The 144,179-nt window shown below is 44.1% G+C and overlaps 2 protein-coding genes across 20 annotated transcripts in view; one reads left to right on the top strand and one right to left on the bottom strand.

Annotated features, from left to right (window-relative positions):
• The window catches only part of dennd1a (DENN/MADD domain containing 1A), a 185,733-nt gene extending 161,294 nt beyond the window's left edge, over positions 1 to 24,439 (bottom strand). For 8 of the 9 annotated variants that reach the window (XR_009769862.1, XM_061697487.1, XM_061697491.1 and 5 more), the window contains exons 1-2: positions 7,685 to 7,769; positions 2,079 to 2,143 (exon numbers count right to left, since the gene is read on the bottom strand). Coding sequence is in view for 8 of the 9 variants with exons in the window: in XM_061697487.1 (XP_061553471.1) it covers positions 2,079 to 2,143; positions 7,685 to 7,710 (91 nt within the window). In the remaining variant the exon portion in view is untranslated. Of the gene's footprint in view, positions 1 to 2,078; positions 2,144 to 7,684; positions 7,770 to 24,333 lie in introns of those variants that run through there. The other variant, XM_061697489.1, reaches the window with a different exon arrangement.
• A 26,705-nt stretch (positions 24,440 to 51,144) lies between these two features.
• On the top strand, positions 51,145 to 136,745 carry mvb12ba (multivesicular body subunit 12Ba). Of its 11 annotated transcripts, XR_009769956.1 has the most exons (11): positions 51,145 to 51,368; positions 67,623 to 67,745; positions 67,939 to 68,046; positions 73,003 to 73,099; positions 95,324 to 95,453; positions 111,824 to 111,967; positions 124,886 to 124,980; positions 126,670 to 126,725; positions 131,252 to 131,323; positions 132,018 to 132,077; positions 133,258 to 133,278. XR_009769956.1 is itself a non-coding variant. In XM_061699354.1 (10 exons), exons 2-10 carry the CDS (start codon positions 67,635 to 67,637, stop codon positions 136,054 to 136,056), a joined length of 1,251 nt encoding a protein of 416 aa, XP_061555338.1. In that variant the 5' UTR covers positions 51,145 to 51,368; positions 67,623 to 67,634; the 3' UTR covers positions 136,057 to 136,737. The 11 variants fall into 11 exon arrangements, 10 of the variants coding, with proteins under 10 accessions (XP_061555338.1, XP_061555343.1, XP_061555341.1 ...); XM_061699354.1 differs by lacking the exons at positions 131,252 to 131,323; positions 133,258 to 133,278 and adding an exon at positions 135,607 to 136,737; XM_061699359.1 differs by lacking the exons at positions 131,252 to 131,323; positions 133,258 to 133,278 and adding an exon at positions 133,287 to 133,818.
• Positions 136,746 to 144,179: the final 7,434 nt, after the last annotated feature.

The following is a 144,179-nucleotide window of genomic DNA, read 5'->3' as shown; positions in this document are numbered from 1 at the left end:
GTGCTGCTAATCAGATACCTGTCAAGCACCTGATTGGCAGCACCTGCGGATAGCAGACGTTTAAATAAAGAATGTCAGTAAATACACTGTTTGGCACAAGCAAAGAAGAAAAAAAAATTTTGGAAAACCGTTCTTTTTTTCGGCATGTCCCGTTAGTGGTCCTCCCACATCCCAAAAACATGCATTAATTGGAGACTAAATGGCCCGTAGGCATGACTTTGAGTGCGAATGGTTGTTTGTTTGTGCCCTGCGATTGGCTGGCAACCAGTTCAAGGTGTACCCCGCCTCCTGCCCGATGACAGCTGGGATAGGCTCCAGCACGCCCACGACCCTAGTGAGGAGAAGCGGCTCAGAAAATGGATGGATGGATGGATGCTTTGCTCTCGAGCTATTACATTGTCGATTGGACAATCGTTTGCAGGAAAGAGATCGAGAGACGGGGTAGAACGCGCAACGTGGCACCTTCCGCGAGCACAACACCTCCGACCATTCCGCTGCACACCGAAACCCCTGCCGCCTCCTCTTCAACCCCCACGAGACTGGAGGAGCCCTTGCAACTTGGCAATACTCGATTAGACCCTCTGGAACGACAGCGCTGCATCAACCAATGATTATGTATCTATTGTGGACAGCCAGGCAACTCGATTGCCACTTGCTCAATAAAACCAAAAGACAGGGCCCACCATGAACCGAAAGTGAGCCAAACCAACACCTCTCCCCGCTCTCCCTCCCGTATGACTGTTCCCTCGTGTATCCTTGGTCCAGATTGCAATAGCACGGTCACAGCCCTCATCAACTCCGGCGCGGAAGACAACTTTATTCATGAGGGCTTGGCGTGTCAACTCCAGCTTTCCCTTGAACCCCTCCCGTTCCCTTAAAAGGTTACGGCCCTGGACGGGCGGCTCATCTCCCGTCTAGCCACCAAACTGCACCGTTCACCCTGATTATCTCAGGAAATCACAGTGAAACCCTCCAGCTGTTTGTCATTCCCTTCCCCGAGACACCACCAGTCCTTGGTATCCCCTGGCTCAAGAAACACAACCCAATCATCGATTGGACCCACGTGTTGGAGTCACTTCTGCCACTTCCAATGTCTTTTCTCGGCCGCCCCGACCTCCAGCAAACCTCAGCCACCAGTAACTCCAATCGATATCTCCCGGGTCCCAGAAGAATATCTCGACCTCTCTCCCTGTTCAGTAAGGATCTTGCCATCTTGTCCGCCAAGTCCTTCAGCACCTAGCTGAGAACCGCCTCTCTGTGAAACCTGGAAAATGTGAATTCCACCTCTCCTCTGTACACTTCATGTGATACATTATTGCCAAAGGACAACTACAACCGGACCCAGCTAAAATCCAAGCAGTAGTCAACTGGCCCGTTCCCTCCACCAGCAAAGAACTGCAATGTTTCTTGGGCTTTGCTAACTTCTACCATAGATTCATCCGGGATTACAGTAAAGTGGCCATTCACCTCACCAGTCTCACCTCCACCAGCTCTCCATTTCAGTGGACCCCGGCAGCATCTCAAGCCTTCGAACGCCTGAAGGAGCTTTTCACCGGGGCCCCCCATACATGAGACACCCCGACCCCTCCCTCCAGTTCATTGTGGAGGTTGACGCCTCGGACACTGCATTTTTCCATAGTGAACAATATTCTTGTCGGTGTCAATTATTTGATTCAGTCATCCACGAAAATCTATTTCAATTCAATGATATTGCTTTTTAGGGCAATAAGTATTGTTGTACCATTAAAATACAGGGTGGCAGGGTGGCCTCAGTTCTGAGGACCCAGGTTCAAATCCGGCCTCGCCGAGGTGGAGTTTTTATGGTTTGCAGTGCTTGCGTGGGTTTTCTCATTTGCATTTGGAAAACTGTCATGGGGTGTGAAATTTGTGAAATTCACTCAATCAACACACCATCCTCTCCTGCTTCATTGGATGCTCCACATCCATCAGGTGTCATCAAAGGCTGAGTGGTTCGATTTCACAATACTTCTTTTGCCACTTGTTTGTTGGCTAAGAATGCTACAATTTTACTTAAAAACACTCCTTCGACAGTTAATAAAGTGTATAAAGAAACTTACCTGTGCTTTGTATCCCTGGATGGACAACTTCCATATATACCTCAAAAGCAGATTGTGGGCTTTCCCTACAGAATAGAATAGAATAGAACAGAACAGAATAGAACATTATTGCCACTGTCACTGGAACAATGAAAACAGTTAGGCATTTCCCAATTTGCAGCACTGAGGTAAACATAGAAGAAGACATACTGTATGACATCCTATGAAAATGCTTTCGGCTCTGGATTGAGATGCCCTCACAAGACAATGACACCTGACCAAAACAAGGCGGCAACACATAATCACATCATTAGCCCCTTTTCCACCAACTAGTCCAGGAACTAGTTACTGGTACCGAAAGGTTCTGTGGCCCATGTGGTTTGTGTTTCCATTGCACCTATTAATTCAGGTTAGCTTATCCAAATTAGAGATGGATCTAAAAAAAAAAAAAATCCTTGCAGGCAATTCAAGCTTTCAAGTTAATGTCTTATTTTACATCTAAATTTAAAATATATTTGATACCTTTAAAACCTAACCCAAAGTTTGAGTCTCCCTTTTTTTGTTTGGCATCTTGACACAACAGTGAGGTCTCAAATAATTTTACGTTTTTATGTTTTACGCTGAGTCTCTTTCTCTTCCCCCTACAACGTTTCTCCTCGTCTGTCTGGTCTGGTCTGTTCGCAGTCAGTGACTTCAGTGATTACCAGATACAATGAAGATTTTATTGGCTGATGGGGTGGCTGAACTCATGTGATTGGTTGGTACGGTTTATCATTACCTTACGTAAATCAGATTCAGAGTCCACTTTATTTTCCAAGTATGTCAAAAACACACAAGGAATTTGTCTCCGGTAGTTGGAGCCGCTCTAGTTCGACAACAGACAGTCAATTGACAGAGAATACGCTTGAGACATAAATACTTCAAAAAACACAGTCACTGAGCAATACAAGGTTACCAGTAATGTGGTTATGCCGGTACAATTTTTTTTTACATTGTTTTTTTTTCCCCTTGACAATTGTGCAAAAAGATGCTGAGTCCTGCAATTAAAGCAGTTTGAAATGACTAATAGAACAATTGTCCAGTGCAATGACCATTGTGGAAAGGGTGCAGAGAAATTTATGCAGTTAAAAGTAAGTAGTAGTGAGATAATCTGGAACAATGTGATGGTGCAAATGTTGCAGATGCTACTCAGGCACATGAGTGGGCAGTATTGCTCAACAACACATATGCAAATAGTGCAGCGTGGCGAGACTACGACTCTCAAGACAAAATTGGCAGCATGTTGCAGTGGGGTTGTAAATTAACTGTTTAAGAAGTTAATGGCAAGAGGGTTGAAGCTGTTGGAATGTCTACTTGTTTTAGTTTGCATTGTTCGGTGGCGTCTACCTGAGGGAAGGAGCTGGAAGAGGTGGTGTCCAGGATGTGGTGGGTCCAAGAGGATTTTGCATGTTCTTGTCTTAGTTCTGGCAGTGTGCAAGTCCTCAAGGATGGGTAGGGGGGTACCGACAATCCTTTCAGCAGTTTTGATTGTCCGTTGCAGTCGGAGTTTGTCCTTTTTTGTCGCAGCACCAAACCAGACTGTGATGGAAGAACACAGGACTGGTTCGACGACTGCTGTGTAGAACTGCTTCAACAACTGCTTCCTGTGGCAGGACATGCTTCCTCAGAAGCCGCAGGAAGTAAATCCTCTGCTGGGCCTTTTTGAGGATGGAGTTGATGTTGATCTCCCACTTCAGGTCCTGAGAGACTAATTCTCAGGAACTTGAAGGTCTCAATGGTTGACACAGAGAAGTTGGACAGCGTGAGCGGCAGATGTGGCGAAGGATGCCTCCTGAAGTATAAAATCATCTCTACAGTCTTGAGCGTGTTCAGCTCCAGGTTGTGTCAGCCGCACCACAGCTCCAGTCGCTCCACTTCCTGTTGATACACTGACTCGTCACCGTCTTTGATGAGGCCGATGACTGTGGTGTCGTCTGCAAACTTCAGGAGTTTGACAGCTGGTTGCGTTCAGGTGCAGTCGTTTGTGTAGAGAGAAGAGCGGCGGAGAGAGGACACAACCTTGGGGCGCCCCAGTGCTGGTGGTGCATGTAGTTGAGGTGGTGTCCGCCAGCCTAACCTGCTGTGTAATGCCCGTCAGGAAACTGTAAATCCACTGGCAGATGGCAGGCGAGATGCTGAGCTGGAGAAGCTTGGAGGAGAGGAGTTTGGGGATGATGTTGTTGAACGCAGAGCTGAAGTCAACAAAGAGGATCCTCGTGTAGGTCCCCGCCCCATCAAGGTGTTCTAGGATGAAGTGCAGTCCCATGTTGACTGAATCATCCGCAGACCTGTTTGCTCGGTAGGCAAACTGCTGGGGGTCCAGCAGGGGAACTCTGATGCCTCTTGAGGTGGTCCAGCACGAGGCGTTCAAAGGACTTCATGACCACAAAAGTCCGGGCGACATGCCTGTAGTCGTTCAGAACCGAGATTGCAGGTTGGGGACTGGGATGATGGTGGAGCGTTTGAAACAGGATGGTACCTCGCACAGTTCCAGGGATCTATTGAAGATCTGTGTGAAGACTGGAGCGAGCTGGTCCGCGCAGACTTTGAGGCAGGATGGGGACACAAAATCGAGGCCTGCCGCTTTGTTTGTTTGCCACTCTTTTGTTCTTTGAAGGTGCGTCTCATATCCTGTTCATGGATGGTCAACGCAGAAGTCAGAGGTGTAATGGTGGTCGGTGGTGCGGCTGGTTGGATGTGGGGTGTGAAAGTGTCCTTTTCAAATCTGCAGTAGAAGGTGTTCAAGTCGTCGGCTAGTCTTTTATTGTTCTCAGTTTGGGGAATTGGTCGCTTGTAATTGGTTCGCGATTGTAATGCATGCCAGACTGATTAAGAGTCGTTCGCGGTAAACTGTTTTTTTTTTTTAACTTTACTGCATAATTCCTCTTTGCAATTTTTATTTCTTTAGTCAGCTGGTTTCTAGCAGGGCCTTATCCACACTTCGATATGCCTGGCGAAGTTGCTTTAGTTTGGCAGTGAACCACAGCTTATTGTTATTGAACATGCGAAATGACTTTGTTGATACACACACCTCTTCACAGAAACTGATATAGGATGTAACAGTGTCCGTATATTCATCCAGGCTACCAGCTGAATTTTCAAAGACGCTCCAGTCTGTGCAGTCTAAGCAGCTTTGAAGTTCTATCTTTGCTTCGTTGGTCCATTTTCACGCATTTAAGTTCTTGCCTGTATGTTGGGATTAAGTGAATTAAGCAGAAAAATAAATAAATAAATAAACAAATAGAAGCACCGGCTACAGTGTGGGTCTGTATGGCACTGCTTCTTTGTCCGGACACTGCGGTCCGCCGGTTAGTGACCTCTGTTTAAAACGATGTTGCCACGATCGAGCTAGCCATAGCAAGCTGTTGAGCTCCTTACCTCGCTAGCTAGTTAGCCCACAGGCAAGAGGAAGTAGTAAACCGCTAACTTTCCCAAAAGGGTCCCGATGTGTGTACATTTACGGAGCCAACGCTATCCGCCAGCGGCTCACTGCGGCATGAGCGGCGCGCAGGGTGTTTCCACAAGAATGAAAATGTATCCATCCATCCATTTTCCATCCTGCTTATCCTCACTAAGGTCGTTGGCGTGCTGGCGCCTATCTCTTATTATATCCTAATGCTGACTCTGTACGGAAAAAAAAGTCTTGTGTCCATTGCTTTTGTCGAACAACAACCCGCACTCCTCTGCCTCAGTTGGCTAGTACCAAGACAGAACACACGTATGTAGGTGAGCAATACTGTTCATTTGTGGACATAGATTGAACATGCTTTATGTTTCCCTGCTAATTTTTGTGCGTCTCAGACACATGATGCACAGCAAACGAGATCCCTGAATTTTATTGACCATACAAATTCTGGGAAAAAAAGTTCAACGAAGATGCCACTGTGTCTCATGGAACTTTTGCTAACATTCCCTTTCTGAGAGAATCTTCTTCAAAAGGGCAGATCATTTCCAGATAGACAGAAAAAAACAAATCAGTGAGTCTGTTTTTTTCACTTAAAATTTTTTTTGTAGAAAAAAAGCTAAAAAGGCCTAAAATAGCTGTTTAATTGTAAATACATAGGTTTGTTTTTGCATTTTATATATTTTTTGTAGCACTATATAAGAGGAGGGATCACCAACATGCTGCCCGCAGACACCAGGTAGCCTCCAGGGTACACATGAATACCCAATGGAACATTGTGATTAAAGGTCAGATGACAAATATGTTACGGGGTCAGTTAAAACATATATTTGCATTATTTAGCTAAAAATTTGTTTTTTATGACGCATATCGAGTCCTCCCCGAACATACCCGAAGCTCAAGACACCGGGGTGTTGTTACTCTATCCACTGCAAGGGCTACCAGAAGTGGTGTTGCAATTGCCAAACAAAGCGCGCGACACACTACATGCAATGGCGAGCAACGTGTGTAATATGTGGAGGAGGAGGATTTCGACGTACAAGAGCACCCAACTGAACCTGGCATCAAAGTGTACATGTTTGAGCCGATCGGGAGGTCAGAACCTGACAGTGACGACGACGAGCAGCGAAGTAGCAGCTGTACGACAGAAAAAGAGAGTGGCCACTGGCTCGATGTGACGGTATGTCAAAAGCATGTCTTTTTATACACTCATGGCTTGAAATAATGCCAAACCAGGGGTGCGAATATTTTTTAGCACGACTAGAACGTATTATATATTCATATATGTTTCAGTGACACGGCACAAGCTTTGACATAGGATGCAGTATTCCTATATATTGTGCGCCCCTCGCTCGAGTCGCGTTATAACACGCCACACAGAAAGTCTTTGCCGTGTGTCTGTTGGCTTGTCATATAGGCAAAAGTATAGAGAACAGTACTGAAAAGTACTGTGTGGGTCTTTTTTTCCGACTCCCCAGTGCATAGTAACCATAATAGAGTCATGGGTATATACAAGGAAATCCTCACCTCGTCTGCGTTGCTTCGCTGCTGCATCGTGGCGGCTACGAGATTTAGTTCTCTTGCTGGCGGTGGTGGTCCTGATGGCCGTGGGAAAAATAGTTGGCACCGCAGCTGGTTTTAGCCTCTGCCTCTGTATCCAATTCTTTCTGGTAAGTCTTACTCAAAACACGCCGTTTCGAAGTGATCAGCACAATTTGGAATGCTTTCTAGGCACCCATAGCTGAGCACGTTTCTTCCCCTGTCGATCGACTTTGCCTATCCACTGGTAATGTATTCCTTTTTCATTTGGAAACCCAAACAAAATTAAAATAAAAACTCTCCCCGCTGCCTGAACCATTTGTACAACCCAATGCCACACATTAAACCATTGTGACATCATTAAATCATACGACAACAAATATACAAGGACGGGAACAAAAGCATGGAACAATAGCACACAATGCCGATTGAACAGGATGTTTGGCTTGTGTGACGTCACAGCCCCGGAAAGAGACAAAGACCGGAAGGCGCAGGATGCAAAAAGCTGGAGGAGGATTCTGCATCACATTTATCGATTTAACTTCTGTATATCTGCCTGCCATATAATCACTTCGAAATGGTAAATGTGGTTTGGAAAGGGGTTCTAGCATTATCAAGAAAACAATTTAAATCTTTGTCCTCTGACCTTTGAGTGTTCATATTTATGTCCATCCATCCATCTTCTACCGCTTATCCGAGGTCGGGTCGCGGGGGCAGGAGCTTTACCAGGGACGCCCAGACTTCCCTTTCCCCAGCCACTTCATCCATCTCTTCCGGGGGGATCCCGAGGCGTTCCCAGGCTAGCCAAAGGATGTAGTCTCTCCAGCGTGTCCTGGGTCGTCCCCGGGGTCTCCTCCCGGTGGGACGTGCCCGGAACACCTCACCAGGGAGGTGTCCGGGAGGCATCAGAATCAGATGCCCCAGCCACCTCATCTGGCTCCTCTCAATGTGAAGGAGCAACGGAGCTTCTCACCCTATCTCTAAGGGAGAGCCCGGACACCCTGCGGAGGAAACTCATTTCGGCCGCTTGTATCCGGGATCGCGTTCTTTCGGTCACGACCCACGGCTTGTGACCATAGGTGAGGGGAGGAATGTAGATCGACCGGTAAATCGAGAGCTTCGTGTTTCGGCTTAGCTCCTTCTCTACCACAATGGATTGATACAAAGTCCGCATCACTGCAGACGCTGCACCAATCCGCCTGTCGATCTCCCGTTCCATTCTTCCCTCACTCGTGAACAAGACCCCAAGATACTTGAACTCCTCCACTTGGGGCAGGATCTTATCCCCGACCTGGAGAGGGCACCCCACCCTTTTCCGACTCCATGGTCTCAGATTTGGAGGTGCTGATTCTCATCCCAGCCGCTTCACACTCTGCTGCGAACTGCTCCAATGAGAGTTGGAGGTCACTGCTTGATGAACCCAACAGAACCACATCATCTGCAAAAAGCAGAGATCCAATACTGAGGCCACCAAACCGGACCTCCTCTACGCTTCGGCTGCGCCTAGAAATTCTGTACATAAAAGTTATGAACAGAATCGGTGACAAAGGGCAGCCTTGGAGGAGTCCAACCCTCACCGGAAACGAGTCCGATTTACTTCCGGATATGCGGACCAAACTCTGACTCCGGTCGTACAGGGACTGAACAGCCCGTATCAGGGGTTTCGGTACCCCATACTCCCGAAGCACCCCCCATAGGACCACGGTCGAACGCCTTCTCCAAGTCCACAAAACAAATGTAGACTGGTTGGGCGAACTCCCCTGCACCCTCGTGGACCCTGCCAAAGGTGTAGAGCTGGTGCACTGTTCCACAGCCAGGACGAAAACCACACTGCTCCTCCTGAATCTGGGATTCAACTTCCCGACGGACCCTCCTCTCCAGCACCCCTGAATAGACTTTACCAGGAAGGCTGAGGAGTGTGATCCCTCTGAAGTTGGAACACACCCTCCGGTCCCCCTTCTTAAAAAGGGGGACCACCACCCCAGTCTGCCAATCAAGAGGCACTGTCCCCGATGTTGTCCCCACGCGATGTTGCAGAGACGCGTCAACCAGGACAGCCCTACAACATCCAGAGCCTTGAGGAACTCCGGGCGAATCTCATCCACCCCTGGGGCCTTGCCACCGAGGAGCTTTTTAACCACCTCGGTGACCTCAACCCCAGAGATAGGAGAGCCCGCCTCAGAGAACCCAGACTCTGCTCCCTCATGGGAAGGCGTGTCGGTGGAATTGAGGAGGTCTTCGAAGTATTCTCCCCACCGGTTCACAACGTCCCGAGTCGAGGTCAGCAGCGCCCCATCCCCACTATACACAGTGTTGATGGTGCACTGCTTTCCTCTCCTGAGATGTCGGATGGTGGACCAGAATTTCCGCCCGGAAGTCTTTCTCCATGGCCTCACCGAACTCCTCCCATGCCCGAGTTTTTGCTTCAGCAACCACCAAAGCTGCATTCCGCTTGGCCAGCCGGTACCCATCAGCTGCCTCAGGAGTCCCACAGGCCAAAGAGGCCCGATAGGACTCCTTCAGCTTGACGGCATCCCTCACCATTGGTGTCCACCAACGGGTTCGGGGATTGCCGCCACGACAGGCACTGACTACCTTACGGCCACAGCTCCGGTCGGCCGCCTCAGCAATAGAGGCGCGGAACATGGTCCAGTCGGACTCGATGTCCCCCGTCTCCCCCGGAATATGAGCAAAGTTCTGTCGGAGGTGGGAGTTGAAACTCCTTCTGACAGGGGATTGCGCCAGACGTTCCTAGTAGACCCTCACAATACGTTTGGGCCTGCCACGTCGGACCGGCATCTTCCCCCACCATCGGAGCCAACTCACCACCAGGTGGTGATCAGTTGACAGCTCTGCCCCTCTCTTTACCCGAGTGTCCAAGACATGCGGCCGCAAGTCCGATGACACGACCACAAAGTCGATCATCGAACTGCGACCTAGGGTGTCCTGGTGCCAAGTACACGTGTGGACACCCTTATGCTTGAACATGGTGTTCGTTATGGACAATTCGTGACGAGCACATAAGTCCAATAACAGAACACCGCTCGGGTTCTGATCGGGGGGGCCATTCCTCCCAATCACGCCCTTCCAGGTCTCACTGTCATTGCCCACGTGAACATTGAAGTCCCCCAGCAGAACGATGGAGTGCCCAGCGGGAGCGCTCTCCAGCACCCCCTCCAAGGACTCCAAAAAGGGTGGGTACTCTGAACTGGTATTTGGTGCATAGGCACAAACAACAGTCAGGACCCGTCCCCCCACCCGAAGGCGGAGGGAGGCTACCCTCTCGTCCACCGGGGTGAACCCCAACGTACAGGCGCCGAGCCGGGGAGCAATAAGTATACCCACACCTGCTCGGCGCCTCTCACCGTGGGCAACTCCAGAGTGGAAGAGAGTCCAACCCCTCTCGAGAGGACTGGTACCAGAGCCCAAGCTGTGCGTGGAGGCGAGTCCGACTATATCTAGTCGGAACTTCTCGACCTCACACACCAGCTCGGGCTCCTCCCCTGCCAGAGAGGTGACATTCCACGTCCCTAGAGTCAGCTTTCGGCCACCGCCCAGCTCGCATTGCACCCGACTCCTATGGCCCCTCCCACAGGTGGTGATCCCATGGGAAGGGGGACCTACGTTACCCTTTCGGGCTGTGCCCGGCCGGGCCCCATGGGTGCAGGCCCGGCCACCAGGCACTCTCCTTCGAGCCCCAACTCCAGGCCTGGCTCCAGAGGGGGGCCCCGGTGACCCGCGTCCGGGCAAGGGAAATCTTCTTCATAAGGGGTCTTTGAGCCGTGCTTTGTCTGGTCCCTCACCTAGGACCTGTTTGCCATGGGTGATCCTGCCAGGGGCATAAAGCCCCAGACAACTTAGCTCCTAGGATCATTGGGACACACAAACCACTCCACCACGATAAGGTGACGGCTCAAGGAGTGGTCATATTTATGTATTTATTTCAACTTAACATGGACCGTTTATTAATGTACCAAATATTCTATATTGTGTTGAAAAATACAATAGATTGTGTTCAATGGAAAAAAGTTTTTATTTACCCAATTTTTGAAAATCCTTACCTGGATGAATAAAAGTTCGATAAAAAAAATGCATGACTTAATGGACAGTTTTTACTGAGTTTCTAAATACAGCAGTGTGAAGTATTTGGTATCTGTAAATGTGTTTGCAGGAGTCTCTCCAGCGTGCCCGGACCACCTCACCAAGGAAGCGTCCTGGAGGCATCCTAAACAGATGTCCGAGCCATCTCATCTGGCTCCTCAAAATGCGGAGGAGCAGCAGCTCTACTCTGATCCCCTCCCGGATGACCGAGCTTCTCACCCTATTTCGAAGGGAGAGCCCTGACACCCTGCAGAGGAAACTCATTTCGGCCGTTTGCATCCGGTATCTTGTTCTTTCGGTCATAACCCACAGCTCGTGACCATAGCTGAGGGTAGGAACGTAGATTGACCGGTAAATAGAGAGCTTCACCTTTTGGCTTAGCTACTTCTTAACCACAACGGACCGATACAAAGTCTGCATTACTGCAGACCCTGCAGTAATGATAGATAGAGATAAGACAAGATATTTGAACTCCTCCACTTGTGGAAGGATCTCATCCGCAACCTGGAGAGCAAACGCCATCCTTTTCCGACTAAGGACCATGGGCTCAGATTTAGAGGTGCTGATTCTCATCCCAGCCGCTTTACACTCTGCTGCGAACCGCTCCAGTGAGGGTTGGAGATCACGGCCTGAGGAAGCCAACAAAACCACATCATCTGCAAAAAAGCAAAGATGCAATATTGAGGCCACCAAACTGGACACCCTCTACAACTCGGCTGCGCCTAGAAATTCTGTCCATAAAAGTTATGAACAGAATCTGTGACAAAGGGCAGCCTTGACAGAGTCCAACCCTCACTGGCTACGACCATTGAAGTCTGCACTCTCTAACTTTGTCTCCAAAACTTCTAACCTTGGCTGTCCCTCTGATGAGCTCATTTCTAATTTTATCCAACCTGGTCACTCCGAGAGCAAACCTCAACATCTTCATTTCTGCCACCTCCAACTCTGCTTCCTGTTGTCTCTTCAGTGGCATCGTCTCTAATCCGTACATCATGGCTGGCCTCACCACTGTTTTATAAACTTTGCCTTTCATCCTAGCAGAGACTCTTCTGTCACATAACACACACGTCTTCTGTTCCTCCACCCGTTCCAACCTGCTTGGACCCGTTTCTTCACTTCCTGACCACACTCACCATTGCTCTGTACGGTTGACCCCAAGTATTTAAAGTCCTCCACCCTTGCTATCTCTTCTCCCTGTAGCCTCACTCTTCCCCCACCACCCCTCTCATTCACGCACATATATTCTGTTTTACTTCGGCTAATCTTCATTCCTCTTCTTTCCAGTGCATGCCTCCATGTTTCTAACTGTTCCTCCAGCTGCTCCCTGCTTTCACTGCAGATCACAATGTCATCTGCAAACATCTTGGTCCACGGGGATTCCAGTCTAACCTCATCTGTTAGCCTATCCATCACCAATGCAAAAAGGAAGGGGCTCAGGGCTGATCCCTGATGCAGTCCCACCTCCACCTTAAATTCGTCTGTCACACCTCCAGCACACCTCACCGCTGTTCTGCTGCCCTCGTACATGTCCTGTATTATTCTAACATACTTCTCTGCCACTCCAGACTTCCGCATGCAGTACCACAGTTCCTCTCTGGGTACTCTGTCATAGGCTTTCTCTAGATCTACAAAGACACAATCTAGCTCCTTCTGACCTTCTCTGTACTTTTCCATCAACATCCTCAAGGCAAATAATGCATCTGTGGTACTCTTTCTAGGCATGAAACCATACTTTTGCTCGCAAATACTCACTTCTGTCCTGAGTCTAGCCTCCACTACTCTTTCCCATAACTTCATTGTGTGGCTCATCAACTTTATTCCTCTATAGTTGCCACAGCTCTGCACATCGCCTTTGTTCTTAAAAATGGGCACCAGTACACTTTTCCTCCATTCCTCAGGCATCTTCTCACGCACTAGAATTCTATTGAACAAGCTGGTCAAAACCTCCACAGCCACCTCTCCTAGATGCTTCCATACCTCCACAGGAATGTCATCAGGACCAACTGCCTTTCCATTTTTCATTCTCTTTAATGCCTTTCTAACTTCCCCCTTACTAATCATTGCCACTTCCTGGTCCACCACACTTGCCTCTTCTACTCTCCCATCTCTCTCATTTTCCTCATTCATCAACTCCTCGAAGTATTTTTTCCATCTAGCTAGCACACTGCTGGCACCAGTCAACATATTTCAGTCTCTATCCTTAATCACCCTAACCTGCTGCACATCCTTCCCATCTCTATCCCTCTGTCTGGCCAGCCTGTATAGATCATTTTCTCCTTCTTTAGTGTCCAACCTGCCATACATGTCATCATATGCCTCTTGTTTGGCCTTTGCCACCTCTACCTTTGCCCTGTGTCGCATCTCAATGTATTCCTTTTGCCTCTACTCGGTCCTCTCGGTGTCCCACTTCTTCTTAGCTAACCTTTTTCCTTGTATGATTTCCTGTACTGTGAGGTTTTACCACCAAGTCTCCTCCTCTCCTTTCCTGCCAGAAGATACACCAAGTACTCTCCTGCCTGCCTTCCTGATCACCTTGGCTGCAGTGGTCCAGTCTTCTGGAAGCTCCTCCCGTCCACCAAGAGCCTGTCTCACCTCTTCCCGAAAAGCTGCACAACACTCGTCCTGTCTCAGCTTCCACCACATGGTTCTCTTCTCTGCCTTTGTCTTCCTAATCTTCCTCCCCACCACCAGAGTCATCTTACACACCACCATCCTATGCTGTCTTGCCACACTCTCCCCTACCACTACCTTACAGATCCTTCAGATTACATCGTCTGCACAAGATGTAATCCACCTGCGTGCTTCTACCTCCGCTCTTGTAGGTTCGTGCCTCTTCTGGAAAAAAGTGTTCACTACAGCCATTTGCATCCTTGTTGCAAAGTCTACCACCATCTGTCCCTCCAAGTTCCTTTCCTGGATGCCGTATTTACCCATCACTTCTTCATCACCCCTATTACCTTCACCAACATGTCCATTACAATCTGCACCAATTACGACTCTCTCTCTGTCTGGGATGCTCAGAACTACTTCATCTAGCTCCTTCCAGAATTTCTCTTTCACCTCTAGGTCACATCCTACCTGTGGGGCATAGCCACTAATCACATCTCACCCTCAATTTCAAATTTCAGCCTCATCACTCGATCTTGATACTCTTTTCACCTCCAAGACATTCTTAGCCAACTCTTCTTTTAAAATAACCCGACTCCATTTCTCTTCCCATCTACACCATGGTAAAATAATTTAAACCCTGCCCCTAAACTTCTAGCCTTACTGCCTTTCCACCTGGCCTCCTGGACACACAATATATCAACCTTTCTCCTAATCATCATGTCAACCAACTCCCGAGATTTTCCTGTCATAGTCCCAACATTCAAAGTCCCCACATTCAGTTCTAGGCTCTGTGCTTTCCTCTTCTCTTTATGCCAAAGAACCCGCTTTCCACCTCTTCTTCTTCTTTGACTTCGACCCACAGTAGCTGAATTTCCAACGGCGCACTGCAGGTTGACGGCGCCGGTGGCGGACGTTGTTAACCCGGGCTACGACCGATCCGGTATGGAATTCTTTGGATGAACGCTCATATTTGTTTGGCAAGGTTTTAAGCCGGATGCCCTCCTGACGCAACCCTCTGCATTTATCCGGGCTTGGGACCGGCCTACAGTTTGCACTGACTTGTGCCCCCCATAGGGCTGCATTGTATAAGGGAACAATAAATGAATAAAATTATCGTAATAAAATATTGTTTGTGTCTAAGTATATACAAGAGATAAACACTAATATTAACAATGAGGGTGATGAAAAAGTTAGCAATGCTCACTTGAATATAGTGGGTTGTATGTATTTCAACTGCTAACATGTCCATTACACTTGGATGGACCCATTAGTTATCATTATTTATACAGTAGTTAGTTTCACTGCATATGATTAGTCTAGTACATAATTATGTCATTACTACCTTATATGGACCGGACCATGGAGTAGTATAAGATTCCTAGAATATAATATACACGATCAACTTCCTAAATCATTACTATTATACTAGTAAGGTATGTTTGCAGAATTCGAGATAGGACCTGATAAGTTTTCTAATTCATCCTACTCCTTTTCAACATTCCTGTGATTATTATTATTATTTTTCAATTGTAGAATATGTTCCTTGGCTCCATAAAGGTTGGAAATCACTGCTCTCGTCAGATCGTGTATTCTAATCAGTCAAATAATGGGTGCTAACTTACTGTAATTAAATTACTTTATTTTTAATTAAATTACTTCACCCACACCAAAACCTTAGAGCATGATTCGACAGAACGGCGGCATGTTTACGTCCAACTGTTCGTGCTAGCAGTAGCTTCCTAGGCTACATAACGTTGTGGTGCCTGCTTGCGAGCCGTATCGTATTAAAAGTATGTGAACATACCTCAAGCAAGCCTTAAACGAACGTCCTCTCCCCTCCTGAACACCGGTGACCACCAACACACGTTTTTCCCCATTTTGTTTTTATAATCCAGTCGGCGCGATCCACAGTAACAAGTGTATCGGGTCTCATTTGAGTTGACAACATAAAGCCCAATGATCGTAAAAAAAACGGTATGCTGTGGTATCGGAATACAAGATTTTATTGCAGTAGTCTGACATATCGTGAAAGAGCAAATTGGTCTTGTAGTCTGATCTGGGCATTACGTGTTGTCCGTCTCAGACGTGCTGTCTGTCCCACACCGCCGACATGTTTTTTTTTTTTTTTTTTTTAAATAACTTTATTGGCCGTCAGTTATTTCCAATACTCCGTCAAAAAATATGCAGCAAGGCTAAAAATAAACTAGCTTTTGGATTCAAATATACTGTGCACGATGGTGACGCAGAGTAAATGTCTTTTGCAGAGCCGATCAATAACATTAATTGGATCGGCATATTATGACATTAAAGCCGATCAGCATAAAATCCTAATTATCGGCCGATACTGACAAGGCCGATAAAATCGGTGTGAAGTCTACTGCATGTGAATTGACATGTCCAAGTAGTCTTGCTCCGCCCTTGTCCTGTCTCTGACTCAGGTGTTGCAAAATCAACTCAGCAGAGGCCAAGGTGAGTTTTACTTCAATCGTATGACTCTCAAGAAACAATGTACAAATATGTAAAATGTAATTATAAACATCCATGCTCCATGACATTATAGAGTAAATGCATTTTTTTTATTATTTCCTAATGACGTCAGGTCTATTTGTAGTAATTTTTATTTCTTGTACAGTTTTGTGAAAATCTGTTTTTAAAAAAAAGTTATCAGTATTCAGTGTTGTGTGTGAAATGCATGTAATAGGGCAGTGTCCTTTCTGAAGGACACTGCCCGATCAAGATTGGAGTGACACGACCCAGTACTGGAATACAAGACAAACATCTTGACATAATTGAACCATGCATATCTTGTAAATAAAATGTGTTAAATACTTTTAATTAGTTTCATATTTTTTGTTTTAAATATACAATCCATTAACAAACGTTGAATAGAGCATTTATGTTTATGAACTGGAAGGAGATACTAAATGTACCACTGATTTCTGAGTGGCAATTGTGAAGGAGGAACCATTCATTTTCAGTTCTTTATTTATAACCATTGAACAATTTCAAAATGGTAGGGGTCAATCTGCAGAAATTCCTCTATGTAAATTTAAAAGATAAGGTGCAAAGGGATCTCCAAATATTTATAAAGTAATATAACATGCACATTTCTACTGGAGCGATGCTTTGAAAATATGAAACGTGGTTCCTCATTGTTTGCTTTGTCTGAATCCTATAAAATTTCCTTGGGGATTTTCCACATTACATATTACGATGGGTGATCTTGGTGGAATTGTTTGTTGTTTTCTCCAGGGTAATGAAGGACATCAGCTGTCCAGATGTCATTCCACATTCCTCTGGCTTGGCGTAAAACTCCCCCGTCCAAGATGGTGTCCATGAGGTTTGTCGTGTCTGTAGTTATGGCAGACACCAATCCGTTGATCAGGGGCTGAAGAGTGGGAGGTCTTTCCCCAGATGTCTCGTGGCAGACGTCAAAACATGGAGCTGGGGTCACATCGCAGAAATTTCTTTATCGCACTATGTGATTAAACTCAGTCTGTCAGCTCTCTCCTGTCAAGCAAGACATTTTGGTGATTAGATTCTGTGTTTGTGAAATTGGCTTTCCATTGTTGCAAATATTGTATCTACTCTCTGATGTCCACAGATAAGAGCCGTTTGAAGAATTATTTAAACAATTTCCTCATACCCATCCCATCAACAAAAATGAATGAATACAGTACCATTTTTTTTCTGTTTTACATTTAAATGCGTGGTTATTAAATATTTTTTTGTCACGGCCCACACTGTAGTTAGGATTTCCATCAGATGGCCGTTATGATTGGAAATAAATGTTTAATTGGCTCATCATAATACCTATACATATTAAGGTGAGGCATCATTTGAATTTGAGCGATTCCGGTCCCGAATCCGGTTCCAAACATTTCTCGGTTTCGATTCTTATAGGGGACTGGGTCAGAAAACTGCATAGTTGAAATAAAGGGTGTCAAACTTATGAACATCCATTTTCTTAGCAGCCTGCAGCATAAACTAAAATTAACATTTGACTCTGTTTTTTTTTTATAACCAGTATCAATATCAAACCTATGAAATAAAAGACAGTGTCTGGAACTAACCCAATTGACTTAATATTCATTAATTATTGTTTCAGCTAAAAGTGAAACATAGCATTAGTCAAATAGTTATTTGCAACTGTTTATCACATCAAATAGTTTATATGCGCAAGTTTTAACATGACCTCCTGTTTTCAGCATATAGCCTTTTATTTTGAAGGGTTTGCACCGGATTTTGGCATGAAAAATAACTTCACACAAAACCGGTAAAAAACTAAACTAAAACAAAAAAAGAGTAATGAATAAATGCTCTGTAAAACGTTTATTCCTTTATCTACCCACCGATGAGACACAAAGTTAGTGTTTGTAATACTGTGAGACAACGATTTTGTGAATTTTGTTCCAATTCATTGTGATTGCTAGTTGCTAGTTTGACCTTTGGTGAAGTTTAGCTCAATTTTAAGCTTGTAATGCAACCGTTTCTACTTTCTTTCCAGTATGGTAATTTATATTTAAATTTTGTGGCTGTAATCAGCTCTTACATTTGTTTGAAGACTAAAATAAACGCTCAAAACCATCAGTGCAAGAGTGCAACCCTCCGTTCAACTTGTTAGATGCCTCAATGTTGTCATAGACGTATTTTATTGTTTCACTCACCCAACTGACTTAACTGAAGTTCCGCTGAGGATCGGAGCGGGAGGGAGCACGTCAGACTTCTACACATTGTGAAAGCCTCCTTTGCACAATATAATCTTAATCCAAGTGTTCCACTGAGGTGACTGGTCATTTATTTTAACATAGTTAAGACACTTTTGTTCACCGCTGCCATAAGGCACAAGCACGTCTTCGTTGGTTTTTGCCACTTTCTTCTTTGGGTTCGGCGGACTGTAGGCATCGAAACTGGGAACCAAATTTTTTTTTTATTTGAACGACTCCGGGAGAACTGAAATGTTAGTCTCGGTTCCAACCGGTTCTCGATTCTGGATGCCCAACCCTAATACAGTGGCGCAAATAAGTATTTAGTCAGTCACCAATTGTGCAGGTTATCCCACTTAAAAAGAGGAGTCAAGACTGTAATTTTCATCATAGGTATACCTCACCAATGAGAGAAAAAATGAGGGGGAGTGGGGAATCCAGAAAATCACATCTGATTTTTAAAGAATTTATTAGCAAATTATGGTGGAAAATAAGTATTTGGTCACCAACAAACAAGCAAGATTTCTGGCTCTCAGAGACATGTAACTTCTTCTTTAAGAGGCTCCTCGGTCCTCCACTCGTTACTTGTATTAAAGGCACCTGTTTGAACTCGTCAGTATAAAAGACACCTGTCCACAACTTCAAACAGTCACACTCCAAACTCCACTATGGGCAAGACCAATGAGATGTCAAAGGACACCAGAAACAAAATTGTAGACCTGCACTAGGCTGGGAAGACTGAATCTGCAATAGGTAAGCAACTTGGTGTGAAGAAATCAACTGTAGGAGCAATTATTAGAAAATGGAAGTGTGAAAGAATTCATTACTATTATAGTTATGTTTAAAGCATATTCATATTTTGTAGAAATTCACCCACGCAGATTTGTGGACGAGACAAGGAAGCTGTCTGGTTCACACTTCCTCAAGCAGATGTGTAACTATGCTGACTGTTAAAAAACTGTTAAAATAACAGGAAACGATCTAAGCATTTCTATATATAGCTGTGCATTTCAGTAAAGTTCCATTGTGTTGTATCCTGCTTTGCTTCAAATAAATAGCGGACGAGGCCAGCAATTCGTTGACAGTCTTGGTGAGCACACTCTCCCAGTGAGTTGCTCTGCTGTCCCTCGCGAGCAAAGGACAATCTTGGCTGGTGTGAGTTCACTTCGATACAGTCCTCAGGCTTGTCTCAGTTGTTTTGAAGAAACTTCTCTGACAGGAAGACATACAAGACCACTGATAATCTACCTCGATCTGGGGCTCCACGCAAGACCTCACCCCGTGGGGTCAAAATGATCACAAGAGTGGTGAGCAAAAACCCCTGAACCACACAGGGTGACCAGTGAATGACGTGCAGAGAGCTGGAAGCAAAGTTACAAAGGCTACATTCAGTAACACACTACACCGCCAGGGACTCAAATCCTGCAGTCCCAGACGTGTCCCCCTGCTTAAGCAAACATGTCCAGGCCCGTCGGAAGTTTGCTAGAGAGCATTTGGATGATCCAGAAGATGATTGTAAGAATGTCATATGGTCAGATGAAACCAAAATAGAAGTTTTTGGTAAAAACTGAACTTGTTGTGATTAGAGGAGAAAGAATGCTGCATTGCATCCAAAGAACACCATACCTACTGTAAAGCATGGGGGTGGAAACCATGCTTTGGAGCTGTTTTTCGGCAAAGGGACCAAGACGACTGATCCGTGTAAAGGTAAGAATGAATGGGGCCATGTATCATGAGATTTCGAGTGAAAACCTCCTTCCATCAGCAAAGACATTGTCATGCTGAAAGACCCAGCCATGTTTCATCAATGACAATGATCACAAACACACCAGTATAAAAGACACCAGAAAATCACATCTGATTTTTAAAGAATTTATTAGCAAATTATGGTGGAAAATAAGTATTTGGTCATCAACAAACAAGCAACCGGGCTACCGAGTGGCTTCGTAAGAAGCATTTCAAGTTCCTGGAGTGGCATAGCCAGTCTCCAGAGCTCAACCCTATAGAAAATCTTTGGAGGGAGTTGAAAGTCTGTGTTGCCCAGCGACAGCCCCAAAACATCACTGCTCTCGAGATCTGCATGACAAAATGGGCCAAAATACTAGCAAGTGTGTTAAAACCTTGAAGACTTACAGAAAACGTTTGACCTCTCTCATTGCGAACAAAGGGTATATAACAAAATATTGGAATTAACGTTTGTTATTGACCAAATACTTATTTTCCACCATAATTTGCTAATAAATTCTTTGAAAATGTGATTTTCTGGATTTTTTTTTTTTTTTCATTTTGTCTCTCATAGGTGAGGTATACCTATGATCATGCCACATCTTTTAAAGTGAGTGAACTTGCTCAATTGGTGGCTGACTAAATACCTTTTTGCCCCACTGTACATAAACAACAAATTAATGGATAACTTGTTTAGAAAGCAGAAGGATGATAATTTGTTCAGCTATTTTTGAAGTTACTGTAAAAATGGGTTTGGTCACAAAATGCTTTTGCGACTGCTCAACATTTTTTACATATGACAATTTGGAAGTTTTGGTACAATTTTTCTTAGCAAGAATCATGGTAGTTGACACAATTTGCCTTCACCTGTGATTTACGGTTTCTAAAAATGTGTTTGTCTGCAAATGGATATGTACTAATCATATGATAATTACACAGTGTGCATAGCCTACCTCCCAGAGATGGCTGGTGTCACCACTAGCTGTGCTCTCCAATGGGGAACTCTGAACAAAAAAAGATAAATTCACCGGACATTGCCTCTGTACTATGATATGTAGTATTGTTATTTATAGCTTATATCAATGCTCCTTGTTGCTGAATGGGGCTAATAATTTAAAAAAATGTACCATTCATGCTATTAACTTTCTAATTATAATGCCACGAGTTACTTTGCCACTTACATACAGTATAACAAATTGTTTTGTTTTTACTTACCGGTGAAGAAGACATGCCAAAAATGGCAAAGTTGCTTCTACAAGGTGACGATGCTAAAGCCAGCTGATGACTTGTGCATGCACGCCTGCAAGGGGCGTGAATTCGGCCAGTGGGGAGGGGGGGGGAAGAGGGAGTCGTGAAGTGAGGCTGCATTCAAATCTTGCTAGCGGTTTCAACACTACACAATGCAGGTTCAACTAGTCTCTAAGCTTCTTGGGTTTTTAGTACAGAATGCTTTAAAACTGGCAGTTAAAAAATATTATAAACAACAAAAAAACCTGATAATAATAGAGATTGGACGATAGGAAACATTTAATCGTGATCATTTGTTTAGCCGTGTCATCCAGCCCTACCGCCAACTACAATGCAACAATTATGGATCACAGCGTCAGATGAGGTTTACCTTGGCGGTGGATCTGAGGCCTCACTCATCAAAAAGTGCGTAGGATTCTTACTAAAACATATGCACAAAAGCTGAAAATGGCATCAGACCAAAATCCTAACAAATCGAGCATACGCACACAGGCACACCTGTAGGGATTTTTTTTTTTTTTTTTTTTTTAAAGTTTCAAAAAAAAACATTATTTTTACAAAGAATTCCATTCAATTGACAGTTTTACTGCTACTACACTGGAAAGCCCTAAGAATTTATCTAACAATTTTATCATTTAAGAAGAGGGAAAATTACATCAGTTTACCACATTTTAATCATTTACAACCGATGATCAAATTAAGGGCTTTTTTTTCAGGGTAGTTGCATAATGTGCAAATCGAGACAGCAACATGGCTGCGAGATGAAACCGGAAAAGCACTGTTCAATCTTTTATTGCATATAAAATACAACACGTGAATATATTACATGAAAGAAGTGGTTTAATGTGTCCTTTGTTTATTCTCATTGGAATAGCAGTCGCTGAGCGCTTGTAGGACGCAACCAGGCACCCCCCTCCATCCACTGCCCCATGCACACCACACGCCAAATGCAAATTTTCAATCAATATTCATATTACACACACCTGTAGGGAATTATTGCCATGTAGAGAATTTTACTTGACAAATAACAGTTCCACTTAGGAAAGTCTGCGCGATCAACGTGCATACTTTCCTAAGTGGAACAATAAAAATTCTAAATCAGCTCATGATTATAAATGAGACTGGATAATGTATTGTAAAGGTAGAATTTATGCCAATGGCAGAAACAATTCGGGGGGAAAAAAAAAAAAAAAAAAACTTCTGAGCGAAGTTGACATGCTTATCGGTGAGGTGGAGGCGAGGAAGGTAGCTTTGGAAGCACCACAACACATAAAAGGAAACGCAGCAAGGCATGAGATCACTGCTGCAGTGAACGCAGTGAGTGAGGAGGATCGACTACAGAGGAAATTTAAACAATGGTCCAACATAAAAGTAGATGCCAATAAATATAATTGAAACCCATTCCCAGATGCCAATTTAATTTTGCATTAGATTATTCCTTGTGTGTTTTGGACATACTTGGCAAATCAAGATGATTCTGATTCTGATCTCGATCGATCAATTAATGTACATTATTTAACAGAGAGGCCAATTTAAAGAAATAAGGGATAGGCTCCAGCACGCCCGCGACCCTAGTGAGGATAAGCGGTACAGAAAATTGATGGATGTAAAAACAGCCATCATTTCTTTTCCATTTCGCTGTGCCGGATTTCAGGCACGTGGATTTAGAGGAGGTCCACCAAAATCGCATTCTCTCATTGTTTCGTGCAAGGTAATCCTTGCCCTTTTAAAGATTTTGTTGTTGGAAAATCCCTTTTCCACTTCATTTTTTAAAATTTAAATTCAGGTGAGATCTGTGGTTCTGACAAAGATGAAAATGTTCCTCAATTTTGGCATCGACAATCACCCTTCACAGGATTCGACCACGATATAAAACTATATGTGATTGATTCATTATTATTATCCTTGTTTTCTTTGAAGTTTGAATTCTGATGATGCACATGCTCTCACTTAGACCCAGAAAAAGAGATGGCTCGAGCGGTCACCATTGAAAAATCTGTAAATGGCCTTTTGAAACATCAACTTTTTAACTAATAAGACTAACATACGAGCATTTTTCTATCAAATAGTCAAGGTTTTGGTCGCAAATTTCCCAATGATTAATGTTGATTTCTGGACAAGAAAATTTTGGCCAATTTGCCATGTAAAATGTTGCATAAAATCCTTAATCCTTATCCGATTCATACAAACTAGGGCTGGTTTTATTCGTCTTTCACTCCTCTATCAAAGGATAGTCTTATTTTATATATACAGATATTTTGAAAATTGTATTAACATACCTACAGTTTTCACTTAGTTGCATGATAATTTTTTTTATACTAACAGTTGTCCAATAATAGTGCACACAAAGACATTTGTCATAAGAAAGTCAAAACCTCAATTTGACGTTATTAAATATTCTCATTTGGGGTTTATTGACATTTTGGATAGACCAATAGCACTCCTGTTCAATAATAAAATTAATCTTCAAACATACAATTGAATTGAATATTAGTAATTATCTTACTCTCTCAAAAGACAAAACAGCCGACTTGGACAGATGAAGCAAATTAGCTTCGTCAATATACATGTGAAAATGAATTCAGAAGGCTAACCTTCATAACACACTCGAGCTATTATTTCCAATTGTACGTGCCTACTCTCAATACCACGCTGTAGAGTATTGTGGATGTTATTAAAAGCATGGTATCTAATAGTTTGCCGAAATTAAACGAGAGCTGATGTCATTCAACTAATCCCAAAAAATACAATGACGACCAAGGCAATGTTTTTGAGTTCATTTTTGGAGGGCACGTACTGTTGTTTCACTGTCAGGCGCAAGAACTGCAAGTAATATGAGCAATTACTCACTGTGAAAAAGCTTACGGTACCATACATGCTAAATGGAACAGCAAATATTTCTTACTTGATTCTAGACGCCATCTTTCGGTCCGGAACACATTTACTTGGAGAAGATAACAGCGTGATCCGAAGCAAACATTTGTAACATGTTACAGAGGAAGTAAACCAACGGTGTCTCGCAATGAATCATGGGAGTTGAAGTAACATCTGTCGTGTAGGCAGTATGGCAATACGCAACATTCTGATGACACAAACTACAGTTGCCACAATTCTTAGTAATAAAAGTCGCGTGACTTTATAACGGTCCGTGCCATTCTTTTTTCACTTTTTAAAGTTTCACTATCGGTTTGGCAAATTTTTCTAAACAGAAATTACATTCCCAAAACTCCACCTCTCAGTCTTATGCTCCATGCTTCATTGGCAATGGTTACTGTACTCGTTTTTTGTGTCGAGCTAACAAAATACAAGTATATTTAAAAAAAAATACTTAACAAATTTAAAAATTAGCAATATACAGTAACAGTTACTTCCAAGGTTTGACAACACACATTGCACTCATACTGCCAGGAAACTCACCATTTTCGTTCACACACATGAAGTAACTTAGGTGGAGGCACATAGACTTAATAGTTCAGAGGTTGTGGGTTCAACTCTGGGCTCTGGCCTTCCTGTGTGGCGTTTGCATGTTCTCCCTCTACCTGTGTGGGCTTTCTCCAGGTACTCTGCTTTCTTACCTGTTGAGGTGAATGGATGGAGAATAAAGAGTATTTTATTTCAAGCATGGCAAATTTATTAAGGTGTTGCGGTCCCATCAGCCTCATGGAACCAACAGCTACATAAAGTGTGGCTAACTGTGGCACAAGCATAATATTGCACATCAACTGAGCGCATTATTTATTTATATATATATATATATATATATGTGTGTGTGTGTGTGTGTGTGTGTGTATATATATATATATATGTGTGTGTGTGTGTGTGTATATATATATATATATATATATATATATATATATATATATGTGTGTGTGTGTGTGTGTGTGTATATATATATATGTGTGTATATATGTGTATATGTATGTATATATATATATATATATGTATATATATATGGATGTGTATGTATATATGTATGTGTATATATATATATAATATATATGTAAATATATACACACACATACATATACACACACACACACATACAGTGAAGCATATTTTTATAGATGCCAGCACGGTGGACGACTGGTAAGCACATCTGCCTCACAGTTCTGAGGACCGGGGTTCAAATTCCGGTCTTGCCTGTGTGGAGTTTGCATGTTCTCCCCGTGCCTGGGTGGGTTTTCTCCGGGCACTCCAGTTTCCTCCCCATCCCAAAAACATGCGTGGTAGGTTGATTGAGGACTCTAAATTGCCCGTAGTTGTGAGTGTGAATGGTTGTTTGTTTCCATGTGCCCTGCGATTGGCTGGCGACTGCTTCAGTGTGTACCCCGCCTCCCGCCCGAAGATAACTGGGATAGGCTCCAGCAGCCCGCGACCCTAGTGAGGATAAGCGGGAAAGAAAATGGATGGATGGATGGACTTATGAGCAAAGCCACACACCTGTCTATATAAGACCTTACAGCTCACAGTGCATGCCAGAGCAAATGAGTATCATGAGGTCAAAGGACAGAGACAGAATTGTGGCAAGGCACAGATCTGGCCAAGGTTCCCAAAAATTTCTGCTGCACTTAAGCTTCCAAAGTGGCCTCCATAATCCTTAAATGGAAGATGTTTGGGATTACCAGAACCCTTCCTAGAGCTGTAGAGCTGGCTGGCTGTCTGGCCAAACTGAGCAATCGGGTGAGAAGGTAAAGAAGAACCCAAAGATCACTGTGGCTGATCTTCAGAGATGCAGTCGGGAAATGGGAGAAAGTTTCTCTGGTCTGATGAGACCAAGATAGAACTTTTTGGCCTTAATTCTAAACAATATGTGTGGAGAAAACCAGGCACTGCTCATCACCTGTCCAATACAGTCCCAACAGTGAAGCATGGTGGTGGCAGCATCATGCTGTGGGGGTGTTTTTCAGCTGCAGGGACAGGACGACTGGTTGCAATCGAAGGAAAGATGAATGCGGCCAAGCACAGGAATATGCTGGACGAAAACCTTCTCCTTCACCTTCCAACAAGACAATGACCCAAAGCACACAGCTAAAATAACGAAGGAGTGGCTGCAGAACAACTCCGTGACTGTTCTTGAATGGCCCAGCCAGAGCCCTGACTTAAACCCAATTAAGCATCTCTGGAGAGACCTGAAAATGGCTGTCACCAACATTCACCATCCAACCTGACAGAACTCAAGAGGATCTGCAAGGAGGAATGGCAGAGGATCCCCAAATCCAGGTGTGAAAAACTTGTTGCATCATTTCCAAAAAGACTCATGGCTGTATTAGCTCAAAAGGGTGTTTCTACTAAATAATGAGCAAAGAGTCTGAATACTTATGGCTGTGTGATATTTCAGTTTTTTAATAAATCTGCAAAAATTTTAACAATTCCGTTTTTTTCTGTCAATATGGGGTGGTGTGTGTGCATTAATGAGGGAAAAAATGAACTTAAATGATTTTAGCAAATGGCTGCAATGTAACAAAAGTGAATAATTTAAGGGATATATATATATATATTCTTTTCCTTTCGGCTTGTCCATAGATAAGCTTGGACACATCACTCTGTGAACAGCCAGCCTCCTGAGAACCTTTGTGGCTTAGTCATCATATGAAACTTTAGTGTCATACTCATCCTATGGAGGGTATCAATGATGACCATTTTCTTCCGCTTATCCGAGGTCGGGTCGCGGGAGAAATCGCTTTAGCAGGGATGCCCAGACTTCCTTCTCCCCAGCCACTTCATCCAGCTCTTCTGGGGGTATCCTGAGGTGTTCCGAGGCCAGCCGGGAGACATAGTCTCTGGGACGTGCCCGGGGTCTCCTCCCGGTGGGACGTGGCCGGTTAGTTTTTTTTTTTAATATACTTGTATTTTGGGAAGGTGCCCAGGAGGCATCAGAATCAGAAACAGAATCATCTTTATTTGCCAAGTATGTCCAAAAAACACACAAGGAATTTGTCCCCAGTAGTTGGAGCCGCCCTAGTACGACAACAGACAGTCAATGAGAGAGAACACTTTTGAGACATAAAGACATTGACAAAAAAAAAAGCAGTAAAGGATTGCTAGAGCGGCACGGTGGACAACTGGTTAGAGCGTCAGCCTCACAGTTCTGAGAACCCGGGTTCAATCCCTGGCCCCACCTGTGTGGAGTTTGCATCTTCTCCCCGTGCCTGCGTGGGTTTTCTCCGTGTCATGGTCTGTGTTTTGTTTTGGTTTGGGTTGTGTTTAGTTTTGTTCCATGTTTTCCTGTGTTCCATGTTTGTCGTGTGCTCATTAGGTTGTCGTGTCCACCTGTTCTCGTCTACTTTGTGTCGACCAATCAGCTCTCTCCAGCCACTCGTGTCTTGTCCAGGTGTTCCTCGTTGTCTCGTCAATCTGTTTGTATTTAGTTCCCTGGTTTCGTTCAGTTCTTGTCGGTTCATTGTCATTGTGACATGTCTTTGCCATGTCATAGTCACCAGTTGTCTTTATCATTGTGGTATGTCATTGTCAAGTGTCATTTTCCCTTTCTATTCCACGTCTTACTCACAGGTCATAGTTTGTTTCCAGTTTCAGATATTCGAGTGTTTCTTTGTTACTTTAATTTGATTGGTATCTGTTGTGGGACTTTGTTCAGTTTTCCCTTTTTGAAGATTAAATATTATTTTGAGACTCCCGCACTCCTGCCTTGCCTCGCTGCTTCCCTGCAATTGGCTCCACCATGTTCTTGCCTTGCATTACTCGCCCTCGCCCTAACCACGTACGTGACAGAATGAACCGCCCAGAACAGGACCCAGCGGGAAGAACAAGGCGTCACCCTGGACACCACCAAACTGCCTCCCACTGTCCTCAGCCTGCCATCCATACCTACCCTCCTCCAGTAAGCCCTATCGTTCAGTCTTTTCTGTCCTTTTCATCGGGTCCCCCCACTTGTCCTAGTTATTCACCATGCCCTACTATTTTACAGCCACATGTTTCTTTAGATTCTGATTTTTCTGATTGTGAAGATGGCCCCGATTTAGTTAACCTCCTGTCTGATTCTGAATCTGACACAGATTTAGATTTTTCTGGTTCCTTCCCTAGTTTATCCCGTCCTCGTCAGTTTTTGTTACGTCTCCCCGTTTCCAACCCCAGTGAGTCCAAAACCTTTCCCTCGGACCTTTTCTTGGGCACCAGTTTGGCCATCTACCCGGGACCGCCGCGTGGTGGCCAACGGAGGCGCCCAAGTAAAGGTCAAATTTTCCCCCCTCGTTTTTCCCCTGTTCACAAGTCACTTAATTTTTCACCTGTTCCCACACGTTGTTCCACGGCTCCAATTAAGTCACGTCTAGTCAAACCTGCCACCATGTTCAGTACCAGCCATTTTTCCTAGTTCACCTTCCCGAGACCTTGATGGCGGCAGGCTGAGGAAGCGGCGGCAGGCCCCCGTTCCTGCTCCTCGGCAGCTGCGGCATGCCCCCGTTCCTGCTCCTCGGCAGCTGCGGAAGGCCCCCGTTCCTGCTCCTCGGCAGCTGCGGCAGGCCCCCGTTCCTGCTCCTCGGCAGCTGCGCCAGGCCCCCGTTCCTGCTCCTCGGCAATTGCGCCAGGCTCCCATTCCTGCGGCGCTCGTCCAGCGGCCGCCACCCGTCCTTGCTCCGGCGGGGCTCGTCCAGCGGCCGCCACCCGTGCGCCACCCGTCCTTGCTCCGGCGGCGTTCGTCCAGCGGCCGCCACCCGATCGCACTACGGCGGCGTTCGTCCAGCGGCCGCCACCCAACCCTATTGCCTGGCCCCTGCATTACCATTGGGTTCGGCAACATGGCCGTCCGCCTGAATGGCCCTATAAAGACCCTGGTGCCTGGCGTCTTGGACGACCTCCTCAACCGCTCAGCCAAGCACCTCACCCCGGGTGGCCTGGATGGCCACCAGACTGACCTGAGGGGTGGACTCTGTACCCTCCTCCAGGCCCCCTTCCGCCCACCCTGGGTTGGTGACTTTTTGGTTGTTGTTTGGGGAACGTCTGGGATCCGTTCCTTTAGAGGGGGGGTACTGTCATGGTCTGTGTTTTGGTTTGGGTTGTGTTTAGTTTTGTTCCATGTTTTCCTGTGTTCTATGTTTGTCGTGTGCTCATTAGGTTGTTGTGTCCAACTGTTCTCGTCTACTTTGTGTTGACCAATCAGCTCTCTCCAGCCACTCGTGTCTTGTCCAGGTGTTCCTCGTTGTCTCGTCAATCTGTTTGTATTTAGTTCCCTGGTTTCTTTCAGTTCTTGTCAGTTCATTGTCGTTGTCACGTCTTTTCCATGTCATAGTCGTCAGTTGTCTTTATCATTGTGGTATGTCATTGTCAGGTGTCATTTTCCCTTTCTATTCCACGTCTTACTCACAGGTCATAGTTTGTTTCCAGTTTTAGATATTCAAGTGTTTCTTTACTTTGATTTGATTGGTATCTGTTGTGGGACTTTGTTCAGTTTTCCCTTTTTGAAGATTAAATATTATTTTGAGACTCCTGCCTTGCCTCCCTGCTTCCCTGCAATTGGGTCCACCATGTTCTTGCCTTGTGTTACTCGCCCTCGCCCTAACCACGTACGTGACACTCCGGTTTCCTCCCACATCCCAAAAACATGCATTAATTGGAGACTCAAAATTGCCGTAGGCATGACTGTGAGTGCGAATGGTTGTTTGTTTCTATGTGCCCTGCGATTGGCTGGCAACCAGTTCAGGGTGTACCCCACCTCCTGCCCGATGACAGCTGGGATAGGCTCCAGCACGCCCGCGACCCTAGTGAGGAGAAGCGGCTCAGAAAATGGATGGATGGATGGATTGCTAGTTATCTGGTAATGCCGGTACATTTTTTTGACAATTGTGCAAAGCGAGCACTTAGAGCAGTTCGAATGACTAATATTGCAATAGTCCGGTGCAATGACCATTGTGCAAAGGGCGCCGAGACTAAAAGGAGTGTATGCGGTTTAAAGTGACGAGTAGTGCGATAATCTGGGACAATGTTGCTTGTGCAAATGTTGCAAATACTTCTCAATCATGCTGCTACTCTGGCATGAGTACTCTGGCATGAGTGGCAAGTATTTGTCAACAACAGATATGCAAATAGTGCAGCGTGGCGAGAGAACTACAGTGAGTGCACGAGTAATGTATAATTGGCCCCACAGAAATCTGACATGAAAACCGTGGAGACCGCCCCGGTAAGTAACACGGGGAAAAAATTTAGCGGATTTGTGAAAGTTGGTGAAAGAAAGTCCGGAGTAGCCTCCTTGATGGTTAGCAAGTCTCCCCTTGTGTAAGTGAGTCGTGTAATGTCTCCAAAGACGAATGAAAAAAACAAAAAAAACAATACTAGAGAGCGCGTTACCGAGGCGACCACACTGGTAGGCGCCATCTTGTCACTCTTGTGACAAGAGTCTTGGATCTTGTTCTTTCGGATCTGACCAACAGCTCGTGACCATAGGTGAGGGTAGGAACGTAGATTGACCGGTAAATCAAGAGCTTCGCCTTTCAGCTTAGCTCCTTCTTCACCACATTGGACCGATAAAAAGTCTGCAACACTGATTCTCCCAAACGTTCAGACAACCTCTATGTCTATTAAGAAAAGGTACATAAATGAGAGTACCGCCACTAAGTTCAGGGAGATCACAGCTGTGCCACAAACTGTGAATGCTGAGCATGATGAACTTTTGGATAGTTTCACCTGGAAAATCTCAAATGTCATGAATGCTGTCGCTCCTATTAAAACTAAGACAATCCTGAGGTGACGTAGAACACCGTAGAGGAGCACAATGATGGTAAAGACCTCAAAATCAAAGTGTCGGAAAGCGAGAGCTTCGCCTTTCGGCTTAGCTCCTTCTTCACCACAACGGATAAATACAAAGTCAGCATCACTGCAGACGCTGCACCGATCCGCCTGTCGATCTCCCGTTCCATTCTTCCCTCACTCGTGAACAAGACCCTAAGATACTTGAACTCCTCCACTTGGGGCAGGATCTCATCCCCGACCTGGAGAGGGCACGCCACTCTTTTTCCGACAGAGGACCATGGTCTCAGATTTGGTGGTGCTGATTCTCATCCCAGCCGCTTCACACTCGAACTGCTCCAATGAGAGTTGGAGGTCACGGCTTGATGAAGCCAACAGAACCACATCATCTGCAAAAAGCAGAGATGCAATACTGAGGCCGCGAAACCGGACCCCCTCTACGCCTCGGCTGCGCCTAGAGATTCTGTCCATAAAAGTTATTAACAGAATCGGTGACAAAGGGCAGCCTTGGCGGAGTCCAACCCTCACTGGAAACGAGCCCGACTTACTGCCGGATATGCGGACCAAACTCTGACTCTGGTCGTCTCGGTGACCTCAACAGCCCGTATCCGGGGGTTCGGTACCCCATACTCCCGAAGCACCCCCCACAGCACCACCCGAGGGACACGGTCGAACGCCTTCTCCAAGTCCACAAAACACATGTAGACTGGTTGGGCGAACTCCCATGCATCCTCGAGGACCCTGCCAAGGGTGTAGAGCTGGTCCACTGTTCCACGGCCAGGACAAAAACCACACTGCTCCTCCTGAATCTGTGATTTAACTTCCCGACGGACCCTCCTCTCCAGCACCCCTGAATAGACCTTACCAGGGAGGCTGAGGAGTGTGATCCCCCTGTAGTTGGAACACAACCTCCGGTCCCCCTTCTTAAAAAGGGGGACCACCACCTCAGTCTGCCAATCCAGAGGCACTGTCCCCAATGTCCACGTGATGCGTGTCAACCAGGACAGCCCTACAACATCCAGAGCCTTGAGGAACTCCGGGCAAATCTCATACACCCCTGGGGCGTTTCCACCGAGGAGCTTTTTAACCACCTCGGTGACCTCAACTCCGGCGAAAGGAGAGCCCGCCTCAGAGAACCCAGACTCTGCTCCCTCAGTTGACAGCTCCGCCCCTCTCTTCCCCTGAGTGTCCAAGACATGCGGCCGCAAGTCCGATGACACGACCACAAAGTCGATCATCGAACTGCGACCTAGGGTGTCCTGGTACCAAGTGCACGTGTGGACACCCTTATGCTTGAACATGGTGTTCGTTATGGACAATCCATGACGAGCACAGAAGTCCAATAACAGAACACCACTCGGGTTCTGATCGGGGGGGCCGTTCCTCCCAATCACGCCCTTCCAGGTCTCACTGTCATTGCCCACGTGAGCATTGAAGTCCCCCAGCAGAACGATGGAGTCCCCAGCTAGAGCACTCTCCAGCACCCCCTCCAAGGACTCCAAAAAGGGTGGGTACTCTGAACTGGTGTTTGGTGCATAGGCACAAACAACAGTCAGGACCCGTCCCCCCACCCGAAGGGGGCTACCCTCTCGTCTACCGGGGTGAACCCCAACGTACAGGCGCCGAGCCGGGGAGCAATAAGTATACCCACACCTGCTCGCCGCCTCTCACTGTGGGCAACTCCAGAGTGCAAGAGAGTCCAACCCCTCTCGAGAGGACTGGTACCAGAGCCCAAGCTGTGCGTGGAGGCGAGTCCGACTATATCTAGTTGGAACTTCTCGACCTCACACACCAGCTCAGGCTCCTTCCCTGCCAGAGAAGTGACATTCCACGTCCTTAGAGCCAGCTTCTGTAGCCGGGGATCGGATCGCCAAGGTCCCCGCCTTCGGCCACCGCCCAGCTCGCACTGCACCCGACCCCTATGGCCCCTCCCACAGGTGGTGAGCCCATGGGAAGGGGGACCCACGTTACCCTTTCGGGCTGTGCCCGGACGGGCCCCATGGGTGCAGGCCACCATGGGTGCAGGCCACCAGGCGCTCTCCTTCGAGCCCCAACTCCAGGCCTGGCTCCAGAGTGGGGCCCCGGTGACCCGCGTCCGGGCAAGGGAAACCTGAGTCCATAATTTGTCTTCTTCATAAGGGGTCTTTGAGCCGTGCTTTGTCTAGTCCCTCACCTAGAACCTATTTGCCATGGGTGACCCTGCCAGGGGCATAAAGCCCCAGACAACTTAGCTCCTAGCATCATTGGGACACACAAACCCCTCCACCACGATAAGGTGACGGCTCAAGGAGGGGACCAAGAGAATCTCATCCATGCTTTTATCTCAAGTAGACTTGATTATTGTAATGGTATTCTGACTGGACTCCCCCAAAAGAGCATTAAACAGCTGCAGCTCATTCAGAATGCTGCAGCTTGGGTTCTGATCTTAACAAAGAGGTCAGAGCATATTACTCCAATTCTAACTTTACGCTGATTTAATTGTACCTTTTTTCCTACATGTTTTAAATATTCTTAAGATTTTTTTTTTTCTGTTTTTAAAAGCTTTTAATTATGTAAAGCTCATTGCGTTGCCTTGTGGATGAAATGCGCCATATAAATAAGTTTTCTTTGCTTTGCTTAGATTTTTACGCTGTGACATGCTTATTAAATTTAATAGACGTCTGATATTATTTGTGGAACTTCTACCTCTAATGAAACCTGTCTGGTCATAGTCTATCATCAACAGGAATCTTTTTCAAGTCTCGCTGCATGGATTTTCGAGATAATCTTGATATATAATTAGCCGGGCGAGTGGGGTCTTTGCCTGACTCTAGTAGTAATTTCATTGAAGCTATGTTCATATGGCTACTTATTTGACCTTTATCGTTTATCTCCTTGACTGTTCTGAAAAATGTCCATCATCCATAATCTTAATTCTCTTTGCCTGTGATCGAAAGCCATTGACATTCCATGACACAAAACTTAAGTGTGACATATAATGGTAGCATGTATAGTAATTTCAGATAGATTTGGCATTATGTATTCTTTGTTGTTCTTTTTTTTTGACAGTTTGCAGGAAATTTTATGGTATTGTGTTTATAAATGTTATTTAAAGAGTGTGATAAGGATATTTTACAGCAAAGCCAGGGTACATAGAAGGGTAGCAAGCAAACTTAGAACATAGAAAACAAACAGTGATAAGGCGATAATATGGTGTGGTAGTTGTTTGTCGTGAACAATTTTGTGAGAATTGTGTGTTAAGCATCTGGGAACAAGCAGAGCAGGAAAACAGACAGAAAGGAATGAGAATTTATGCTGGTGGCATGCGTGATTCCGTGCTTTTGTTTGTCTAAGCAAAAATTGAAAGAATGAAACAAAATACAGTAAGCTTTTGACAATTAATAACAACAACAGATCAGAAGTACTTATCGAGAAGAGCCAGGGCGTGACATTGGCATCATGAAACAGTTGATCATCGATGCAGAGCTAGTCGACAACCAGCCACCCTCCTTTGCCTTTCTCATGGGGGTTCTTCATCAATGGGTAGAAAATTTTACGCCTCTAGTTGATACTCTTGAGAAACTGTTAATTCGTTCCAAACTAAGTCCCTTTGACCTCATGACCTTTTGATTTTGTGTTCAAACTTTGCAATGATGAGACGTGGTCGGTTTTCTGGACGAGGGCCTCCCTTCTGGAATGCCAGAGGAAATTTGATTGTCACGGGTGCTTCATAATTGAATGTCCAGCGTGGTTTTTTTCATAATTTTGTATTCCAATCAGAGTTTACAATTCCGCTGACGTTGACATGTTTGCATTATCTAATCTTAGCCCCTTGACCTGTTGCTGTGTGAACTCCAAGCTGTTTTTGAGTTTGGCGAAGCAAGTCGAGTGTAATAGACAATTTTTTGTCGATTGAGAGGACACGAGCCTGTGTCTGTGTCGAGTCAAGTAAATCCTCTGTCAAAGTAGACGAATCTGCCTTTTTTTCTCTTCAGCGGCTGCTCAGCGATGAAACTGGGATTCCCCATGACAGATGAGTTGGGGTTGATGTAGCGGTGAGAATCTCAAATGGCTCACTGTGAGTTACCCCTGTTAGCTAAGCTGGTGAAGGAAAAGAGAAAAGAACATAGCGAAAAACTGCCGCTGAAAAAGGAAAAAGACTATGAAAACAGAAACTTTGTCTTGTAGTAGCTGCTTTTTCCGGGTCTATGCAAGAGACGCCGTCATGTTTTTGTCTGCGGAGATCACACAATCTCTAACCAACTTGATTTCCCACGACCACAAAGTCAATCATCGAACTGCGGCCTAGGGTGTCCTGGTGCCAAGTGCACATATGGACATCCTTATCCTTGAATGTGGCGTTCGTTATGGACAATCCTTGATGAGCGCAGAAGTCCAATAACAGAACTCTGATCGGGGGGAGCCGTTCCTCCCAATCACGCGCTTCCAGATCTCACTGTCACTGCCCATATGAGCATTGAAGACCCCCAGCAGAATGATGGAGCTCTCTCCAGCACCCCCTCCAAGGAGTCCAAAAATGGTGGGTACTTTGAACTGCTGTTTGGTGCATAGGCACAAACAACAATCAGGACCCGTCCCCCACCTGGGGGCATAGGAAGGCTACCCTTTCATCCTCCAGGGTGAACCCCAATGTACAGGCGCCGAGCCAGGGGGGGCAATAAGTACACCCACAGCTGCTCGGCGCCTCTCACCGTAAGCAACTCCAGAGTGGAAGAGTGTCCAACCACTCTTGAGAGAGGACTGGTACCAGATCCCAAGCTGTGTGTGGAGTGGAGCCCGACTATGTCTAGTCGGAACTTCTCGACCTCACACACCAGCTCAGGGTCCTTCCCTGCCAGAGAGGTGATGTTCCACGTCCTGAGAGCCAGCTTCTGTAGCCGGGGATCATACCGCCAAGGTACCTGCCTTTCGCCACCGCCTAGCTCACACTGCACCCGACCCATATGCCCCCTCGCACAGGTGGTGAGCCCATGGGAATTTAACACAGACATTTCTTTTAAAGTAATGAAATACCTTTCTAACATTGTTGCCACTTCACATACGGTACCAAAAAATAACTTAAATTGCCCCAAAACATAAGTCCTTGTTTTGTTTCCATTTAAAATATTTTTTAAGTGCTGAAAACTTGCAAAGACTGAGAGCAATATTGTACTGAATTGTTGAGGTATAGCTGAAGACTCTTTTTCATCTTCTACACTGTTCTGATTTTGTGGGCGGGGATAAAAACGATCCTCGTGATGTCAAGAGAGTATACTTTCTGTCCCCCGCTGTAGAAACACCTATCACCCTATTTCATCCAGTGGAAATTTGGCGGAATTGCCACTTCCTCATTCATAATGAAGCCAGTTTTACCAGTATAGAGTACATCAACCTTAATGTGCAGTGTGTTTGGTGTTCTTTGGGCTAACATAACTGCATGCCGCATGGGAATTGTTGCAAGTCAGCAGCGAGCTGCACAGGATCCGCCACCCCGCGGTTAGAATACATGGCGAACATCCAACAGCAACCCTTTATTGCTCAGTGACTGGTTTTGTCAATGTCTTTATGTCTCAAAAGTGTTCTCTGTCAATTGACTGTCTGTTGTTGTACTAGAGCAGCTCCAACTACTGGGGACAAATTCCTTGTGTGTTTTTTTTCATACTTGGCAAATAAAGATGATTCTGATTCTGATCAGCCACTCACATTGTGGGTGAGGAGGAGGGGTTGCACCTTGCCGGCTGCAGGCCCACACCACTGTGCACACCACGGATGATTCCCGCCCCCTCCTCCTCGCAACCCATTGTGGCTGACAAGTCGCCACAATGAGTTGCGAGTCTGTCAACTACCGTCTGCTGAATTTCAACCTAAACAAAGGGGCAGAATGACTCTCTGCAGCCCATAATAACGTGTGCTATGTATTGCTTCTCTCTGGCACTCCAGGCCGAGGACCAGAAAATTCATGATAAAAAAAGTTTTTGATTGGTAACGGAGGCAGGATTTTCAGATCACCCAGTCCACAGTGTCTCATTTCTTGACAATTTTGAAGCCTGATTTCACATACTTTGCAATTTTTTTTATCCATTGATTCATCGTCTGGCTTGTTAACATTACTCTTTTTTGTTGTGTGTCAAATTTACAAGACATTTTTTTGGGCACTTTGGAGCACTTTAAATCTAATCTTAACTATTGTTGGCTAGATCTACATTTCAGCAGGCAGTACTCATTGAACCTTTTTAATCTTTCAGGATGGAGCTGAGGCAAAAGTGATTCTTTGGAGGGAGTCCAATCTCCCCAAAATAGGTATGGGTAAAAAAATCATTGTGACCAACCAAAAGGGGAAGAGCTCCCCTTATGGATATCAACTAAACACAACAGACTACTCTGAAATAAATGAGTGCATTCCATCAAAGTAACAATTATTTCCTCATTTGAATCTAAAACATCAATAATTGAAGCTATACAGTGATTGACATATTTCAATATTGACACAGCTCTTATCTCTTTGTCTCTTCATCTTGTCTGTCTGTCTGTCTTCTCTGTCTGTCTATTTGTCTGTCTGTCTGTGTCTATCTCTATCTGTCTACTTGTCTATTTGTCTCTGTGTGTGTCTATTTCTCAGTCTTTCTCTGTCTATCTGTCTTTATGGGTGTCTGTCTGTCTCTGTCTGTCTGTCTATATCTGTCTCTCTGTCTGGGTTTGCGATTGGCTAGCGACTAGTGTGTCCACCTCTCGTGTGGTGTGTCCACCACCTTATTGACAACAAGTGATATACTTGTAGAAAATGGCTGCAAGGACAGTTGTTTGTTTTCAGGTGTGATAGTGAAGGTCATGAACTTAATCATGCTTGCTTTAAACACTTTATCAGTTGACCGACTGTTAAGGAAGTGTTCTATCTTTTTCATACAGCCATTTATAATGGTGGCATATCATTAATTTATAATGGTGACATAACGCCAAAAAAACGAGTCCACATAAAAAACGGGGCAGGGGAGAACAAATCCATCCTATGGACATTTTGGAGGGAGAGATTCCCTCATGAATTTTCAATCCCCAAATCGGGTGTTCTTTTGTAAAAAAAAATTCTGTTCTCTTCTGTTTAATAATACGTTTGTGCAGTGTTTGTTTATACTAATCAAGTTTTTGTTCATTCATTGTTTACTCAACAGCACGATGGACGACGGGTGTGGAGTTTGCATGGTCTCCCGTGCTTGAATGGGTTTTCTCCAGTTACTCCGGCTTCCTCCCACATCCCAAAAACATGCATGGTAGGTTGATTGGAGACTCTAAATTGCCCCTAGGTGTGAATGTGAGTGCGAATAGCTGTTTGTTTATATGTGCCCTGCAATTGGCTGGCGACCAGTTCAAGGTGCACCCTGCCTCTCGCCCGAAGATAGCTGGGATATGTTCCAGTACGTCAGTGACCCTAGTGAGGATAAGTGGTATGGAAAATGGATGGATGGATGGATGTTTACTCAGTTCTTTCTGCCTCTGTTTTAACATTATTCATCGCCTTGACTCTGTCATTGTAAAACCTAAACCCCCCTCCTGGAGCCGTTACCTTATCGTGGTGGAGGGGTTTGTGTGTCCCAATGATCCTAGGAGCTAAATTGTCTGTGGCTTCACGTCCCTGGTAGGGTCACCCATCGCAAACAGGTCCTAGGTGAGGGACCAGACAAAGCACGGCAAAAGACCCCTATGATGAATATTATAAATGGATTTAGGTTTCCCTTGCCTGGTCACAGGTCACTGGGTCCCCTTCTGGAACCAGGCCTCGAGGTGGGGCTTGAAGGCGAGCCCGTGGTGGCCGGGCCTGCATCCACAGGGCCCGGCCAGGCACAGCCCGAAAGGGTAACATGGGTCCCCCTTCCACCACCTGTGGGAGGGGCCGTAGGGGTCGGGTGCAGTGTGAGCTGGGCGGTGGCCGAAGGCAGGGACCTTTGCGATCTGATCCCCGGCTACAGAAGCTGGCTCTTGGGATGTGGAATGTCACCTCTCTGGGAGGGAAGAAGCCTGAGCTGGTCTGTGAGGTTGAGAAGTTCCGATTGGATATAGTCTGGCTCGCCTCCACACACGGCTTGGGCTCTGGTACCAGTCCTCTTGAGAGGGGTTGGACTCTCTTCCATTCTGGAGTTGCCCACGGTGAGAGGCGCCGAGCAGGTGTGGGTATACTTATTCCCCCCCGGCTCGGTGCCTGTACATTGGGGTTCACCCTGGTGGACGAGAGGGTAGCCTCCCTCCGCCTTCGGGTGGGGGGACGGGTCCTGACTGTTGTTTGTTGCACAACGTGAAAAGGCGATAGACCAGTGGATGCAGAGGGGAGGGAATTGTGAGAGAATTCGACTCAAACCAGTTTCTGAGACCAGGATCGCGGCTCCTGAGAAGCGAGGCATTGGAGCCCAGTCTCCAGGTCCTGGTTCAGCCTCTCGGTTTGGCCGTTGGTTTCAGGGTGAAACCCAGTTGACAGACTGACGGTGGCACCTATGAGATTGCAAAACTCCTTCCAAAATTGCGAAATGAATTAGGGACCCCTATCAGACACCACATTCTTGGGGAAACCATGGAACTTGAATACCTGATTAATCATCAACTTGGCAGTGTCTTTAGCTGAGGGGAGTTTCGGAAGTGCAATGAAGTGTGCCAACATAGAGAACCTGTCAACAACTGTGAGAATGGTGGTGTTACCTTTAGAGGCCGGTAATCCTGTCACAAAGTCTACGGAAATGTCTGACCAATGATATTGTGGTATTGGCAGGGGTCGCAACTCCCCAGAAGGACGTTGACGTGAGGGCTTGTTAGCAGCACATACCTGGCAAGCTTTGACGTAATCAATGCTTGCCAGCATTAGGCCACCAAAAGCGCTGTTCGACCACTGATTGCGTTTTGGCAATGCCTGGGTGACATACAGTACGGTTCGTGTGAGCGCAGTGGATGGCTCTTCCCCTTAAGGTCGGAACCACATGAAGCCTGTTTTCAGGGTAATCTTCAGGGCTGAGAGTGTTTTTCAGAGCCTCTTTAACCGCAGTTTCAACGTCCCAAACAAAAGCGGAAATGAAACATGACTTGGGCAAAATAGTCTTAGGGTCGGACAAAGAATTATTTTCGCAGAAAATACGTGACAAAGCATCTGGCTTACCATTTTTAGAACCAGGTCGGTAGGATAACATGAAATTAAATCTAGTGAAGAACAGAGCCCATCTAGCCTGCCTCGCATTTAATCTTTTAGCAGATTGAATATACTCAAGGTTCTTGTGATCTGTCCATACTAAAAACGGAGTCTGTGCCCCCTCTAGCCAGTGCCTCCACTCCATCAAAGCCACCTTGACTGCCAGCAATTCACGGTCACCAATGTCATAATTTCTCTCAGCTGGAGTCAGTTTTTTGGAGAGAAAAGCACAAGGATGTAATTTATCATCCTTGAGAGATTTCTGGACTGCTCCTATTCTGGCATCAAACGCATCGACTTCTACCACAAACTGCTGTTTGAGATCTGGCTAAGTAAGGATGGGAGCGGAGTAAAGCTCGATTTAAGTTTCTGAAAAGCTGCCTGACAAAGCGGGTTCCAAAAGGTCTGTGTGGCGAGGTAAGATCATGCAAAGGAGAGGCTATAGAACTGAAATTTCTGATGAATTTTCTGTAGAAGTTTGCGAACCCTAAGAACCTTTGTACAAAATTTGCGTGACGTGGGAGTAGGCCAATTAATAACGGCATCGACTTTGCAAGGGTCCATTTTGACTTCACCTTGAGCCAGGACGAAACCCAGAAAAGAAACGGACGCCTTGTGGAACTCACATTTCTCAGCCTTGACATATAGTTGATTCTGCAGTAACCGCTGCAATACAGAGCGGACATGAATATTGTGAGTCTCCTCATCCGGGGAGAATATCAAAATGTTGTCCAAATAGACAAAAACATAAACATTCAACATGTCACGCAGGACATCATTGACAAGGTTTTGGAAAACAGCTGGAGCATTAGTAAGTCCAAAAGGCATTAGCAAATACTCATAATGTCCCGTTGGTGTGTTGAATGCTGTTTTCCATTTATCCCCCTCCCTTATCCTGACTAGATGATACGCATTTCTTAAGTCCAGTTTAGTGAAAATCTTGGCTCCCTCCAGGAACTCAAAGGCGGTGGAGATGAGACGAAGAGGGTACCTGTTTTTTACAGTTATCTCGTTGAGACCCTGGTACAGGGTCGCTGAGACCCCGATACAGGGTCGCAGGGTCTTGTCCTATTTGTCCACAAAGAAAAATCCAGCTCCCGCAGGGGATGAAGATGGGCGAATGATCCCGGCTGCTAGTGATTCTTCCACGTACTCGTTCATGGCCTTGTGTTCCGGCCCTGAAAGAGAGAACAACCTCCCTCGTGGGGATGTGGTTCCAGGCAGCAAGTCAACAGCACAGTCATAAAGTCCATGGGGTGGAAGGGATTTGGCCTTGGACTTGGAAAAAACATCTTTAATATCCTGGTAACAGGTGGGCACTTGAGATAAATCAGGATCCCCAAATGGGGTCTGTGGATTGTCGTTAGAACCACAGCCCTGAACATCACATGGCGGCTTGAAACAGTTCCGGACGCAATTGCTGCCCCATGACATAACCTCAATGTGGGGGTTATGTAATTTCAACCATGGGTTCCCTAAAATAAGGTCATGATTCATGGCGTCAAAAACATGAAAACTAATGCGTTCCGAGTGAGAATCAGGAAATGTCAATGTGACTGCTTCACATGGAAATGTTGGTACCGTGGCGGTATTGGGTGTTGTGCGAACTGGTTCCTTCTCTTGAATCATTTTCATAAGAAGTTCAAACTGCGAGGCCACCTGTCTCAACATATTGTCCTGATGTCTTGACAGTCCCTCTAGATCAAGTTGGAGGGCAGCAAGATGCTCATCCTGCTTCGAGAGGCATTGACCCTGCACTTGAAGGCTTTGCGCACCGGGTCTGAGTCTGTTGGGTCCATATTATGGCCAGTTCGTTCCGTCATGAACGGAACAGAGGATAGGACCCAAAAATGCACGACTCCAAAACAAATGGACAGTTTAAAAAAAGAGAGGTTTAATATACGGGCATAGGTCGGTACACAGGCAGGCAATCCAAAAAAGGCAACAGTATCCAAAAACATGAGGCAAAAAGGCGAGGTCGATAATCGGAACAGGGTCAAGCCTTACTGTGAGTCTGTGACATGGAAACAAGGAATGCTGCAACGTGACGACAAGGTACAACGAACTGGCGACGAGAAAGTATGAGACACGAGGTTAAATGCAAGGGGTAATTAGGGTGAACGAGGCACAGGTGGTGAAGATGCACTCAGGAGCAGGTGTGTGTGAAACAGGGGGAAGACAAAAACCCCAACTCCCACCTCCGACAGATGCGAAGGACATTGTGTCCAAGTGGACCATGTTCCACGTCACCATTGCTGACGTGGCCGACCGGAGCTGTGGCTATAAGGTGGCAGCAATCCCCGAACCCGTTGGTAGACACCAGCGGTGAAGGATGTCGTCAAGCTGTAGAAGGAGTCCTATTGGGCCTTTTTGGTCTGTGGAACTCCCGAGGCAGCTGATGGGTACCACCTGGCCAAATGGAGTGCAGCTTTGGCGGTCGCTGAACCAAAAAGAGGAGTTTGGTGATGCCATGGAGAAAGTCTTCCGGAGGGCTTCAAGGAAATTCTGGTCCACCATGCGGTGTCTCAGGAGACGATCGCACTATGTCAGACTACTGCCATACAATCTTGCCGTGTCTCAGTCAGACAGTGGCAACACTACACGACATGTATTCCGATACCACCGTATCCCGTCTTTTACGAACACTGGGCTTTATCTTTATAGAAATCAAACACTTGTCAGAGAGGTGGAACCAGAAAATGTGTCACTGGTCAATGCGACCAGATACACCTGTTACCATGGCGACGAGAACATCAATGATAGCGCCAATGTATTTTATTGTGTTGGGGGGAAAAAAAGAACAAAAAGAAGCATGGTGTCATCACCGATGCTCGGGAGTGGGCTGTCCATTCAAGAAGAGCTTGAGATATGTTCACATACTTTCAATACAATACGGTTCGGAAGCCCAAGTTTTTTGCTTCAGGCGTTCGTTGAGGCCATGGAGAAAGACTGTCATCCGGAAGTCTGTCTTTCCGGACGGCTTCGAGGAAATTCTGGTCCACCATCCAGCGTCTCAGGAGGGGGAAGTAGTGCACCATCAACACTGTGTATAGTAGGGATGGGGTGCTGCTGACCTCGACTCGGCACGTAGTTTGTTATCGATTCTGTTCATTACTTTTTTGGGCAGAATTTCTAGCCACAGCCGGGGCGTAGAGGGGGTCCTGTTTTGTGGCCTTAGTATTGCATTTCGCCTTTTTGCAGATGATGTGGTTCTGTTGGCTTCATCAAGCCATGACCTCCAACTCTCATTGGAGCGGTTTGCAGCTGAGTGTGAAGCGGCTGGAATGAAAATGAGCACCTCCAAATCTTAGACCATGGTCATCAGTCGGAAAATTTGTGGCATTCCCTCTCCAGTTCAGGGATAAGATCCTGCCCCAAGTGGAGGAATTCAAGTATCTTGGGGTCTTGTTCACGAGTGAGGGAAGAATGGAACGGGAGATCGACAGGCGGATCGGTGCAGCGTCTGCAGTGATGCTGACTTTGTATTGATCCGTTATGGTGAAGAAGGAGCTAAGCCGAAAGGCGAAGCTCTCGCTTTCCGACACTTTGATTTTGAGGTCTTTACCATCATTGTGCTCCTCTACGGTGTTCTACGTCACCTCAAGATTGTCTTAGTTTTAATAGGAGCGACAGCATTCATGACATTTGAGATTTTCCAGGTGAAACTATCCAAAAGTTCATCAACTGTCTCAGCATTCACAGTTTGTGGCACAGCTGTGATCTCCCTGAACTTAGTGGCGGTACTCTCATTTATGTACCTTTTCTTAATAGACATAGAGGTTGTCTGAACTTTTGGGAGAATCTGTAATACAAAGAATACACAAAAATGGTCAGAAATAGCCATATCCTTAATGTCAACTGATATAAATTTGACATCCTTAGAGATGACCAGGTCTAAGGTGTGACCTTGAGTGCGGGTTGGACTCTGAATATGTTGAGAGAGGTCAAATGTGTCCAGTATAGCAGAGCAATGGCTGTGTTCTTATAAGAAGATCCAGCCTCAATGGTGCCATCGTCATGAAGAGCCCAGTTCCGATGTCTAGTGGTGGTGCAAATTGACACCACCTTCGCAGTCAGTGGTGAGGTGGTGGAGTGTGAGGCGGCAAATAATTATTAATATTAATAATAATTCACATTCTGTGAAGGGGACAGATACAAACAAATAATAATAATTACTACAGCACACATACAAAACATAATAATTTAATAAAAATATAAATAAATAAATGGCGGCACGGTGGACGACTGGTTAGAGCGTCAGCCTCACAGTTCTGAGGACCCGGGTTCAATCCCTGGCCCCGCCTGTGTGGAGTTTGCATGTTCTCCCCGTGCCTGCGTGGGTTTTCTCCGGGCACTCCGGTTTCCTCCCACATCCCAAAAACATGCATTAATTGGAGACTCTAAATTGCCCGTAGGCATGACTGTGATTGCGAATGGTTGTTTGTTTCTATGTGCCCTGCGATTGGCTGGCAACCAGTTCAAGGTGTACCCCGCCTCCTGCCCGATGACAGCTGGGATAGGCTCCAGCACGCCCACGACCCTAGTGAGGAGAAGCGGCTCTGAAAATGGATGGATGGATAAATAAATAAATAAATGAAAATAAATTTATTTGAAAGTATATACTGTATATATAAATATATATATACACAGCATATATAAATATATATATATATGTGTGTGTGTATGTACACACACACACACATACAGTTGCCTTCATGGACCCCCACACAATAGGCAGGGTTGCTATCTATCTATCTATCTATCTATCTATCTATCTATCTGTCTATCTGTCTGTCTGTCTGTCTGTCTGTCTGTCTATCTATCTATCGATCTATCTATCAGTTAAGAGTCTTTAAAGAACTGTACTGAAGATAGGTGTGCTTGTTTATATTTCGGTGGCTATTTTGCATGTCAAGTCCGCTCTAAGTTGCTCATTTAATGTAGTTTCAACTACACTCATATTTAAGTTATTTTTTCATGTTGATGACATCATTCTGTAACTTGTGTGGCGTATATTACCAAGTAAGGGGTACGATTAAGCTAATGCTTTTTCTTGTAAATAGGAGCTGTTGAGGCAGTTCAACACAGCAGTCATCGAATCAGTCCTAACATAGAAGCATATTCCTCCACCTTTTGTTTTCCCCAAAAGCTCGCTAAACATATTAACATACTGTATATGGACCACTACCAAAAGCAAGTCGTTGATAAACACTTACGACCCGACTCCGAGCTGCTCCCCAATATGCCTCGGTGGCTGCCTGGGTTGATGCAGCTACAGCTGACTCAAGACTCAAAGGCAGAAGTGGCGCAATAGCTGCCTTCTCTGTTGATGGCAGCTCAAACAGTAACAATTCATCTGCACACAAAGTCAGTAAAACTCCCAAAGGGTACCTTGGTAGACTGATCATCCTTCCATTTTGTTTTCTTTTTTTTGTGTGTTTCTTTTTTTTTGTTTTTTTTTGTACTGTAATCTTAAATTCCGGACACGTTATACACAGTCGATTCACCACAGTAATTATTTATACATATTAACATACTACATAGCGGCGCGGCATGGTGGACGACTGGTTAACACATCCGCCTCACAATTCTGACAACCTGGGTTCAAATCCAGCCTGGCATATGTGGAGTTTGCACGTTCTCCCTGTGCCTGTGTGGGTTTTCTCCGGGTACTCCGGTTTCCTCCCACATCCCAAAAACATGCATTGTAGGTTAATTGAAGACTCTAAATTGTCCGTAGGTTGAAATGTGAGTGCGAATGATTGTTTGTTCCTATGTGCCCTGCGATTGGCTCGCGACCAGTTCAGGGTGTACCCTGCCTCTCGCCCGAAGATAGCTTGGATAGGCTCGAGCCCGCCCGCGAGCCTAGTGAGGATAAGCGGTTTCGACTATGGATTCATGGATCATGCTTTTGAGTTTGTGAGCATTTATTTCACAATTCAGCAATTGATTGTAAACAATACAAGAGTAAAAACATTATTATATTTCAGTTTTAAAACAAACTTGATTGTTTTTATTTGTCCAAATATGATATGTATTGTGCGGCACGGTGGACGACTGGTGAGCACATCCGCCTCACAGTTCTGAGGACCTGGTTTCAAATCCGGCCTTGCATGTGTGGAGTTTGCATGTTCTCCCCGTGCTTGCGTGGCTTTTCTCCAGGTACTCCGGTTTCCTCCCACATCCCAAAAACATGCATGGTAGGTTAACTGGCGACTCTAAATTGCCCGTAGGTGTGAATGTGAGTGCAAATGGTTGTTTGTTTATACAGTGTGTGCGCTGCAATTGGCTGGTGTTAAGTTCAGGGTGTACACCGCCTTTCGCCAGAAGACAGCTGGGATAGGTTCCAGGACATTCGCGACCCTAGTGAGGATAAACAGTACAGAAAATGGATGGATGGATTTGGAATGGTCATCCTGTTGCCTGGATGCAGCAGCCAATCATATTGCAGCGGGGCGTGTCCTGCTCAGAATGCAGTGGGATTCATAATAAAGCGTCTCCTCACTGCATTTTGAGTTGATATCAGCGAGAGAAAGTTGGCCGAATGTTTGATATTCGCCTGGCATTCCGTTCTCACACGCTCGTATTCGCCCTCATAACTACATTTTCTACGTTATCACATGTGTAGTATGTAGTCTGTAAAAAACTCAAGGCTGGATTTGTTGTCACTGAAAATGTTAATGCCATAACAGTAATAAAGGTGCTTGATTCTACATTGCGTTTGCAGTCTGTGTTAGGGACCGTCTACAAATGACACATCTGAGGGTGAAAAATGTGTAAGAAAAATCACGATCAAATAAAATATATATATTTTTAATTCTGTTTGCTGTAGTAATTGGCAGTGGGAGTCTACTACTTACTACAGGTCAAATTTTGTTGATATCTAGCATTGTGTTTAAACTGTGTGCAATTAATTACCCCAAAATCAATAAAAACACTTTTTTTTCCCCTCATTCTAACTGCTTTAGTAGTTGGCAATGGGAGTCCACAACTTACTACAGGTCAAAGTTTGTCGATATCTTTCATTGTTTTGTTTTTTTATTCTTATTTATTGAAGAAACTTTTTTTTAAAAAAACTGTTCCATTGAGCTGCATGGCGTTGCAGAATGGTGGATCTATATGCCTTTGTGCTGGAACAGTTTTGCTCTGCAACAGGGGGGTTTGAAATACTTCCTCTGCTTATTTTAAAAATGTTTTATTATTCTGATGTTTATTGAAAATGCAGCCAGACAGAAAAGGTTTTTTGGGGACAGACAGAGGGACAAAGTGGACAAGGGGACTTGGGGTGAAAACCACAGCAGAACAATAGTGAGACAGTCTAGATATTTGAACGCAAGTAACATGATAACAGTTATTTGTAGATTGGGGGTTGTGGTGGGGGGTACCCGGGGGGGGGGCCTTGAGGACATGAAACGGTGACACCCAGTGAGACGAAAATGAAAAAGAGGCAAAAACCAACAAAGAAGAACGCGCACGAAGATGCGCCCACGCCCAACAGCAGTGAACAAAAGCGCACCCCAACACTGCCAAAATCAATAACAGCTGCCCCAGTGGAACAGCCGAAACAAGACCATATTGCGCAAAGGAGGCCCCTACGGCGTGCAGCGCCCAATGCGCCACGAGCCCCAGCCCAAACCGCACAGAGCCCCAGCAAAGCCAACTCCCAGTCAACCGGGTGAGCAAAACACGTCCATGCCAACACTGGGACAGTCAACAAGAAAAAAGGCCGGCCATACACCCGCACCGACGGTCCTCAGCGCCCACTCCAGTCCCCAAACCAACGCAAGTGCCGACGACAGAAAAAAAAAAAAAAAAAGCTCAACACTGAGCCAAAACCCCACCGCAGCAAGCCCACACCATAATGCACCAGGAAAAAACCCACATAAACACCATCCCACAGCACCACAAACACCAACCCCGCACCCCACCGGTGAAAATCGGGAAATAAACCACCGATCCACAGCACCCGGCCCCATCCATCAAGAAAAAATAATAATAATTCACCGACGCCGTGCGAAGACCCAAATGCTAAGCCCCGGCGCGCTCCCCGAGAACCGTCCGGAACCGAAACAAGGAACCGGAACCAGCCAAACCCAAACGACGCCCGACCCTCGTCGTGAGCAAGGACGGACGATGGCGCCAGGAGAGGGGAGAGGAAGACGGGGCCAAAAAGTGGGGACCAGACCAGACTGGAAACCAACAAAATGTGTCAGCAAAAAAAATTTGGTGACCCCCCACCATATCTGGTGCCAGACCCTGAATGAGATATGAGTGTGCCCAATGTGCGGAGTATGTACAGTGTGAGTATTTAAAAAAAAAATACTCACACTGTACATACTCCGCACATTGTGCCTCCCCCGCACAACATAAGGGGTGACCGGCCTCCAACCTCAACAGTCTAGACACACCCTTGTCCGCCGCTGCCGGGCACAAGCAAGTCCCCGTGTACGCCCCCCCCTGAAATCTCCAAACCCAAACAACCACAGGAGAACCGGAACCCAACCGGCCCCCGAACCCCGATGCCCAACCCCAGGGGGAAGCCCATCCCCCTACCCCATAGCTAATTCCAACCAAAAAACAAAAACCAAAGGCCAGTGGCCAGAGCAGGGGCAGAAGGCGGGCCCGACCGAGGCGGGAGGTGCTGACATCCCGGACTCCCATTGCTAACAACGACAGCAATCAGAATGAGATAAAGTGTTATTGATTATTAGTTAATAGTTTTGCCAATTATTTGCACCCAGTTTAACCAAAATGCAAGATATCTGCAAAATGTTACCTGACGTAAGTAGTGGCCACACATTGTCAGCTACTACAGCAATCAGAATCAGACACAAATAACGTTTTTATTGATTTTTGGAGAATATATATATAATAATTGAATTTTGGTGAATATTTTTGACAATTAATTTTCACACGGTTTCTCCCTCCCGGGGGTGGATGACATTTGCCCAGAGTTCCTAAAGGCTCTGAAAGTTGTGGGGCTTTCCTGGTTGACACGCCTCTGCAACATCGCGTGGACATCAGGGACAGTGCCAGTGGAATGCCAGTGGAATGGTTTTAAGAAGGGGAACCGGAGGGTGTGTTCCAATTACAACTGCAAGATTCAGGAGGAGCCGTGTGGTTTTTTTTCCTGGCCGTGGAACAGTGGACCAGCTCTACACCCTTGGCAGGGTCTTCGAGGGTGCATGGAAGTTAGCCAAGGTTGCCCTTTGTCACCGATTCTGTTCATAACTTTTATGGACAGAATTTCTAGGCAGCCGAGGCGTAGAGGGGGTCCGGTTTCATGACGCCAGTATTGCAACTCTGCTTTTTGCAGATGATGTGGTTCTGTTGGCTTCATCAAGCCGTGATCTCCAACTCTCACTGGAGCGAATCGCAGCTGAGTGTGAATCGGCTGGGATGAAAATCAGCACCTCCAAATCTGAAACCATGGTCCTCAGTTGGAAAAGGGTGGAGTGCCCTCTCGAGGTTTGGGATGAGATCCTGCCCCAAGTGGAAGAGTTCAAGTATCTTGGGGTCTTGTTCACGGGTGAAGGAAGAATGGAACGGGAGATCAACAGGCCAATCGGTGCAGCATCTACAGTGATGCGGACTATGTATAGGTCCATTGTGGTGAAGAAGGAGCTAAGTCGAAAGGGCTATGTGCTTACCCTCGCCTTTGGTCACGAGCTGTGGGTTGTGACTGAAAGACTCTGGATACAAGCGGCCGAAATTAGTTTCCTTCACAGGGTGTCCGGACTCTCCCTTAGAGAAAGGGTGAGAAACTCGGAGTAGAGCCGCTGCTCCTCCACATTGAGAGGAGCCAGATGAGGTGGCTCCTGCATCTGATTAGGATATCTCCTGGACGCCTCTCTGAAGTGTTCCGGGCATGTCCCACTGGTAGGAGACCCCGGGGACGATCCAGGACACGCTGGAGAGACAATGTCTCCCGGGTGGCCCGGGAAATGGTAAATGGACTGCACTTATCTGGGAACGCCTCAGGATCCCCCCAGGAGAGCTGGATGAAGTGGCTGGGGAGAGGGAAGTCTGGGCTTCCCTGCTAAAGCCCCGCGACCCGACCTTGGATAAGCGGAAGAAAAAGGATGGATGGATGGATTGATGGATGGATGGAGTTTCTCAAAAATTTTGCTGATATCTTGCACTTTGGTTAATCCATCCACCCATTTTCTGAGCCGTTTATCCACACAAGGGTCGCGGGAGTGCTGGAGCCTATCCCAACTATCTTTGGGCAGGAGGCGGGGTACACCCTGAACTGGAAGCCAGTCAATCGCAGGGCACATGTAAACAAACAACCATTTGCACTCACATTCACACCTATGGGCAATTTAGAGTCCTTAATTCACCCACCATGCATGTTTTGGGGATGTGGGAGGAAATCGGAGTGCCTGGAGAAAACCCACCCAGGCACGGGGAGAACATGCAAACTCCACACAGGCGGGGCCAGCATTTGAACCCCGGTCCTCAGAACTGTGAGGCAGTCATCCACCGTGCCAGCTGCTGCAGCAATCAGAATGAAAAAATTTGTTTTTTTAATGGATTTTGTTGACTATTTTTGATAATTAATTGCACACAGTTCAACCAAAATGCAAGATATCAGCAAAATTTGACCTGTAGTGGCCTCCCATTGCCAACTAGTACAGCAATCAGAATGAGAAAAGGTGTTTTTATTGATTTGTAGTGAATATTTTTGCCAATTGATTGCACATAGTTTCTCTATAATGCAAGATATCAGCAAAGTTTGACCTGTAGTAATTAATGGACTCCCATTGCCACCTACTACAACAATCAGAATGAGAAAAAGTGTTTTATTGATTTTTCGTGATTTCACCGAACGCCTTGGTGTGTAACTTGTAGACGGTCCCTGGCGAATGTCTAGCGATTATCCGATGTCCGGCTAACTTTCTCTCGCTGTTTATATCGTGTATAATCGCACTATGATGGAGCCACAATCCTAAGGTTTTAGTTAGTTATTTTGATCGGTTCGTTGGTAATCGAAAAATAATAATGAGGGTGCACTTCTCCTGGACACTCTGAAAGGGAATGCGTGATAACACAAAGGACAATACAAAGACTGGTTGTATACAATTTTGTCGTCTTGGGTAAGTGAGCTAACATATCAGCTAATCAATGCTAATGCTATTGGTTCTAGGATTTAACTAGAAGTCTTTGCAGCTCAAGTGATGGTTGCGAAATTACACATTTGGCTTTTGACCAACTGATTTGAAATATATGTATTTGGTGGGCCACTGTGTAATATATCGAAGGTGCCAGCTCAGCTAACTATAGGATTATACACAGTCGGGCCTTGTCGTTGCGCTAGCGAAAAAGAATGTCACGGTACGGCATTCAACCAAAGCAGAATAACCATGGACTGTTAATGTAAACTGACAAACTCTTAAATTGTTTTGTATTATGACAATACTGACGGTAATGTACTACTAAATCAATGCCTCCTCCGCTGCCCGCTCAGCCAGTATGTAATTATGAACAGAGATGTCTCGAAATTATTTGCACGTGTTCTTCATCCATCCATCCATCCATTCATTTCCTGTACTGCTTATCCTTACTAGGGTCACGGGTGTGCTGGAGCCTATCCCAGCTATCTTCGGGTGAGAGGCAGGGTACACCCTGAACTGGTAGCCAGCCAATCGCAGGGCACATAGAAACAAACAACCATTCGCACACAAATTCACACCTACGGGAAATTTAGAGTATTCAATCAACCTACCACTACGGTTCGGCACCGAGAATCGAGAACCAATTGGAACCAGGATTAAAGTTCCGGTCCTCCCAGTTTCGAGTTTCCTACAGTCCGCCCCCCCCGGAAGAAGAAGTGATGAAAACCAACAAAGAAGAACACACACGAAAACAAGCTTGTGCCCAATGGCGGCAAACAAAAGTGTGTCTTAACTTTGTTAAAATGAATGACCAGTCGCCTCAGTGTAACACTTGAATAAGATTAAATTGTGCAAAGGAGGCTTTCACGATGTGTACCGATACCGATAAGGCTGATCAGATCTATCTGTCTATCTATCTGTCTATCTATCTATCTATCTATCTATCTATCTATCTATCTACATCCACAAATTAATTAAGTCATTCATTCATTCTCTGTACCGCTTTTCATTCATTTCTGTACCATTATCCTCACTAGCGTCAAGGGCGTGCTGGAGCCTATTCCAGCTAACTGCGGGCAGGAGGCGGGGTACACCCTGAACTGGTTGCTAGCCAATCACAGGGCACATATAAACAAACAACCATTCTCACTCACATTCACGCCTACAGGCAATTTAGAGTCTTCAGTTAACTACCCATGCATGTTTTTGGGATGTGGGAGGAAACCGGAGTACCCGGAGAAAATAAACACATGTAAACTCCACACAGGTTGTCTGTCTGTCTGTCTATCTGTATGTCTGTCTGTCCATCCATCCATCCATCTATCTATCCGTCCATCATCCATCCATCCATCCATCCAGTATATAGTCTATGCCACATATGTCAAACTCAGGCCTGGGGGCCAAATTTGGCCCATGATGTAATTATATTTGCCCGCAAGACCATATCAAATGTGTATTACAGCTGGCCCGCCAGTATACAGAACATGCGCCACTAATATTACAAATCCCAGAATGCTTTGCTAGTGTTTTGGCCCATTAGTGTAGACCGGCGAGCGCCCCTTCCCTTTCTGTTGCAGTCTTTAGCAACAATGCTACCAGTCTCCTCGAGCAAATTTACACTTCCCCTTCCCAAAAATGGCCAAACAAAAGATGGAAAACAGTTAACTTCCAAGACAGGTGGGAGGCAGATTGTCTGTTCACTAAAGTAAAAGATAGACCTGTTTGTTGTGTGCGGAGCAACGTGGCTGTAACAAAGAATATAACATAATTGAGTTTTTTTAAATTACCTTTATCAACTCCTAGGCAGGGACTGTTAATAGTTTGAAGTTTGGATTTTTATTGAAGGAGATTCTTATTTTTTTGGGTTGGTTTGTTGTTGGCCTTTGAAAAAAAGAGTTACATCAAAAGGTAATTAATTGGAGATTGATAAATAGAAGATGGAGAGACAGAAGAATTCATGTTATCTATTTCAATACAAAACAACGAACAAATACCACTGATGTCTTTTATCATAAATTAGATTTCTCGTGTTTATAATATTAAAGTTTGTTTATTCCAGATTCAGCGTTTAAGCAAAATGTAAGTATGTTGTCATATGATAAACTTTAACGCTACATTTCTGCAGAGAAGGGAAACATGCACATCGCAGTGATTGAGTTTGGCTTGCGACGTTGTCCCAATTTTTAATTTTGGCCCACCGTGAATTTGAGTTTGACACCCCTGGAGACTCTCAAAGGAGACAGCAACACTGCCACCTAGCGGATGGAGGGAGGACTTTCCTACACGTGTGATATTTTTCAACTAGAAATTGCGTTACGTTTGTCTCAAAAATAAATGCGCGTGCCTGCTGATCCACAAACACACTTCCAACAATTCACAAGCAAAATTGAATATTTACAAATGATAAGTCATTATAAATGCACACACAACATTAAAAAGCATGTGTAAGTTACGGATGTATTTGTAAATTTGAAAAACGTGCAAATCGTGGCGATATTTGTGGATTTGAAGAACGTGTAAATCATGGCTATATTTGTGGATTTGAAGAACGTGTAAATCATGGATATATTTGTGGATTTAAAAACGTGCAAATAATTTTTTGGGAAAATTATTTTGAGACATATCTCTTGCCATGTGTAATTGATCAAAAACATTGAGCCTATTATGTTTAACTCATTCACTCCCATTGACTGCTTTAGAAGTTAACTGGGAAGACTGGCAGTGAATGAGTTCAGCACTCGACAGGGAAGCGAAACTACCCCTGTACAGGGTATTCTTTTCACGGTGTAGATAAAGGGTTAAATCACCTGTTTCCGAATGTCTGTTTCTATACTAGTGATGCACCGAAATGAAAATTCTTGGCCGAAAACTAAAACAATGAAATTAATTATTATGCTGATTAATGGTATGTTACTAAAATTTTCAAAATACCTGTACATTAAAATATACATCATTGGCTAGAGGATTGATACAAGAATAAAATGATCCCTAGTTTATAATAATCCTTAGGATTAAGGATTTGATGTCACTTTTTATGTCGCAAGTCGGCCCAAATTTCCAAAGAAATCAATGTAAAGCATCAGGAAATTTGTGAACGAAACCTTGACTGTTTGGTAGAAAAATGCCCATATGTTAGTCTTATTAGCTAAAAATAAGATGTTTCACACTTTCACTGTCAACTGTTTTCTGAGCAGCCAATTCATTGCCAGCCATTTTAGATGATTTTGACTGATTTTTGGAGACCTACAGAATGTTCTATGGCTGTATAAACATAGAACCTACCAAAAAGAAAGATTAAACTCTCTTCTTCCATCAGAAAAAAGTTTAGTTATATCTTTTTCGGTTCTTTAATCAGCAGTTGAACATGGGTAAGTTTCACCAAATGCACGCAAAGTAATAAATGTTTGTGACAAGTTGCATTTCAAGCAGAACTTTAATATTTTTTGCTTTTTTGACAAATATCTAAAAAGTGCTTTCCTTCAATAAAACAATATAAACAACACTGAAAAAGGGTTTTTGATGTCAAAATAATTAGTAGTAAGTATTTACCTATTTACAATTTTTACATTTGGAAAAAAAATTATGAACTTTGAACTATATACAGGTTTGTTTGTGTGCGTGTGTGAGACGATTGCGCGATGTCAGACTACTGCCATACAATCTTGCCGTGTCTCGGTCAGACAGTGGCAACACCACACGACATGTATTCCAATACCACCGTATCCCGTCTTTTACGGACACTGGGCTTTATCTTTATATAAATCAAACACTTGTCGGAGAGGTGGAACCAGAAAATGTGTCACTGGTCAATGCGACCAGATACACCTGTTACCAGAACAACAATGGATAGTGCCAATGTATTTTTTTGTGTTGGGGAAAAAAAATAACAAAAATAAGCATGGTGTCGTCACTGATGCTCAGGAGTGGGCTTTCCATTCAAGAAGAGCTTGAGATATGTTCACATACTTTTAATAGAATATGGTTCGCAAGCCCGAGTTTTTTGCTTCAGGCGTTAGGTCAGGCCATGGAGAAAGACTACCGGACGGCTTTGAGGAAATTCTGGTCCACCATCCGGCGTCTCAGGAGGGGGAAGCAGTGCACCATCAACACTGCATGTAGTGGGGGTGGGGCGCTGCTGACCTCGACTCGGGACGTTGTGAGCCGGTGGAGAGAATACTTCGAAGACCTCCTCAATTCCACCGACACGCCTTCCCAGGAGGGAGCAGAATCTGGTTTCTCTGAGGCGGGCTCTCCTATCTCTGGGGTTGAGGTCACCGAGGTGGTTAAAAAGCTCCTCGGTGGCAAGGCCCCAGAGGTGGATGAGATTCGCCCGGAGTTCCTCAAGGCTCTGGATGTTGTAGGGCTGTCCTGGTTAACACACCTCTGCAACATCGCATGGACATCAGGGACTGTGCCTCTTGATTGGCAGACTGGGGTGGTGTTCCCCCTTTTTAAGAAGGGGGGTGTGTTCCAACGACAGGGGGGGATCACACTCCTCAGCCTCCCTCGATATCAACGAAAAATGGTGTACGGACGTCACGGAGCTCAGCACACACTGCAGTCCGCATTTGGAGTTGCTGTTTTTGAACTGTATGCCATTCTACTCGCCGCGTGAATTCGCATCATTCATTCTCGCTGGCGCCTATATTCCGCCTCAAGCTAACACGAACGCCGCACTGCTAACGCTCGCCGAACAAGTCAACGAAATTGAAAAAAAACACCCGGACTAACCCCTCATTATTCTCTGGGACTTTAACAAAGCTAAACTCAACCACGAACTCCCTAAATACAAACAGCACATTGACTGTCCTACAAGGGAAAATAAAATTTTAGACCACTGCTCTACTACGCTAAAAAGCGGATACCGTGCCAAACTTCGTGCACCACTGGGGTCGTCTGATCACTGCTTAATTCCCTTAATACCGACATACAGGCAATAAATTAAATGTGCAAAGCCTCCAGTGCAAACAGTGAACAAGTGGATCAATGAAGCAAAGATGGAACTTCAAAGCTGTTTAGACTGCACAGACGAGAGTGTCTTTGCAAATTCAGCTGGCAGCCTGGATTAATATACGGACACTGTCACATGCTATATCAGTTTCTGTGAAGATGTGTGTGTATCAACAAAGTCATTGCGCACATTCAACAGCAACAAGCCGTGGTTCACTGCCAAACTTAAGCAGCTTCGCCAAACAAAGGAGGGCGCATATCAGAGCGGGGACAGGGCCCTGTATAATCGAGCTAGAAACCAGCTGACTAAAGAAATTAACATTGCAAAGAGGAACTATGCAGCAAAGTTGGAAAAACAGTTTAGCGCTAACGACACTAAATCAATCTTTCATGCATTCCAATCGCTGACAAATTACAAGCGACGATCCCCCCCAAGCTGAGAACAATAAGCACACTAGCCAACGACTTGAATACCTTCTACTGCAGATTTGACACTTTCAGGTTCCTGGGAATTACAGTCTCTCAGGACCTGAAGTGGGCGATCAACACCAACTCCGTCCTCAAAAAGGCCCAGCAGAGGATGTACTTCCTGCGGCTTCTGAGAAAGCACGGCCTGCCACCGGAGGTGCTGAGGCAGTTCTACACAGCGGTCATCGAATCAGTCCTGTGTTCTTTCATCACAGTCTGGTTTGGTGCTGCTACAAAAAAAGACAAACTCCGACTGCAACAGACAATCAAAACTGTCTCACCACGCTGCACTATTTCACCACGCTGCACTATTTGCATATCTGTTGTTGACCAATACTGGCCACTCATGCCAGAGTAGCATCTGCTCCATTTGCACACTGACTGAGGAGTATCTGCAACATTTGCACAATCATATTCCATCACAGTCTGGTTTGGTGCTGCTACAAAAAAGGACAAACTCCAACTGCAACGGACAATCAAAACTGCTGAAATGATTGTTGGTACCCACCTACCCACACATTCCAACAGCTTCTTCCCTCTTGCAATCAACTTCTTAAACACCTAACCTACAAATCCATTGCAACATGCTGGCATTTTTTTGTCTTGCGTTTGTTGTCACATTTCTGTCGGGCCAATTATATATTACTCGTGCAGTCACTGTAGTAGTCTCACCACGCTGCACTATTTGCATATCTGTTGTTGACCAATACTGGCCACTCATGCCAGAGTAGCATCTGCCCCATTTGCACACTGACTGAGGAGTATCTGCAACAGGACACAGATTGGCGTTCCCGTCGATCCACCTCGCTCCACCTCGCGAATGTACGCTTCCTACCCAACAAAATGGACGAGCTTCATCTTCTGTTAAAGACCAGCAAAGAGTTCGGACGTTCCGCGGCCATGTGCTTCACGGAGACCTGGCTTTGCGACGCCGTACCCGATGGCGCCGTCATGCTTCCCGGCTTCAACATTCATCGAGCGGACCGCAACATGGAATCATCGGGGAAAACGAAGGGCGGCGGGATATGCCTCCATATCAACGAAAAATGGTGTACGGACGTCACGGTGCTCAGCACACACTGCAGCCCGCATTTGGAGTGGCTGTTTTTGAACTGTAAACCATTCTTCTCCCCACGTGAGTTTGCATCGTTTATACTGGCTGGAGTCTATATTACACCGCAAGCTAACACGAACGCCGCATTGCTAACGCTCGCCGAACAAGTCAATGAAATTGAAAAAAAACACCCGGACTCACCCCTCATTATTCTCGGGGACTTTCACAAAGCTACACTCAACCACAAACTCCCTAAATACAAGCAGCACATCGACTGTCCTACCAGGGAAAATAATACTTTAGACCACTGCTACACTACGGTAAAAAACGCATACCGTGCTATACCTCGTGCAGACCTGGGCTCGTCTGATCACTGCCTAATTCACTTAATACCGACGTACAAGCAAGAACTTAAATGTGCGAAGCCTACATTGAAAACAGTCAAAAAGTGGACCAATGAAGCCAAGATGGAACTTCAAAGCTGTTTAGACTGCACAGACTGGAGTGTCTTTGAAAATTCAGCTGGCAGCCTGGATGAATATACGGTCACTGTCACATCCTATATCAGTTTCTGTGAAGAGGTTTGTGTACCAACAAAATCATTTCGGACATTCAACAACCACAAGCCGTGGTTCACTGCTAAACTTAAGCAGCTTCGCCAAGCTAAGGAAGATGCATATCAGAGCGGGGACAGGGCCCTGTATAATCGAGCTAGAAACCAGCTTACTAAAGAAATTAACATTGCAAAGAGGATCTATGCCACAAAGTTGGAAAAACAGTTTCGCGCGAACGACTCAAAATCAGTCTGGCGTGCATTCCAATCGCTGACTAATTACAAGCGACGATCCCCCCAAGCTGAGAACAATAGCACACTAGCCAACGACTTGAATACCTTCTATTGCAGATTTGAAAAGGACAGTTTCACTACACACACACACCCGGTCGCACCCGCGACCACAACCACACCTCTGACTTCTGCGTTAACCATCCATGAACAGGATGTGAGACGCATCTTCAAACAACAGAAGATTAACAAAGCGACAGGACCGGACCATATATCTCCATCCTGCCTCAAAGTCTGCGCGGACCAGCTCGCTCCAGTCTTCACTCAGATCTTCAACAGATCTTTGGAAATGTGCGAAGTTCCATCCTGTTTCAAACGCTCTACCATCATTCCAGTCCCCAAGAAACCTGCAATCTCTGGTCTGAATGACTACAGGCCTGTCGCTTTGACATCTGTGGTCATGAAGTCCTTTGAACGTCTCGTGCTGGACCACCTCAAGAGTGTCACAGGTCCCCTGCTGGACCCCCTGCAGTTTGCCTACCAAGCGAACAGGTCTGCGGATGATGCAGTCAACATGGGACTGCACTTCATCCTAGAACACCTCGACAGTGCAGGGACCTACGCGAGGATCCTGTTCGTGGACTTCAGCTCAGCGTTCAACACCTTCATCCCTGAACTCCTTTCAACCAAGCTTCTCCAGCTCAGCGTCTCACCTGCCATCTGCGAGTGGATTTACAGCTTTCTGACGGGCAGGACACAGCAGGTCAGGCTGGGGGAGGCCACCTCATCCACATGCAGCATCAGCACTGGGGCGCCCCAAGGTTGTGTCCTCTCTCCGCTGCTCTTCTCTCTCTACACGAACGACTGCACCTCAGCGAACCCGACTGTCAAGCTCCTGAAGTTTGCAGATGACACCACTGTCATCGGCCTCATCAAGGACGGTGACGAGTCTGCATATCGACAGGAAGTGGAGCGACTGGAGCTGTGGTGCGGCGGACACAACCTGGAGCTGAACACGCTCAAGACGGTAGAGATGATCGTGGACTTCAGGAGGCATCCTTCGCCACAGCTGCCCCTCACGTTGTCCAGCTGCCTTGTGTCAACCGTCGAGACCTTCAAGTTCCTGGGAATTACAATCTCTCAGGACCGGAAGTGGGTGACCAACATCAACTCCGTCCTCAAAAAGGCCCAGCAGAGGATGTACTTCCTGCGGCTTCTGAGAAAGCACGGCCTGCCACCGTAGCTGCTGAGACAGTTCTACACAGCGGTCATCGAATCAGTCCTGTGTTCTTCCATCACAGTCTGGTTTGGTGCTGCTACAAAAAAGGACAAACTCCGACTGCAACGGACAATCAAAACTGCTGAAAGGATTGTCGGTACCCCCCTACCCACCATTGAGGACTTGCACGCTGCCAGAACTAAGACAAGGGCGTGCAAAATCCTCTCGGACCGTCTGCACCCCGGTCACCAGCTCTTCCAGCTCCTTCCCTCAGGTAGGCGCTACCGATCAACGCAAACTAGCACTAGTAGACATTCCAACAGCTTCTTCGCTCTTGCGATCAACTTCTTAAACACCTAACCTATAATTCCATTACAATAAGCTGGCAGTTTTTGACTTGAGTTCGTTGTCACATTTCTGTGGGGCCAATTATGTATTACTTGTGCACTCACTGTAGTTGTCTCGTCATGCTGCACTATTTGCATATACTGGCCACTCATGCCAGAGTAGCATCTGATCCATTTGCACACTGATTGAGGAGTATCTGGAACATTTGCACAACCAACATTGTCCCAGATGTTCGCACTACTCGTCACTTTAAATCGCATACACTCCTTGAAGTCTCAGCGCCCTTTGCACAATGGTCATTGCACCGGACTATCGCAATATTAGTCATTCGAACTGCTCTAAGTGCTAGAGGACTCTGCATCTTTTTGCACAATTGTTTTTTGTCAATGTCTTTATGTCTCCAAAGTGTTCTGTAAATTGACTGTCTGTTGTACTAGAGCGGCTCCAACTACCGGAGACAGATTCCTTGTGTGTTTTGGACATACTTGGCAAATAAAGATGATTCTGATTCTGATTTGCACAATCATCTTCCATAACAGTCTGGTTTGGTGCTGCTCCAAAAAAGGACAAACTCCGACTGCAACGAACAATCAAAACTGCTGAAAGGATTGTTGGTACCCCCCTACCCACACATTCCAACAGCTTCTTCCCTCTTGCAATCAACTTCTTAAACACCTAACCTACAAATCCATTGCAACATGCTGGCATTTTTTTGTCGTGCGTTTGTTGTCACATTTCTGTCCGGCCAATTATATATTACTCGTGCAGTCACTGTAGTAGTCTCACCACGCTGCACTATTTGCATATCTGTTGTTGACCAATACTGGCCACTCATGCCAGAGTAGCATCTGCTCCATTTGCACACTGACTGAGGAGTATCTGCAATATTTGCACAATCATCTTCCATAACAGTCTGGTTTGGTGCTGCTACAAAAAGGACAAACTCCGACTGCAACGAACAATCAAAACTGCTGAAAGGATTTTGGTACCCCCCTACCCACACATTCCAACAGCTTCTTCCCTCTTGCAATCAACTTCTTAAACACCTAACCTACAAATCCATTGCAACATGCTGGCATTTTTTTGTCTTGCGTTTGTTGTCACATATCTGTCGGGCCAATTATATATTACTCGTGCACTCACTGTAGTAGTCTCACCATGCTGCACTATTTGCATATCTGTTGTTGACCAATACTGGCCACTCATGCCAGAGTAGCATCTGCTCCATTTGCACACTGACTGAGAAGTATCTGCAACATTTGCACAATCAACATTTTCCCAGACTATCGTACTACTATAGTAGTACTACTATAGTAGTACTACAACTATCGCCCTTTGCACAATGGTCATTGCACTGAACTATTGTAATATTAGTCATTCGAACTGCTCTAAGTGCTAGAGGACTGTGCATCTTTTGCACAATTGGCAAAAAAAATAATAATCCCGGCATTACCAGATAACTAGCAACCCTTTATTACTCAGTGAGTGTTTTTCTCAATGTCTTTATGTATCAAAAGTGTTCTCTGTCAATTGACTGTCTGTTGTCGTACTAAAACGGCTCCAATTACCGGAGACAAATTCGTTGTGTTTTTTTGGACATACTTGGCAAATAAAGATGCTTCTGATTCTGATGGCATGGATAACTTACACATCTGTGAATGCACCATTAATGCTCAAAGGTACATACAGGTTTTGGAGAAACATATGCTACCATCCAAGCAATGTCTTTTTTCATGGACGACCCTGCTTATTTTAGCAAGACAATGCCAAAACACATTTTGCACGTGTTACAACAGCGTGGCTTCGTAGTAAAAGAGTGCAGGTACTAGACTGGCCTGCCTGCAGTCCAGACCTGTCTCCCATTGAAAATGTGTGGCACATTATGAAGCGTAAAATACGACAATGGAGACCCCGGACTGTTGAACAGCTGAAGCTGTACATCAAGCAAGAATGTGAAAGAATTCCACCTACAAAGCTTCAACAATTAGTGCCCTCAGTCCCCAAACGTTTCTTGAATGTTGTTAACAGAAAAGGTGATGTAACACAGTGGTAAACATGACCTGTCCCAGGTTTTTTGGAACGTGTTGCAGCCATAAAATTCTAAGTTAATGATTATTTGCTAAAAATAATAGTTTATCAGTTTGAACATTAAATATCTTGTCTCTGTAGTGTATTCAATTAAATATAGGTTGAACATGATTTGCAAATCAAATGTATTCTGTTTTTATTTGTTTAACACAACGTCCCAACTTCATTGAAATTGGGGTTGTACTTTCTGTTAACCACGTTTCATTTAGTAACAAGAAGTCCAGATCATAGGTTGTAATGATGGCATTAATCAACATTGATTTATTACCCAGTGACCTGATATTGAAAAGAGCTAGTCTCGGAGAGATAACTGGAGACAATGGTTTGATAAATTCACATTTTACCCTCACTAAGTTTGTAGTTTCTACTTTTTTTGTGCCATGTTTCTTTGACTAACTTTCTGTCCCTTGTAATTACAGGGGTCAAAAATGCCTGATCTTCGTCGGGGTCCGATTTATTCTGGATAAGACCCCGCAGATATCAGTCAGATTCACAGATATGGTTCTTCATGGGTGGAGGAGGGGCCCTTCACATCTTAGTGGATGGTGGTTTCAGGCGAGGGGGGATGGGAGGAAGATCTTGGCGTGTTGTGCATTGGATTCCAATATTGACAATCGTCTTCATCCTGTCCGTCACATCTAGCAGAGAATTTAGGCTAGTGGAGAGTGAGTTTTGCGTTGGGCTTTGTGCCATTGAGGCAGGGAGGGGTGTGGGAGATTCAACGTGGTGGCTCATCTCATTTGTCATTCGCTCCTCAGATTGTTTGGATGACCCTGATGAATCCATCTGTGCCTCATGCCGCCTTATCTCCTGTTCCTCCGATTGTTTGGGAATAACTGCATCTCCAAGGCCAGTGTTTTCTTTTTGGGCCGCTGAATGGCGTACACAGGAAAAAATGTTGGCAGCCAATAACCCCTTGTCTATTTAGACAGAAACCGTCTGCCTTGTAAAGATGTCTGCGCTCCCATTAATGCAGAAATTGTCAATGAAACTCACGGATAGTGCCGTACACACTATTTTGAGCCACTTATTTAATTGACTGAGCCGAGAGAAACATTCATCTCCAAATTGTACAAGTGGGAGAGGTCCACTAATAAAAACCTCACATTGCACTTTTGTTCGGAGATCAATGGAATCTTGCTTCAGTACCTCCGATTGCTGCTTGAGAACATCCAGGAACCCTGTGTGTATAATGACAGATTTCACAGTTGGGTGCTGATTTGTGATCTCCAGGTTTTTGTTTTAGCGATATCAGACACCATGTCATTGGTAAAACAAACATTTACAACTCTTATCCTCACAAGAGTCGCGGTCGTGCTGGACTCTGGGCGAGAGGCGGGGTACACCCTGAACTGGTCGCCAACTAATCGCAGGACACACATAAACAACCATTCGCACCTACAAGCAATTTATTCAATGAACCTACCATGCATGTTTTTGATATCTGGGTGGAAACCAGAGTACCCAGAAAAAACCCACACAGGCCCTGGGAGAACATGCAAACTCCACACAGGTGAGGCTGGATTTTAACCCAGGTCGTCAGAACTGTGAGGCAGATGGGCTAACCAGTTGGCCCCTGTGCCGCCCCAAAAGCAACTGCTGAATTACAAAAGAAACACAAAAGAAAAAAACCTGAATCAGATTTCCCCGTTAGTAGGAAGAAGAGAGTGTGTATGTATATATATTTGTGTGTGTGTGTGTGTGTGTGTGTGTGTATATATATATATTTATTTACTCCAGGGTTTTCTGTCCCTCTTACACACGCCCCGCCTCCGGGGTATTTAACTCTTAACTCCCGCCTTCTGGACTCAAGTTTTTTCTCTCTCCTCTGGCTTCTTAGCTCTTGTCTTGCTGGCATCTTGCCAGCCATAGGCTGGCCTCCGCCACCCCACGCCCCTTTTTCCCTTTCTTTGTTCGGGCATACGGCTCGGTAACCGCAGGTCTTGGGGATGGAGAACCGGCTCCCGAGCCTTTGTGGACCGCCGCGCCTAAGCCTCCGGAACAGTGGCTGCTGAGCTACCCAGATACGCTCCCAGCCAAATGTGAGTTTTCCAAACGTGGTAGCGTACCCCAGACCCAAGGCGGGGAGAGAGACGGTCATATTCTCCCAAGGAGGTGTGATGAACAACCATTTTTCGTCTTCCGCCTCTTTTGTTTTATTTTTCTACATGTTTTTCTTCTAAACTCAATCAGTCTCCATGCTTCCTGAGACGCGCCCAAAGAGATAATTACATTTTCTATAAAATTACACTCTTTGTTGTATTTTGTGTGTGTTCTGAGTTTAAGTACTGTATTTTCACGACCATAAGGCGCACTTAAAAGTCTTAAATTTTCTCCAAAATGGACCGGGCGCCTTGTAATGCGGCGCGCGCCTTATGTGTGCACCGAGTTCCAACGTGTTATTTTATTTTATTATTATTATTTCTTTTTTTTACTTTTTTTGACCGCTTGACTGACTGGGAGCATTTCCTGCCGACACGCTGCTTATACAGAGGAAAAGCGGACGTGGCTGAGGACAGCATGCGGACGTAAAGGGGGAAGGGTGCGTGAAGGAGGACGCTAAAGCCACGCCCCCAGTAGGTATACAGCGTCGGGGTGTGCATTGTGCAAAACAACATCGGTTTGACTAAAGACCCTCGAAAATAGCACCTACGAAGAGACACGCTTACGAAGCACAGTTTAAACTGCAAGCTATCAGTTACGCAGAGGAACATGGGAATCGAGCAGCTGCGAGAGAATTCAAGATCAATGAATCCATGGTTCGCAAGTGGAGGAAGTAGGAAAATGACCTTCGCCATGTCAAGAAGACAAAGCTGAGTTTCTGCGTGGAAAAAAAAGAAAAACAAAACGCGGAATCAAGGCGAGGTGTATTAATGAGCAAAGAACAGCCAGGAGAAGGTATCTCAAGTCACCATTCGACTGAGGGCAATAACTGCCATGTGCAGCAAGTGAGGAAGTTTGCCATCATTCCGGGAGCCTTGACTAAGGAACTCCAACTGCTGGACATCGGTGTAAACAGGGCGTTCAAAGTGAAGTTGCGAGCGACGTGGAAGCGATGGATGACAGATGGCGAACACAGTTTTACTAAGACTAGGAGGCAGCGCCGGGCGAGTTACGCCACAATTTGTGAATAGATTGTGGATGCTTGGGCTAACGTGTCTCTTGCACTGTTTTTCGAGTTTCGTAAAAGCCGGCATAATTTCTGAGCAGCCGCACGGCAACGAGACTGACTCGAACCTGCCGTGTTTGATTGAGAAGTTGCCGAGCTGTTCATTTCGGATACAGAAGATGAGGCCTTTGATGGATTTGTGGATGAGGATTGACCAAAAATTAACGTGAGTACATTGTTAAATACTTCAATAAAGTACAACCAAATTCATTTTTGCTCCCACTGCCTTTTTAAAAACATTGTTTTCGCGTGCATGCATGCTACCGTATGTTTTAACCTAGCATATGTTTTACCATGCCTGCGCCCAATAATACGGTGTGCCTGATGTATGTGTTAAATATAGAAATAGACCCCGTAACAGACTGCGCCATTTAATACGGTGCGCCTTATGGTCGTGACAATATGGTAAGGCTCTGTCATCTATAACTCAAAATTTCATACAGATTACGAGACTGATATAAAGGTTTCTCATCACTTTCCCTAAATTTTATACATATAAAAAGTTGATTTTAAAATAGTTTATTTTAACGATTAAACTTAAAATTACGCCAAACTGGAAGTAACGCCGTCGTCTCTTCCGGTTTATTCTTTTCTCCTAAATTAATTACATTTTTATTTAACCCATATACGCTATATGAGCTAAAAACGTAATTAATTTAGGAAGAAAGAATGAACTGGAAGCGACGCCTGCGTCACTTCCGGTTTATCGTAATTTTAAATTACAGCATTATAAATCAAGCTATTTGATATATATGAGGGGCACCACGTCGCTTTTTATGTGGACAAAATTTAGGAGAAGCGACAAGAAACCGTTTTATCAGTCTCGTAATCTGAAGGTTGCTACACTACGCTTCCGAGTGTTCGGCCGGCCCGGTCCGCACCGGGAACAGGTGGATTTGGTGGAAAGGAAGAACCCCCATCCTCTTTAATACCTGTAACGAATGTTTAAAATGTTATGTGGTTGTTGAGAACACAACTATTTTCAATGTGGCATTTGTGTGGTGTGGAGTGAAAAATTTCATCTGGTTCAGTCATTCGACATTAGACATTCAAGTTCGCAGCAATACAGTCACTAGTGGTGTTCATATAAAGTTCTTAAAATATTAACTCCCAGCCAAGTCTGGTACAGACTGTTTCCTGTCTGTAGTGCCGTTCTGTCGCCTGTGGGTTTTGCTGTTGCCTGTTCAAACTCCCAGCTTTACTGGCCAAGTGGCGCGGTACTCTACAGGGTGGAGGCGCCTTTGTTGGTTAAATCCTCCGGGCTGGTTGGCGGTGGAAGTTAATTAACTTAACGTCCTCGGGCGAACGCTGTATCTTTGGTCTCTGCTTTGAAGGTCCAGGTGCTGGTAATTCACTTAGCGTCGGCCTGCCAAACCAAATGTCTGTGTCTCGCTTTTGTTGATTATGGCTATTGATTAATTTAGCGTCTATATGTGAAGTTACGTCTTGCCAATCCGTGGTTGTCTATCGGTGGGAAGAGCGAGTCTCACCAGAGACTGGGGTGCTGGGTGTCATCGTTTCATGGCATGTCCGCTACACTCATATACGCTATATATATATATATATATATATGTATGTATATATGTATGTATATATGTATGTATGTATGTATGTATGTATATATATATGTATGTTTGTATATATGTATATGTATATATATTTATATATGTATATGTATATATATTTGTATATATGTGTATATATATATATATATATATATTTGTATATATATATATATATATATATTTGTATATATATATATATAAAGGAGTGCTATATAGCCACAATTCAGTATTACATAGTTCATAGTCTCTGCACTCGTTTTCAGCAAATATCTTCCAAGATGCTTTATGTACTAAGAAACAAATCTGCGATTTCACTTTTCATGAACTTTAATAAATAAAATCAAAATTTGGCAACAGTATTTCATATTTACTTGGGTTGTCTGTGAGAGAGTGGAATTGACTTCATGATCTGAAACATTTGTGTGATTAATGTGCAAAAAAAATAAAGAAAATTGCAATCAGGAAGGGGCAATTATTTTTCACCACTGTATATATCATTATTATAGCATTACTAAAATAATTCTTCAAATGGTGAGTAAAAAGAGAGTTTTTCAAATAAGAAGAAAAATGCCCTATACGTTTTGGCTGCAGAACTCAACAGAGATGCCTGAAGTTCGGGACCTTTCTGAGCCTTTGCCAGAGATGCCCATGGACCCAATCACTGGAGTTGGTGTTGTAGCCTCCAGGAGTAGAGCACCAACTGGTTATGACGTTGTAAGATGATTTACTTTTGTTTTCTTTTTATTTAATTCTAATTGTGAAGATCATCAGTCATCTGTGTTCTTGTTTATCCAGCCCATAAAGTACAGCGTTGCATGGAGCATCTCCCAGGCACATGATGCACATGCACACTTTTTCCACTCACATTCATATCATGCTAACCACTGGACTACTCTGTTGATTCTAGGTTTCAACAACAACAGACGGTCTGGATGCTGATTTGTGGAAGGATGGACTTTTCAAGTCCAAGGTGACCCGGTACCTGTGCTTCACCAGGGTATTCTCAAAGGAAAATGTAAATTTACTAATCTTTCTGTACATGAAACATCTATGATGAAATACAGTAATTCCCTGTCTATTCTTCAGCATTGTACAACCCAAGGAAGTTGGGACGTTGTGTTAAAATAAATAAAAACAGAATACAATGATTTGCAAATAATGTTCAAGCTATATTTAATTGAATACACTACAAAGACAAGATATTTAATGTTCAAACTGCTAAACTTGATGGTTTTAGCAAATAATCATTAACTTAGAATTTTATGGCTGCAATACGTTCCAAAAAAGCTGGGATAGGGTCATGTTTACCACTGTGTTAATTCATCTTTTCTTTTAACAACATTCAATAAATGTTTGGGAACTGAGGACACTAATTGTTGAAGCTTTGTAGGTGGAATTCCTTTCCATTCTTGCTTGATGTACAGCTTCAGCTGCACAGTCCGGTGTCTCCGTTGTCGTATTTTACGCTTCATAATGCGCCACACATTTTCAATGGGAGGCAGGTCTGGACTGCAGGCAGGCCAGTCTAGTACCTGCAGTCTTTTACTACGAACCCATGCTCTTGTAACACGTGCAGAATGTGGTTTGGCATTGTCTTACTGAAATAAGCAGGGGCGTCCATGAAAAAGACCTTGCTTTGCTGGCAGCCTATGTTTCTCCAAAACCTTTCAGCATTAATGGTGCCTTCACAGATGTGTAAGTTACCCATGCCATTGGCACCAACACAGCCTCATACCATCACAGACGCTGGCTTTTGAACTTTGCGTGCATAACAGTCCGGATAGTTCTTTTCCTCTTTCGCCCAGAGGACACGATCATGTGGTGATATCCTTTACACATTGATGTCGTTTTTTGATGCAGTGCCACCTGAGGGATTGAAGGTCACGGGCATTCAATGTTGGTTTTCGGCCTTGCTACTTACATGCAGTGATTTCTCCAGATTCTCTGAACCTTTTGATGATATTATGGACCGTAGATGATGGAATCCCTAAATTCCTTGCAATTGTACGTTGAGGAACATTGTCCTTAAACTGTTCGACTATTTTCTTACGCACTTGTTCACAAAGACGTGACCCTCGCCCCATCTTTGCTTGTGAATGAGTGAGCAATTCAGTGAAGCTCCTTTTATACCCAATCATGGCACCCACCTGTTCCCAATTAGCCTGTTCACCTGTGGGATGTTCCAAACAAGTGTTTGATGAGCATTCCTCAACTTTCTCAGTCTTTTTTGCCACCTGTCCCAGCTTTTTTGGAACATGTTGCAGCCATAAAATTCTAAGTTAATGATTATTTGCTAAAAACAATAAAGTTTATCAGTTTGAACCTTAAATATGTTGTCTTTGTAGTGTATTCAATTAAATATAGGTTGAACATGATTTGCAAATAATTGGATTCTGTTTTTATTTATGTTTAACACAACGTCCCAACTTCATTGGAATTGGGGTTGCAAGAATATAAAATTATTTCAGTTTTGTGGTGGAAATGACATATTTATTGATTCTCTACAAATGATAGCAACATAAATACAAAACAATTATTTAGAAAACTGTGCTTTTCTTGTTTGAAACGTGGCGTTACCCGACCAGGTAATTTACATATTGTTAGAATGTTTCACAGTTTACAGTAAAGTATCCCTGCGTATTTTTGTGCTCTTTCTTTTATGCCTGAAGATGTCTCCAAAACTCCAATTTATTGTGAATGTGCGTTGCACCGCAGCGTGCTGCTGAGGCCAGCGGTGCATGAGATAGGCAGTAGACGTCCATAAAATTCTGAAAAGCCGTCAACACTGACATTGAGACATAAAAACATCTTTGTCATCATGAAGAAGCAGCGGTGGAAACAGCCTATTATCATTTTCCTCAAGCCCGTCGAGAAAGGCACGCCAGAATATATGAAGCACCTGAGGAAGAAGAGGAGATTCATTCGTTTAGATACATTTCTCTACTTTGATGTGCAGTCATATACTGTATACAGTGCTGTGAAAATGTATTGGCCCCCTCCTCAAATTGTTATATTTTTGCATAGTTTCCCCACTTTAATGTTTAGACTAATTATATCATACATCTGCCTCTAAAGTTCTGAGGATCTTGGTTCCAGAACAGTCGAGAAATAAAGTAATTGACATCGATCAGTCCGGAGAGGGTTACCAAAGACATTTCTAAAGATTTTGGATTCCAGCGAACCATAGGGAGAGCCATTATCCTCACATGGAGAAAACAATTTCAAGTATTTATGTTTATTTTTACATAATTTGGGCTTCCAGGTCATAAAACCCATGAAATCAGGAATTCAAAAAATTAGTATACTGTGAAGAAATCAGCCCAAATTTTGCAGGCCATAAAAGTTTGAAACTGAGTGTCACACACTAATCATCTACTAAACTCAAAGCACCTGCACAGGTTTCCCCAGGTGCCATTAAATTGCTTCAGTTTGTTTCAATTTTCTCAGTTGGGTTCAATATGGGGAAGACTTCAGACTTGACAACTGGCCAGCAGACCATCATTGATACCCTCCATAAGATGGGTAAGCCACAAAAGTTCATAGCTAAGGAGGCTGGTGGTTCACTAAATGCTGTCTCCAATCATATCAATGGAAAGTCTAGTGGAAGGACAAAATGTGGCAGGAGAAGATCCACCAGCAAAAGAGATGACAGTGGGCTTCAGCGAATTATCAAAAACCACCACATTTAGATGCATCCGGGAGATGGGCTACACCTGTCGGGTTCCTCGGGTCAAGCCACTTCTCAGCCTGGGCCAACGTAGGAAACGTCTCAACTGGGCCAAGGAGAAGGATTGGACTGTTGGCCAGTGGTCCAAGGTCCTCTTTTCCGTTGAAAGTAAAGTGTGCCTTTCATTTGGGAATCAAGGTCCAAGGGTTTGGAGGAAGACGGATGAAGAACAGAACCCAAGCTGCTTGAGGTCCAGTGTGAAATATCCACAGTCAGTCATGATTTGAGGTGCAATGTGCAGTGCAGGTGGTGGTAAACTTTGCTTTCTTAAATCCAAGGTCACCGCAACTGTCTACCAGAAAGTTTTAGAGGACTTCATGATTCCTTCTGCTGAGGATCTGTATGGAGATGCACATTTAATCTTCCAGCAGGTCCTGGCCCCTGCCCATACTGCCAGAAGCACCAAAACTTGATTTGATTCCCATGCCATCACAGTGCTTGACTGGTCATCCAACTCGCCGGATCTAAACCCCATTGAGAATCGATGCGGTATTATCAAGAGGAAAATGAGGGGCACCAGACCCAACAACAAAGAAGAACTACAGCAAGCACCAAGGAAATCTGGGCTTCCATAACTCCCAGGCAATGCCACAGGCTGATTGCCTCAATGCCACGGCACATCAAGGCAGTGATTAAAGCAAAGGGATTCCCAACCAAGTATTGAAGATTTACGTGTCGTTTTGAAAGTACCATATTTTGATTGATTTATTGTGACCCTAATTTCTTTCTTTTTTCAGAAAAAACGTAGAAGTAAATGATTTATTCACACTATTCTATTTTTTTTGAATTCCTGCTTTCGTTGGTTTTATAAGATGGAAGCCCAAATTATGTAAAAATAAACAAATAAATAGTCTACATTGTGGGCCCTGAATCTATAATTTATGAAAGTTTAACTTTTTGAATGGAATTATGGAAATACACTTTTCCTTGTTATAATTTTTTTTGGAAAGGGTCTGCATATCAACTTTGTGTTCAGTTAAAACAGCTTTGATACTTTTAATGATATTTTTGTTTGGTGGTTTACCGTGACGTTTCTCTAAAATAAAATAGGTGCCTTGGCTCAACAAAGTTTGGAAAATACTGGACACACATCTCTAAAATAAAAGCTCAAGTTATTAAGTCTTATTTGGGATAGACGGGACATGTTTCATATTTCGATTGAGCATGCATTTCACTTACTGAAGACAAAACTGAAGGGAAAATGCCCCAGAACAAGCGAGACTGAAGACAGTTACTAACTATCTTATTTGATACTGTATATATCTTTTTACTTCCAATATATTCCAGTACATACACTTGCTCTGCATTTGGTGCTGTCTGAACAGTTCTATTAAGATGCTAAACTGCATTTTGTTTTCTCAGTACTTGTGCAAGACAACATTGAATCTAATCTATACACTAGAATTGAGGATGTTGAATTACTGATGAATAATGAATGAATTACTCATATTTTGGTACACAGGCAGAGGTGCGCACAGCTCCTACTCATAGCTACTTTTGATAGCACAATAAATTAGTATTTTTCCATCAAATATATAATCTGATTCAAACCCCAGACCTCACCAGAAAATAAAACATCAATCTCAACTTTGGTGTATCTTTGGCTGTGGCCATCCGACCATTCTGTATATGCAAGTACATCTTTAGAGAACATCATGAAACAATGGCTTCATCTTTTTGCGATGTGACTAAGGATGCACAAAGTGTGGGGTCCCTTTGTTATTGATATGAGTGATATGTGAATTGATTTGTGTGTGATATTACTGATAGGACCTAAATGCTAATATAACAAAATATAAAGCATATTTTGAATGCACACAATTGAAACTCAAGTTTATTTCTGCGTGTCAAAAAACAACAGCTGTAACAAAGTGCTATACAAAAGGTGGAACATAAAACAATTGTAGTCATACTGTTAATATATAAATAAAATATTTTCTAATTAGTAAATCTTTCTTTAAAATCTACCTCCTGCATCGTCGCCTCTGTGTTGAATTGAAAGACCACAGAAACATTTGTTGGCAAATGTTATTTTCTAATTTAATTTGTTCCATTTTGTTGTTGTAAAATGTCATGGAAGTAAAGGACTTATAATTTATTTAAATCACGAAAATAGTGTTAATTTAAAATCGTTTTAAAAGTAGTTAGTCACACAGGAGGAAAAAGACTTTCAGATGCCTTCTATCACCTCATATCTTCCTTTGCTTTTCTTTTCCAACCCCAATTCCCTTCCTGTTCTTGCAGAGCCATTTAGGAAATGTTCTTGTTGACATGAAGCTCATTGATATAAAGGACACCCTGCCTGTGGGATTCATTCCAATCCAGGAGACTGTTGACACTCGTAAGTCACCACCTCAAGTAGTGAATAACGTATTGACTGGACAGACCTGTATAACTACAAAATGGCATCTTAAAAAGTTGAAATTTTCACCTCTTTTCTAAAGACAAAATTCCTCCATGGGAGTTGTAGCAGAAGATATGGCATAAACCGCTCTGAGCCTTTTGTTAAAAAAAAAACTGGAATCAAATTGTTTTTCGTGCCTGCGTACGCAATTTAACAAAAAAACTAAAAAAAAAATGTGTAGTCAAGTTTATTTATATACTCTTTAATCACAAAAGAGTCTCAAACAGCTTCACAGGCCCACAATTGACAAAGATCGAAGACATCCCCTGATCTAAACACCCCAACCAGCCAAGGAAAAAATCCAAACTGCATTTGGAGAGAAAAGAAGAAACCTTGAGAACAGACCACAGATAGAGGGGTCCCCCTTCCAGGATCACCAGGCTGTAATGTGGGCAACATTTATCACACAATACGGTGGTGTAAAATGTTAGCTGCAATAGCATTAAAGTCCATTTAAGGAGATTAGATGGAGCGCCCAAGGTGGATGCCATCAGGAAAGTGGTTGTTCAACAGCACTAGTCCGGTTCGGTCTAAGCAGAATTTTCTACAGGAATGGGTGTCGTCGGAGGGGTCCACCACAGATCTTATCCCAGTTGTCTGGTGCAGAATCCATACAGCATCAGCCTTATATTCAGTCATTGTCACCTAGCCTCATCTCCAAGCAAGAGAGGAGGCAGGAGGAAAAAGGAGAAGCGGCAGTAACACAGACCTACGTGTACTTAAACTAAATGGCAATTTGTAAAAATAAGTCTTAAGTCGATATTTTAACATCTCTGAGGTAGCAGCTCTACACTGCATTCCAAATTATGAAGCAAATGATGTATTTTCCAGATTTTTCCAAGAGTTGATACACATCACTCAGCATAATCTTTGTTTTTGAACCTCCCAATGATCATAGTATTTTTTGAAAAATTCTAAACTTATATTGATTTGCACTGTTCCAATTTATTACGCACACCAGTTTCAAGACATTTGACAGGTTTTAAAGAACTCAAAATGCGTTTATGTAATTTGCAGTATTAGGAGGTCATTGACAGAAATCAAAAGCTATTACAATAAACATCATTAGTCAAGTTACATTTTCACATGGTACCCCTTGTTTGATAATAGCTTCACAATTTTCACACCCATTGAACTTGAGTTTTTGGAGAATTTCCCCTTGAATTTGTTTGATATGGTGCTTTGTCATGCTTGAAGATGATTTTGTTAATGAAAGCACAGTTTTGTCTTGTTCTGTTCTTTTGAAGAAACTGATCTGTCAGAAACTCGACACTTTTCAGAGGTCATTTTCTCACCTTCGGGGAACACAAAGGGGCCAAAAAGCTCTCTCCCTGGCATGTTTCAAGCCAAATACAGTATGTATAAATTTAATTTTTGGAGAGTTTCTGCTTGAATTCTTTGCAGGTGACGGAATAGCCTCCCAGGGCTGCCGTATGGATGTGAACTTCCTCCCACCCTCAGTGATCTTTTTTCTTGAGATTGCTCTAAAGGTTCTTAGTAGAGTTGAGGTCAGGGGAGGATGGGGGCAAAAACATGACTTTCTCTCCTTTTATGCCCATAACAGCAAAGGACACAGCACTATACCTTGCAGCATGGCTTGTCCAATGATGAGTGCCGTACAAGCCTGGATGGCGTAGTGGATGATTGGTGGAAGGCCACCATGTCCCAACAAGGCTGCGACATCAGCAAGGTGCTGGCGGACTGACAGAGTTATGTATTTGGGCGGAAACATGCCGTGGAGACAGCATGTCGGCCCCTGTAGGGTGTCTAAAGGTGTAAAAATGACCTCTGAAAAATGAAGCTTCTGACTGACCACCTTCTTCCATGGTACCAAAAGAACTGTCCTTTCATGAACAAAATCATTTTCAAGCATAGCAATCCACCATCTCAAAGAAATTCAAAAACTTCTAAAACTCACAAGTTGAATGGATGTAAGAATTATGAAGCTGCTACCAAATTAGCAGAGAGGTTTCAAATGTTACAGACGGTCCGTATTTTGTTATGGAGGTTACTGAATGCTAAATTGTTAGGCCCCCAACACCTGTTTTTAGATTAATTTGATTAATCTTCTTTTATTTTTGTCTTGTCTGAAATAAACTGCAATGTACTCTAAAAACAAAATGTGTATGTATGTCCTGTTTTTTTTTTGGGTGGGGGGGGGGCATGCATTTCTGATGAACCAAAGGGGGGGCCAGCAGAGAAAGTTTGGGAACCACTGGTTTAGGGAGAGGTTATTCCAAACAGATGGACCCGCAACAGAAAAAGATCTATCCCTTCTGAACCTCCGTTTAGTCCTCGGTACCTTCTTGAGCGTCTCTTTATCTTACCTGAGGCACCAGGCAAGAGTGTCGGGGTATAGTAGCTCAGAGCCGTAAGGTGGTAATATTTAAGAAAAAAAAAAATAATCTTAATTCTCGAGTGAAGGCAGGAGTTATGTGCTCCCTCGTATGTGCTCCAATTAGGAGGTCAGCATTTTGAGGGAGGACTGGTTGCCTCCAAATTAAAGTGCATTACAGTAATCCAGCAAATATGTAATGAAGGCATGATTACTGTTTCAAACTGTTGTTATGAAAGAAGAGGCTTCACTTTAGCCAGCTGCCTAAGATTAAAAAAAAATAAAATAAAAATAAAAAGATGAACTTGACAACCGCACCAAGTTGCCGATCCAATTTAAAATCACTGTCCAGTTTAAAACCCAAGTTCGAGACTGTTGGCTTTTGATAGTGTGTCAAGGGGCCCCAAGTCAACGGGAGGGGAGGGATTACAAGGGCCACTGGGGCAAAACACCAAAACTTCGGTTTCATTGCACATTAGTTAATTAGCTAGCCAGCTGCCTTCTTCGTCAATGTTAATCACAGTTTGGCCGCCCGTATGTTGTAATTATCATCTTAAGTTTGACCACTAATATTTACCACCAAACATTTTATATAATAATGATGTTTATCGGGCAGCATGATGGACGACTGGTTAGCACATCTGCCTCATAGTTCCGAGGAACGGAGTTCAAATCCCAGGAGTTTGTGTAGAGTTTGTATGTTCTCCCTGTGCCTGCGTGGGTTTCCTCCGGGTACTCCGGTTTCCTCCCACATCCCAAAAACATGCATGGTAGGTTGATTGAAGACTCTAAATTGTCCCTAAGTGTGAATGTGAGTGCAAATGGTTGTTGTTTATATGTGCCCTGCGATTGGGTGGCGACCAGTTCAGTGTGTACACGCCCAAAGATAGCTGGGATAGGCTCCAGCACGGCCGCGACAAGCGGTACAGGAAATGGATGGATGATGCTTATCATCAACTAAAAACTAAACAATTAAAAAGTGAATTTGAGAAAATGATCATTTTTCCAGAGCTAACTTAAGTCCTTAAAATCATTCTAGAGTATTTTTATCTAACAAGTGAGTCAGCTCAACACTTTTACTGTAGTTAAGAACGTTAATCAACATTTAATAGTTGACCATTTCGACCGTTTTTATAATCACATCTTGGTGATGAAACGCATCACGTCACTCTCCACTTTATCATATTTTATTTTTTAAAGTAAATATTGAAGCCATAATTTAACGGTTATGATTATAGAGCAATTGAACAGTATGCAGAATTATTAATTATTATCCTATTACATAACATACTGAAATAACTGTTAACTGTTAATACACTTTTAAAATATGGAAATTGAGACAAATTTGGGCAAATTGTTGTGCAAGTGGATTTCAATAGGTTGGCAGCTCTGAATAAGCAGTCCTAGATTAAAAGGTAACTTGATTTATGATATGATTGAAATAGCTTTTCATTTCAGTAAACTGCAGTTTTTTAAAATTTATTTCATTGGTACGTTTGTTCCAAACATTTTAATTATATTCTCTATATTCCGGTTGATGACTTGACAATTATGCCGACTGTCATTTGTGTCAATTATTTAGAAAAATATCCATCCATCCATCCATTTTCTTCTGCTTATCTGAGGGTGGGTCGCGGGGGCAGTAGCTTTAGCAGGGAAGCCCAGACTTCCCTCTCCCCAGCCACTTCCTCCAGCTCCCGAGGCATTCCCAGGCAAGCGTTTCCTCGGGTGTCCCCGGTGTCTCCTCCCGGTGGGACATGCCCGTAACATCTCACCAGAGAGGCGTCCTGGAGGCTTCCTAAACAGATGCCCGAGCCACCTCATCTGGCTCCTCTCAATCTGGAGGAGCAGCGGCTCTACTTTGAGCTCCTCCCGGATGACCAAGCTTCTCATCCATCTCTATGGGAGAGCCCTGACACCCTGCGGAGGAAACTCATTTTGGCTGCTTGTATCCGCGATCTTATTCTTTCGGGCACGACCCACAGCTCGTGACCATAGGTGAGGGTAGGAACGTAGATTGTAAATAGAGAGCTTCACCTTTCGGCTTAGCTCCTTCTTCACCATAACGGACCGATATAAAGTCCGCATTACTACAGACGCTGCACCGATCCGCCTGTCGATCTCCCGTTCCAGTCTTTACTCACTCGTGAACAAGACCCCAAGATACTTGAACTCCTCCACTTGGGGGAGGATCTCATCCCCGACCTGGAAAGGGCACTCCACCTTTTCCGACTGAGGACCATGCTCTCAGATTTGGAGGTGCTGATTCTCATCCCAGCCGCTTCACACTCCAGTGAGAGTTGGAGATCATGGCCTGGTGAAGCCAACAGAACCACATCATCTGCAAAAAGCAGACCTGCAATACGGAGGCCACCAAACCGGACCCCCTCTACGTCTCAGCTGCGCATAGAAATTCTGTTCATAAAAGTTATGAACAGAATCGGTGACAAAGGGCAGCCTTGACGGAGTCCAACCCTCACTGGAAACGAGTCCGACTTACTGCTGAATATGCGGACCAAACTATGACTCCAGTCGTACAGGGACCGAACAGCCCGTATCAGGGGGTTCGGTACCCCATACTCCCGAAGCACCCCCCACAGGAACCCCCGAGGGACACGGTCGAACGCCTTCTCCAAGTCTACAAAACACATGTAGACTGGTTGGGTGAACTCCCATGCACCCTCGAGGACCCTGCCAAGGGTTTAGAGCTGGTCCACTGTTCCACGGTCAGGACAAAAACCACACTGCTCCTCCTGAATCTGAGATTCAACTTCCCGACGGACCCTCCTCTCCAGCACCCCTGAATAGACCTTACCAGGGAGGCTGAGGAGTGTGATCCCCCTGTAGTTGGAACACACCCCCCTTCTTAAAAAGGGGGACCACCACCCCAGTCTGCCAATCCAGAGGCACTGTCCCTGATGTCCATGCGATGTTGCAGAGGCGTGTTAACCAGGACAGCCCTACAACATCCAGAGCCTTGAGCACAGAAGTCCAATAACAAAACACCACTCTGGTTCTGGTCGGGTGGGGCGTTCCTCTCAATCCCGCCCTTCCAGGTCTCACTGTTATTGCCCATGTGAGCATTGAAGTTCCCCAGCAGAACAATAGAGTCCCCAGCGGGAACGCTCTCCAGCACCCCCTCCAAGAACTCCAATAAGGGTGGGTACTCTCAGCTGCTTTTTGGTGCATAGGAACAAACAACAGTCAGGACCCATCCCCCTACCCGAAGGCGGAGGGAGGCTACCCTCTTGTCCACCGGTGTGAACCCCAACATACAGGCGCCGAGCCGGGGGGCAATAATTATACCCACACCTCTCACCATGGGCAACTCCAGAGTGGAAAAGAGTCCAACCCCTCTCAAGAGGACTGGTACCAGAGCCCAAGCCGTGTGTGGAGGCGAACCCGACTACATCTAGTCGAAACTTCTCAACCTCACACATCAGCTCAGGCTGTATCCCTCCCAGACAGGTGACATTCCATTCTGTAGCCGGCAATCGGATTGCCAAGTTCCCCGCTTTCTGCCACCGCCCAGCTCACACTGCACCCGAACCCCATGGGAAGGGGGACCCACGTTAAAAATATTTTTAAAAAAGATATATAAAAAATAAATATAAATATATAATAAAATATAATTTGCGTAATAATTTGGAACAGTGTCATATCCGCGTTGTAGGGTATTTTCGTTTCGATAAAAATTTTATTAATTTAGGAGAAAAGAATAAGCCTTAAGCGACGCCTGCGTTACTTCCGGTTTGGCGTGATTTTAAGTTTAAACGTTACAATCAAAACATCTCGTAAAAGGGGCACCATGTCTCTTTTTAGATGTGTAAAACTTTGTAAAATAAAGTGACGAAAACCTCTATGTCTTGGAAGCTGAAGGTTGCTACAGGAATTAAACGATTTCTCGATAACCAGAGGTCTTTTGTCGAACCCAAACACACACAAATGACTCAGATAGTGAATTGTTTTATATAACATTTAATTAAATCTAACAGGGGAGTCTACAGGGGAACAATGTAGGCAAAAGCAAACCAAAGGACAGATAACCATTGGTAAAGGAGATTGAACTTGTGATGTTAGGGTGTAATGACCATGTGCTGACAATGCATAGAGCCGGGAATTCCTATTCTCATTAATTAAAACCGAAATATGCACCAATCTGTACTTTAGTAGACCGCAAGTTGGATTTACGTTGCGAGGAACACAATTTAGGCAGGCGGGTCGATCTCCTGAATGTTTGGCCGGTCCGGTCCACACAGGAAACAGGTGGATTTGGCGGAAATAGGAGGAAGGAAAAAGCAAGAAAAAGAACTTCAAGGCAGGGCGGCCGAAGCCCGGGTGTCGCTGTTCGCAAGATACTCGGAGCAGACAAGCGCTGCCCGTTTCCTTCCCAACGGGGCTTAGCTGTTAGCTGCCCAGGCACCCAAAAGGGTAGCTCGGGGTGCTGGCAGGGTGCCCTACGGCGGGGAAATGTCCGATGTGTCCTCGCCACCTCGTGGTGAGAGGTGGGGCTTCCTGGCTGAGCCAGTCTTCGGCAAGGTAGTCGAACGAGCGCAAGCTTTCATGCCTCAACGTGATACAAGCGCAAGCTTTTATGCCCAGCTGAAAAAGGGGGTGGTCCGTTCCCCCCTCTTGGGGCCAAAAGGGAGATAGACCTCCTCTTAATGTTACTTTTCCATCCTAGGATTATTTTGTGGTTTAAAACCATCCATCCATGTATTTTCTGAGCCGCTTCTCCTCACTAGGGTCGCGGGAGTGCTGGAGCCTATCCCAGCTATCTTCGGGCAGGAGGAGGGGTACACCCTGGACTGGTTGCCAGCCAATCGCAGGGCACACATAAACAAACAACCATTCACACTCACATTCAGTCCTACAGGTAATTTAGAGTTATCAATCAACCTACCATGCATGTTTTTGGGATGTGGGAGGAAACCGGAGTGCCCGGAGAAAACCCACACAGGCACGGGGAGAACATGCAAACTCCACACAGGCGATGCCGGGGATTGAACCCCAGACCTCAGAACTGTGAGGCAGACGCTCTAACCAGTCGTCCACCGGTTTAAAACCAGTGGGATAAAATATGAATTTTTGGACAGATAATGAGATAATGAGACCAGTTTCCAGCTCTACATTGTCATGTGCACAGCATCTTTAATCCCTGTAATGAATGTTTCAATTGTATGTGGTTGTTGAGAACACTGTAATATTTGCAATGTGGCAGTAGTGTTGTGTGGGGTAAAACGTCTTCTCCGATTCAATTGACAAATAGATTTGACAAACATTCACATTTGCAGAAATACAATCACTCGTGGTGCTGTTGTGATGTTAAACACCTGGAGTCTTCGTGCAAAGTTCTTAAAATATCATACTACATTAAAATCCGGTGAAGATTGCCCTCCGGAGTTGCAGTAGCTGTCCACCGCCTCTGCGTGTCCCTCGTGTCCCATCCATTGTCCCAGATGTCTTAATGAGTTGCATTTCAAAGGACAAATGGTCTTTTGAACTTCTATCTTGGCATGCGCGACCAGTGGATTTTCTTGCTTTTTGGGTCGGTATCTTGAGCCCTGCACATAGGGGTCTTCAGATGCCTGGGTGTGCTGGTTTCTGGGGTAGCTGCTCATTGATTTAAAGTTCGGGTGAGGAGTCAGGATTCCTAGTCTCCGCTTTGATGAGCTCCTTCGGAATGGCTGGTAATTCAATTAGCGTCCGTGTGAGATAAATCAGGAAACAAGTGCCTGTGTCTAGCAGGGTCAATAATCAAGGGTCAGGTTAAGGTTAAGAAGCAAAAAGGAAATCCATGGCTTAATGTCAACAAGCCACGCCTCCAGATTACAGCAATCACATGGGTTACTTAGTTTTCAAGGCATGTATAGTTGGGTATCTGGAGCCTAACAGTGAAAGCTAATCTTATTAGGGCCAAACCTGATTGATTATACCCTTTAGCCCTTGTTTCACCCCTTAGAAGAAGAAAAATCTTTATGAACAAGCATGCATACACACAAAATTTGTTCTCTGCATTTTACCGATCACAGTGAACACGCACACTTGTTAGTGGAACACACTGGAGCAGGGGCCAACTTAAGCGACCGGGGAGAAGTTTGGGGTATCGGTGTCTTGCTCAAGGACACCACAGCCGTGAGCCTGGGAGATGTTGGTGGATGGTCCGGTCGGGGTCTTGAACCTAGGAGAAACCTTTTTATCAGTCTCGTATTCTGAAGGTTGCTACACGAGGAAATTTTGAGTCCTAGATCACAGAGGTTTACTTTAACTCAGAACACACACAAAAGACAACCAAAGTGGAATTTTATGGTATATTTAATGACATCTAAGCAACGCACAGGTACAACTACAAACTACAAAAAGAGAAACTAACGCTCATGGTAAAAGAAAGAAAGACAATTAGGCATACGAAAATGGAAATGCGTTGAGTCAGAGCGAGAGAAGGCAAAGTTGGGATTTTGTGTGACGCGAGTAGTTTCCCCAAAATGATTAGGCACTAATATTGTTGCCACTTTTACTCACGACCGTAAATTCAAGCAAAGTTGACCTCAAAATTCTGGAAAACCCTTCTACCTATATATAATGCATTTTTACAATGCATGCTTTCGCTTCTACCCATATGATCAAAACATGAAGTATTATCTGTATTTTGTTATTTTTTGAAATAATTATTCTGAAGTTAAGCACTTTATTTGAACACATACTTTCTTTTTATTTTCTTGCTCTTCTTTTGAAATTCACTGCCCTACTTTTATTTAGTAAATGAGAAAACACACAGTTGTGCTCATATGTTTGATTACCCGGGCAGAATTTGTAAGATGGGTACAACTCTTTAAAGAAAACATGAAGGGCGAGGCGAAACACATTTAGTTTTATTTTAAAAGGATTCAAATTAAACCGTCAAGCATCTCAGAAAAGCATTATTATCAAACAAAACATAACCATAAAGAAATTGATGGTTGTTCAGTCATCAGTCGTATTAAAAAAAAAAACAACAAACAATATTTCACAAATTCTGCCAGGGTATGTAAACTTAGGAGCACAACTGTACATATGGAGTCATACGTACCCCTGTCATATTGGAATGAAAGTGTAGGCTACACCGTTTTCATAACCTCTAGGTGGTGCTGGCATATTAGAATGAAAGTGTGCACCTTTCTCATAACCTCTAGGTCGTGGTGGCATATTGAAATGGACGTCTACCGCTTTTTCATAACCTCTAGATTGCGCTATACAATTATAAAATGGGAAAGTTCCCCCCCCCCCCCCCCATTTCCCCCTATACCTATGTATAATGCGCACCATTGATTTTTGAAATTTTTTGGGGGGGAAGAAAATGCGCATTACACACGAGAAATTACGGTAATTTATCCCTATTTTTTTAGGTTTTTCTTTCTTTTTATTCTTAATGTACTAGAATTATTTAATCCGACTTGCTATACTAGAAATTTAATGCCTGCTTTCTCAAAAAATATCCGAAATTAGTCTCCAATTTAGCCCAGAGACTTCAAGCAAGCCGATAGAATTGCTCTCTCTGGTACCGAGCATTTGTTATTGGGCCTAATCACAGCGTTATTTAAGTGTTTTTTTTCTTAATATTTTATGTTCAAGGTTCGATGTACAATATATGCGCAGAACTCCTTAGTCTCTTTTTTTAATTGTAGTTATTACTGCAACAAAAGAGACGAGCATGTACATTTTTGCACCGCACCATTCTATTACCACAACTTTACTTATATTATTATGTATACCAATACCATACTATACAGTACCATACCATATTATTTTATAAGATACTATATTATTTTATATTTATTCTCTAAACAACAATTCCTTATTTTCTAGTTTAATAATATGACTCACAACTCCTTATCCTCCAATTTAATCACACAACTCACAACTGCTTATCCTTCCAATTTAATTATACAACTCACAACTCCTTATTAATTAACTTAAATCTTCATACCAATAAATCTCTATTCTCCTCCCTCACACCCAATACAAATTAATACAGCAGTATATCAGCTTATTTACAATTTTGCTTTCCGGAAACATATACTACCCTATGAGCACAAAACAAACAAATAATGCAATTCTATATACACTTTAGACACAGTTGTTAGCGCCTCGCCCGACGCCCTACAGAGCTGTTTTAGCGCCTGGCCTCACGCTGTACACAAACAGCTAGCACCTGTCACCCTTGACAGGAATTTTGCACGCACAAAAGTTCAACTAGACCTCTACTGCGCTCCCTTCAGCCACTTCAGTCTGGCCAGAACAAAATACCATTTCGTGGACTTCCTTCAGCCACCTTAACAATATTCAAAGAGATCTTTCTTCAGTCCGTTTGATTTAAGCAGGACACATCCAGGTCCTCTTTCTAACAAAATACCACAAACACAAACAAATAAACCGATCTTCCTTTAGTCACTTTTAACAATGATTACATAAAATGGTTACATAAAAAGTATAGGATACACAAACATGCAGTTGTGATCAGCTCCGCTGAGTCCTTCGTGTTTGCTAAAAATGTTTAGATTTTTTTCTAAATCTAGGTTGTTTTAGAGGTTAGGCCTCTCTTGGCGGAAAACCCCAATCCGGGTGAGATCTCATGGGCACTCAGAGACCATAAAACTATGCAGAAGTAAAGGTTTGCTTACCTTGGTGGCCTTAGTTTGGGTCTGAGTACACACTGATCACAGTCAGATCGCCCCACCAGGCCTTATCATTCTCCTGGATAGGCTCGCCAAATGTAGTGTCTTGATTTGTCGCCTCTGGATCAGGTGGTGCCCCTTAGTTAGGCTAGCAGGTGTGAGGGCCCTCAGCCCTATCCCTGGTGTGCAACATCTTCGTCAGTTTCCTCTAACAAGCAGAAGTGGTTTGCAGGCTAAGTATTCTTGATAACAAATATTTCTTAGTTTTTGAATGACCAGGTAAAAAAATCAGAAGACATAAACTGAGCCAGTCACAAGTTGTTTATTCGAAGCTTCAGACAAACAAATGATACACGAAAAAGCGGTTGGAATAAAGGATCTTATATACTCTACTTGAGTCAAAAGGATGAGGATGACAAAAAGGATGAGGATGACCAAAAGGATGAGGATGACCTCATCCTTTTGGGGCTGAGAAGCTAGGCAGATCACATCCACTTATCAAGCCTATGTTTATTTATTTATTTGTTATTATTATTATTATTTTTTTTTAATTATTTTTGTTTATTTTCACAAGCAGGCCTTATCACACAAAAAGTTGCAAATGAGTCATACACATCCGCTTTGGTCTTCCAGCTGCAGCAGCCCGCTCTGAGGCCCCGCCAGTGACAGGTCACAATTCTATTGTTGTATTATCTCAGTGATGAGCTCATGCCTTCCCAATGAACTTGTTGGTCTTACTTCAAATGTAGTGGTATCTAAGCAACGACCTCATGCCCTCCCGGTGATCCCCTTACCAGCTGTTACATCTGCCATGTGCTCTCTGTGAACTGATAACTGTGTCTTGACCCGATTCTTCTTCTTTTCCTTTCGGCTTGTCCCGTTAGGGGTCGCCACAGCGCGTCATCCTTTTCCATGTAAGGCTTTCCATGTAAGCCTATCTCCTGCATCCTCCTCTTGAACACCAACTTCCATCATGTCTTCCCTCACGACTTCCATCAACCTTCTCTTTGGTCTTCCTCGAGCTCTCCTGCCTGGCAGCTCCATCTTCATCATCCTTCTACCAATATACTCACTATTTCTCCTCTGGACGTGTCCAAACCATCGAATTCTGCTCTCTCTAACTTTGTCTCCAAAACATAGAACCTTGGCTGTCCCTCTGATTAGCTCATTTCTAATTTTATCCAACCTGGTCCCTCCGAGAGCGAACCTCAACATCTTCATTTCCACCACCTCCAACTCTGCTTCCTGTTCTCTCTTAAGTGCCACTGTCTCTAATCTGTACATCATGGCTGGCCTCACCACTGTTTTATAAACTTTGCCCTTCGTCCTAGCAGAGACTCTTCTGTTACATAACACACCTGACACCTTCATATGATCAAGATGGCGCCTACCAGTATGGTCGCCTCGGTAACGCGCTCTCTAGTATTGTCTTTGTTTTTGTGTTTTTCGTCCGTCTTTGGAGACCTTACACGACTCACTTACACAAGGGAAGACCTGCTAACCATCAAGGAGGCTACTCCGGACTTTCTGTCACCAACTTTCGAAAATTCGCTCAGTTTTTTCCCCGAGTTACTCACCGGAGCGGCGTCCGCGGTTTTCGGCGCATGGATGCGGAAGCGGCGCCACAGAGGAAAACGAGCCGGCATTCAGGTGAAACTCCGCAAGAGAGGACACAGATCGGCGTTCCCGTCGATCCACCTCGCGAATGTACGCTCCCTACCCAACAAAATGGACGAGCTTCATCTTCTGTTAAAGACTTCGGACGTTCCGCGGCCATGTGCTTCACGGAGACCTGGCTTTGCGACGCTGTACCCGATGGCGCCGTCATGCTTCCCGGCTTCAACATTCATCGAGCGGACCGCGACATGGAATCATCGGGGAAAACGAAGGGCGGCAGGATATGCCTCCATATAAACGAAAAATGGTGTACGGACGTCACGGTGCTCAGCACACACTGCAGCCCGCATTTGGAGTCGCTGTTTTTGAACTGTAAACCATTTTACTCGCCACGTGAGTTTGCATCGTTTATACTGGCTGGAGTCTATATTACACCGCAAGCTAACAAGAACGCCGCATTGCTAACGCTCGCCGTACAAGTCAACGAAATTGAAAAAAAACCACCCTGACTCACCCCTCATTATTCTCGGGGACTTTAACAAAGCTAAACTCAACCACGAACTCCCTAAATACAAGCAGCACATCGACTGTCCTACCAGAGAAAATAATACTTTAGACCACTGCTACACTACGGTAGAAAACGCATACCGTGCTATACCTCATGCAGCCCTGGGCTCGTCTGATCACTGCTTAATTCACTTAATACCGACGTACAAGCTAGAACTTAAATGTGCGAAGCCTACGGTGAAAACAGTCAAAAAGTGGACCAATGAAGCAAAGATGGAACTTCAAAGCTGTTTAGACTGCACAGACTGGAGTGTCTTTGAAAATTCAGCTGGCAGCCTGGATGAATATACGGACACTGTCACATCCTATATCAGTTTCTGTGAAGAGGTTTGTGTACCAACAAAATCATTTCGGACATTCAACAACAACAAGCCGTGGTTCACTGCTAAACTTAAGCAGCTTCGCCAAGCTAAGGAAGATGCATATCAGAGCGGGGACAGGGCCCTGTATAATCGAGCTAGAAACCATCTTACTAAAGAAATTAACATTGCAAAGAGGATCTATGCAGCAAAGTTGGAAAAACAGTTTAGCGCGAACGACTCAAAATCAGTCTGGCGTGCATTCCAATCGCTGACTAATTACAAGCGGCGATCCCCCCAAGCTGAGAACAATAGCACACTAGCCAACGACTTGAATACCTTCTATTGCAGATTTGAAAAGGACAGTTTCACTCCACACACCCACCCGGCCGCACCCGCGACCACAACCACACCTCTGACTTCTGCGTTAACCATCCATGAACAGGATGTGAGACGCATCTTCAAACAACAGAAGATTAACAAAGCGACAGGACCGGACCATGTGTCCCCATCCTGCCTCAAAGTCTGCGCGGACCAGCTCGCTCCAGTCTTCACTCAGATCTTTAACAGAGCTTTGGAAATGTGCGAAGTTCCATCCTGTTTCAAACGCTCCACCATCATTCCAGTCCCCAAGAAACCTGCAATCTCTGGTCTGAATGACTACAGGCCTGTCGCTTTGACATCTGTGGTCATGAAGTCCTTTGAACGTCTCGTGCTGGACCACCTCAAGAGTGTCACAGGTCCCCTGCTGGACCCCCTGCAGTTTGCCTACCAAGCGAACAGGTCTGCGGATGATGCAGTCAACATGGGACTGCACTTCATCCTAGAACACCTCGACAGTGCAGGGACCTACGCGAGGATCCTGTTCGTGGACTTCAGCTCAGCGTTCGACACCATCATCCCTGAACTCCTTTCAACCAAGCTTCTCCAGCTCAGCGTCTCACCTGCCATCTGCCAGTGGATTTACAGCTTTCTGACGGGCAGGACACAGCAGGTCAGGCTGGGGGAGGCCACCTCATCCACACGCAGCATCAGCACTGGGGCACCCCAAGGTTGTGTCCTCTCTCCGCTGCTCTTCTCTCTCTACACGAACGGCTGCACCTCAGCGAGCCCGACTGTCAAGCTCCTGAAGTTTGCAGATGACACCACTGTCATCGGCCTCATCAAGGACGGTAACGAGTCTGCATATCGACAGGAAGCGGAGCGGCTGGAGCTGTGGTGCGGCCGACACAACCTGGAGCTGAACACGCTCAAGACGGTAGAGATGATCGTGGACTTCAGGAGGCATCCTTCGCCACAGCTGCCCCTCACGTTGTCCAGCTGCCTTGTGTCAACCGTCGAGACCTTCAATTCCTGGGAATTACAATCTCTCAGGACCTGAAGTGGGCGAATAACATCAACTCCGTCCTCAAAAAGGCCCAGCAGAGGATGTACTTCCTGCGGCTTCTGAGAAAGCACGGCCTGCCACCGGAGCTGCTGAGACAGTTCTACACAGCGGTCATCGAATCAGTCCTGTGTTCTTCCATCACAGTCTGGTTTGGTGCTGCTACAAAAAAGGACAAACTCCGACTGCAACGGACAATCAAAACTGCTGAAAGGATTGTCGGTACCCCCCTACCCACCATTGAGGACTTGCACGCTGCCAGAACTAAGACAAGGGCGTGCAAAATCCTCTCGGACCGTCTGCACCCCGGTCACCGGCTCTTCCGGCTCCTTCCCTCAGGTAGGCGCTACCGATCAACGCAAACTAGAACTAGTAGACATTCCAACAGCTTCTTCCCTCTTGCTATCAACCTCTTAAACACCTAACCTATAATTCCATTACAACAAGCTGGCAATTTTTTGACTTGAGTTCGTTGTCACATTTCTGTGGGGCCAATTATGTATTACTCGTGCACTCACTGTAGTTGTCTCGCCATGCTGCACTATTTGCATATACTGGCCACTCATGCCAGAGTAGCATCTGCTCCATTTGCACACTGATTGAGGAGTATCTGTAACATTTGCACAACCAACATTGTCCCAGATTATCGCACTACTCGTCACTTTAAACCGCATACACTCCTTGAAGTCTCAGCGCCCTTTGCACAATGGTCATTGCACCGGACTATTGCAATATTAGTCGTTCGAACTGCTTTAAGTGCTAGAGGACTCTGCATCTTTTTGCACAATTGCTTTTTGTCAATGTCTTCATGTCCCCAAAGTGTTCTGTAAATTGACTGTCTGTTGTACTAGAGCGGCTCCAACTACCGGAGACAAATTCCTTGTGTGTTTTGGACATACTTGGCAAATAAAGATGATTCTGATTCTGATTCCTCCACCCGTTTCAACCTGCTTGGACCCGTTTCTTCACTTCCTGACCACACTCCCCATTGCTCTGGACGGTTGACCCCAAGTATTTAAAGTCCTCCACCCTTGGTATCTCTTCTCCCTGTAGCCTCACTCTTCCCCCACCACCCCTCTCATTCATGCACATATATTCTGTCTTACTTCGGCTCATCTTCATTCCTCTTCTTTCCAGGGCATGCCTCCTTCTTTCTAACTGTTCCTTCAGCTGCTCCCTGCTTTCACTGCAGATCACAATGTCATCTGCAAACATCATGGTCCACGGGGATTCCAGTCTAGCCTCATCTGTCAACCTATCCATCATCACTGCAAAAAGGAAGGGGCTCAGGGCTGATCCCTAATGCTGTCCCACGTCCACCTTAAATTCGTCTGTCACACCTACAGCACACCTCACCGCTGTTATGCTGCTCTCGTACATGTCCTGTATTATTCTAAGATACTTCTCTGCCACTCCAGACTTCCGCATGCAGTACCACAGTTCTTCTCTGGGTACTCTGTCATAGGCTTTCTCTAGATCTACAAAGACACAATGTAGCTCATTCTGACCTTCTCTGTACTGTACTTTTCCATCAACATCCTCAAGGCAAGTAATGCATCTGTGGTACTCTTTCTAGGCATGAAACCATACTGTTGCTTGCAAATACTCACTTCTGTCCTGACTCTTGCCTCCACTAATCTTTCCCATAACTTCATTGTGTGGCTCATCAACTTTATTCCTCTATAGTTCCCACAGCACTGCACATCACCTTTGTTCTTAAAAATGGGCACCGGTACACTTTTCCTCCCTTCTTCAGGCATCTTCTCACGCACTAGAAGCTGGTCAAAAACTCCACAGCCACCTCTCCTAGATGCTTCCATACCTCCACAGGAATGTCATCAGGACCAACTGCCTTTCCATTTTTCATCCTCTTTAATGCCTTTCTAACTTCCCCCTTACTAATCATTGCCACTTCCTGGTCCACCACACTTGCCTCTTCTACTCCCTTCTCTCTCATTTTCCTCATTCATCAACACCTCAAAGTATTCTTTCCATCTATCTAGCACACTGCTGGCACCAGTCAACATATTTCAGTCTCTATCCTTAATCACCCTAACCTGCTGCACATCCTTCCCATCTCTATCCCTCTGTCTGGCCAGCCTGTATAGATCCTTTTCTCCTTCTTTAGTGTCCAACCTGCCATACATGTCATCATATGCCTGTTGTTTGGCCTTTGCCACCTCTACCTTTGCCCTGTGTCGCATCTCTATGTATTCCTTTCACCTCTCCTCGGTCCTCTCGGTGTCCCACTTCTTCTTAGCTAATCTTTTTCCTTGTATGATTTCCTGTACTGTGAGGTTCCACCACCAAGTCTCCTTCCCTCCTTTCCTGCCAGAAGATGCACCAAGTACTCTCCTGCCTGCCTCTCTGATCACCTTGGCTGCAGTGGTCCAGTCTTGTGGAAGCTCCTCCCGTCCACCGACGAGCCTGTCTCACGTCTTCCCCAAAAGCTGCACAACACTCGTCCTGTCTCAGCTTCCACCACATGGTTCTCTTCTCTGCCTTTGTCTTCCTAATCTTCCTCCCCACCACCAGAGTCATCTTACACACCACCATCCTATGCTGTTTAGCCACACTCTCCCCTACCACTACCTTACAGTTGGTAACCTCCTTCAGATTACATCGTCTGCACAAGATGTAATGCACCTGCGTGCTTCTACCTCCGCTCTTGTAGGTCAACCTATGTTCGTGCCTCTTCTAGAAAAAAGTGTTCACTACACCCATTTGCAGCCTTGTTGCAAAGTCTACCACCATCTGTCCCTCCAAGTTCCTTTCCTGGATGCCGTACTTACCCATCACTTATTCATCACCCCTATTACCTTCACCAACATGTCAGATGTAATCTGAAGGAGGTTAGTCCGATTTACGTTTTTAACGTTAAAATTAAACTAATTTTTTCTTGTAAAGGGCACCACGTCACTTTTTAGACGACAAAAAAATTGAGGAAAAGCGACGACAAACCTTTTATGTCTCATAATCGAAAGTTTGCTACATTTTATTAAATACGAGTCCGAGATTAGAGACTTCACTATTAAACTCAAAACACAGTGGAATTTTATAGAATATTTAATGACATCTACAAGGGATCTACAGTGAGTACGAAAGTATTCAGACTCACTTAAATTTTTCACTCTTTGTTATATTGCAGCCGTTTGCTAAATTCCCCCCCCCCCCCCCCCTCATTAATGTACATACAGCACCCCATATAAAAGACAGAATTGTTGAAATTTTTGCAGATTTATTAAAAAAGAAAAGCTGAAATATCACACAGCAATAAGTATTCAGACATTTTGCTCAGTATTTAGTAGAAGCACCCTTTTGAGCTAATACAGCCATGAGTCTTTTTGGGAATGATGCAACAAATTTTTTACACCTGGATTTGGAGATCCTCTCCCATTCCTCCTTGCAGATCATCTCCAGTTCTGTCAGGTTGGATGGTGAATGTTGATGGAAAGCCATTTTAAAGGTCTTTCCAGAGATGCTCAATTGGGTTTAAGTCAGGGCTCTGGCTGGGCCATTCAAGAACAGCCACGGAGTTGTTCTGAAGCTACTCCTTCGTTATTTTAGCTGTTTGCTTAGGGTCATTGTCTTGTTGGAAGGTGAACCATAGCCCCGTCTGAGATCCTGAGCACTCTGAAGAAGGTTTTCGTCCAGGATATCCCTGTACTTGGCCGCATTCATCTTTCCTTCGATTGCAACCAGGCGTCGTGTCCCTGCAGCTGCAAAACATCCCCACAGCATGATGCTGCCACCACCATGCTTCACTGTTGGGACTGTATTGGACAGGTGATGAGTAGTGCCTAGGTTTCTCCATACATACCGCTTAGAATTAGTGCCAAAAAGTTCTATCTTGGTCTCATCAGAGCAGAGAATCTTATTTCTCACCATCTTGGAGTCCTTCAGGTGTTTTTTAGCAGGCTTCATGCGGACTTTCGTGTGTCTTGCACTGAGGACAGGCTTCCGTCGGGCCACTCTGCCATAAAGCCCTGAGTGGTGGAGGGCTGCAGTGCTGGTTGACTTTTTAGAACTTTCTCCCATCTTTCGACTGCATCTCTGGAGCTCATTCACTGTGATCTTTGGGTTCTTCTTTACCTCTCTCACCAAGGCTCTTCTCCCCGATTGCTCAATTTGGCCGGATGGCCAGCGCTAGGAATTGTTCTGGTTGTCCCAAACATCTTCCATTTAAGGATTATGGAGGCCACTGTTCTGTTAGGAACCTTAAGTGCAGCAGAAATATTTTTGTAACCATAGTGGTTACGGGGGTTTTATGTTGGCCGAGGCCACCCCCGTGACTGGCGAGATTAGCCAGCCAGGACAACAGAGGAGCAGGACACGAGAAAAAATAAAATAAGAGAGCCAGAAGAGGCAATGAAAGGTTAGCGGTAATGTGGTAGTGCCAAAACTTATTTTTTTCTTTGTTTGGACTATTGTGCAAATGATGCAGAGTCCTCTAGCAATGTAGAGCAGTTTGAAATGACTAATAGAGCAATAATCTGGTACAGTGACCATTGTGCAAATGGTGCAGAGACTTCAAGAAATGTAAGCAGTTTAAAATGACTTGTAGTGTGATAATCTGGAACACTGTCAATTGTGCAAATGGTGCAGATACTTCACAACCACATGAGAGGCCAGTATCAACAACAGATATGCAAATAGTGCAGAGTGGCGAGACTACGACAGTGAGTACACGAATAATCTTGAGCTGTGGCAACAATCTCAAGACACACTTGGCAATGGAATTGTCAGTTAACTGTTTAAAAATTTAATAGCAAGAGGGAAGAAGCTGTTGGAATGTCTGCTAGTTTTAGGTTGCATTGTTCGATAGCGCCTAACTCAGGGAAGGAGCTGGAAGAGGTGGTGACCAGGATGTGGAGGGTCCAAGAAGATTTTGCATGCTCTGGTCTTAGTTCTGGCAGCGTGCAAGTTCACAAGGGTGGGTTGAGGGGTACCAAAAAAGTTTTCAGAAGTTTTGATTGTCCATTACAGTCAGAGTGCGTCCTTTTATGTGGCACCACCAAACCAGACTGTGATGAATGAACACAGGACTGATTCGATGTCTGTTGTGTAGAACTGCCTCAACAGCTCCTGTGGCAGGCCATGCTTCCTCAAAAGCCGCAGGAAGTACATCCTCTGCTGGGCCTTTTTGAGGATTGAGTTGATGTTGGTCTCTCACTTCAGGTCCTGAGAGACTGTAATTCGTAGGAACTCGAAGGTCTCGACGGTTGACACAGGGCAGTTGGACAGCATGAGGAGCAGCTGTGGCGAAGAATGCCTCCTGAAGTCCACGATCATTTATACAGTCTTAAGCGTATTCAGCTCCATGTTGTGTCGGCCGGTCCACTTCCTATCGATATGCAGACTTGTCGCCGTCTTTGGTGAGGCCGATGACTGTGGTGTCGTCTGCAAACTTCAGGAGTTTTGATAGCTGGGTCCATTGAGGTGCAGTCGTTCGTGTAGAGAGAGAAGAGCAGCGGAGAGAGGACACATCCTTGGGGCACCCCAGTGCTGGTAGTGTGTGTGAATGAGGTGGTGTCCTCCAGCCTCACATTCTGTGTCCTGGCCATCAGGAAGCTATAAATCCACTGACAGGTGGCAGTTAAGACGCTGAGCTGGAGAAGCTTGGAGGAGAGGAGTTCGGGGATGATGGCGTTGATCGCAGAGCTGAAGTCCACGAACAAGATCCTCGCATAGGTCCTCGCACCGTCGAGGTGTTCTAGGATGAAGTGCAGTCCCATCTTGACTGCGTCATCCACAGACCTGTTTGCTTGGTAGGCAAACTGCAGGGGGTCTAGCAGGGGTCCTGTGAATAGACTTTATACTGATCTGATCGGTACCGGCTGATAATTAGCATTTTATGCTGATCGGCTTTAATTTCATAATTTGTTGATTGGCTCCGCAAAAGACATTTATCTGCGTCGGCATCTTGTACAGTATATTTGAATCCAAAAGCTAATTTATTTTTCACCATGTTGCGTTTTTTGATGTAGTACTGTAAATATCTGACCGCCAATAAAGTTATTTTTTGTTTTAAATGTGGGCGGTGTGGGACAGACACGTCTGAGACAGGCAACATGTAATGCCTGGATCAGAGTACAATACAAATTTGGTCTTTCACGATTGCAATAAAAATAAAGGTTTTTTTTCCCGTAACGAGGAATAATCGTGATTAATAATCGCAATTACAATATTGACAAAAATAATCGTGATCATTATTTTGGCCACAATCATGCAGCCCTACCATGATTTAATACTCCCAGCTATTCTTTAAGTATCTTATTTTTGATTACCACAGATCATTATTCCAATGTTTCCTAACATACTTTGTTGTGCCAAAATATTTTCTGATTTCTATGGTGTACCCCACCTCTTACCCTCTTAAGTTAACCGTTAGCTAGCTAATATGAACTCAGTTTGTGTTAATCTACAGTACTTACCACTCACTTTCAAGTTAAACTAAACATAATAAAAATTCTGTACAGTTATCATTCACAATCAAAAATTTTCCAAGATAACATTAAAGCAATTTTAAAAAATGTATTAGATGTGCAATCCAGAGCTATGTTGTCCTGTCCATGTGCGTAAACTTAATGTATAAATATATAAACCTGTGGTTGTTCTAAGTGTGAAAGCAAAAGAAGACATTTTGATTTCAAAATATTACATGCATATTTGGAAGAGTAAATGATAAAATACAATTATGGGAAGGATATATACTGTAAGAAACACTGGCTCATAATGGATCTGGGTAATTTTTTACCCATGATGTGCCTTAGGAGGGTTGTGATAAAAAAAGGGTTTTTATTAAACAAAATAAAAAAGGGTGTCATCAATGTATGATGATCAAAAACAATTTACTGGTAATTGAGGAATTCCTTGATATTGAATTCTTCAGCCAGCAACCGAGTTGGATCATTGATAGCTGCTCTAATAGCTGTTATCAATTATCCATTTTAATGTATTTGTATAACTTGCAGGTTAACTGAATTGACAGAAGCGATAACTCTGACCCCTAACACCACACGGGTTCTGCGAGCAAACTTCTTGGGTCCCTTGAGAACTACCTGCTTTGCCTTTCTATTTGTGGCTGTTGAAAATCAAAGAACTCATTAAAGTTTGGGAAACAGGCAAGGGCCAATGATGAAACTGGTATTTGTCACAGCAAGTTCTGATTTATAAGTCAAGTTGCTTAGAGTTGCTTAACAAGTAGTTAAGAATAGACGTGTCAGTATCTTTTTTTGTATGTCAGATAACATTAAAATCAACATGGTCCGTGACTCTCTTTTGTTTTGTTGTTTTGTTGTGTAGAGGAACAGGCATTCAGGAAGAGGCGGCTCTGTATCAAGTTTATTCCACGAGACTCTACAGAGGCGGCCATCTGTGATATTCGTATCCTGGGAAGGTCAAAGCAGGCTCCCCCACAATACACCTTTATTGGGTTTGTCTCTATCTTCAATTTTGTTTTTTGTTTGTTTCACTAATGTAATCAAGCAAGAATGTCGGGCTAGGCCAGTGGTTCCCAAAGTGGGGGGCGCAGAGCAATTGCAGAGGGACGAATGAATGAATGAAAACATTAATAGCAATGTTGAATATTAAAAAAACATAACCTGTTACACTGAACATAATTATACTGTTAAGGTGCTTGAAAGCAGTTCCAGTAATTACAACCTGCAGTTTATGGCAGTTGTATTTTTTTCAAAAAACATTAAGGTTTGTATTAATTACATTGTATTTAGTCAATTACAGTTTATTTCACACATAATAATTACAGTTGTAATAGAATGTGTACAGTGTGTGAAAATAAACTGCAATGGACTCAGAAAACAAAATGTGTATGTATGTTTTTTGGGGGGACAGTGTGGGGGGCAAACATTTCTTATGAACCAAAGGGGGGCCAAGCAGAGAAAGTTTGGGAACCACTGGGCTAGGCCTAATGGCCTAAAATTGCATAAAATCCAAAATATACAATGCTGTTCAAAATTATTCAACCCCCACTGCAGTCATCTTGTGTATTATCAGATCAAATAAGGACTTAAATAAAAAAAATAAACAAATGAAACTTAAATGATAACAAAAACTTTTGTAATATACCAACAAATGTCCTTTTTGTGTATTCCTTACTGACAAAATTATTCAACCCCTTAGTCACGTACTCAGTACAACACCATTTGGTAATAATAACATCCTTCAGATGTGAAACATAGCTTGACATAAGTTTCTTGTACCAATCTACAGGTATCTTAGCCCATTCCTCATTGGTAAAGGCCTCCAGTTCATTGACATTCTTGGGCTTGTGTGCGCAACTGCCTTCTTCAAGTCTCACCAGAGATTTTCTGGGATTTAAATTAGGCAATTGCGATGACCACTTCAGAATCTTCCAGCCATTTGTCTGCTATGGCAGATTTGGAGGTATGCTTAGGATTGTTGTCCGGTTGGAAGGTCCAACGTCTCCCAAGCTTCAGCTTTGTCACTGCCTGCATGACATTTACACGCAAGATCTCCTGGTAGATAATTGAATTCATGGTACCTTGCACATGCTGGAGGGTCCCTGTACCTGAAAAAGCAAAACAGCCCCAGAGCATGACTGACCCCCTGCCATGCTTCATAGTAGGCAAGGTATTTTCTTCTTTGTATGCATCAATCTTCCTTTTCCAGAGATTTTGTTGATCCATAGGCCACAAGAGTTCCAATTTTGTCTCATCGCTCCAGATAATAGTATCCCCAAAACTTTGTGGTTTGTCCACGTTGTTTTTGGCAAACTGGAGTCGACTCCTCTTGTGCTTATGAGTAGGCAGAGGGTGCACTTGTGAGTTGTGGCACAGAGGCCTTCATCTCGCAGTGTACGCCTTATTGTCTGGGCAGAAACTTGAGTGTTTCCATCTGACAAGTTCTGTCGCAGTTCCTCATCTGTCATCCGGAAATTTTTCTCCACCTTTCACTTCAGGTACGAGACAGCAGTTGCCGACAGCATCCTCTATCTGCCGTGCCCAAGTGGCGTTTCCACTGTGCCTTTAGCTTTAAACTTGCACATTATGCTTCCAATTGTGTCTCTTCAAATGCTTTGCTGTCTTTTTATATTCATATTCTTGATTATGAAGAGACATTACCTCCTCTCTTGACTATTTCGACTATTGCCTATACTTTACCATTTTGAAAAGACACCATTAACAGTCTGAAAGGAGGAGACATTCACAGTCCTTAAAAGTCTGCTTAATTGTTGCTCATTAATGGTTCTGTTCACATCTACAGGTGTTTTCAGCACCTAATTGAAAATTCTGCTCTAAAGAATTCAACCCCTAAAAGAAAATCTGAATGAATAATTTTGTCGGTGAGGAAATCACAAAAAGGACATTTGTTGATGCGTTACAAAAAATGTTAAGTTGTTTATTTTACAAGTCCTTATCTGATTATTAACAAGATCAAAAATAAATGTCAAACTTGCTAAAACACTTCAGTGGGGGTTGAATAATTTCTGACAACGGTACTTATATACGGTATATATGCATATATATGCACATACTGTGTATATATACATACATTCTCTCTGACAGAATTATTCAACCCGGAAAGGATTACCACTCTTTAGAACAGAGTGTAATCAGGTGTCTTCAATCAGGTGTTGAAAACACCTGTAGATGTGAACAGAACCATAACGGGCAACATTTAAGCAGATTTAAAAGGACTGCGGTATTCTGCTCCTTTCAGACAGTTAATGTTGTCTTTGCAATTTAGTGAAGTCCATGGAATGGAGAAAGTCAAGAGAGGAAGTAATTTCTCTTCATAAGCAAGGCTATGGATATAAAAAGAAAGCGAAGACAAACATTTCAGCAGACACAATTGGAAGCATAATTCGCAAGTTTGAAACTAAAGGCACAGTGGAAACGCTAACTGGGTGCGACAGAAAGAGGATGCTTTCGGCGACGGCTGTCCAGTACCTGAGGCGAAAGGTGGAGAAAAGTCAATGGGGGGGGGGTCAGTCATGCCCTGCTTGCTTCTTCAGGTATAAGGACTCTCCAGCGTGTGCAAGGTACCATGAATTCAATTGTCTAACAGGAGATCTTGGGTGTAAATGTCGTGCAGGCAGTGAAAAAGCTGAAGCTCGGCAGACGTTGGACCTTGCAACAGGACAACGAGCCCAAGCATACCTCCAAATCTACCATGGCTGGAAGATTCTGTAGTGGCCATCGCAATGGCCCATTGAAAATCTCTGGTGGGACTTGAAGAAGCCAGTTGCAGCACACAAGCCCAAGAATGTCAATGACCTGTAGGACTTTACCTATGAGGAATGGGCTAAGATACCTGTAGATGGCTTTCTTCCTGGAGTTAAGACTCTGTGTGTTTCCTTATACAGTGGGTACGGAAAGTATTCAGACCCCCTTAAATGTTTCACTCTTTGTTATATTGCGCCATTTTCTAAAATAATTTAAGTGATTTTTTTCCCCTCATAAATTTACACACAGCACCCCATATTGACAAAAAAAATGGAATTGTCGACATTTTTGCAGATTTATTAAAAAAGAAAAACTGAAATATCACAGAGCCATACGTATTCAGACCCTTTGCTGTGACACTCATATTTAACTTGGGTGCTGTCCATTTCTTCTGATCATCCTTGAGATGGTTCGACACCTTCATTTGGAGTCTATCTGTGTTTGATTATACCTATTGGACTTGATAAGGAATGCCACACACCTGTCTATATAAGACCTTACAGCTCACAGTGCATGTCAGAGCAAATGAGAATCATGAGGTCAAAGAAACTACCTGAAGAGCTCAGAGACAGAATTGTGGCAAGGCACAGGTCTGGCCAATGTTACAGAAAGATTTCTGCTGCACTTAAGGTTCCGAAGAGCACAGTGGCCACCATAATCCTTAAATGGAAGACGTTTGGGACAACCAGAACCCTTCCTATAGCTGACCGTCCGTCCAAACTGAGCAATCGGGGGAAAAGAGCCTTGGTGAGAGAGGTAAAGAAGAACCCAACGATTACTGTGGCTGAGCTTCAGAGATGCAGTCGGGAAATGGGAGAAAGTTCTAGAAAGTCAACCATCACTGCAGCCCTCCACCAGTCAGGGCTTTATGGCAGAGTGGCCTGACTGAAGCCTCTCCTCAGTGCAAGACACATGAAAGCCCTCATGGAGTTTGCTAAAAAAAACACCTGAAGGACGCCAAGATGGTGGAGAAAACCAGGCACTGGTCATCACCTGTCCAATACAGTCCCAACATTGAAGCATGGTGGTGGCGGCATCATGCTGTGGGGTGTTTTTTAGCTGCAGGGACAGGACGACTGGTTGCAATCAAAGGAAAGATTAATGCAGCCAACTACAGGGATATCCTGGACGAAAACCTTCTCCAGAGTGCTCAGGACCTCAGACTGGGCCAAAGGTTCACCTTCCAACAAGACAATGACCCTAAGCACACAGCTAAAATAACGAAGGAGTGGCTTCAGAACAACTCCGTGACTGTTCTTGAATGGCCCAGCCAGAGCCCTGACTTAAACCCAATTGAGCATCTCTGGAGAGACCTGAAAATGGCTGTCCACCAACATTCACCATCCAACCTGACAGAACTGGAGAGGATCTGCAAGGAGGAATGGCAGAGGATTCCCAAATCCAGGTGTTAAAAACTTGTTGCATTATTCCCAAAAAGACTCATGGCTGTATTAGCTCAAAAGGGTGCTTCTACTAAATACTGAACAAAGGGTCTGAATACTTATGGCTATGTGATATTTCAGTTTTTCTTTTTTAATAAATCGGCAAAAATTTCAACAATTCTGTTTTTTATATGGGGTGCTGTGTGTACATTAATGAGAGTGAAACGTTTAAGGGGGTCTGAATACTTTCGTACCCACTGTATGTTCCACGTCTGAAGGACTTTATGATTGCCAAAGGGTGTTGTAGGTGACTAAGGGGTTGAATAATTTTTGTTCAGTGAGGAAATCACTAAAAGGTCTTTTGTTGGTATATTACAAAAAATATTGATGTAATTTGTTAAATTTTTTTGTTTGTTAAGTCCTTCTTTGATCTGATTATACTGTAAATAAGATAGAAAAAAATAAATGTCAATCTTGCTAAAGTTACTCCAGTGGGGGTTAAATAATCTTGAACACAACTGTATATACACATATACACTATGTTGTAGTAGTCGCTCACCTGCCTACACTCACATGATTTTAAGTGATATCTCATTCTAAATCCATCCATCCATCCATTTTCTGAGCCGCATCTCCTCACTAGGGTCGCGGGCGTGCTGGAGCCTATTCCAGCTGTCATCGGGCAGGAGGCGGGGTACACCCTGAACTGGTTGCCAGCCAATCGCAGGGCACATAGAAACAAACAACCATTCGCACTCACAGTCATGCCTACGGGTAATTTAGAGTCTCCAATTAATGCATATTTTTGGGATGTGGGAGGAAACCGGAGTGCCCGTAGAAAACCCACGCAGGCACGGGGAGAACATGCAAACTCCACACAGGCGGGGACGGGGATTGAACCCAGGTCCTCAGAACTGTGAGGCTGACGCTCTAACCAGTCGGCCACTGTGCCGCCCATTCTAAATCCATATGTTGGTCTACCCTTTGCAGCTGTAAGAGGTTCCACTTTTGTGGGAAGGCTTTCAACAAGGTTTAGGAGTGAGTTTACGGGAAATGAGATCTTTGCCCATTCTTCCAGGAGCATATTTGGGAGGTCACACACTGATGTTGGACGAGAAGGCCTGGCTCACTGTCCACTCAAAATCAACCCAAAGACGTTCTATCAGGTTGAGGGCATGACTCTGTTCAGGCCAGTCAAGTTCAAATTGTCTCATCCATGTCTTTATGGACCTTGCTCTGTGCACTGGTGCACAGACATGTTGGAGCAGGAAGGGGTAATCCCCAAACTGTTTGACTGTCTAAAATCTCATGGTATGCTGAAGCATTCAGAGTTCCTAATATTTTGGAAATGTTCAACTTTGTGAGAACAGTTTGGAGATGGCCACTTCCTGTTCCAAGATGACTGTGCATCAGTGCACAAATGAAGGTTCATAACAACATGGATGAGAGAGTTTGATGTGGATGAACTTGACTGGTTTGTACAATCCTGACCTCAACCCTATAGAACACTTTTGGATGAATTAGAGCAAAGACTCAGAGCCAGGCCTTCTCGTCCAACATCAATGTGTAACCTCACAAATGTGCTTTTGGAAAAATTGTCATACATTTCCAGAAACACACTCCAAGCTTGTGGAAAACCTTCCAAGAAAGGTTTCAACTGTTATAACTGCAGAGGTTGGACCGGTTTCATTTTAAACCTTATGGATTAAGAATGGGATGTCACTTAAATTCATATCTGAGTCAAGGCAGGTGTGCGAATACTTAAGGCAATATAGTGTATATGTATATATGTACATGGTGATTGAAAAGTAACTACCTATTTTTAAGTACTTGTAATTTATTTCTGAACTATAATTGTTACAAGAAATGAACATGAGAAGAAACTGTATTGCATGGAGTTTTATTTAAAATTCGATGTGTGCGCCAGCATTAGCCACCAGTTTCTTAATCCGCCTGGGAACTGCATTAACTGATTTCACAAAGATGGTGGAATGTTTTTTGGTTTGGTTGGGAAAATTTGGAACTTTAACCAAATAATCGATCTGAAAAGAAAACAAGAACATAGACTTAATTCCCCTACATCATGGAACATACACAAAAACATTGAGAAAAATATTACAACATATGAATAAATTATAAGTAAAATAGGGAGTTACTTTTCAATCACCCTGTATATTAGGGATGAAAAGTTTTTGAAAATCGTCAAAACGGTTTCGTTCAAATTAATAATGATAATTAAATTACAGGCATTAGATGAGGCCGGAGAGGGATGAGTTTTCAAAAGATCATTTAAATATTTTTTTTATTGTCAGGGCATGCAGAGAGTTACAATAACATATATGATAAAAATACGGCCATGTAATGCAAATCACATGCAAACCGACCCCTGCAATTGGCTGGCAACTACTTTATGGTGTACCCCACCTCTCACCCAGAGTTAGCTGAGATAGGCACCAACAACCCTAGCGAGGATAAGCGGTACAGAAGATAGATGGATGGATGTTTTGCGCCTTTATGTCCAGCAACAGCCCCATTTTTTGAGCGAAGAATGTTGGTGCTATTGGACTGTCGCCTCTGGACTGTGATAGTATGGCCGCGGGATGCTTGTTGTTTGGCGCCTTCACTGGCAGCATGTTTGCAACAGCCCTGTTTTTGTTAAGTGGAGTATGTCGGCGCTGTTGGACTATCTGCAATGGAAGGCCGAATGCATCCCGGAGGAGATGTGGAGAGGGATGAGAGGTGGTGCTAAAAAGTCATCTGAAGTAACCGAGACGACTAAATGGGACTGAAGAATTGAAACACTCTCTGTACAGTATGCGTTACTTTCCAACAGACAAACTTTTGGATGTTAGAAATCTGTAGTTGCCATTGGATACTTCAATCTTGCTCCTCTCTCATCTAGCTTCAAACAACATGCACATGCCTAACATAAAAAAACTGAAATATAGTTGAGTAAAAACACAGCGCCTGTATGACAAGTTCACGACATTGGCTTTACCCACACTTTCAACCCCAATATATGAACTATTCGATTAACCATATCTTTTTTGTGGTGTAGTGGACAACAAAAAGGAACTCAAGTCAATCCATCCATCCATTTTCTATACCGCTTAGCCTCACTAGGGCATGCTGGAGCCTATCCCAGCTATCTGAGAGGCGGGGTACACCCTGAACTGGTCACCATCCAATTGCAGGGCACACATAAACAACCATTCACACTCACATTCACAGCTACGGGCAATTAGAGTCTTCAATCAACCTACCTTAGAGTCTTCAATCAACCTACCATGCATGTTTTTGGAACGTAGGAGGAAACCGGAGTATCCGGTGAAAACCCACGCAGGCACGGGGAGAACATGCAGACTCCACACCTGCAAGGCCGGATTTGAACCCGGGTACTCAGAACTGTGAGGCAGATGTGCTAACTAGTCGTCCACCGTGCCGCCAACTGAAGTCATTTTTTAAAATAAATAATTGCATATTTTTCCTCCTGTTGTACAACACCAATTCCAATGAAGTTGGGACGTTGTGTTAAACATAAATAAAAACAGAATACAATGATTTGCAAATCATGTTCAACCTACATTTAATTCAATAGACTACAAAGACAAAATATTTAATGTTCAAACTGATAAACCTTATTGTTTTTAGCAAATAATCATTAACTTAGAATTTTATGGCTGCAACATGTTCCAAAAAAGCTGGGACAGGTGGCAAAAAAGACTGAGGAAGTTGAAGAATGCTCATCAAACACCTGTTTGGAACATTCCACAGGTGAACAAGCTAATTGGGAACACGTTGGATTCATGATTGGGTATAAAAGGAGCTTCCCTGAATTGCTCAGTCATTCACAACCAAAGATGGGGCGAGGTTCACCTCTTTGTGAACAAGTGCTTGAGAAAATAGTCGAACAGTTTTAAGGACAATGTTCCTCAACATACAATTGTAAGGAATTTTGGGATTTCATCATCTACGGTCCATAATATCATCAAAAGGTTCAGAGAATCTGGAGAAATCACTGCATGTAAGCGGCAAGGCCGAAAACCAACATTGAATGCCCGTGACCTTCGATTCCTCAGGCGGCACTGCATCAAAAACCGACATCAATGTGTAAAGGATTCACCACATGGGCTCAGGAACACTTCAGAAAACCAATGTCAGTAAATACAGTTCGGTGCTACATCCTTAAGTGCAACTTGAAACTCTACTATGCAAGGCAAAAGCCATTTATCAACAACACCCAGAAATGCCGCTGGCTTCTCTGGGCCTGAGCTCATCTAAGACGGACTGATGCAAAGTGGAAAAGTGTTCGGTGGTCCGACGAGTCCACATTTCAAATTGTTTTTGGAGATTGTGGACGTCGTGTCCTCCAGCCAAAGAGGAAAATAACTATATATATATATATATATATAGATATAGAGATATAGATATATATATATATATATATATATATATATATATATATATATATATAGAGAGAGAGAGAGAGAGAGAGAGAGAGAGGTGAGAGAGAGAGGTGAGCATGCTGTAACAAAGCAAGAGATTGTGTGATTTCCGAAGACGAAAAACATGGCGGCGCCCCTTGCACAGTCTTGAAAAAAACAGCTACTACAAGATAACATTTCTTTTTTCATAAGTCTTTTTCAACGGCGGATGGTCGCTTCGTTCTTTCCTTTTTTCCTTTGCCAGCTTTGCTAGTAGCGGTAACTTACAGAGATCCACTTGCTATCCGCGCAGCTACATCAACACCAGCTCGTCTCACCATGGAGGATCCGAGTCAATGCGAGCTGCCGTTGAAGAGGAAAAAAAACAGGTTCTTCCACCTCAACTGAGGATTTTCTTGATTCGACAGAGATACAGACGAGTGTCCTCGTTTCAATTGACAAGAAATTGTCAATTGCACTTGATTTGCTTCGCCAGGAGATGACCGAACTCAGAAAGAGCTTGGAATTCACGCAACAAGTGAATGAGCTAAGATTATATAATACTGCGCTTCGATCAAACATGATGTCAACGTCAGCAGAACTACAAACACTTAGACTGGAATATAAACTCATGAAAGAAACTACGTTGGACATTCAATCATGAAGCATGCGTGAAAACCTCATTTTCTCAGGCATTCCAGACAATGCTCCGGAAGACCCCGAGATGCAGATTAAAAGGTTTATGATGTCCGCGCTCAAGGTACAGCAAGATACAGTCGACACCGTGTCCACCGCTTGGGAGGCCCTCATGCAGGAAACCGACCACGTCCCATCATTGCAAAGTTTTAACACTTGCAGCAAAAAGTGTTTATAAAATCCAAAGGTCGGGAGCTTAAAGGGACTTCGTTTGGAATTAACGACTAGTTCCCCAAGGAGATTAATGAGAGGCGTAGAGTTTTGTACCCGTTGATGAAGGAGTTCCGCGACAAAGGCAAACGAGCGTGGTTAGTTGTCGACAAGCTATATGTCGACGGCCAACTGTTTCGTGATGCCACGTCACCCCCTGGCTCTTCTAGATAAGTACTACTTTTGATTGGTTGCCATTATGAATTGTCAAAAATGTATTGAATTGTTTTTCATTCTTTCCACTTTTTCTTCGATAAACAAAAACGGAATCATGCATGCCACCAGCATGAATCCTCACTCCTATCTCTCTGCTTTCCTGCTCTGCTTGCTTCCACACACACTAAACGCACAAGTCGCTCAAAACTCTTTTTGCGCACCACAAACCACCACCACACACCACCTCCGCTATACGTCAGAATGCTAATATTAAAGGTATCTGCACACTAGTGACAGAACACAAAATCAATCTATATGCTGATGATATTCTTCTTTACTTACAGGAACCCAAATATTCTCTTCAGGCAGTCTTTAATCTCATTAAAAAAAATTCACAAATATCAGACTACTCTATTAACTGGACAAATCAACAATACTCCCAATAACAGCAAGCTCATGGACTCCTGCAGATCAAATCCCAGAGTACCCTATTCCTATAGGAAACATTAAATACTTTGGTATCAATATTTCGTCAAAACTCACAGAGCTAATTAATCTAAATTACACACAACTTCCGGAAAAAAATCTCATCTGATTTAAGTCGCTGGAATAACTTGCCTATATTATTATTGGGAAGAATAGCTACAATAAAAATGAAAACCTTACCTCAAATAATATTTGTATTTTCAATGATTCAATTTATTCCCACGTTTAAATGTTTTCAAACCTTATATTCTGCTGTAATAATTTTTTATTCAAAAAATAAGAAAAAAGAATCGGTCTATCTACTCTTCAGAAAAGTAAACAGGAGGGAGGCCTAAATGCTCCCAATTTTAAACACTATTATTTAGCTAACCAATTACAATACCTCATCAAATGGTTGCAGCACAGTGAGGAGTGTGATTCTTGGTTAGAATTGGAACAAACACACTGCAACAACATCAAACTACCAAAACTCCCATTTATTTCTACTAGTCTTAAACGCCATAAATGTTTCAAGAATCCAATAATCGCATCCACCTTAACGGCTTGGTGGCAAAGTTTACAATCGACAGGATCTCAATTAGCTCCGAGTATCCTCTCCCCAATCTGTCATAATCCAAATTTCGAAATTAATAATAGTGTTCCCTCGTTTTTCACGGTTAATGGGGACCAGAACCCCAAGATTCACACAATCACACAATCTTCTTCCAAGAGAAGAAGATTGTTCTTCCAAGAGAAGAAGATTGTGCATACTTGGCGACTTAAGCATAATTAACCTCCCTAATAAATATTCACAATCATTAATTGTCGCGTTAGCTACCGCTAAGAAAACAATTCTATTAAACTGGAAAAACAAACAAGCTATTAACATCGATCAGTGGCTAAATCTCATCATAGAATATATAGCGTTAGAAAAAATATCAGCCGAACGAAAAAAATCAATTACACACATACGTAGATAGCTGGTCACCTTCCCTCAACATGCTAAATCTATACTCTTGATTCCTTTGCCTGAGTAGGGGGCCATCTGACATTTGACAATAGCAAGACAATTTTCATAAGTGTGAAAGTAAACAATGGAATTATACATTCTTTGTTGTCGAGGTTGTTGTTGTTTTATTATTATTATATTCATTTCTTTTTCTTCTTTTATTTTCACACATTTTAGATCGGTTTGCGTGGGGAAAAGACACATATATGCTGTGGGGATGTTCTCCTCTTGTCCCTGTGTTTGCTGCTCCGGAGTCTGCGGGGGTGGGACTATTTTTCACTCCTTTCTGATTTTGGGGGTGGGGGGGAACCACTGGGGTGACCACCTGGGCAGCAATGGTGGTGTGATGGTGACTCGCCCATGTTCCGTGGGTGCTGGGGCGGTGCCGGCTGGCACCCGCCTGGGTCCCCCGCTCTGGCTACTGGTGGGGGGGCGGTGTCGCTCCTCGGGTCCGCTTCCTCCTCTTCTCTCTGTTCCTTGCGTCCCGCTGCGGTTGCCTCTTCATATTCCCGTGGGGGAGCCGGGCAATCCCCTGCGGGCTGTGGGGCCTGCTGTGGGGTTCTTTTCCCTGCCTGGTTATGGGGAGGCGGGGTTGATGCTGCAGGTCTGGGTAGGATGGCCCTCTTCGTCGATAGTTGTCCGGCCTAATGGGCCCGACCTGCGGGAGCCATGCCTCTTAATCACTCACTTAGCACACACTCACACCATTCACTGTATATATTTCTCACTAATCACATCTGGGCACATACACATATCAAAGGGTTCCTGGAGGACTGGTATTGGATCGGTAAGGTGTGGGTGTCAGATAGGGTTTCAGTACGTCTGTGCTGTTCCCTGGTCCGTGCGTGCTGCCCCCCTGGATTTTAAATGCACCACACACACTCCCCATGTTTTAATGCACCACATACACCTATCTCTGGGGGGTGGTGGGTCGTGGGTGGGGAGGGTTTGGCTGTTAGGCAGTAGTGCCTGGCAGCCCTGCCCCCACCCCCTCGGCTCACTGATCTCTCCAGATTTTAATGCACCACACCACTCGGAGGGGGGGGGGGGGGAGAGCACTGATACACGGGGTAGGGCCAATGACTGCTTGTCAGGGACCTGGCAGTCATAGTAACAGGGGGGGAGGTGGGTCTCACTTACTTGCATGGCGGTGCTCCCGAGGCTGGGACCCCCGGGCTGGATGACTGCTTGGTGTTGGGGCGGACCTCTCATGGCCCGTGGCTGCTCCTTGGGTTCCCTCCCCCCTCTTATTGTTCCCTTGTCGGGTGCCCCTATCCGCCCTCCAATCCAACAAACAAGGGACACTCTCCCGCCCTCGGGCTGGGCGGGAATGGCTGCATTGCGGGCCCTGCGGGTTGGGGTGTCTGGTTCTCCTGGGAGTGGAGGGGGGGATGGGTGGTGGGGCGTGTGGGGCGGTGGGTGGGGTGGGCCGTTTGTCGGGGAGCTTCAATGGGGCCGGCGGACTGCCCTGGGTCACTCGGTGTGGGACTTGTCCCGTCCGCCGGGCTGCTCTCGGGTGGACCTGATCCCGCCCCTTGATTGATTGGGTGGGGTCCTCAGCCGCCGCGGTGCGGGCACAGCAATTACAGGACACCTCTGTCAGTCTTTGTGCATATATAACGGTATCAATTCACTTCCATGTATCCGCAGGCACACATCCCTTACTGCAACAAATAACTCATGAATATGAAAATCGCTTGTTGTATCCCCTCACTTATACTCTCGTCCTGTACACTTTTATAATTTACACAATTAATGCCACCACACTTCAGTTGTACAGCCGGGTTCACGACCCTGGTCCTGCATGCTTCTTCTTTTCTCCTTGTCCTATCCTTCCCTCACAGGGTATAGCACTACAGCCACATGCAACACTTGTATTTAACGTTTCATTGTTGTAGATAATGTAATGATTTACATATTTGAGACAAAGATTACAACAGTTCACATATTTACTTAAATCTTTAATTATAAAACCTTATACAGTAATTAACATTTATTATACAGTAATTTTGTCCTGATAATATTAGTGTCCAAACTCACTGTCTTCTCCCTCCAATCATCCACAATGCCAATGCAGCTTCCATTTTCACAATTCTCTTGTTGTAACGCGGAGTTACCACACGTTTCGGTTCCTTATTGAAGGTTATTGAAGCAGTTTTTTTTCTTTATGTACCGCACTGTAGATTCATTCACGCCATAATGGCGTGCCACAGATGCATAACTTCTGTCCTCTTTGATCAAATCTAAAAGTTTTGCTTTTTTGCTGATAGTCATCATCTTCTTCTTTGTCTTGGGCGCCCCGGGGGAACTTTCGCAGGGGCACAGCGCTTCGGCGGCGTTGTAAGGGCTTGCTTAACTAATCAAAAAAATTATCACTTAAACAAAAAAAGTTATTGCGAACACAGCAGCGTGGACGAGACTGGCGAGACACAACAAGGGAAGATGCTGGGTGAGGCTGTGATGATGTGCAGCCAATCAGCTCACGGGATAAATCCACTCGTGCTCTCATTGGTCGATGTCGCGCCGGGAACCAATCACGCACCTTCTATGAGTGCCCGTACAGTACAGGCATGTACAAAGCCTCTGAGTCAACTCATTTCTTTGTTTGGCATGCAGGGAAACCTTCTCTCCCACTCATCAACATGAAACAACTCGTCTTTCCGCAATATGGCTGCCGATATGGGTGTATTTTTTTAAAATTTATTTTGTTTTTTTTAATAAATATTTTTTGGGGAAAAAGCAAAGCACTGAAGCCGCAAAACGTGTAGCGCGAAGTGGCGAGGGAACACTGTACTTCTCTCATCCTGTTTACAATTAGTGCTTTGTCTTTTGTCTTTGTTTCTTTCTCCCTTCTAGAAACTTTGTTCTGTTCGACTGATCAAGCGTGATTTTCAATAAACCTCTATTATAATACCACAGCGGAAGCTTAAAAACGCCACTGTGACACAGTAAAACGTTTTCGGCATAAAAGGGATACATTCTGCTTGACCTAACAGCCGAACAGGGCAAACAAAACAGCGTGGCTTCGTAGTAAAAGAGTGCGGGTACTGGACTGGCCCGCCTGCAGTCCAGACCTGTCTCCCATTGAAAATGTGTGGCGCATTATGAAGCGTAAAATACGACAACGGAGACCCCAGACTGTTGAACAGCTGAAGCTGTACATCAAGCAAGAATGGGAAAGAATTCCACCTACAAAGCTTCAACAATTCCAAATATTTATTGAATGTTTTTAAAAGAAAAGGTAAATTAACACAGTGGTAAACATGATCCTGTCCAAGCTTTTTTGGAACGTGTTGCAGCCATAAAATTTTAAGTTAATGATTATTTGCTAAAATCAAGTCAAAAGTCAGTAAACCGCCCTACTGATGTAAAATTATTCCCAGTTGTCGTATCTACCTATTCTTTATGTGTCATAAGTGATGACTCAGTTTTGTAAACAGCATCAAGTTAGCTCTCGGATCATTCATAAGCTCCAAAGTTACATTGATAATTAGACTATATGCATCTAACTTTTTATTTCAGACATGTTTACACAAGTGTAAAAATTTTACTCTCCGTCACCTCTCATTTCGCCTCTTTCTCCTCTTCGCCACAATCACCGCAGTCATCGTCGCCAGTTTACACCTCCATTTTAACGCAGTATATGTTGATGCAAAATCCATTCCAATTCATCTGAGGTTTGATCAATCACATTACACGTGCTAAATTAACCTGTTTGCATCTACTTCCCTCAATATTTTGCACATTTGGGTAGATGCGCAAAATTAATTGCACAACCATTTGGCCCATTTGGCGCATCTGGTGAGTCGATCAGCTTCCACATCTGTTTGCATGTACAATCAAGTTTGTAGCCCGTTTTGCGCATGCAGACCTTTCATAAATCAGGCCCTAAGTATCATAAATACACATTGCATGTTTCTGAGAAGTTCTGAATAACACTGGGGAAACCAATCTTTGTTGAGTTAGGTCTGACAGCTATTTTTAAAAAATTTTTGGGTGCAGAATTCAAAACTGATTTCAGTTTTTCTCTATCATGTCAAGTTTTAAAAATCCATCCATCCATTTTCTGAGCCGCTTTTCCTCACAAGGGTCGCGGGCATGCTGGAGCCTATCCCAGCTGTCATCGGGCAGGAGGCGGGGTACACCCTGAACTGGTTGCCAGCCAATCACAGGGCACATAGAAACAAACAATCATTCGCACTCACAGTCATGCCTACGGGCAATTTAGAGTCTCCAATTAATGCATGTTTTTGGAATGTGGGAGGAAACCGGAGTGCCCGGAGAAAACCCACGCAGACACGGGGAGAACATGCAAACTCCACACAGGTGGGGCCGGGGATTGAACCCGGGTCCTCAGAACTGTGAGGCTGACGCTCTAACCAGTCGGCCACCGTTAAAAATAAAAAATAAATAATCATAATATGAAATAGATTTTACAACGGTATGCCCATGGTTACAAGGTTAAGAGAAAAGCCAGTACAAATCCTCTTAATTCCTACTATGCTAGCTTTCTGTTTACAGATATTACTAATAATGACCTATTGGGAGCTGCACACACCTCTCACAGCACTGACTCAATTGTGACTGCACAAACAAGTTGCCACGTAGCTGTTGATAAGTCCAATCGTAATCAGCTGGCAAGTCTTACTACAGCTAATCAGTGGAATTTTGCTTATCTGGAGGATAGGCGCGGCACGGTGGACAACAGGTTAGCACCTCTGCCTCACAGTTCTGAGGACTTGGGATTCAAATCCTGGCCCCGCCTGTGTGGCGTTTGGATGTTCTCCTCGTGCCTGCGTGGGTTTTCTCCGTGTCCTCTGGTTTCCTCCCACATCCCAAAACATGCAGGGTAGGTTAATTGAAAACTCTAAATTGCCTGTAGGTATGAATGTGAGTGCGAATGGTTGTTTGTTTATAGGTGCCCTGTGATTGGCTGGCGACCAGTTCAGGGTGTACCCCGCCTCTCGCCCGGAGATAGCTGGGATAGGCTCCAGTACGCCCGTGACCCTAGTGAGGATAAGTGGAACACAAGATGAATGAATGAATGGAGGGTAAGCTGTGGAGAAAAAACTTGACGTGCTAGAAAAGAACTGACTGCAATTTTGGAATCAGCATGCCAATTTTAGTTTTAATCAGCATAGAAATCATACGTTTTTTTTCAAATTGTTCCCCAGTACTGTCCATACTTTTTAGGTTTAAGTTTTATTTGTTATTGGGTGCGTAAACATGACTTTTTTATTTTTATTTTTTAACAGAGAGCTAAACAACATGGGCATCTGGTATCGTATGGGTACTGTGCCACGAACTCAAGACTCCTCTCACACATCAGCTGTGAATGACGTCCAGAATATGAATTCTATCTCCGCTTCAGCCCCTGTCCCACCAGCTTCAGTGACTAAGTATGCCCATTTAGTATGGCACTTGTCTCATCGCTACTTAATGATGATTTTGACTTTTTGATATAATGAGATTTTCCATGTTCTGTGAAAGCTGTCTAGATATATTAGTAATATCCTAGTGTGCAGGGGTGTCAAACTCATTGTAGTTCGGGGGCCACATACAGTCTAATTTGATGTAAAAAGCACCAGACCACTAAAATCCGACCACACTTAATATAATAATAAATAATAGGGATGTCCCGATCCAATATTTTTTTGCATCCCGTCCCGATACCTTGGCAATGCATTAAAAAGAGCGTGCATCCAAATTCATCCATCCATTTTCGACACCGCTTATCCTAACGAGGGTCGCGGGTATGCTGGAGCCTATCCCAGCTAACTGCGGCATCCAAATTTTCTCAAGTTAATATAGATGGTGATTGAAAAGTAACTCCCTATTTTAAAATACTTATAATTTATTCATATGTTGTAATATTTTTTTGTGTATGTTCCATGATTAAAGGAGCAAATCTATTTTACCAAACCAACAACTTTGGAAGAACTTGAAGGGCGAATGCGAGAAATTATGTCATCATCCAATAAGAGTTCCTGGTGAAATCAGTTAATGTGGTTCCCAGGGGGCTTGAGAAACTGGGGGCTAATGCTGGCGCCCATATCGAATTTTAAATAAAACTCCATGCAATACACTTTCTTCTCATGTTCATTTCTTTTCAGTTCAGAAATAAATTACAAGTACTTAAAAATAGGGAGTTACTTTTCAATCACCCGGTACATACATATGTGTATGTATATGGTTATATATAGATATATACATACAAAATATACACCAAGAACATACTGTACGTATGTATTGTATGGGCCATTCACAAACACGCACACTTGAAGTTCTATCTTTTTTCACCTCTAAATTTGATGATATCGTGCACATATTGAACTAGTCATAATGTGTGTAGGCCCAAGTCAGGCAACCTAATTATAATAATTTAAAAAAGAAAACAGGAGTGGGTTTTCAACATATTAGCAAATACATGAAATATAGCCACTTGACATTTATGCTGATCCAATGTTAACACGAAGCAAATTACAGATCAGTGTGCAGGATGCTTTAATTATATTTTCATGGTGCATTTATACATTTAATTTCCTCGGGATGCAAATGGCACCAATTCAGTGGAATGGCTTATAAGCTTTAACATAGTATGGGGAGTGCTCTGAGCGCATGATAAACAATACATTTATAGCAGTTTTTATTCGTTTAGCACGTTTTAAGGCTATAATGACCGTGCATGGAGGAACAGAGTTGGTGGTATACGTCACATGGGTGACTCCGCTCATCTTCAAACGACACTATTGATTTATGACCACAAGCTTGCTTGTCATAAAATAATTCACACTTAATAAACTTCTAATTGAAGTCATTTGAATGTGTCACAATTTCTAATCTGTCTGACATGCTCTCACCTCGTTGATGACGCCGTTCAGCGAGGCGGCTTTATATTAAGCATTGCAGACCTATTTAAAAATACGGTGTCTTTCAACTTGCGCTGAGGGTGGGCTGTCTATGTGCTGTCTACATGTTCATAATGAGCGTGGTGCAACAGGTCAATAGAATCAAGGCAGATTCTAACACACACACACAAACACACACACACGGAACGTCCTTTCACACAGACACTTATACACGTACTACAAAACCCCAGAAATGTTGGTTACATTATGTAATATATAATGAAGCTTTTGCTCTTCCACTTGGCAAAATCTTTGTACCTTTGGATTATTTTGTCACTTTGTGACATTTAAATGTTGGAAAATTAATAAAACCAATCTTTTTCACCCAATCTCGATCAGATGAAAATCACATGATTTTAGATCACATGATCGGATCGGGACATCCCTAATAAATAACATTTTTCCTTGTTTTAATGCAAAACAAAATAAGTACATTTAGAAAATCTTTAGATTTAATGAATCTTTTAAAAATCCATTTAAAAAAAAAATCCAGATCTCTTGAAAATTATGCATTAGTTTGTCATCTACCTCATAATAATGCCTAATAACTGGTCACAGTGATTGTATTTTAAACTACAAAATTTTAAGTCACATTTATTTGGAACTGATAAATATAGTTTTGTACTTAAAAATTAAATCAACTCATGAAGACCTCAAAATTATCACCACTACATTTTCTACATAAGCATAATGTCGTAATTCTCAAAATTATCCTTAGTCCCATCACCACAATGTCTTTCTGTATTTTTTCACTTTCAAATTCATCCTGAGGTCCAGATTGTACCTCCTAGCAGTCCGGTTTTGCCCACGGGCCATATTTTTTGTCAAACCCGTCCATGTGGAAACAACATAAACATTAACAGCCTTCTACCATCTGAAGAACATATCCAGAGTGAAGGTTTGCATGTGTCAAGCAGACCAGGACGAGCTCATCCAAGCTTTTATCTCAAGTACACTTGACTGTTGTAATGGTCTTCTGACTGGACTCCCTAAAAAGAGCATTAAACAGATGCATCTCATTCAGAATGCTGCAGCTCGGGTTCTGACCAGAACAAAGAGGTCAGAGCATCCATCCATCCATTTTCTGAGCCGCTTATCCTCACAAGGGTCGCGGGAGTGCTGGAGCCAATCCCAGCCATCATCGGGCAGGAGGCGGGGTACACCATGAACTGGTTGCCAGCCAATCGCAGGGCACATATAAACAAACAACCATTCGCACTCACATTCACACCTACGGACAATTTAGAGTCTTCAATGAACCCTACCATGCATGTTTTTGGGGTGTGGGAGGAAACCGGAGTGCCCGGAGAAAACCCACGAAGGCACGGGGAGAACATGCAAACTCCACACAGGCGGGGTCGGAGATTGAACCCCGGACCTCAGAACTGTGAGGCAGACGCTCTAACCAGTCGTCCACCGTGCCACCAGGTCAGAGCATATTACTCCAATTTTAAAGTCTTTACACTGGCTTCCAGTCAGCTTTAGAATAGATTTTAAAGTTCTGCTACTGGTCTATAAATCACTAAACTGTTTAGGTCCTGAATACATGAATAAAATGCTAATGGAATATAAACCCAGTAATGCTCTGAGATCGACAGACTCAGGTGGAGCACAGTCCGAAGCAAACATGGTGAAGCAGCATTGAGTTATTATGCTGCACACAAATGGAATAAGTTGCCAACAGAAGTGACATCAGCCCCAAGTATGCAAGTTTTTAAATCCAGGTTAAAAACTCTTCTTTTTCCCATGCTTTTTAGAGCGTTTCCACTTTTAAATATTTCTTGCACTGTACGCTGTTGTATTTTTATTTTTTCTCGTTTTAAATGTTTATAAGCTGAGTTTTTTTCGTTGGATTTCAATGCTTTTAATCATGTAAAACACATTGAGTTACCTTTTGTATAAATGCGCTATATAAATACATTTGCTTTGCTTTGCTAATTGCACCCCCCCCCCCCCCCCTCCTTGAGCCGTCACCTTATCGTGGTGGAGGGGTTTGTGTGTCCCAATGATCCTAGGAGCTAAATTGTCTCGGGCATTATGCCCCTGGCAGGTTCACCCATGGCAAACAGGTCCTAGGTGAGGGACCAGACAAAGCACGGCTCAAAGACCCCTTATGATGACGACAAAAAATTGACTCAAGTTTCCCTTGCCCGGTCGCGGTTCACCGGGCCCCCCCTCTGGAGCCAGGCCTGGAGGTGGGGCTCGAAGGCGAGCGCCGAGCCTGCACCCATGGGGCCCGGCCGGGCACAGTCCGAAAGGGTAACGTGGGTCCCGCTTCCCATGGGCTCACTACCTGTGGGAGGGGCCATAGGGGTTGGGTGCAGTGCGAGCTGGGCGGTGGCCGAAAGCAGAGACCTTGGCGATCCGATTCCTGGCTACAGAAGCTGGCTCTAGGGACGTGGAATGTCACCTCTCTGGCGGGTAAGGAGCCCGAGCTGGTGTGTGAGGCCGAGAAGTTCCGACTAGATATAGTCGGACTCGCCTCCACGCACAGCTTGGGCTCTGGTACCAGTCCTTTCGAGAGGGGTTGGACTCTTTTCCACTCTTCCACTCTGGAGTTGCCCACGGTGAGAGGCGCAGAGCAGGTGTGGGTATACTTATTGCTCCCCGGCTCGGTGCCTGTATGTTGGGGTTCACCCCGGTGGACGAGAGGGTAGCCTCCCTCCGCCTTCGGGTGGGGGGACGGGTCCTGACTGTTGTTTGTGCCTATGCACCAAACACCAGTTCAGAGTACCCACCCTTTTTGGAGTCCTTGGAGGGGGTGCTGGAGAGTGCTCTAGCTGGGGACTCCATCGTTCTGCTGGGGGACTTCAATGCTCACGTGGGCAATGACAGTGAGACCTGGAAGGGCGTGATTGGGAGGAACGGCTCCCCCTATCAGAACCCGAGCGGTGTTCTGTTATTGGACTTCTGTGCTCATCACACATTGTCCATAACGAACACCATGTCCAAGCATAAGGATGTCCACACGTGCACATGGCAACAGGACACCCTAAGCCACAGTTCGATGATTGACTTTGTGGTCGTGTCATTGGACTTGCGGCCGCATGTCTTGGGTTAAGAGAGGGGCAGAGCTGTCAACTGATCACCACCTGGTGGTGAGTTGGCTCCGATGGTGGGGGAAGATGCCGGTGCAATGTGGCAGGCCCAAACGTATTGTTAGGGCCTGCTGGGAACGTCTGGTGGAATTCCCCTGTCAGAAGGAGAACTTTTCTCATGTTCCGAGGGACAATGAGTCCGAGTGGACCATGTTCCGCGCCTCCATTGCTGAGGCGGCCGACCGGAGCTGTGGCCGTAAGGTGGTTGGTGCCGGTCATGGCGGCAATCCCCGAACCCGTTAGTGGATACCAATGGTGAGGGATGCCGTCAAGCTGAAGAAGGAGTCCTATCGGGCCTTTTTGGCCTGTGGGACTCTTGAGGCAGCTGATGGGTACCAAGCTGGCCCAGCGGAATGCAGCTTTGGTGGTCGCTGAAGCAAAAACTCGGGCATGGAGTTCGGTGAGGCCATGGAGAAAGACTTCTGGACAGTTTCGGGGAAATTCTGGGTTAGGGTTCCATCCGGCGTCTCAGGAGGGAGAAGCAGTGCACCATCAACACTGTGTATAGTGGGGATGGGGCGCTGCTGACCTCGACTCGGGACGTTGTGAGCCGGGTGGGGAGAATACTTCGAAGACGTCCTCAATTCCACCGACACGCCTTCCCATGAGGGAGCAGAGTCTGGGTTCTCTGAGACGGGCTCTCCTATCTCTGGGGTTGAGGTCACAGAGGTGGTGAAAAAGCTCCTCGGTGGCGAGGCCCTGGGGTGGATGAGATTCGCCCGGAGTTCCTTAAGGCTCTGGATGTTGTAGGGCTGTCCTGGTTAACATGCCTCTGCAACATCGCGTGGACATCGGGGACAGTGCCCCTGGATTGGCAGACTCGGGTGGTGGTGGTGGTCCCCCTCTTTAAGAAGAGTGTGTGTTCCAACTCCAGGGGTATCACACTCCTCAGCCTTCCTGGTAAGGTTTATTCAGGGGTGCTGGAGAGGAGTTCTATCTCTCTATCTCTAAGGGCTCTCCCTTAGAGATAGAGTGAGAAGCACCCTGGACACCCTGCAGAGGAAACTCATTTCGTCCGCTTTGTAGCGTATATGGGTTAAATGAAAATGTAATTAATTTAGGAGAAAAGAATGACCTGGAAGCGACACCTGTGTCGATTCCGGTTTATCGTAATTTTAAATTACAGCATTATAAATCAAGCTATTTTATCTATAAGAGGGCCACCACGTCGCTTTTTATGTGGGTACAATTTAGGAAAAGCGACGAGAAACCTTTTTATCAGTCTCGTAATCTGAAGGTTGCTACACTTTATGAAACTTTGATGAGTTCTAGACGTCCAGAGGTTTCTTTCCTCAAACCCAAACACACACAACAATGCAGGTAGTGAATTTTATGAAAAATGTAATGATCTAACATGGGAATTCTACAGGGAAACAACACAGAAAAACGCAAACAAACAAAGTATAGACGAACATTGGCAAAGGAACCTGACTTGTGATGTGAGATTCGTAGAAAGAGCGTGTAGTGAATGCATATAGCTGGGGATTCCTGTACTTGTTAATTTAAACCCAAATATGCACTAATCTCTACTTTTAGTAGACAGCAATGTTGGACTTACGTGTCTTGAACACGTTCGAGGCAGAGGGGGGTCAAGTTTCCGAGTGTTCGGCCGGCCCGGTCCGCACCGGGAACAGGTGGATTTGGCAGGAAAGGAAGAAGAAAAAAAAGGAACACAAAAAGTTCCCAGGGAGGACGGCAGGAGCCTGGCTTTCGGCTTGCAAGATGTTCGGAACGGGCGCGTTGTGCCCGATTCCGTTCCCCCTGGGGTGAACTCAGGCCCCCAAACAGGGTAGCTCGGTATGGAATTCTTTGGATGAACGCTCATATTTGTTTGGCAAAGTTTTAAGCTGGATGCCCTTCCTTACGCAACCCTCTGCATTTATCTGGGCTTGGGACCAGCCTACAGCGTCAAAGTGGAGACAAAAGATACCGATTTCGTACTAGAACGCTAAATTAATTAACTACCACCACCAGACAGCCCGGAGGATTTCACCAACAAAGGCGTCTCCACCCTGCTGGGTACCGCGCCACTTGGCCAGTAAAGCTGGGAGTTTGAACAGGGCAACAGCGACACCCAAAGGCGACGGAACGGGACTAAAGATGCGGGTTCATGAAACACAGTCTTTACCGGACTTGGCTGGGAGTTAATATTTTAAGAATTTTAAATGAACGCCACTAGTGACTGTATTTTTGCAAACTTGAATTTCTGATGTTGAATCTGTTGACAACTAAACCAGATGAAAAGTTTCAGTCCACACCACACAAATGCCACATTGAAAATAGTAGTGGTCTCAACAATCACATAACATTTGAAACATTCGTTACAGGTATTAATTCAAGAGGACGTGGGTCATCCCAACCGCTTCGCACTGCAAACCGCTCCAGTGTGAGTTAAAGATTGCAGCTTGATGAAGCCAACAGAACCACATCATCTGCAAAAAGCAAAAAAAGTAATACTGATGTCACCAAACTGGAACCCCTCAATTCAGTTTTGTCCATAAAGGTTATATACAAAATCGATGAAAAAGGTGCAGCCGTGGTGGAGTACAACCCTCACTGAAAATGAATCCGAATTACTGCCGGCAATGTGGACCAAACTGGTGAGCTCATGAGAAGAGGGACCCATGTTGCCGCTTCAGGCTGTGCCTGGCTGGGCCCCATGGGAGCAGGCCCAGCCACCAGGTGCTGGAATCCTGTATCAATCTTTTAAGTTCGAAAGCCGCATTTGTGAAAGCTTCATAATGACATTTTGGGTCACTTCCTATTCATTTTGGGGGCACCTCCTTTTAATTTTGGGGAACTTCCTGTTCAATTTGGGACACTTCTGATTCATTTCCTGGGGTACTACCTGTTCAAATTGGGCAGAGGAATGAACTCAACAGTTTTAAGTTGGAACGTTTGAATCAGTCAATGTATATGTGTAATATGTGGAATTTAAAGCTAACTCTGTGGGGCCATTATTGTTGCAAAACCATTTGCAAATGCACATTTCAATCCACAAATATGTCGAAAGGCTCACATTTTAGGTTTACAGATGTTTTTCTTCATCCTCGAAACAAGGCGGGTCGAGTTGATGCCAAAAGAATCTACTTTGTTGTGATTTGACCACAGCACTTTCTCCCAAGACTTGTCTGATTCATGAGGAATGTGGCCAATAGTCCTATAGTATGGGGGAAGAGTGACGATACAGGGGAGAAGAGATAGCTAGGGTGGAGGACTTTAAATACTTGGGGTCAACCGTCCAGAGCAATGGCGAGTGTGGTCAGGAAGTGAAGAAACGAGTCCAAGCAGGTAGAACGGGTGGAGGAAGATGTCAGGTGTGTTATGTGACAGAAGAGTCTCTGCTAGGATGAAAGGCAAAGTTCAGAATCAGAATCCTCTTTATTTGCCAAGTATGTCCAAAAACACACAAGGAATTTGTCTCCGGGAGTTGGAGCCGCTCGAGTACGACAACAGACAGTCAAATTACAGAGAACACTTTTGAGACATAAAGACATTGAGAAAAACAGTCACTGAGCAATAAAGGGTTGATAGTTATCTGGTAATGCCGGTACTTTTTTTTTTTTTTTTTTTTGACAATTGTGCAAAAAGATGCAGAGTCCTCTAGCACTTAGAGCAGTTCGAAAGACTGATATTGCAATAGCCCGGTGCAATGACCATTGTGCATAGGGCGCCGAGACTTCAAGCGAGTAGTGCAATAATCTGGGACAATGTTGATTGTGCAAATGTTGCAGATACTCCTCAATCAGTGTGCAAATAAGGCAGATGCTACTCTGGCTTGAGTGGCCAGTATTGGTCAACAACAGATATGCAAATAGTGCAGCGTGGCGAGACTACTACAGTGAGTGCACAAGTAATGTATAATTGGTCCCACAGAAATGTGACAACAAACGCAAAAATTGCCAGCATGTTGTAATGGAATTGTAGGTTAGGTGTTTGAAGTTGATTGCAAGAGGGAAGAAGCTGTTGGAATGTCTGCTAGTTCTAGTTTGCATTGATCAGTAGCGCCTACCCGAAGGAAGGAGCTGGAAGAGCTGGTGACCGGGATGTGGAGGGTCAGAGAGGATTTTGCATGCTCGTCTTAGTTCTGGCAGTGTGCAAGTCCTCAAGGGTGGGTAAGGGGGTACCGACAATCCTTTCAGCAGTTTGATTGTCCGTTGCAGTCGGAGTTTGTCCTTTATAAAACAGTTTATAAAACAGTGGTGAGGCCAGTGCCACTGTCTCTAATACGTTTAGAGACAGTGGCACTGAAGAGACAACAGGAAGCAGAGCTGAAGGTGGTGGAAATGAAGATGTTGAGGTTCGCTCTCGGAGTGACCAGGCTGGATGAGCTCATCAGAGGGACAGCCAAGGTTCGATGTTTTGAAGACAAAGTTAGAGAGAGCAGACTTCGATGGTTTGGACACGTCCAGAGGAGAAATAGTGAGTATATTGGTAGAAGGATGATAAGGATGGAGCTGCCAGACAAGAGAGCTAGAGGAAGACCAAAGAGAAGGTTGAAGGATGTCGTGAGGGAAGACATGAGGGCAGTTGGTGTTCGAGAGGAGAATGCTGTAGATAGACTTAGATGGAAAAAGATGACGCCCTGTGGCGACCCCTAAAGGGACAAGCCGAAAGGAAAAGAAGAACACACTTCCTTGAGGTAAATTGAATCTTGTATTCTTGTATTCTTGTTGCTGGCTCTCCTCAGGCTGACACAAAAAAAAAAAAAAAAAAATCCGGCGGCATTAGCTGTCATTCAAAACGAATTAGCCAATGAGAATGCATTCTTCATAAAGCCCCAGAAGCTTTGTGGCTTGGCTTGTCAACATGCAGTTTGGCAAATTCCAGTCTCAGTTTTTTAGGATTTATTTTCAACAGTGCAGTTCTCCTTGGCTCCACTTTGACTCAAACACGACGGATGGTGCGATGTACCTTGACATTGTAGTTTACCTTTAATTTATTTGGAGGTTGTTCTGGGCTCTCTTGTTCTCATTCATATTATCTATGGAATCAGATTTGTGCCAAAACAATCATCAAACATTTTAAATTGCAAATAAAAATAAGACTATCAACAAAACTTCTTGAATCCCGAGCAAAAAATAAGACATTGAGAAATATAATCTAACCCAAGCAACAACAACAACAATTTATTATGAAATTAATATGAAAATATTTTTTGTTTGCAATGATGATATTCGCATTTGCGCTTCCTGACTTTTTGCTCACGTTCCAATTTCTGCGTGTGTGCTGGCTGATTTTATGAATCTTCTTTTTGGCACTCTCCGAGATGCTTCCATACCTCAAGAGGTATGTCATCAGCACCAACTGCCTTTCCGTTTTTCATCGTCTTTAATGCCTTTCGCACTTCCCCCTCACTAATACTTGCCACTTCCTGGTCCACCACACTTGCCGCTTCTCTTCTTCCTTCTCTCTCATTTTCCTCATTCATTAACTCCTCAAAGTATTCTTTCCATTTATCCAGCACACTACTGGCACCAGTCAACATATTTCCATCTCTATCCTTAATCACCCTAACCTGCTGCACAACCTTCTCATCTCTATCCCTCTGTCTGGCCAACCTGTATAGATCCTTTTCTCTTTCTTAAGTGTCCAACCTGGCGTACGTCCCTCATATGCTTCCTGTTTGGCCTTTGCCACCTCTACCTTCACCCTACGTCGCATCTCCATGTATTCCTTTCTCCTCTCCCTCAGTCCTCTCAGTGTCCCACTTCTTCTTAGCTAACCTCTTTCCTTGTATAAGTTCCTGTACTTTGAGGTTCCACCACTAAGTCTCCTCCCCTTCACTACCAAAAGATACACCAAGTACTCTCCTGCTTGTCTCTCTGATCACCTTGACTGTAGTGGTCCAGTCCTCTGGAAGCACTTTCTGTCCACCAAGAGCCTGTCTCACCATTTCTCCAAAAGCTGCACAACACTCTTCCTTTCTCAGCTTACACCACATGGTTCTCTGCTCTGCCTTTGTCTTCTTCATCTTTCTCCCCACCACCAGAGTCATCTTACGTACCACCATCCTATGCTGTTTGGTCACACTCTCCCCTACCACTAATTTACAGTCAGTAACCTCCTTCAGATTACATCGTCTGCACAAGATGTAGTCCACCTACGTGCTTCTAATGCCGCTCTTTTAGGTCACCCTATTTTCCTGGCTCTCCTGGAAGGAGGTTTTCACTACAGCCCTTTCCATCCTTTTTCCAAAGTCGACCACCATCTGTCCCTCCAAGTTCCTTTCCTGGATGCCAAATTTACCCATCACTTCATCACCCCTGTTTGCTTCACCAACGCGTCCATTATATCGATCACGACTCTCTCTCTGTCTGGGATGCTCAGAACTACTTTGTCTAGCTCCTTACAGAATTTTTCTTTCACCTCTCGGTCACATCCTACCTGTGGTGCATAGCCACTAATCACATTATACATAACACCCTCAATTTCATGTTTAAGCCTCATCACTTGATCTGATACTCTTTGCACCTCCAAAACAGATAACCCTTCCTTTAAAATAACCCCAAGTCCATTTCTCTTCCCATCTACGCCATGATAAAATAATTTGAACCCTGCGCCTAAACTTCTAACTTTACTGCCTTTCCACCTGCGGTCCTGGACACACTATATCAACCTTTCTCCTCCTAATCATCATGTCAACCATCTCCTGAGCTTTTCCTGTCATAGCCCCAAGATTCAAAGTCCCCACATTCAGTTCTAGGCTCTGTGCTTTCCTCTTCTCTTTCTGCCTGAGAACCCGCTTTCTACCTCTCCTTCGTCTTTGACCCACAGTAGCTGAATTACCAAGGGTGCCCTATTGGTCAACGGCACCGGTGGCAAACGTTAACCCGGGCCACGACCAATCCTTTATGGAATCTTTTGGATGAACGCTCATTTTTGTTTCACAAACTTTTAAACCGATGTCTATCCTGACGCAACCCTCTGCACTTATCCGGGCTTGGGTTTGCACTTGCTTGTCCCCACAACCCCCCCCCCCCCCCCCCCCAAAAAAAAATCCAACCTATATGACACTGTGAAAAAGTCCAACACTTTGCAGCAATAACTGAATTCAATTGTTTGCAATAATTTTGGCTCACTCTTATTCGCAGAATAGTTTCAACTCAGTTACTGTATATTGGAGGGTTTTCAAGCATGAACAGCATTTCAATTGGATTAAAGTCCGGACTTTGACTTGCCAACTTCAAAACCTTAATTTTGCTGTTTTTGAGGTGGCCTTGCTGGTATGTTTTTGGGTTCAGTGCATGAGCATGAGAGGAAGAACTGATGGCTGATGTTCGCCTTCAGGATTTTCTGGTCGACAGGCAACGCAGTCTCAGACAATCACACTGCCACCACCATTTGGGACTGTTGGCATGTTTTTTGTTTTTGGACAGCCTCCAAACATTTCATACATCGATAAGCTTTTTGCACTTTTCAGGTGGTATTTTCTCCCACTCTTCCTTTGCAGGATTCTTTTCCCCAAATTGAGATTTCAGCTCCCCAAAAGATTTTCAATTGGATTGAGATGAGAACTCATTGCTGGCCATTTTAAAACAGTATTTTTTTCCCCCCCTTTCAACCATTCCTGATTGCTTTTAAATGTGTGCTTTGGGTCTTTGTCTTGCTGGAGGACCCATGATCTTCGCCTCTTACACTGAAATTTCACTCTAAAATCTCTTGATAATTTTCTTATTTCATGATAACTGTGATACAGTCAAGGCTTCCAGATGTAGCAAAGAAGCCCCACAGCATAATGTATCCTCCACCATGCTTGACTGTTGGCAAGGTCTTCTTTTCCTTAAAGGCTTCATTGCGCCGTGTGTAAACATACTATTTGTGTGCATTGCTATAAAGCTCTGTTTTCGTTTCATCTGTCCATAAAATATTATCATTTGCTCTTTTGTATCAAGCACAAGTTTTCTATAGAAAAATGTTGTTTCACATTGAGTACTTAAACATTATGGGTGCCAATAATGGTGAGCACAACTATATGGCTGTCAGGTCAGATTTTGACTTGCCTTTCTTTCATAAAGAGTGCCAGATAGTGCAGCTGTTTCCCATATGCACCTTTTTTAGTCATCCATTTTAAGAAATGAAAATACTGGGAAAAAGTTAGACTATAGTTGATGTACTTCCTCACAGCTGCATAACAATACCTCAGTATCTAAAAGGCATAATTGAGCTTTGCCACTACACATTTTATTATTTGTATTCAATAATCATGTTGTATTTTAGGACGGCATTGAGGATTGGGAATCTGTTTTCAATTGTCTTACCTTTAAAGGTTTAATTAAATAAACTAAATAAAAAAAATGTTTGTCCACAGGCATTTTTCCATGACCCTTCCTGCCAGTTTCAGAGGGAAAAACACTACTCGACCAGATTATGAGCACCAAAACTCCAACTTCTACGCTATCTCTGGTTTGATATTCAATATCTCTCCGAACTTTAAACTGGAAATTCGATCCAGTCTTTCTGGACTGGGCTAATTATATTTGATTGTCATTTTTTTCCTGATTAACTCCTCCAAAAAAGTAGTCACTGGTGAATTTACTTTGGGAGCGACAGCATCATAGTGGCACTGACCCTGCTAATTGTAACTGAAACTGTTTACTATTGTCATTTTTAAAATAAAAGTGATATTGCAAAAGCTAAATACAGTGCCATGAAAAAGTATTGGCCCCCTTCTCAAATTCTTGTTTTTGCATAGTTTCTCCACTTTGTTTAAGATCATCAAACAAATGTAAATATCAGACAAATATAACCAAGTGAAGTTTAAATGGTGATTTCATTTATTAAGGGAAAAAAACTATTCAAAGTTACCTGGCCCTGTGTGAAAAAGTAATTACCCCCCCACCCTCCGACGAAATAATTGTGTTTAATCACAATTTGTGGTAGATCTTCACTGACCCCACCTAAGCCTCAATCAATAAATCACTCTTAAAGGATCTCTCCAGACATAATCAAGTTGGACAATAGATCTAAAAAAGCTGCAACCAAATGACTCGATCCAAATAATTTTTGGAACAGTCGAGAAGTAAAGTAACAAAAGCCATTTCTAAAGCCTTAGGGTTCCAGTGAACCATGGGGAAAGCCATTATCCTCACATGGAAAAAACATGGAACAGTGAACCTTCCCAGGAGCTGGCCTACAAAGATTACCCCAAGAGAACAGCAATGACTCATCCAGGAGGACTCAAAGGAACTCAGGACAACTTCTAAAGAACTACAGGCCTCCCTTGCCTAATTTAATGTCAGTGTTCATGACACAACAATAAGGAAGAGACGGCAAAAATGGCATCCATGGCAGAGTTCCAAGGCAAAAACCACTGCTGACCAAAAAGAACATAAAGGCTTGTCTTACTTTTGCAAAAAAAACATCTGAATGGGTCCCAAGACTTTTAGGCAAATATTATATGGACTGACGAGATGTAAGTTGAGCTTTTGGAAGGTCTATGTCTCGTTACATCATCACACATAACATCATTCAGTAAAAGAACACTATACCAACAGTCAAACATGGTTGTGGTAGTGTGATGGTCTTTGGCTGCTTTTCTCCTTCAGGACCAGTACAACTTTCTGTGATTGATGTAACCATGAATTCGGCTCTTTAACAGAAAATTGTGAAGGAGAATGTTCTGCAGCAGGATAATGTTCCAAAACACACCAGCAAGTCAACTTCTGAATGGCTTAAAAAGACAAAATGAAGGTTTTGGAGTGGCTTAGTCAAAGTCCAGACTTGATTCCGATTGAAATGCAGTGGCATGACCCTAAAAAGGCCGTTTATGCTCAAACCATCTGTTTTTGCTGAATTCAAACAATTTTGCAAGGAAGAATGGGCCAAAATATCTCCACAGAGATGTGAAAGACTCATTGCCAGTTATAGAAAACACTTTCGGTTGTTGCTGCTGAGGATGGCCCAACCATTTATTAGGTTTAGGGTCCATTACCTTTTAACACAGGGCCAGGTAACTTTTTTCCAAATATATTATTTATATGAAATAACCATTTAAAATCAGCTTTTTAAGTTTACTTGGTTTATATTTGTCTGATACTGAAAAAGCCAATACTTTTTCACGGCACTGTTAATATATTAACCTGTGTCTTTCAGCCATGGATGGAGTGCCCTTCATGATCTCTGAGAAGTTTGCATGTGCCTCATCAGAAGTAAGTTTTTCTATTCCTACAGCAAGTATTGTGTTAATGTATTGTAAATGTACCTGTACTTTAGTAAATGTACTTTATAGTAGTAATGCAAAAAACACTTAGCTGTATTCATGTATAGAGTACCAGGTCACGATAATCCACAAGGTTTAATCAAAAGCATTTTGAGGTTTCATCAGTTGTAAATTCATGGTGCACACACATTTAAATCTTTGATACAATACTTTATTTGTTTTATAGCCTAAGATTAGGGCTGCACGATATTGGGAAAAAAATTATATTGATATTTTTCTTTCTTTCTTCTGTAACACTGATATATATATTGCAGTGTGAAAAAATACAGGATAACATACTTGTCCCATGTGAAATCCAGCACACATTTTTCCTTTTCCCCTCCATGTATTTTTTTTTTTTTACACTTTATAGAGCACAGAAGTATGGTGAGGTATTTGTGTGAAGTTTACCTCTATTTAAATGCACTGTAGTATTGATCAGGTAAGTGTCCAGCCAGTCATTAAGTTTAAAATAATTTCTTTTCTTTTTTTTTTTTTTTTTTTAGTCTCAATACTAGTTCATAAAAGACTACTTTTTACAATAAATAGTACAGTAGCAGATCCAGAAGGCCGATACATAATTATACAGGCTACAATATTTAAAAAACATTACACAATTGTCAATGTATACGCTCTTAATAAAGATTATCCAGCCTTTTTTCACATGCTCTTTTCACACTTGTATAACTTGTCAGCCAATTCTACAATTATCATGGGAGGCGACTTTAACCTTCCGCTAAATCCCCTTATACTTATAAATCGCTCAAATCTCAAAAATAGCAATCAGCCACACTGTGCCAATATGTTAGAGTAGTATATGGACGACTTTAGACTTGTTGACATATGGAGGCTGAAAAAACCTACAAAAAGAGAATACACATTTTTCTCGTTGGTTCACCGCTCTTTCTCAATAATCTGTTTTTTCTCTCAAACAATTCGGCAGCTCGAAGAATCATCTCCAAAATACATCCAATCATCATCAGTGGCCACGCAACAATTTATCTCAATCTAAAAATGTAGTCAAATCTGGGACCCCCACCAACATGGCGCTTTAACAACGTCCCTATTGAAGGACCCGGACTTTGATTCTTTTGTGAGGAAGGACTGGGACGAGTTTTTGAAATTCAACAACTCTCCAAGCATATCCCCATCTCTGCTGTGGAAAACCGAGAAAGCTGTATTGAGAGCTCGAATCATATCATATACTCTTCGTACAAGAAAAAACAAGAACAAAAATTAGAAAATGAAATTGAGGAAAAAATTAAACACCTCACAGAAGAATATGCAATTAATCCAACAGATACGCTTAGTTACCAACTTCAGAAGGCAAAACATCAATTCGACATCTTATCAAAAAGAACAGATTTTCTATAACAGTTAAGATACACTAACTTTGAGTACAATAATAAATCAGGCATATTTCTTGCCAACCAATAAAGAAAAGTCATTAATTACAGCCATTCAAGATGCAGGCGCACACTTCTGGGACGTTTTCGCTGGGTTTGGGGCCACTCACTCATTGCGACAAATAACTCATGAATATGCAAATTGCTTGGGTATCCCCTCACTCACACTCTGGTCCTATAGATGTTTATAATTTACATAGCCACTCCCACCACACTTCAGTTGTACAGCCCTCACGACCCTTGTCCTGCATGCTTCCTCTCCTGTCTTATCTTGTCCTGTCCTTCCCTCATAGCGTGTAGCACTAGTTCGCTATACAACACTCATATCTAATGTGCCTTTGTTCTAGATATATAATGATTTAGTTATCTTGTATCCTGTTAGTGCTTTGTCTTTTGTTGTCTTCTTTTCTCATTCCCCTCTAGAAACCTTGTTCTGTTTGACTAATTGACTCTGATTCTCAATAAATATCCATTATAATAGTAAGAGACCACAGCGACAGCTTAAAAACTCCACTGTGACACAGTAAAACTGCATAAAAGGGATACGGATCCTCCATTCTGCTTGACCTAACAGCCGAACAAGACCAAAAAAAATAAAAAATAAAAGATATAGACGCATAACCTGCTGCCTTTTGTTTTCTCCGATAACTCCGTGACGCGGTCTGCCCAGTGTAGTTGGAAGCCCGGAAGCATTACGGCGCCACTGGGGACACAAAGCCGTGTCTCCATGAAGCACAGGGCTGCTGAACATCCGACTGAACCGTTTTAGAGGTCATGTTATGTTTGTTCTTCTTGTTTTGCTTCAAAAATAGCATTTCACATATATGCACTTTTAATAACTGCTCCAAGTGGAAACGTCCCACTGAGAAGTACAAACAAAAATGACTCTGGCCATGCCATTTTAAGCACCATTTGTTCCAGATGTTCTCTTCCTTTACCGGTCATTTCCAGATCTTTCTACTCAACTTCCATGCCGAGTCTCTTTCTCTCTCCATTGCTACGTTTCTCATCTTTGTCTGGTCAGTGCACAGTCACTGATTACGGCCTGAGATGCAGATTTGATGACTGACCTCGAATGTGACTGTTCAGTTCAGTTCGTTACTACCGCAAAGCCTGAAATGCTGCACATTTAAAATAAAGTGCCCCATATGTCTCGAATCATAAATGTTATTTATTTATTTATTTTTGCTATGGTGACTGGGTTATAGATTAAAATATGAATATGAGACAAATATTCAGAATTATAACTTGTATTTCATGGTATTTAAATCAATGTGTTAAACATCTCAGGACAGCGCACCTTTTGTTTGAAGCCACCCACTTTTCAAGTGAGCAAAAGTATTGGAACATGTTACTGATGGGTGTCTTTAGTTGCCCAGGTGTTGCCTTTTAGATTGATTGCAGAAACATTAGATACTGCTTGTTTTTGTCTTTGGGTTTCACCTGTGAAAACTGCATTTGCTGTTAAACAAACATGAAGACCAGAGCGCTACCTTTGGGAGAAAAGCAAACCACTTTGCAGCTGAGAGAAGAGGGGAAATTGATCAGAGCTATTGCACCAACATTGGGCATAGCCAATACAACAATCAGAATCAGAATCATCTTTATTTGCCAAGTATGTCCAAAACACACAAGGAATTTGTCTCCGGTAGTTGGAGCCGCTCTAGTACAACAAACAGTCAATTTACAGAACACTTTGGGGACATAAAGACATTGACAAAAAACAATTGTGCAAAAAGATGCAGAGTCCTCTAGCACTTAGAGCAGTTCGACCGACTAATATTGCAATAGTTCGGTGCAATGACCATTGTGCAAAGGGCGCTGAGACTTCAAGGAGTGTATGCGGTTTAAAGTGACGAGTAGTGCGATCATCTGGGACAATGTTGGTTGTGCAAATGTTACAGATACTCCTCAATCAGTGTGCAAATGGAGCAGATGCTACTCTGGCATGAGTGGCCAGTATATGCAAATAGTGCAGCATGGCGAGACAACTACAGTGAGTGCACAAGTAATACATAATTGGCCCCACAGAAATGTGACAACGAACTCAAGTCAAAAAATTGCCAGCTTGTTGTAATGGAATTATAGGTTAGGTGTTTAAGAAGTTGATCGCAAGAGGGAAGAAGCTGTTGGAATGTCTACTAGTTCTAGTTTGCGTTGATCGGTAGCACCTACCTGAGGGAAGGAGCTGGAAGAGCTGGTGACCGGGGTGCAGACGGTCCGAGAGGATTTTGCACGCCCTTGTCTTAGTTCTGGCAGCGTGCAAGTCCTCAATGGTGGGTAGGGGGGTACCGACAATCCTTTCAGCAGTTTTGATTGTCCGTTGCAGTCGGAGTTTGTCCTTTTTTGTAGCAGCACCAAACCAGACTGTGATGGAAGAACACAGGACCGATTCGATGACCGCTGTGTAGAACTGTCTCAGCAGCTCCGGTGGCAGGCCGTGCTTTCTCAGAAGCCGCAGGAAGTACATCCTCTGCTGGGCCTTTTTGAGGACGGAGTTGATGTTGTTCGCCCACTTCAGGTCCTGAGAGATTGTAATTCCCAGGAACTTGAAGAACAGAACAATTTGGAATGTCCTGAAAAAGAGAAAAACTACTGATGTACTGAGCAACAGACATCGAACAGGTCGGCCAAGGGTATCAACCCCAGTTGATGCCAGAAACATTTGAGAGCTGTGAAGAAACACCCAAAGTCAGTGACATCACTGCCAATCTCCACAATCCACACTCCAATCTCCCATCAGTCACATGTTCCAATACTTTTGCTCACTTGAAAAGTGGGTGGCTTCAAACAAATGGTGCTTCAAAGAAAAGGTGCTCCGTCATGAGTTTAAGACATCTACCATGAAATAAAAGCTCGGATTCTGAACTTTTGTCTCATATTCATCTTTTGATCTGAAACCCAAATCTCTTCAATATACCAAAAAAAAAAAAGGAATTGACCTTGCCATTCCAATACTTTTAGAGGGGACTGGGAGAGCCCCTACTACTCAGCAGGAAAAACAAGTCATATTGATGTAGTTTAATCTTCTTCTGGTCATTTAACTAATCTATTGTTGCATGCACCACAGTGCCCCTAAGAAGCCAAGACAAGCACGGCAGGAACAGCACACTCAACAAAGCACACACACAATATACGCAAGGTTAGTTTTAGTTTTCAAATTGCTTAGCAAGGTTTGAATGTGGCCTCACTTCGCTGCCCCCTCCTCCTGCCCTCGTGTCACTGACTAAAGCCATGTCCCTCACTAATGTTAGCAGCAAGTTACATGTTTAGCTTTCCTTGTTTTGTCTCCGGATGTGTCCAATTCCTTCTTTTTAAGTTTGGTTTGCAAGCCTGCTGGGTGTACATACAACGAGGCTTACGTGTCCGTGTGTGTGTGCATGCAAATGATTGACATCTCTTCGGTCACGCCTCCTGTCTCTAACAGTGTCTGATAGGTTGTTCATATCGCGGCAAGACTAAATTAAATTATAGGCATTAGATCAGGCCAGAGAGGCATTAATTTTCAAAAGATAATTTAATATTATTCTACTGTCAGGTCGTACAGAGAGTTTTAACATATATGACAAAAGTTTTGTTTTAACTGCAAACTCACCTTTAAGGGGCATTGAAAGAAATGTAGCGTTGAAGGGAATTCCCGTTAATTCGACAGCCCCGATTTACACGTTAACGTCACATAGATTAGTCCAGCTTTGTGGCTGGTGGTAAGAATGACATGATACGTCTGGGCCACTCTGGTGTACAATGTGTGATAGCTATTACTACATACTGTCCATGATTTGTATTGTTTTGATGACACACCTGACTTATTCAATAAACATTGTCTTCCTGTTCAGTTGCAGCAAGTGGATCTCATTGGCATTACCATCAAAACATTGGCTGAAATTGAGAAAGAAGTGAGTATTTAAGGAATATTAATTGATTTAATTCATCCATCCATCCATTTTCCAAACCTCTTATCCTCACGAGGGTCGCGGGCGTGCTGCAGCCTATCCCAGCTATCTTTTTGGCACTCAGTGTGTGGGGTCGGTGGAGGGGAAGGCTCCGCGCCTGCCTGCCTAACTGGCTGGCCAGCTGCCGACCGCTCAGTGCGGCCGCTGCGACTGATTTAATTTTTTTTTTTTTTTTAAATACTTAAGAGCTCATTTAGCAATGTCTCACATATCAAGTGTATTCTTCCTTATTTTAGTTAAACAAACATACCAGTATGTGCTCATAGTTACTATCCAACCAAGCAGTGTTTCTCCAAACTTTTTTACTCCACACCAAAACATATTTAGCTTTCCAGTCAGTCAAATAAATAGATGCTGAGGTTTTAGTCCTAAAAAGCACATACTGTACTTAAGGTAAATATACTGTACAACTGAACTGTACTTGAAGTAAAAAACATACTGTACAGGAAAAGAAGAAATGGAACTGTACAGTTTTTGTTTTGTTTAAAAAAGCTGTTGGGATAGTTACAAGTTTCCTTCTAATATCCATCCATCCATTTTCTGAGCCGCTTCTCCTCACTAGGGTCGCGAGCGTGCTGGAGCCTATCCGGCGGGGTACACCCTAAACTGGTTGCCAGCCAATCGCAGGGCACATATAAACAAACAACCATTCGCACTCACAGTCACACCTACGGCAATTTAGAGTCTCCAATTAATGCATGTTTTTGGGATGTGGGAGGAAACCGGAGTGCCCGGAGAAAACCCACGCAGGCACGGCGAGAACATGCAAAAATCCACACAGGCGGGGCCGGGGATTGAACCCGGGACCTCAGAACTGTGAGGCTGACGCTCTAACCAGTCGTTCACCGTGCCGCCTTCCTTCTAATATGTTTCATCGTATTTAATATTTTAAATGTAAATTTTAATTGTATTTGAGTGTATTTTTTCCCAATGTACCACTAGAGAGAGCCCACATACCACACTTAAAGAATCACTGTATCTTTAGCTTTCTTGTCAGTGTACAGTAGTTGATAGGGAATGATATGGTGTCGATGCAATGTTTTCGACAAAGGCTAAACGCTAAGTAGGAGGTGCTTGAAATGTCTTGGAAAAAAAAAAAAAAAAAAAAACCTTTTTTTATTAGTATGATTACAGTTTTCGTACCGAACACAGCGCTGCGGCACGGCTCCCTCCCAGTCCAACTCGGACATCTCTGAGCTCTGAGGCCTGATGAACCCCACTACTGCCCTCGCTACACCCCCTGCAGAGACACCAGCAGGACAGATTTGCTTATGTCCACTTAGGGACACCCCACTAGACTATACGGTCCACTCATCCACAAGTGTATTGAGAAAGAAGAATGTGGCAACAGTGAATTGCTTTTATCCTTCTCATCATTATGCAGTTGAAATGGCAGTGAGATGCATTTTAACTTGGATATATAAGTAAAATGTCAAGAGAACCACTATACCTCTCTGGACGAATAACGTACTAGTTATAAAACATGGGTTTGAGACGCGTTATTACACTGAGTTTAAGCAAGTTTAAACTATAACGGGGTAGCACATTGTTCAATATAACAACAATTAGACACATTTCATGACTTTAAACATGCATTACCTAACAATATGTTTTGGATTTCTGTGTATAGCGAATAACCACATCCAATGTGATGGACTTTAATTAAATATACTGTGATTTTACTGTCTGTTGAGTGATTATTGATTGGAGCATTTAGGCCAATCAGAAGGCTAACGCTGATCATAGGGGGATTTTTTTTTTTAACTTTCAACAAAGCATGATTTAGTGATTTAACTTGATTCTAAAGTTTACTATTTGTGGGAATTGATTTATTTTGCTCTATAGATTATTGTAACCATGCTTAATGTTCAACAATGAGTATGCTTGCAGTTAGTTACAACTGTTTTAGGCAACAAATTATTTATTGACATTGGCTTATGAAATACTTTAACATTTTAGCAGGTGTAGCTTCTGGTATTTATGTGCAATGAGGTTGGTCAGAGTTTTCTTTATACAAACAAAAAACACCAGCAATTTACTGTTTACAAAACAGTATGCTTTATTATTATATATACCATTATTTTAAAGCTGTTATGCTTCTCAATCAGTTAAATTGATCGACTTCGGGTTCCTGTTTATACTCCACACACATTTTTAAATATTCACAATAATTTATTTTTTAATACATGTATTAGGGGTGGGACTTTAATGTGTTAATTGCGATTAATTATTTAAAAACAATTAAGTTAAAAAATGAACGCATTTTAATCACATTTTGTGTTCCAAACAACGCAGAACCTTTGTCAGTGCACGATTTCCTGGTACACCGATTACACTGATGCCCACATCAGAGCTCGGCTACCAAAATGGAGAAATTGGAGGAAACAGTGTTGCAAGGACTGATGGGAAGCAATTTTTTTCAAAAAAATAAAATGAAAATCCTGATGGAAGCCTTGTTTTATGCAAATTGTGCAAAAAGGAGTTTTCATACCACTGAAGCACTTCAACCCTCAGTCATATGGTCCAACGTTTCAATTGCCACACAAAACCCATTTAAATACCAATACTATTCCCCCCCCAAAAAACTGTCCTAAAATGGCACTTTTAACTTTAGGTCTGTTTAATTTGGGCCATGGATATTTTATATTAGTTTTTCTCCTGTTTTGTATTGAGATGCAATCAAATGCATTTTTCCAGAGTGAACAATATTCCTGTCTGTGTCTATTATTTGATTCAGTAACCCACTAAAATCCATTTAAATTAAACCATGTTGCTTTTCAGGAGTTTTTTTGTTCTACGATAAAAAAATGCAATTAATCGAGATGAATTACAAAGCCTTTAATGAATTTTATTACATTTTTAATTGAGTATCACCCCTAGTATTTACAAGGTGCTTTTATTGTCAATTCTTCAATGTACGTAACACATACAAAGTATTGAAATTAAAGTACTCAAGGACCTGCGGTGCTACAAAAGAGTATAAATTATAACATCAAAATAAAAAACTAAATAAAATGATGGTATATACAGTATAAAAAGTATTAATTGAATGTGCAAATATCAAAGATCAGGTGACGTGTGCAATATAGTCAAGGTCAGAGAACCAATGCAAATAAGACATAAATTAGATGACAAAAGCACACAGACTTTCATATACTGTATAATATATTAACATGTTGACCTGTTGTGAATTGCGTCATTCATCTATGTGATAGAGAAAAACATGTTTTGCAGAGTACTGCAACAGTTTAGATAAAGGTCAAACGTAGTGAATTTTAGGTTCATGAAATTTCACTTTTTGTGAGTTGTGATGATAATGACTACAATGATATTAATACATCACGTTGATAATAAATGCAATAATGGATTTATATACCGCCTTTCATGACAACCAAGGACGCTTTACAAAAAAGGAAAAAGGGGGTTGAACGTTTATTGCGGGATCTGGTGTCCATGCTATTGTCAACCACAGAGACGGGACCGTCCACCATCGTGGAGCTGCGGACAGTCCCAGACAGAAGCCTTGTTGGCTGCAGTTGGGACAGCGATGAAGTCCATAGCCCTCCACCAAGACAATGAAGGAGGGTCCGACAGCCGAGGCCGAAGAGCAGCACCGATGTTCATAGCACAACTGAAACGAAGAGCCACCACTGAAGGGGGACGGCGACCACGGCAGAATGAATGGGAGAAAGTTGACCAGGGTCCAACAACACTGTGGCATTTTGTCCCAGGTCCTGTGTGTGCATTTACTGTATCTGTAAAAGCCTTTTTAGGATGCATTTTGAATGGTGTGTTCATGCCGTTCAAAACGCAACGCTGCGTCAAGGTGGGCGCTTACCATTGCGGCGCTGCGCCTCGACTTGAAATGCTTGTTCTTTTTTTAAACTATCTTTATTTAACAACATTTCAACGATACACTTGAGTTGATAGCATTGCTGTGGCGTCAAACAGCGTATCCAATAATAGAAAAGTGCCCCCCAAAAAATCTTTTCGAGGATTGTAGAAAAACCCTTTTCGAGGATTGTAGAACTAACGAAGAAAAGGAACAGATTTTGTTGTGAATTTTCACAACGAAGTCCATTCCTCTGATATGAGAGTGGCACTTAACCAAGGTGAATGGCAACAGCAAAATTCCCATTCACTTACAGTAAATGTTCATTGAATTTAATTTTTTTTGTTGTCGTGAAAATCATGTTTTGTTGGTTTGTTCTTTTAACACTGATTATGTGTGCAACTGATGCGTGATTCATTTTGTGCATGACCTGGATGACAGAGAATCTACACAGACAAAAAAAATATATACCTGTTGTGAATTTGAAATAAACCATATTTTATTTTTAAAATGAGGAAGTGTTCTGTGAACTCCAGATGAAACTTGCGGTGTTCCGTACCTCCAACAAGGGTAAGAACCACTGCAGTAGGGGGTCTTCTGCTGGGATAGACCAGCCAATTATAGTGCAGCGGCGCGTGTCCTGGAGCTGAATCTGACTTTGCAGCTGCTTTGATGCGTAAGCATCATTAATTTGAACTACCTCAAAGCCAGTGTCTAGAAGTATTCATTTGTTCCTGCTCAACGGAAGCGCCGTTCATCCGGAAGAACGGCGCAACAAAGACACCCGGAAACCACCACACTTCATCGAACATTATTTTGCTGCATCTTCCCTACGCGACTTCACCGCTCCGCCGCTTTGGCAATAAGGTGAGCGTTTTCTTACATTGAATCTGGCGGCCGCGCCGTGCGGTTGGAGACGGGAAGCCATATGCGGAAATGAATGGACGTGTGGGGGCTGTAAATTGGCGGGCAGGAATATTTTAATTGTTCAACTAAATTTGGAATTGTTTATAGAAAAAGGCCTGGAGGTGGGGCTCGAAGGCGCGCGCCTGGTGCCCGGGCTTGCGCCCATGGAGCCCGGCCAGGTACAGCCTGAAAGGGGACCGTGGGTCCCCCTTCCCATGGGCTCACCACCTGTGGGAGGGGCCATAGGGGTCGGGTGCAGTGTGAGCTGGGCGGTGGCCAATGGCCTTGGCGATTCGATCCCCGGCTACAGAACCTGCCTCTTGGGACGTGGAATGTCACCTCTCTGGCAGGGAAGGAGCCCGAGTTGGTGTGTGAGGTTGAGAAGTGCCAACTGTCAGGCTCGCCTCCACACACGGCTTGGACTCTGGTACCAGTCCTCTTGAGAGTGGTTGGACTCTCTTCTACTCTGGAGTTGCCCACGGTGAGAGACCCCGCGCCGGTGTAAGTATACTTATTGCCCCTCGGCCTGTACAATGGGGTTCACCCCGGGACAAGAGGGTAGCCTCCCTCCGCCTTCGGGGGGGGGGGGGGGGGGGGGGGGGGCGGGTGGTGTTCTAACTGTTGTTTGTGCCTATGCACCAAATAGCAGTTCAAAGTACCCACCCTTTTTGGAGTCCTTGGAGGGGGTGCTGGAGAGCGCTCCTACTGTTGACTCCATCGTTCTGCTGGGAGACTTCAATGCTCATGTGGGCAATGACATTGAGACTTGGAAGGGTGTGATTGGGAGGAACCGCGCCCACCGATCAGAACCCGAGTGGTGTTCTGTTAATGGACTTCTTTGTAAACCACAGATTGTCCATCACGAACACCATGTTCAAGCATAAGGGTGTCCACACGTGCACTTGGCACCAGGACACCCTAGGTTGCAGTTCGATGATCGACTTTATGATCGTGTCATCGGACTTGCGGCTGCATGTCTTGGACACTCGGGTGAAGAGAGGGACAGAGCTGTCAACCGATCACCACCCGATGGTGGGGAAAGATGCCGGTCGGACCTAGTAGGTCCAAACATATTGTGAGGGTCTGCTGGAAACGTCTGGCAGATTTCCCTGTCAGTCGGAGTTTCAACTCCCACCTCCGACAGAAATTCACCCACATCCCAGGGGAGGCGGGGGACATTCAGCCCGAATGGACGATGTTCTGCGCCTTCATAGCTGAGGAGGCCGACCGGAGCTGTGGCCGTAAGGTAGTCGGTGCTTGTCGTGGCGGCAATCCCCGAACTCGTTGGTGGACACCAGCGCTGAGGGATGCCATCAAGCTGAAGGAGTCCTATCGGGCCTTTTTGGGCTGTGGGACTCCTGAGGCAGCTGATCGGTACCGGCTGGCCAAGCGGAATTCAGCTTTGGTGGTCGCTGAGGAAAAAACCATGGGAGGAGTTCAGTGAGGCCATGAAGAACGCTTTCCGGATGGCTTCGAGGAAATTATGGTCCACCATCCGGCTTCCGGAGGGAGAAGCAGTTTGCCATCAACAGTGAGGATGGGGCACTGCTGACCTCGAATTGCTATGTCGTGAACCTGTGGGTAGAATACGTGGAAGACCTCCTCAATTCCACCGAAACGCCTTCCCATGAGGAAGCAGAGTCTGGGGTCTCTGAGTCGGGCTCTCCTATCTGTGGGGTTGAGGTCACCGAGGTGGTTTAAAAAGCTCCTCGGTGGCAAGGCCCCAGGGGTGGATGAGATTTGCACACGGTAATTGTACCTTTGCTTATTTGTGTTTCATGATTAGTTGCTTACAATATGCTTTGGGTGTATAATGGACATTATAAGACATTTCATGTCTTCCCTGTTTCACACACACCTGCTCCTGAGAGCATCTTCACCACCTGTGCCTCGTTCACCCTAATTACCCGTTGCATTTAACCTCGTGTCTCATTCTTTCTCGTCGCCAGTTCTTTGTACCTTGTCGTCACGTTCCAGCATTCCTTGTGTCCACGTCAAAGACTCATAGTAAGACTAGACCCTGTTCCGATTATCGACCTCGCCTTTTTGCCTCATGTTTTTGGATACTGTTGCCTTTTTTGGATTGCCTGCCTGTGTACCGACCTCTGCCCGTATATTAAACCTCTCTTTTTTTAAACTGTCCATTTGTTTTGGAGTCGTGCATTTTTGGGTCCTATCCTCTGTTCCGTTCATGACAGAACGAACTGGCCCACTCCCACGTAACGCAAAGACGTACTAAGGTTCTTAGGGTTCGCTAATTTCTGCAGAAAGTTCATTAGAAATTTCAGTTCTATAGCCTCTCCTTTGCATGATTTTACCTCGCCACACAGACCTTTTGTATGGAACCCGCTTTGTCAGGCAGCTTTTCAGAAACTTAAATCGAGCTTTACCTCCGCTCCCATCCTAACTTCGCCAGATCTCAAACAGCAGTTTGTGGTAGAAGTCGATGCATCTGATGCCAGAATAGGAGCAGTGCTCTCCCATAAATCTCTCAAGGATGGTAAATTACATCCTTATGCTTATCTCTCCAGAAAACTGACCCCAGCCGAGAGAAATTATGACATTGGTGACCGTGAACTGCTGGCAGTCAAGGTGGCTTTGGTGGAGTGGAGGCACTGGCTACAGGGGGCACATACTCCGTTTTTAGTATGGACAGATCACAAGAACCTGGAATATCTTAAATCTGCTAAGATATTAAATGCGAGGCAGGCTAGATGGGCTCTGTTTTTCACTAGATTCAATTTCACGTTATCCTACCGACCTGGTTCTAAAAATGGTAAGCCAGATGCTTTATCGCAAATTTTCTGCGCAGAGAATTCTTTGTCCGACCCTAAAACCATTTTGCTCAAGTCATGTTTTGTTTCTGCTTTTGTTTGGGACATTGAGACTACGGTAAAGGAGGCTCTGGAGAACACTCTTAGCCCAGAAAATTGCCCTGAAAACAGGCTTTATGTGTTTCCGACCTTGAGGGGAAGAGTCATCCACTGGGCTCACACTAACCGGACTGTATGTCACCCAGGCATTGCCAATACTCAATCTGTGGTCGAACAGCGCTTTTGGTGGCCCAATGTTAGAAGGGATGTTACCAATTATGTAAATGCTTGCCAGGTATGTGCTGCTAACAAGTCCTCTCGTAAACGTCCTTCTGGGGAGTTGCGACCTCTGCCAATACCACAACGTCCTTGGTCAGACATCTCCGTAGACTTTGTGACTGTATTACCGGCCTCGAAAGGAAATACCACAATTCTCACATTTGTTGACAGGTTCTCTAAAATGGCTCACTTCATTGCACTTCCGAAACTCCCCTCAGCTAAAGACACTGCCGAGTTAATGATACACCAGGTATTCAAGTCTCATGGTTTCCCCAAGAATGTGGTATTTGATAGGGGTCCCCAATTCATTTTGTGATTTTGGAAGGAGTTTTGCAGTCTCATAGCTGCTACTGTCAGTCTGTCATTTGGGTTTCATCCGGAAACCAATGGACAAACCGAGAGGCTGAACCAAGGACCTGGAGCCTGGGCTCTGATGTCTCGCTTTACAGGAGCCACAATCCTGGTGACTCTGAACCCTTCCACCCCACAGACCTTATGACTGTGCAGTTGACTTGCTGCCTGGAACCACACCTCCACGGGGAGGTTGTTCTCTCTTTCAGGGCCGGAACACAAGGCCATGAAGGAGTACGTGGAAGAATCACTGTCAGTCGGGATCATTCGCCCAACTTCATCCCCTGCGGGAGCAGAATTTTTCTTAAGAAACTTGAGACTTAAGAAATGCGTATCATCTAGTCAGGATAAGGGAGGGGGATGAATGGAAAACAGCATTCAACACACCAACAGGACATTATGAGTATTTGGTAATGCCTTTTGGACTTACTAACGCTACAGCTGTTTTCCAAAACCTTGTCAATGATGTCCTGCGTGGCGTGTTTAATGTTTTTGTCTATTTGACAATGTTTAGACAAGTCTGTCATCTGGGTTTCATCCTGAAACCAACGGACAAACCGAGAGGCTGAACCAAGACCTGGAGACTGGGCTCCGATGTCTCGCTTCACAGGAGCCAAAATCCTGGTCTCAGAACCTGGTTTGGGTCGAGTTCTCTCACAATTCCCTCCCCTCTGCATCCACTGGTCTATCGCCTTTTCACGTTGTGCATGGTTACCAACCATCTCTATTTCCTGCCATAGCCCCAGAGTCCACAGTTCCAGCGGCATTGACCTTGGTGAGACGCTGCAGGAGGACCTGGGAGCGAGCCCGCCAGATGCTGCTGCACCAGGGACGGTCCTACAAGACCGCAGCTGACCGTAGGAGGACGCCGGCCCCGAACTACAAAGTGGGTTAGCGAGTTTGGCTCTCCACCAAGCATATTTCACTCCGGGTGGGGTCCAGGAAGCTCGCTCCCGGGCTCCTGGGGCCCTTCCCCATCACATAGATCATCAACCCGGTCACCATGAAGCTTTAGCTTCCAAGGTCAATGCGGGTCCACCCTGCTTTTCACGTCAGCCTGCTCAAGCCCACCCGGGAGTCCCCTCTGGTCCCGCCTTCCAGTTTCCCCCTCCTCCCTCCCGGTTCGTGGATGGTGGCCCTGTCTTCACTGTGAGGCGGCTGTTGTCATCTCGTCGGAGAGGGATGGGGTTTCAATATGTAGTGGACTGGGAGGGCTACGGGCCTGAGGAACGTTCATGGGTGCCGTCTGCGTTCATCGTGGATGACTCACCCATTCGGGATTTCCGCGTTGCTCATCCTGGGGCTCCAGGGCCGTCTGGGGCTGGCCATTAAAGGGAGTGGGGGGGTACTGTCATAGGTGTGTATGTTCTGGTTGTTGTCTTCCCCCTGTCTCGTACACACCTGCTCCTGTGAGTATCTTCACCAACTGTGCCTCATTCACCCTAATTACCCCTTGCATTTAACCTCGTGTCTCATTCCTTCCAATCGCCAGTTCGTTGTACCTTGTCGTCGCGTTCCAGCATTCCTTGTTTCCACGGCACTGACTCACAGAAAGACTAGACCGTGTTCCCATTATCGACCTTGCCTTTTTGCCTCACAATTTTGGATACTGTTTCCTTTTTGGATTGCCTGCCTGTGTACCGACCTCTGCCCATATAGTAAACCTCTCTTTTTTGAAACTGTCCATTTGTAGTGGAGTCGTGAATTTTTGGGTCCTATCCTCTGTTCCGTTCATGACAGTTATAACGTATTTCCTTTGGTTCGGGTCACTGGCAGAGTCCTTTTAGCGTCTTATATATCAAAGTTATATATCTATGCTGCTCTTCTATAATACTTAACAAAAATAAGTCAGTGTTCAAAAAGATTTAAGACTGAAAAAGAAGATACACGTTCACAGGGCTTCGCCAGCGACCTGAACCGGTAGTTATTGCTTCGAAACGGTGTGTGTTTGCAGACTGGATAGCTCGGCTCATTTAAATGATTTGATTAAGTTCTATTGTAATGTAGAATTGTATTTTTTTCTGTTCATTTTTACTTCCTGTCTTTAGTTCTGAGCAAAAATAGCGACTGCGGCTTTACAAATATTTTGCTACATCTGCCAGGCCCCTGAAATCAACAATTAATCCAGCATGGCAATTATACAGTGCTGTACCATGTGTCCTTCTAAACATAAACATAAGAGGTCCTCGTCTGCCAGAAGTCTGAGCCTGCTGATCCACCAAGAAGAAATAAAACATGAAGACTGGGGCCCTGTTGTTTGGTTCCGGTTTGTCTGGGAAGAGAGACTATGTCGAGAAGGATCTTGAAATCTGATACAGTGTATCAAATGGTGACATTTATATTTTAATTGTACACTGTAACCTTATTGTTGTGGTATGATGATGCCATGGTGATCTCAAATGAATTCGGGCTCAGACATTTTAAATTATTGGACGTCTGACAAATCATCCATTTTCCATACTGCTTACCCTCACAAGGGTCGCAGGATTGCTGGAGCCTATCCCAGCTGACTCTGGGCGAGAGGCGGGGTACACCCTGAACTGGTCGCCAACCAATCGCAGGGCACATATAGACAGGGGAAAATATATTTGCTGGTGGTCGTGGATAGATTTTCACGATGGCCTGAAGCATGCCCAACTAAACGAAAGGATGCTCAGTCTTGCCAAGTTCTTGTGTCGGGAAGTCATAAGCCAGTGGGGACTTCCAGATCGGATTTCCTCGGATAATGGAAAAGAGTTTGTGGATAAAACGGTCAGAATAATTTTCCAAAAATTAGGAATTACGCAGTGATTGGGAGCTGTATATCATCCGCAAAGTCAGGGCATGTGTGAAAGGATGAACGGCATGCTGAAAAATCGCATTGTTAAAATTTGTCAACATACGGGACTCAGCTGGATAGCTGCGCTTCCTCTTGCGTTAATGGCATGTCGGTCGAGTGAACTTCGCGACTTACACATAACGTCACATGAATTAGTTACAGGTAGACTAATGCCTTCGCCGTGTTTGCGGATTAGCGGGAAAGGTCAGAGTCTGTCCCTTTTGGAAACTGAAATGAAGGCGTACGTCAAGTATCTGTCAACTTTACATAGGTCTATATCGACATATGTTGTTGACAGGCAGAAGCAAGAGACCAAGAGAGACTCAGGGAACATAGAAAGGACACAGTGCAACCTGGGGACAAGGTATTTGTGAAAGTTTTCAGGAGGAAGTGGTTCAACGAACGCAGACAAGGTCCATTTGAAGTTGTTCATAGCACCGGCACCGCGATCCAGGTTCAAGGGTCTCCAACCTGGTACCATGTGTCACACTGTGTCAAAGTACCAGAAAAAGAAACCACACCAAGGGATAGACCGGAGAAGGATGGCCCCGAACCACTTCATGGACCAACAGGAGAAAGGGGAGAGGTACAAGCGGATCTGCAAGAACCGAGTAAAATACAATCCACGGGGGAGATAGCATCTGCTGATCCTGAGCTGCACGCTCTGGATACTCCCAGCAATGACACACTCATTGAGGGAGGAGAAGGAAGGTTCCGCTACGTCCATCTACAACACGCCCCCGAGGAACTCAAGTTCACACCTTCAGAACCTAGACCCAATCAACGGAGCAGCCGACACCACCGGAGCTAGGAGTCCAAGACCCGCCCGTCAGCGAAGTAAACCTAAACGTTACAATGATTACAATTGAGGGAGTTCTGGGGAACTCCATTTTACTACCATGCGGGTGTCCACAATACAATACTGTTCTTTGTAAACAAGGTGCCGAGTGGAAATATAAAAATGGGAAAAAACTTGATCTACCAAGGTTAACTTTAGATGATAATTTCTTGTTGTTTAATACCTTGAGGAGGTTTGAGGTCAAAGG

Source organism: Phycodurus eques, chromosome 15 (assembly GCF_024500275.1).
Source record: "Phycodurus eques isolate BA_2022a chromosome 15, UOR_Pequ_1.1, whole genome shotgun sequence".
NCBI classification, from domain to species: domain Eukaryota; kingdom Metazoa; phylum Chordata; class Actinopteri; order Syngnathiformes; family Syngnathidae; genus Phycodurus; species Phycodurus eques.
This window is presented reverse-complemented; position numbering and strand designations above follow the sequence as displayed.

Excerpts from the sequence above, each read along its gene's own strand:
- mvb12ba (XM_061699363.1), top strand. The coding sequence starts at position 67,635 with ATGCCTGAAGTTCGGGACCTTTCTGAGCCTTTGCCAGAGATGCCCATG. Across the intron at positions 73,100-95,323 it reads CCAGGAGACTGTTGACACTC|AGGAACAGGCATTCAGGAAG; the intron begins GTAAGTCACCAC and ends TTTGTTGTGTAG. Across the intron at positions 132,078-135,606 it reads TGGCTGAAATTGAGAAAGAA|AGACGGGACCGTCCACCATC; the intron begins GTGAGTATTTAA and ends TGTCAACCACAG.